Raw genomic sequence first — 144,179 nt, 5'->3', positions numbered from 1 at the left:
CAGGTAATGTCAACATTTAGTCGTGAGAGTTCCCTGTCAATGACAGCAGTTTTGCTGGCATCATCAATTTGCAGCAGATCAGCAGAGAGGCCAGGGTAAATGGTCCTGATGTTCCAGCTTGCAAAACAAAGAGTAGGAGTGTTCTTTCTTCTTTTGTTCTTGTTGCTTGGTGCAGAATTTGTGACCTGACTTTCAAGGTTTACTCTAAGCTTCACACCCCAGTGGAGCAAGCAGGCTATGGTGAAACAGCACTTCACTGGCTAGGAGCTGCCAAGCTTGAGCTGGGTAGTAGCTGTCTAAAGAGATGTAATGATCCCTCCCACTGTCAGAAGCGACCCATGGCACTCGTTTCCTTCGCCTTGCCAAACAGATGAGCTTATAACCACTAAACTACTTGTGTTATGCCGGCATCTTGCAATGGCACTGGAGTGTCCTCTCCAGTGGAGCAACAAAGTCTGTGCAATATTAGTTATTAAATTAAGTGTTGAATGTTGAAGCTTGAAGAAGAATAGTGCAAGGATACAGACATTACTAGTGTGTGTGTGTCTGTGTGTTGGGGGTAGTCCCCCCCAAAAAAACTTCTTCAAAATAAAGGTTTTGAAAAATGATCCCCAAAAAACTTTATAATGCAGGACTGAGTCGATAATAAGCACATTTTATGTCATTTAGGTCTATGTTTTGATTGATTTACGAGGTCTGTTAGAAAAGTATCCGACCTTTTTATTTTTTTCAAAAACCATATGGATTTGAATCACGTGTGATTGCATCAGCCAAGCTTGAACCTTCGTGCGCATGCGTGAGTTTTTTCACGCCTGTCAGTTGCGTCATTCGCCTGTGAGCAGGCTTTGAGTGAGGTGTGGTCCACCCTCTCGACGGATTTTTATTGCGAATAAAATGTCTGAACGATTTGGAGCTTTGCTGCATCAATTTTTTTCCAGAAACTGTGAGAGACCTCCAGGTGGACACTGTTCGTAAAATTAATATGGCTTTCAGGGACGATTTTATGGGGATTGCACAGATTAAGGAGTGCTCCAGACGGTTTAAAGACCGCCCACATCTGCTGAGAGCGCGGCGCGCTCCCAGCCCCCATCGACAGGCTGACACCCCGCTGGAACAACCAGATCATTTCCAACGTGAAGGCTTTGTTGATCCGGGACCTCGTCTGACTTTCACAAAAAGGCTGAAGATGTGGACATCAGCACTTTTTCGGTACATTCCACCGTTACAGGAGTTTTTTCATGGAAAGACAAGTGGAGGGACGCGCCACGGAGCCGTTCATTATGCGGGACAAAACCACCTCGGTGTTGGTCTCACAGGACGGTTTAAAGGTGGATTTCAGATGGATTCCGGTTGCTTTTCATTCGTGTGATTATCCGATTGTGATTGTGCATGAGCTGGACCTGCCCCAACATGTCCTGGAAGGCTTCATCATGGCGTTGCTTTGCGCCATGCAGCTCCACCGCGATGCGCAGAATTCCTCCGCACGTCTGTCTCAATGTGCCGAAAAAATGCTGATGTCCACGTCTTTTCACAATTCCTATGTTAGTCAGACGACATACTGGATCAAGACAGCGTCTAGTTTAGAAATGAACGGCACATTCCACTGTTACAGGAGCTGAGTTAGCCTTCTATGCTTGGGTAATAGAGATTAATTTTAGCCATGGCATTGTATATTTTCACTTTATTTAATGTGTAGTAAGTTGCATTACATTGTGTGTATGTTGTCATCATTAATTTTCATAGAGGAATTTGTGACATTCATAAGACTCAAGTGAATGATGATGAAAGGTGATAGCATATATCACGGCAATGCTCTGGCATGCCGTACACAGCAGGTATATTTAAATTGGAAAAAAACATGTGCTTTAACTTGCGAGCGGTGCATGCTGGGCTGTTCGGATTGTAATTAAAGTGCACCCTAGCCAGCAGCTACTATGTAGTAAGTAAAGTGTGATGCTTGCTTCCTGACCTGAGTACCATGTGAACTGTGAAACTAGTGCTCCAGTGAGCGGGTCGTGATCAAATATATAAGGCTGACACTGTGTGTGTGTGTGTGTGTGTGTGTGTGTGTGTGTGTGTGTGTGTTCGTGCACGTATGCTTTCAACCTAAGGGCCCCAGTGACCTCCCACTTACCAAGTTTGGTGTCGATTGCTTAATTACTCTGGCTGTGCATAGCGAACACACACGCACACATGGTCAGCTTTATATGTTAGATTATTTGAATATAGTATTTCATATTGTTTTAAAAAACCAGGTTCATTATCAATGATATGAAAATAAGGGATTCCTATTAAACAGGTTATTGAAAGAGACTCAGACAAATTTAAAAAAATATTTAGAATATTTGAAACAGCAAATCCTCAGTACTCCACCTCCTGAATACAGTTTATTTAAACTTGAACTCACCGCAAATATAAGATTTTTTTCAGCTGTACTTACTGAAACCATAAAAGTAGAGAGATGCAATGCCAACTTCTTTTTTTTTTGAACTTAGATTTTATTGATTTTTAAAAAAAAACAGAACAATTAGTACAGGCCATTCTTAAAAAAGGTACAAACAAGGCAAACACTTCAAATTATACTTTCACATTAACAAAAATTCCACTGGTTGCCATCGTAATTTGAATATTTGTAACTGAAGTCTTAATAAATAAGTTATCTTCTCCATATGGTAAAGTTCTCTCAGTTTTTGGACCCAAGTGTTGAAAGAGGGTGGTTGTTGAGAAAGTGAATGCACGGACCCACGTTAGGGGGTGTAAATGAGCGGTCAATAGGATACGAATAAATTACAATTTATTATGCAAGGTGCAAACAAGGTTTCAAATATGCAAAGTCCAATTCAGTAACCAATGGTGACACGTGGGCAGGCCCGAGGGTAGGAGACACCTATCCAGAGAAGAGCCGGGACCCACGTAGTTCCTCCGCCAGCCGGAGGTCTGCAACACACCAGAACCGCCAGGTCCCGGTATCCCAGGTGGCCACCGCTCGAGGCTGTCGGACCGGTACTGCTGGCAGGAGCAAAAACAGATTAGGTGGGGTGTGTACACCCAGCAAACAGTCAGCAAAACACAGTAATCCTCCTGTAGGAAAAATCCTGAAACTCCCAGAGAGTAGAGGAAAACTGAGAGCGTGCAGTACCAGTAGTATACTTAGAAATGTGGAAGGTGAGGAGTGGAAAGGCCAGCTCCTTGAAACTTCCACAAACCCAGCTCCAAGCTGAAAATATACACAGGTCACGAATGCAAAGACTTCAGTAACAATAAATGTGTGAATGGCACCAAAAAAGGCTGAGTAGGTTTACCTGTAGGGTAAGCTGATAACTCGGCAGAGTTATGGTGTCTCTCCCAGGCTTTTGTGGTGTTGTGATGATGATGAAAAACAGCTGATGACAGCCTAGCGGTGCGCACCTGGTGGTGCCAAAAGAGGCCAACAGGCCAGTGCGCCCTCTTCAGGGCAAAAAGGTGCCTGCATGGCAGGGAGCCATCTGGTGGTGGGCCAGCAGTATCTCCTCTTCAGCGGCCCACACAACAGTGGTTCCACTTTCCTCCAAGACAAGGTGATACATTTCAATGCTGTTGTAAACAAAATGTGCAAGAAGTATGTTGCAGCTCGTCCCTGCACTCCAGGGGGAGTGATACCACGTATTGCCACTGTTAAGACCCTTGGTATTGCAACACGGAGAATCTGGTTGATTGCCTATATATCTCATCCCAAAAGTACTGTAATTTGGGACATGACCAAAAAATGTGTGTGTGATTGGTAACCTCTCTGTCGCAATTTCTCCAGCACAAACTTGGAACATTAGGAGTCATTTTTGCGACAATATCTGGGGTTCTGAAATTTCTGCTGAATATTTTCCATTTAAATTCTCTCCAAATATTTGAGTTTGTGGTTTTATGAGCAACTGAGCACACCATCTTCCAGTTTTCATCAGAGATGATTTGTCCCAACTCTGTCTCCCATCTTTGTTTTGCTTGTTTTGAACCATAGAAATGAAAATTTTATATAACTTTGTGATTATTTTCTTATCCCCCTTGTGCTTTTGAATTTGACTTAAAAATGTTCAATAGGTGAAGGATCAATCACTTTTTCCCAGTCTTTGGGCTTCATATACTCAACAAAAATATAAATGCAACACTTTTGGTTTGCTCCCATTTTGTATGAGATGAACTCAAAGATCTAAAACTTTTTCCACATACACAATATCACCATTTCTCTCAAATATTGTTCACAAACCAGTCTAAATCTGTGATAGTGAGCACTTCTCCTTTGCTGAGATAATCCATCCCACCTCACAGGTGTGCCATATCAAGATGCTGATTAGACCATGATTAGTGCACAGGTGTGCCTTAGACTCCCACAATAAAAGGCCACTCTGAAAGGTGCAGTTTTATCACACAGCACAATGCCACAGATGTCGCAAGATTTGAGGGAGCGTGCAATTGGCATGCTGACAGCAGGAATGTCAACCAGAGCTGTTGCTCGTGTATTGAATGTTCATTTCTCTACCATAAGCCGTCTCCAAAGGCGTTTCAGAGAATTTGGCAGTACATCCAACCAGCCTCACAACCGCAGACCACGTGTAACCACACCAGCCCAGGACCTCTACATCCAGCATGTTCACCTCCAAGATCGTCTGAGACCAGCCACTTGGACAGCTGCTGGAACAATCACTTTGCATAACCAAAGAATTTTTGCACAAACTGTCAGAAACCGTCTCAGGGAAGCTCATCTGCATGCTCGTCCTCATCGGGGTCTCGACCTGACTCCAGTTCGTCGTCGTAACCGACTTGAGTGGGCAAATGCTCACATTCGCTGGCGTTTGACACGTTGGAGAGGTGTTCTCTTCACGGATGATGCGAAGGAGATGTGTTGCACTGCATGAAGCAAATGGTGGTCACACCAGATACTGACTGGTATCCCCCCCCCCCCCCAATAAAACAAAACTGCACCTTTCAGAGTGGCCTTTTATTGTGGGCAGTCTAAGGCACACCTGTGCACTAATCATGGTGTCTAATCAGCATCATGATATGGCACACCTGTGAGGTGGGATGGATTATCTCAGCATTATCACAGATTTCGACTGGTTTGTGAACAATATTTGAGGGAAATGGTGATATTGTGTATGTGGAAAAAGTTTTAGATCTTTGAGTTCATCTTCTGGGGAAAACCTGGTCTTGTTAGGAGAGACGGCATCCATCCCACTTTGGATGGAGCAGCTCTCATTTCTAGAAATCTGGCCAATTTTATTAAACCCTCCAAATCGTGACTACCCAGGGTTGGGAGCAGGAAGCAGAGTTGTAGTCTTACACGCCTCTCTGCAGCTTCTCTCCCCCTGCCATCCCCCCAATACCCCATCCCCATAGAGACGGTGCCTGCTCCCAGACCACCAACGACCAGTAAAAATCTATTTAAGCATAAAAATTCAAAAAGAAAAAATAATATAGCACCTTCAACTGCACCGCAGACTAAAACAGTTAAATGTGGTCTATTAAACATTAGGTCTTCTCTTCTAAGTCCCTGTTAGTAAATGATATAATAATTGATCAACATATTGAATTCTGCCTTACAGAAACCTGGTTACAGCAGGATGAATATGTTAGTTTAAATGAGTCAACACCCATGAGTCACACTAACTGTCAGAATGCTCGTAGCATGGGCTGAGGGGGAGGATTAGCAGCAATCTTCCACTCCAGCTTATTAATTAATCAAAAACTCAGACAGAGCTTTAATTCATTTGAAAGCTTGACTCTTAGTCTTGTCCATCCAAATTGGAAGTCCCAAAAACCAGTTTTATTTGTTGTTATCTATCGTCCACCTGGTCGTTACTGTGAGTTTCTCTGTGAATTTTCAGACCTTTTGTCTGACTTAGTGCTTAGCTCAGATAAGATAATTATAGTGGGCGATTTTAACATCCACATAGATGCTGAGAATGACAGCCTCAACACTGCATTTAATCTATTATTAGACTCACTTGGCTTTGCTCAAAATGTAAATGAGCCCAGCCACCACTTTAATCATACTTTAGATCTTGTTTTGACTTATGGTATGGAAATTGAAGACTTAACAGTATTCCCTGAAAAGCCCCTTCTGTCTGATCATTCTTAATAACATTTACATTTACTTTAATGGACTACCCAGCAGTAGGGAATACGTTTCATTACAGTAGAAGTCTTTCAGAAAGCGCTGTAAACTAGATTTAAGGATATGATTCCTTCTTTGTTATGTTCTCCAATGATGCTTGGTCTTGTTGGATTTGTGAGAATCTACTGAATCTACTGGTACCTTGTTTCCCATGTAACAGTAAGAAATATACTCAAAACCTGGATTAATCTTTTTAGTCACATAACACTACTATTATTCTGAACACTACTGTACATAGTAGGAACAAACAATAGACTTAATAATGACAGAAATCATTGTGTTTAAGTGAAAAAACCCTGGGGGTGCCGATTCCTGCTTATACATGATTGGCTGTAAACATCCATTTCCCACTGGGTCCTTGGCAGAAGGCTTTGCATGGTGACTCTGGCACCATACAATAGTTTGGTTCCTTGCTCTCAGGACATGTTGCTGAAAGGAATCGTCAGGGAGGAAGCATCGAAGATGCTGTGTCTGTCATCGTGGCAAAACTAATGTGGAAGCAGTTTTTCCTTTCTGACCATAAGAAGAAAAACAAAGGTCTTGGTTGACTGCAGGTACTCCGGTGATGTATGGAATGTCTCTAAACTAGAGAGAGTGTTAATGCTCTTAGCCAAGGTGGAATAGGCTGTACGCTTGCCAATATGAAATAAAGTATTGTGCTGTCACACCAGTCAATGCATGCATTGCTGGAGGCACAAACAAACCCTCTGCCCTGTCTCTGTAGCCAGCAGGTGTACTGGTATGTAGCACTCATTTGTGGTCAGTTTTCCTGTATGTCCTGCATACATATACACCTCACCAAACAGTTGTCCTGTAGAATGGTAGTACAAAAGTAATACCAAAACATCGGTATCATCACAACCTAACAACACTTTGTGGCCTTGGGATAGGTCGATGGCATGCAGAATCATCCTTGTGTCAGCCTCCTTGTGAGTACAAAGCAAGTCTTCCATTTGGGAAACACCTGACTCACTGACAAACTTCAACACCTCTCCTCTTTGAGTCCTCCTGCTATGATGATATAGCAGTCCTTTTGTAACCGTTCCTGGGCATTTTGCAGCACATACTGTATGATGAAACACAAATGCTCACCAGTCTTTTCAGGATGATCTCTGCCAAGTCATTGTATGTTTTGAAATAAGTTTCATTTAGATCGTGTACCATGGACATTCCATCAATGACATATGCAGTTACTTGCTGAGGCAATGCTAGAGGGCACCATAGAATTTTCTCACAGTACGATTCTAGTTTCTTTGCAAGGTCTGACATAGTTGACTTTCTCATGCTTCACAGAGTTCCAGCTTGCAGTTGAAAGGATAAAGTACAGATTACAGCTCTACAAAAGTAGCAACATGACTATTCTACCATTCTGCAACCACAGAAATGAAACACAAATGTTTTAGCATAATATTGCGCAAAATTACAGGAACAAAGGGTGAAGATTATCACAGGATCATACTTTTTCCACAGAAGTGACTGCAAATATCATGCTGATGGCTATTTTCTCTATAAGGATTAAATATCCATTTTGTTCATATAAGCTCAAAAAAATCATAGAATAGGGCTTCTGTATTGATTTCACAATTTTCAGATGTAGCCGCAATGAAGGGGTTAATTCACCATGTTGTGCACATTTCAAAATCATACAACCATGATTTTCTATTAGTAGACATATAATGCATCAAACAAAACAGGTTTCATATAGTTATAAGATGGGGAGGGGTAGACCCCTTTTTTCAGGGAAGAGCGAGGAGCAGCCCCACAGCAAGCAGCGGAGTTTTGTTTTTCTGTTTTATGTGCGCACGCGAGCGAATCGTCCGTGAAGATTTTTATTAACTACACAGATGTATAATAAAGCAAATGGTGACTAGTTTCTAAACACAGTTATGACAGAGTTTTTTTGGGGGAAGATCGAGCAGCAGCCCCACAGCAAGCAGCTGAGTTTTTTTTGTTTTAATTGTTTACATGTGCGCGCATGAATGGGACAGGAGGTCCTCATACTGGGTCCTGCAGAGGCGGAAGGACCGCTGAAAGCGCCCATCATCCAGACGCAGCTCCTGCAGCAAATAATGATACTCCCCAAATTGGGAACATCTCAAGATGTTTGTCAGCTTTCCACAACAACTCGCTCCGTGTGATCAAGGTCCGTCATGTTAACTTGACTGACAACCGGAGCCGGCAAGCGGAATGGAAGTTCCTCCTATTTGATGATGCACTGGGGCGAATTTTCGCAGCGAAAGCAGTGCGACACAACGTGGTTTTAGGAAATAAGATTTACTGTTCAGGAATCGTTCACAGTTCATTAATTGTATTCAGATGTTAGAGGTTAAGTGTTACATGTTGTGATGCAGTTCCAATTAAGCAGGACTTAGACAGCTGGGCTCAATACAGTTTGATATCAGAGTTCATGCAGTTCTTAGGAAGTTCTTTATCATAGTACAGTCACAGACAGGAACAAGTGAGAACGGGATCCACTGAGACTGAAAGGAACTTAACTGGCATGTAGCAGAACTGTGCTCTGAGCAGAGAGCTGAGGAGTTCCAACGTGACGTTGTTGTGCAGGAAGCCAGAACCAGGGACCATGGCACCATGGGAGCCTTGCAGGAATAATCTGGAACACAAGGAAAGACAGTTCGCTCTAATACAGGAATTAGAGAGTTGGCCTGGTTACCTGAGGTTTAGCTGCGGGAAGCTCTGACGTCTTAGGCCCATGGGAGTGGCAGAAGATGCGGTCAAGGTCAGAGCCTCTCTCTGACCTTGACCGCGTCTTGGCTTTCCTGGAAATGGTCTGGGTCCTGGATTGTGAAGAACCTGGCGTGGCTAGATCAAGGAGCATGGAATCTGCAATCTTAAGGAACATGCAATGCAAACTGCAAAACAAGTATCTGGCAACTACTGATCAGAAAGTCAGGGTTCAAACAGTCTATCATTCAAGTTTGTTGCCTATCTTTCAGTCTATCATTCAGTCTATCTATCAAGTTACTCATCTGCTTCAGGTGTGGGAAATAACAGAGGGTGCCATCTGGTGGAAAAACTAACACATGACAATTAGAAGAATCAAATCAAATCATCCATCCATCCATCCATCCATCCATTTTCTTCCGCTTTATCCGGAGTCGGGTCGCGGGGGCAGCAGGTCAAGCAAAGCCGCCCAGACCTCCCGATCCACACACACCTTCCCCAGCTCCGCCGGGGGAACCCCAAGGCGTTCCCAAGCCAGCCGAGAGATGTAGTCCCTCCAGCGTGTCCTGGGTCTTCCGCAGGGCCTTCCCAGTGGGACGTGCCCGGAAACCTCTTCAGCGAGGCGTCCAGGGGGCATCTGGAAAAGATGCCTTTATTATTTATAGTGCCAAATCACAACAAACAGTTGCCCCAAGGCGCTTTATATTGTAAGGCAAAAGCCATGCAATAATTACAGAAAAACCCCAACGGTCAAAACGACCCCTGTGAGCAAGCACTTGGCGACAGTGGGAAGGAAAAATTCCCTTTTAACAGGAAGAAACCTTCAACAGAACCAGGCTCAGGGAGGGGCAGTCTTCTGCTGGGACTGGTTGCGGTTGAGGGGAGAGAATCAGGAAAAAGACATGCAGCGGACGAGAGCAGAGATCAATCACTAATGATTAAATGCAGAGTGGTGCATACAGAGCAAAAAGAGAAAGAAACACTCATGCATCATGGGAACCCCCCAGCAGTCTAAGTCTATAGCAGCATAACTAAGGGATGGCTCAGGGTCACCTGATCCAGCCCTAACTATAAGCTTTAGCAAAAAGGAAAGTTTTAAGCATAATCTTAAAAGTAGAGAGGGTGTCTGTCTCCCTGATTCGAATTGGGAGCTGGTTCCACAGGAGAGGAGCCTGAAAGCTAAAGGCTCTGCCTCCCAGGCTATAGATGTTGTCGGTGATATCCCACCGCAGCTAAAACAGCAAAGTGGCTTTCGTTGGCCAAAAGAAGGCATAAAGTATTTGGGTATCTCTATTCCCCCCTCACTGGATGCATTATTTGATGCTAATTATGGAAGAATAATTACTACCATAAAAAGGTATTTAGATCGTTGGTCAGCCTTGCCCCTTTCTCTGCTAGGTCGGGTAGAATCCATTGTATGAATGTCCTTCCGAGGTTTCTTTATTTGTTTCAAATGTTACCTGTTGGAATACCAAAACAACATTTGAAGAAATGGATAAAATAATTTCTAAATTTATTTGGCAAGGTAAGCGCCCCCGGATAAAATATAAAACACTACAAAGACTTAAAGAAGAAGGTGGTGTGAATCTTCCTAATCTCAAATATTACTTTTGGGCAGCACAATTAAAACCCTTGATTTCATAGATTCAAAATGATGATCATACAAGATGGGTGGGTATTGAACAAACAATGTGTTCTGAACACATTGTGAGTGAGTTTTGGGAGGAGTTGCATGTCCTGTGACCTTGCTTACCTCTACTGGTGGTTGGCTCTCACTGCGGTATTGTATCACTTCCTGTTCCGGAGCACAGCGGTGTTTTTCTGTATCTGTTAGCTGTTTAATCTGCGCAGTTAGATTGATCTAGTTATCTAGATTACGATTTGTTTCCCAGTGTAATCTTTACGTGCCTTAACTAAAGCACTCCTTCTGCTGATTCACCTCTAGATTATTTACACATTATTCACTTTGCATGTTTTTAGGAATCCGCTAGCTTAGCGTAGCTACTAGCTCTTAGTCGATTTAGCATGGCGGCTTCTCCTGTCTCTCCCGCACTTTTCTGCTCTGGGTGTGAAATGTTTAGTTATTCCTCGGCCTCCTTTAGCAGTAACGGTACTTGTAATAAGTGTAGCTTATTTGTAGCTTTGGAGGCCACGCTGGGCGAATTGGAGACTCGGCTCCGCACCGTGGAAAATTCTACAGCTAGCCAGGCCCCTGTAGTCGGTGCAGACCAAGGTAGCTTAGCCGCCGTTAGTTAACCCCTGGCAGATCCCGAGCAGCCGGGAAAGCAGGCCGACTGGGTGACTGTGAGGAGGAAGCGTAGCCCTAAACAGAAGCCCCGTGTACACCGCCAACCTGTTCACATCTCTAACCGTTTTTCCCCACTCGACGACACACCGCCGAGGATCAAACTCTGGTTATTGGCGACTCTGTTTTGCGAAATGTGAAGTTAGCGACACCAGCAACCATAGTCAATTGTCTTCCGGGGGCCAGAGCAGGCGACATTGAAGGAAATTTGAAACTGCTGGCTAAGGCTAAGCGTAAATTTGGTAAGATTGTAATTCACGTCGGCAGTAATGACACCCGGTTACGCCAATTGGAGGTCACTAAAATTAACATTAAATCGGTGTGTAACTTTGCAAAAACAATGTCGGACTCTGTAGTTTTCTCTGGGCCCCTCCCCAATCAGACCGAGAGTGACATGTTTAGCCGCATGTTCTCCTTGAATTGCTGGCTGTCTGAGTGGTGTCCAAAAAATGAGGTGGGCTTCATAGATAATTGGCAAAGCTTCTGGGGAAAACCTGGTCTTGTTAGGAGAGACGGCATCCATCCCACTTTGGATGGAGCAGCTCTCATTTCTAGAAATCTGGCCAATTTTCTTAAATCTTCCAAACCGTGACTATCCAGGGTTGGGACCAGGAAGCAGAGTTGTAGTCTTACACACCTCTCTGCAGCTTCTCTCCCCTGCCATCCCCTCATTACCCCATCCCCGTAGAGACGGTGCCTGCTCCCAGACTACCAATAACCAGCAAAAATCTATTTAAGCATAAAAATTCAAAAAGAAAAAATAATATAGCACCTTCAACTGCACCACAGACTAAAACAGTTAAATGTGGTCTATTAAACATTAGGTCTCTCTCTTCTAAGTCCCTGTTGGTAAATGATATAATAATTGATCAACATATTGATTTATTCTGCCTTACAGAAACTGGTTACAGCAGGATGAATATGTTAGTTTAAATGAGTCAACACCCCCGAGTCACACTAACTGTCAGAATGCTCGTAGCACGGGCCGGGGCGGAGGATTAGCAGCAATCTTCCATTCCAGCTTATTAATTAATCAAAAACCCAGACAGAGCTTTAATTCATTTGAAAGCTTGACTCTTAGTCTTGTCCATCCAAATTGGAAGTCCCAAAAACCAGTTTTATTTGTTATTATCTATCGTCCACCTGGTCGTTACTGTGAGTTTCTCTGTGAATTTTCAGACCTTTTGTCTGACTTAGTGCTTAGCTCAGATAAGATAATTATAGTGGGCGATTTTAATATCCACACAGATGCTGAGAATGACAGCCTCAACACTGCATTTAATCTATTATTAGACTCTATTGGCTTTGCTCAAAAAGTAAATGAGTCCACCCACCACTTTAATCATATCTTAGATCTTGTTCTGACTTATGGTATGGAAATAGAAGACTTAACAGTATTCCCTGAAAACTCCCTTCTGTCTGATCATTTCTTAATAACATTTACATTTACTCTGATGGACTACCCAGCAGTGGGGAATAAGTTTCATTACACTAGAAGTCTTTCAGAAAGCGCTGTATCTAGGTTTAAGGATATGATTCCTTCTTTATGTTCTCTAATGCCATATACCAACACAGTGCAGAGTAGCTACCTAAACTCTGTAAGTGAGATAGAGTATCTCGTCAATAGTTTTACATCCTCAACTTTGGATGCTGTAGCTCCTCTAAAAAGAGAGCTTTAAATCAGAAGTGCCTGACTCCGTGGTATAACTCACAAACTCGTAGCTTAAAGCAGATAACCCGTAAGTTGGAGAGGAAATGCGCGTCTCACTAATTTAGAAGATCTTCACTTAGCCTGGAAAAAGAGTCTGTTGCTCTATAAAAAAAAGCCCTCCGTAAAGCTAGGACATCTTTCTACTCATCACTAATTGAAGAAAATAAGAACAACCCCAGGTTTCTTTTCAGCACTGTAGCCAGGCTGACAAAGAGTCAGAGCTCTATTGAGCTGAGTATTCCATTAACTTTAACTAGTAATGACTTCATGACTTTCTTTGCTAACAAAATTTTAACTATTAGAGAAAAATTACTCATAACCATCCCAAAGACGTATCGTTATCTTTGGCTGCTTTCAGTGATGCCGGTATTTGGTTAGACTCTCTCTCTCGATGTTCTGTCTGAGTTATTTTCATTAGTTACTTCATCCAAACCATCAACATGTTTATTAGACCCCATTCCTACCAGGCTGCTGAAGGAAGCCTACCATTATTTAATGCTTCGATCTTAAATATGATCAATCTATCTTTGTTAGTTGGCTATGTACCACAGGCTTTTAAGGTGGCAGTAATTAAACCATTACTTAAAAAGCCATCACTTGACCCAGCTATCTTAGCTAATTATAGGCCAATCTCCAACCTTCCTTTTCTCTCAAACTGCTTGAAAGGTTAGTTGTAAACAGCTAACTGATCATCTGCAGAGGATGGTCTATTTGAAGAGTTTCAGTCAGGTTTTAGAAATCATCATAGTACAGAAACAGCATTAGTGAAGGTTACAAATGTCTTCTTATGGCCTCGGACAGTGGACTCATCTCTGTGCTTTTTCTGTTAGACCTCAGTGCCGCTTTTGATACTGTTGACCATAAAATTTTATTATAGAGATTAGAGCATGCCAGAGGTATTAAGGCACTGCGCTGCGGTGGTTTGAATCATATTTGTCTAATAGATTACAAGTTGTTCATGTAAATGGGGAATCTTCTTCACAGACTAAAGTTAATTATGGAGTTCCACAAGGTTCTGTGCTAGGACCAATTTTATTCACTTTATACATGCTTCCCTTAGGCAGTATTATTAGACGCTATTGCTTAAATTTTCATTGTTACGCAGATGATACCCGGCTTTATCTATCCATGAAGCCAGAGGACACACACCAATTAGCTAAACTGCAGGATTGTCTTACAGACATAAAGACATGGATGACCTCTAATTTCCTGCTTTTAAACTCAGATAAAACTGAAGTTATTGTACTTGGCCCCACAAATCTTAGAAACATGGTGTCTAACCAGATCCTTACTCTGGATGGCATTACCCTGACCTCTAGTAATACTGTGAGAAATCTTGGAGTCAATCAATCAATCAATCAATTTTTTTATATAGCGCCAAATCACAACAACAGTTGCCCCAAGGCGCTTTAAATTGCAAGGCAAAAGCCATACAATAATTACAGAAAAACCCCAACGGTCAAAACGACCCCCTATGAGCAAGCACTTGGCGACAGTGGGAAGGAAAAACTCCCTTTTAACAGGAAGAAACGTCCAACAGAACCAGGCTCAGGGAGGGGCAGTCTTCTGCTGGGACTGGTTGGGGCTGAGGGGAGAGAATCAGGAAAAAGACATGCTGTGGAAGACAGCAGAGATCAATCACTGATTAAATGCAGAGTGGTGCTAAAGAGCAAAAAGAGAATGAAACACTCAGTGCATCATGGGAACCCCCAGCAGTCTAAGTCTATAGCAGCATAACTAAGGGATGGTTCATGGTCACCTGATCCAGCCCTAACTATAAGCTTTAGCAAAAAGGAAAGTTTTAAGCCTAATCTTAAAAGTAGAGAGTGTGTCTCTCTCCCTGATCTGAATTGGGAGCTGGTTCCACAGGAGAGGAGCCTGAAAGCTGAAGGCTCTGCCTCCCATTCTACTCTTAAAACCCTAGGAACTACAGGTAAGCTTGCAGTCTGAGAGCGAAGCACTCTATTGGGTGATATGGTACTATGAGGTCCCTAAGATAAGATGGGACCTGATTATTCAAAACCTTATAAGTAGAAGAAGAATTTTAAATTCTATTCTAGAATTAACAGGAAGCCAATGAAGAGAGGCCAATATGGGTGAAATATGCTCTCTCCTTCTAGCCCCCATCAGTACTCTAGCTGCAGCATTTTGAATTAAATGAAGGCTTTTCAGGGAACTTTTAGGACAACAATAATGAATTACAATAGTCCAGCCTAAGGAAATAAATGCATGAATTAGTTTTTCAGCATCACTCTGAGACAAGACCTTTCTAATTTTAGAGATATTGCGTAAATGCAAAAAAGCAGTCCTACATATTTGTTTAATATGCGCATTGAATGACATATCCTGATCAAAAATGACTCCAAGATTTCTCACAGTATTACTAGAGGTCAGGGTAATGCCATCCAGAGTAAGGATCTGGTTAGACACCATGATTCTAAGATTTGTGGGGCCAAGTACAATAACTTCAGTTTTATCTGAGTTTAAAAGCTAGAAATTAGAGGTCATCCATGTCTTTATGTCTGTAAGTGAAACCTGCAGTTTAGCTAATTGGTGTGTGTCCTCTGGCTTCATGGATAGATAAAGCTGGGTATCATCTGCGTAACAATGAAAATTTAAGCAATGCCGTCTAATAATACTCCCTAAGGGAAACATGTATAAAGTGAATAAAATTGGTCCTAGCACAGAACCTTGTGGAACTCCATAATTAACCTTAGTCTGTGAAGAAGATTCCCCATTTACATGAACAAATTGTAATCTATTAGATAAATATGATTCAAACCAACGCAGCACAGTGCCTTTAATACCTATGGCATGCTCTAATCTCTGTAATAAAATTTTATGGTCAACAGTATCAAAAGCTGCACTGAGGTCTAACAGGACAAGCACAGAAATGAGTCCACTGTCTAAGGCCATAAGAAGATCATTTGTAACCTTCACTAATGCTGTTTCTGTACTATGATGAATTCTAAAACCTGACTGAAACTCTTCAAATAGACCATTCCTCTGCAGATGATCAGATAGCTGTTTTACAACTACCCTTTCAAGAATTTTTGAGAGAAAAGGAAGGTTGGAGATTGGCCTATAATTAGCTAAGATAGCTGGGTCAAGTGATGGCTTTTTAAGTAATGGTTTAATTACTGCCACCTTAAAAGCCTGTGGTACATAGCCAACTAATAAAGATAGATTGATCATATTTAAGATCGAAGCATTAATTAATGGTAGGGCTTCCTTGAGCAGCCTGGTAGGAATGGGGTCTAAGGAAGTAACTAATGAAAATAACTCAGACAGAACAATCGGAGAGAAAGAGTCTAACCAAATACCGGTATCACTGAAAGCAGCCAAAGATAACGATACGTCTTTGGGATGTTATGAGTAATTTTTTCTCTAATAGTTAAAATTTTATTAGCAAAGAAAGTCATGAAGTCATTACTAGTAGAGCTCTGACTCTTTGTCAGCCTGGCTACAGTGCTGAAACGAAACCTGGGGTTGTTCTTATTTTCTTCAATTAGTGATGAGTAGTAAGATGTCCTAGCTTTATGGAGGCTTTTTTATAGAGCAACAGATTCTTTTTCCAGGCTAAGTGAAGATCTTCTAAATTAGTGACGCCATTTCCTCTCCAACTTACGGGTTATCTGCTTTAAGCTGCGAGTTTGTGAGTTATACCACGGAGTCAGGCACTTCTGATTTAAGGCTCTCTTTTCAGAGGAGCTACAGCATCCAAAGTTGTGCTCAATGAGGATGTAAAACTATTGACGAGATAATCTATCTCACTCACAGAGTTTAGGTAGCTACTCTGCACTGTGTTGGTATATGGCATTAGAGAACATTAAGGAATCATATCCTTAAACCTATAGCATCTATGTGGATGTTAAAATCGCCCACTATAATTATCTTATCTGAGCTAAGCACTAAGTCAGACAAAAGGTCTGAAATTTCACAGAGAAACTCACAGTAACGACCAGGTGGACGATAGATAACAACAAATAAAACTGTTTTTTGGGACTTCCAATTTGGATGGACAAGACTAAGAGTCAAGCTTTCAAATGAATTAAAGCTGTGTCTGAGTTTTTGATTAATTATAAGCTGGAGTGGAAGACTGCTGCTAATCCTCCCCTTCGGCCTGTGCTACGAGCATTCTGACAGTTAGTGTGACTCGGGGGTGTTGACTCATTTAAACTAACATATTCATCCTGCTGTAACCAGGTTTCTGTAAGGCAGAATAAATCAATATGTTGATCAATTATTATATCATTTACTAACAGGGACTTAGAAGAGAGAGACCTAATGTTTAATAGACCATATTTAACTGTTTTAGTCTGTGGTGCAGTTGAAGGTGCTATATTATTTTTTCTTTTTGAATTTTTATGCTTAAATAGATTTTTACTGGTTGTTGGTGGTCTGGGAGCAGGCACCGTCTCTACGGGGATGGGGTAATGGGGGGATGGCAGGGGGAGAGAAGCTGCAGAGAGGTGTGTAAGACTACAACTCTGCTTCCTGGTCCCAACCCTGGATAGTCACGGTTTGGAGGGTTTAATAAAATTGGCCATATTTCTAGAAATGAGAGCTGCTCCATCCAAAGTGGGATGGATGCCGTCTGTCCTAACAAGACCAGGTTTTCCCCAGAAGCTTTGCCAATTATCTATGAAGCCCAAATCATTTTTTGGACACCACTCAGACAGACAGCAATTCAAGGAGAATATGCAGAACATGTCACTCCCGGTCCGAGGGGAGGGGCCCAGAGAAAACTACAGAGTCCGACATTGTTTTTGCAAAGTTACACACCAATTCAATGTTAATTTTAGTGACCTCTGATTGACGTAACCGGGTGTCATTACTGCCGACGTGAATTACAATCTTACCAAATTTACGCTTAGCCTTTTGCCAGCAGTTTCAAATTTCCTTCAATGTCGCTTGCTCTGGCCCCCGGAAGACAATTGACTATGGTTGCTGGTGTCGCTAACTTCACATTACATTACAGAGTCGCCATTAACCAGTTGAGTTTGTTCCTCTGGGTGTGTCGCCGAGTGGGTAAAACAGTTAGAAATGTCAACAGGTTGGTGGTGTACAGGGGGCTTCTGTTTAGGACTACGCTTCCTCCTCACAGTCACCCAGTCGGCCTGCTTTCCCGGCTGCTCGGGATCTCCTGGGGGACAGCTAATGGCGGCTAAGCTGCCTTGGTCTGCACCAACTACAGGGGCCTGGCTAGCTGTAGCATTTTCCAAGGTGCGGAGCCGAGTCTCCAATTCGCCCAGCCTGGCCTCCAAAGCTACGATAAGCTACACTTATTACAAGTACCGTTACTGCTAAAGGAGGCCGAGGAATAACTAAACATTTCACACCCAGAGCAGAAAAGTGCGGGAGAGACAGGAGAAGCTGCCATGCTAAATCGGCTAATAGCTAGTAGATGCGCTAGAGCTAGCGGATTCCTAAAAACACACAAAGTGAATAATGTGTAAATAAGTTAGAGGTGATTCCGCAGAGGGAGTGCGTTAGAGTTAAGGCACGTGAAGATTACACTGTGAAAAAAAATCGTTATCTATTTATCTAGATCATTCTAACTATGCAGATTAAACAGCTAACAGATACAGCAACAACACCGCTTGTGCTCTGGAACAGGAAGTGATACAATACCGCAGTGAGAGCCACCACCATTAGGCAACAAGACCGAAGACCGAATTAAAACCAGGATCCGTGCAACCCTCACAGTCTTTGTAAATTTTAGGGATACTTTCTAAGCTCCTGAACAAGGAGCTCTCATGATCTCTGGTGCACCATAATATTCGCTGAGCCAGTATCCATACGGCCCTGAAAGTGTCTTCGGGATGGTTTATGTGCACAGTTCTTATTCGTCTGGCATGCTCAGCTGAATCTTTGCCTAACCATTTGACAGAAGGTTTAGCTGTTCACTAGCTGAGAGGTTAAGTCCTTTAATGTCATTTATAAACGATGCTCTCCAAGCCCTATATCACTCAAGACAGTTATTAAACTGGACGAGTCCTGTAGACACAGCTACATGATAAGCAATATCTACTAGGTCCGAGACACCTTGACTTTCACCCAGCTGAGTCTGTTGTGGCATCTCTTGCTGGTAAGCTATATTTCATGGTAGGTGGGAGTTGGTCAACCATGCCAGAATGCGTAGTGTCCACTGTAACAACCATCTACTGGGCATTCTATATAACTGGACTGGTTCCATTTTAGGAATTTAATCGCCATTATGCCTATTTGGTACATGTGATGTTCCTTCATGTCCCCCCTTTATAGCTGGGTTTGTGTTTGTATGTACCAGGTGGGGCAGCACGGTGGATTAGTGGTTAGCACTGTTGCCTCACAGCGAGAAGGTCATGGGTTCAATTCCTGTGGCCTTCTGTGTGGAGTTGCATGTTCTCCCCGTGTTTGCGTGGGTTTCCTCTGGGTACTCGGTTTCCTCCCACATCCAAAGACTTGCTGGTTAGGTGGATTGGGATCTTTAAATTGTCCATAGGCGTGTGTGTGTGGGTGTGTCTGTGTTTGTTTGTCTGTTTGTGGCCCTGCGACAGACTGGCGTCCTGTCCTGGGTGTACCCCGCCTCGCGTTCTTTGGCTGCTGGGATAGGCTCCAGCCCCCCGCGACCCTTAAATGGACTAAGCGGTAGAAGATGAATGAATGAATGAATGTACCAGGTGATGTGGAATTCTGTTAAGGGGTCGTTTGTTCCCTGATTAGATTTTATGCAAGGAAACAATGGTAGATGCATCTTGAAGCAGGATTGCCATCTCTGAGTTGCCTGTCGAGGCACATACATTGTGCAAAGCTATAGTTTTCGTACAGTTGCAACTTCTTGTTTGAATTCCTTGGTTGTGTTTTGGGTCATTGGCTGGAACATTTATTTAACTAAGAGCACCATCATTATCTTGAACACCGCTGCTTCTAGGACCTCAGCTTTAGCTTCTGCAGCTGCAGCCTTTTCAATATGCACTCTGTCTAGTGAAACTTCAGAAGAGTTCTTTGTAACTGTGTGGAAGCTTCTAGTTCTGCTTTCTGCAGCTTTAACTCATTCTCCCTTTGTGCAAATGTTGCTTCAGTTTTGGCTGCTTTGGCCTCTGCTCCTGCCTGGGCCGCAGCTGTTTTACTGGCTGATGAACCTTTAGATTGTCGCGATGAGCAGGATATGTTTGATCCGGTTCTCACTGATCCCATACTGGAGCTTTTCATTGATATTGTGATGTTGAACAGAGCAGTCTGGGTTGTAGCAATAACTTGAGCTTGCTTCTATAGTACGGCTGGCTGCGCCATTCAGATGTGAAGACTGGCCCTCCGGAGGTTGTCATTTTACTGTACTGTCCTCAACTTCCAATGCCTTGCTGGAGTTGACAGTCAGGTTAATCTCCTCCCCAAATGACCATGCTGACAAGAGGATTCAGGTTCACTCTCTTTATACGAGGTCTGTCAATAAGTAACAGTCCTTTTTATTTTTTTTTAAACTATATGGATTTGATTCATATGTTTTTACGTCAGACAAGCTTGAACCCTCGTGCGCATGCGTGAGTTTTCCACACCTGTCGGTGACGTCATTCCCCTGTGAACATGCCTTGTGGAAGGCGTGGTCGCGCCCCCGTCGTTCGATTTTCATTGTCTGGAAATGGCGGAATGATTTGGACTTTTTTTCCATCAGACGTTTTTTCAGAAGCTGTTAGAGACTGGCACCTGGAAACCATTTGAAAAATTTATCTGGCTTTTGGTGAAAATTTTACAGGCTTCACAGAGAATAAGGACTGTTACTACAGCTTTAAGGACGGCTTTAAGGACACTCGGCGCGCCGCGCTCCGAGCTGCGACGACAAGGCAGAAAATGCCAGATCATTTCTAAGCTGATGGCTCTGTGGATAGGAGACCGTCGTGTGCACTACTCTCTGGTTATCACAAGAGCTGGACATCAGCTATTTTCCGGCAGATTTCACTTTAACAAGAGATTTTGTCATGGAAAGCTGCGCGGAGGCTTCGTGCGTAACGACCGATTCGCTGTTTGAGGGAGACAAAGAACACCTCTGTTGCGGCGTGTCATGGGACAAGTTGGGACATGCCTATCTCGGCTTTCAATGCTTACCAGTCCAGTAAGTATCAGAGAAATTGTGGAGAGCTGGGCATGTCCTAACTCAGGGGTGGGCAGCGAGGGCCGAGACACTGCAGATTTTCCTCACAACCAATCACCTCACCAGGTGATTTCATTAATGATCACTTGTCTCAGCAGGTGATTTCATTGACGATCAGGTGTTTATGTTCAGGGGAGAAGCTCATCAGCAATCCACCTGCCCACCCCTGTCCTAACTTGTCCTCTAACACTCCGAAACGGAGGTGTTCCTTTGTCTCGCTCAAACAGCGAATCGGTCGTTACGCACGAAGCCTCCGCGCGGCTTTCCATGACAAAATCTCTTGTTAAAAGTGAAATCTGCCAGAAAATGGCTGATGTCCAGCTCTTGTGATAACCAGAGAAAGTGTACACGACGGTCTCGTATCCACAGAGCCATCAGCTTAGAAATGATCTGGCGTTTTCTGCCTCGTCGTTGCAGCTCGGAGCGCGGCGCGCCGAGCGTACTTAAAGCTGTCCTTAAAGCTGTAGTAACACTCCTTATTCTCTGTGAAGCCCGTAAAATTTGCACCGAAAGCCAGATAAATTTTTCAAATGGTTTCCAGGTGCCAGTCTCTAACAGCTTCTGAAAAAATTCTGATGGAAAAAAAGGCCAAATCATTCCGCCATTTCCAGACAATAAAAATCCGACGAGGGGGCGGGACCACTCCTTCCACAAGGCATGCTCACAGGCGAATGACGTCACCGACAGGTGTGGAAAAACTCACGCATGCGCACGAGGGTTCAAGCTTGTCTGACGTAAAAACATATGATTGAAATCCATATAGTTTTTGAAAAAAATAAAAAGGACCGTTACTTTATTGACAGATCTCGTATGGCTGATTGGAGTAGGGTAAAACTAGAGAAACAAAACATACATTGCACTTAGACGTGCTAAACAGCAATAAACAAAGCAAAATTTAAGATCAAAATGTTAGCTAAAACTAGTCAGTAAATATTATAAAATAAAATAGTATTATGAAAATAAATATTCAAATCAAATTCAAATTTATTAATTTATATAGCGCCAATTCACAATGAAATCGTCTCAAGGCGCTTCACACTGTTATGTGGGCCGCTGAAGAGGAGGTACTGCTGGCCCACTACCACCAGAGGGCGCCCTGCTTGGAGTGCGGGCTCCAAGCACGAGAGGGCGCCAGACCCAGAGGAAGTGACAGCTGTCACTCATCACACCAGCTGTCACTCATCTACACCACTACTTAAGCCGGACTGCAACTCCACCTCCCCGCCGAGAAATCGACTACCATTAAAAAGGTAATTTCTCTGCTGACAGACACTTTGAGTGTTTAACCTGAACTTCTGTTACAGCCGTTTTCCTGGAGTGTTTCCTTGTCTGAGGGATTGGCGTTTGGTGTGACAGCGACGGCTTCGCCTCACATCCCAACTCAGATAAGTGGTTAAACCAGGAGCTGTACGAGTGTGTGTGATTGGAGGTGGAGGTGCTCCCTCCTAACTGTGTTTGGACTGTGGATTACTGAGTGTGCGGACCCACACTCATACATCTTATCTCTGCTTTCTGCCAGCAGTACCAGGGTCGACAGCCGAAGACAGAGGCCACCTGGGGACTCGGGACTTGGCGGCTCCAGTGTTCTTCAGACCGTTGGTGGTGGAAGCCGTGTGGGACGCGGCTTCTCTCTCGTCAGGGGTCTTCTATCTTCGAGCCTGCCCACACGTCACCTGGTGTTTATTGACTGTGCAAATTTCTGTACATTTAGTTGTGTATTATCACAACATTAAATTGTTACTTTTGGCTTACTCATTGTCCGTTCATTTGCGCCCCCTGTTGTGGGTCCGTGCTACGACACCTTCCCAACACACACAACATAAAAAAAAACTGAATAAAAAATTTAAAACACAATAAAAAGACAACCATAAAAGAATACAAGAATAAAAACACATCATAACACTAATGATAAAACAGGGAAAACACGAGTCTTTAAACATGACTTAAAAGTCTCCACAGTATCAAACTGCTGAATGTGTGTCGGGAGATTGTTCCACAGAGCTGGGGCACGGTAGGAGAAAGCTCTGTTACCGCAGACTTTTATTCACCCTGGGAACACACAGAAGTCCTGCACCATGAGAAAGCAGGGCCCAAGCTGGTACATAGGGGCTTACCAGGTCAGCCAGATAGGGAGGTGCAAGTCCATGAACAATTTTATAAACTAATAACAGTACTTTAAAATCCGATCTTGCAGTAACTTCCAGTGCAGGGACGCCAAAACGGGCATAATGTGGTCAAACTTTCTGCTTTGTGTCAAAAGTCTGGCAGCAGCGTTTGAACCAGTTGAAGACCCCTAATCCTGGACTGCGGTAAGACAGAAAATAGAGCATTACAATAGTCCAATCTAGAAGAGACAAATGCATGAATCAAAGTCTCAGCATTAGCCATAGACAGGATGGGAAGTGGAAGAAAGCAGTACTCTAATGTGGAGGTCAAAAGACAACATGAGATCAAAAATTACTCCAAGGTTCCTCACTTTATCCGTATGATGTATAACACATGAACCTAAGCTAAGTGCTAGCTGATGAAATTGATGCCGATACCTCGCTGGACCAAGAACCATAACTTCAGTCTTATCAGAATTTAAAAGTAGGAAGTTACTAGACATCCAACTTCTTACTGATGCAAGGCAATCTTCCAAAGATTTTATGTGAATGAGATTACCAGCAGTTATTGGCATGTACAATTGAGTGTCATCAGCATAGCAATGAAAGGGAATCCCAAAGTGCCGAAGTATATTCCCAAGGGGTGCTACATAAAGGGAAAAAAGCAGGGGGCCTAAAATGGATCCCTACGGAACCCCAAACTTCTTGTCCCTACGATCATAGGAGGTGCCATTACACAATACACAGTAAGAACGACTGGACAGGTATGACGTCAACCATGCAAGAGCAGTTCCAGTAATCCCAAAGTGATTCTGCAGCCTATGGAGTAAAATATGATGATCCACAGTATCAAACGCAGCTCTAAGATCCAGCAGCACCAAGACCGTTGTGGTATCTGAGTCCATTGCTTGCAAAAGGTCATTCACTATTTTAATAAGTGCTGTCTCTGTGGAGTGATATTTTCTAAAAGCAGACTGCAGTGGCTCAAAAAGATTATTCTCAGTGAGGTAGTCCACGAGCTGTTGCGAAACCACTTTTTTCAGGATTTTAGAACAAAATGATAGATTTGATATCGGTCTATAATTTTTCAACACACTAGGGTCGAGAATGGATTTCTTAAGTAATGGTTTAATCACTGCAGACTTGAAACATTTAGGAACAGATCCAGAAGTTAATGAGAGATTTATAATTTCCAGCACAGTCGGTCCAAGAATGGGCCACAGGTCCTTAAACAGTTTTGTTGGTATAGGATCAAATAAACAGGTTGTGCTTTTAGTAGACGTCATGAGCTTCGTCAGCACGCCTCGCGAGATACCATCAAAATCTGTAAATCTGGGTAACACCTCAGTGGGTGCATCCACCTCCATAGCAGTATGCGGTGGTTGGACCAAAGCCTGCTAAGATATGCTCAACCTAATATCCTCAATTTTCTTCTCGAAATAGTCCAAGAAGTCCTGTGCTGAAAAGGAAGAGTGAATAACAGGTGACTGTCCACGAATGAGAAATGCTACAGTTTCAAACAAAAACTTTGAGTTATGCTTGTTTTTATTGATCAAATCAGAATAATAGGCACGCTTTGTAGTCAGTAGTGCCTGCTTATAATCTAAGACAGCATCACGCCATGCAAGGTGGAACACCTCTAATTTAGAACTACGCCATTTCCGTTCCAAACCTCGAGCCTTCTGCCTAAGGTCACGCAAGTAACCATTGAAGCAAGGCGACTGCACCTTGGGAAGGTGTGGCCTTAAAAGAGGAGGCGCAACCTTATCCAGTGTAGCCTTGAGTGCTGAATTCATGCCATCCGTAAGACTATCCACTGATTCAACATTCTCCAAACCTGAAGTCAAAATTTCAGGCAGTCTGGCTTGGCGTTCAGTCATAGTTGAGGGATTAATGCGTCGCCGCAGAGATAGACAAGGCTTTCGGTCCACTAAATGCAGCAACATAAATGCACACCTAATAAATGAGTGGTCAGAGACCACCGAAGCAAGAGGCAAAATGTTAATGTTCGTGACAGCAAGGCTACGTGTGAGAACCAAATCAAGGGTATTTCCACTAATGTGCCTTGAATCCTGAATGCATTGATGGAATCCCAACGCATCCACAAGTTCCATAAATGACTTGCAAAGGGGATCAGGATCATTTATATGAATGTTAAAGTCACCAATAATCAAAATGTTGTCCGCACTAGCTGACAGGCTAGACATGAACGTACCAAATTCATCTAAGAATTCAGAATATGGGCCAGGAGGCCTATAAACAGTGACAAAATAGCATGACTGATTTCCATACTTCTGACCCTGACAATATGTATCATCATGGGCAGAGCGGTGTCAGATGCTCAAACGAATTATATTTATGACCCCCAACAGTCAATAAGGTAAACCTGGATTTATAAATAAAAGCAACACCCCCGCCTTGCTTCACACCACGAGACATGTGAATAAATGTGTACCCTGGTGGGCAGGACTTCCACAACTTAAACCACGGTAGATCTTTAGGAATGCGGCCCGGATCCATTCTCCTGACATGTCCAAGCCAACGAAGGCGTCTTTCGTCAAGAAAGGTGAACATGCTGCTCATGTTGTGACATTCCAAAACCTCTTTGTTGAGCCCCTTGTCCTGCCATCTGATGTGCAGAATTCATCTAAGGCACCTCAGGTGGTAGCTGTTGAGCCTTTTCTCATGTCTGGTGTAGATGGTCCATGCCTCGCAAACGTAGAGGAATGTGCTGAGTGTGCAGGTTTGGTAGACGTGCAGTTTTGTCTTCTGAGTGAGGCTGGAGTTGTTCCAGACTCCAGCCTGAAGAGTCTGCTTCAGCTGACCAAGATGAAAGCCTTGGTCAGGTCGATGAAGGCGATGTAGAGTGACATGTGCTGTTCTTGACACTTCTTGGGGAGGTGATGGTCTAGTGGTTAAGGTGGGTTCAAATCCCCGCCTGACTGGAAAATCACTAAGGGCCCTTGGCAAGGTCTTTAATCCCCTATTGCTCCCGGTGTGTAGTTAGCGCCTTGTATGGCAGCACCCTGACATCGGGGTGAATGTGAGACATTATTGTAAAATGCTTTGAGCGTCTGATGCAGATGGAAAAGCGCTATATAATGCAGTCCATTTACCATTTACCATTCTTCTGCAGCTGGCATATTGAAAAGATCATGTCCACTGTAGACCTCTCAGTTCGAAAGCCACACTGGGACTCTGGGTAAACATGCGAGGCTAAGGTCTGTAAATGTGCTAAGGCAACATGGGCGAAGGCCTTCCCAATAGTGCTGAGAAGGGAGATGCCTCGATAATTATTGCAGTCGCTTCTGTCTTCTTTGTTCTTATACAAGGTGATGATGCTCGCATCTCGCATGTCCTGGGGAATGTATCCCTATTCCCAGCAGATGCAGAAAAGCTTGTACAGGTGTTTAGCAACACAGGTTTCCCACACTTTAAGACTTCTGATGGGATGCCATCACTCCCTGGGGCCTTCCCACTAGCAACGCAGTCAATGGCTTTTCCAAGCTCTTCCATGGTTGGTGGCGTGTCTAGCTCTTCCATGACTGGCAGATCTGGGATGTCTTTGAGGGCTGTGACTGTGACAGTGTTATGGGTTGCGTGCAGCTTGAGATAGTACTCAACCCAGCACTGCAGCTGCTTCCCCTGGCCTGACTTCGCCTGTCTTTGACTTGAGTGGGACAGACTTGGAGGTGGATGGACCTGTTGCCTTCTTGATGCCCTCATACATGCCTGTTGCATCCCCAGTGTCAGCAGCTGTCTGTATACTGCTGCAGAGGTTCAGCCAGTATGAGTTGGCGCAGCGGTGGGTGGTTTGCTGGGCTTTTCTCTTGGCAGCTTTGAGGGCTTCTAATGTGATGGGACAGGGTGCTGCTTTGTAGGACAAGAGGGCTCTCCTCTTGGCCTCAGTCACAGGCTCCATTTCCTCCCATTTCCTCCCTCATCATACCATACCATAGGCATCGATGGCCAAGTTGTACACAGCATCTCAGAGGTGGGACCACTTGCATCAATGATGCCCTCCTCACTTTCCAGTGTATCTTCAGTGAGGGCTTCTTGCAACTGGCTGAGGAAATGCTGAATTTTCTCTGAGCTGCCAACACAGCAGGTGTTGATGCGTGGGCGACCCTTCATCTTGGAGTAGTGCGGCTTCCTTGGAGCTACACACACCCAGTGGTAGGCACAGTTTAGCTAATCTGATAGAAGATAATTACCAAAGTTTTTGCTGTCGGATTAGGTTTTCAGATAAGGTTTAAAACCATCATTAGAACTAAATTCAATCAATTACCGATAAATTTAGTTCCGATAACATTCAGTCCGATAACATTTTTTTTTTTCTGGTAATGTGAGCAAAGTTTAACGGTCAAAAATGTTTGTAAACCCTAAAACCAAACATTTTAGTCCATCTGTTGTGTGTTTGTAGCAAATTGGCTGCCTGTTGCTTGCTGATGACATCATCATTAAGTGCAAAACGTGATTGGCCGGTCGATGCAGGGAGCATTGTGGGTAGTGCAGTTGAGGTTTACTTTGGATGTTAGAGTGAGTTGTCCGCTCGACACAAAAACAAAACAGAGTAATTTTAACATTATTTTATTTTATTTCTTTGTGTGTGTAATTTAATCGCCAAGACTCTGTGGGGGAGAGGAGCTCTCATGGCACAGCTGTGTGTACAGAGGGAGGGACTTTTCTTCATGTTTAGACACTGTTTTGTATTTTTTTTTTAAAGGATGCTTTATGTGGATTATTTATTCAGATGAATCCCACTGAAACTAACAGGAAAGAATTTGTATTTACTACATGTATTTTAATCTGCCAATCAATACATTAATGGACATATTTCAGTTGTTTAAGCTACAGGGTTGAAAGCATGTGAAAAAAGCTTTTTAGTTCATAAATGACGGTATATCTAATACCGAGATAAACTGTGACTTCTAATACTGTGTTTTACTGCTTTTGAAAGATGATGACAGTGTTTTATTATTTTATTAATTAATTTTTTGTCTGTTCTTATATGTGTTTGTGAGCCTTGAATTTACAACTCCAATTCCAATGAAGTTGGGATGTTGTGTAAAATGTAAATAAAAACAGAATACAATGATTTGCAAATCCTCTTCAACCTATATTCAATTGAATACACCACAAAAACAAGATACTTAATGTTCAAACTGATAAAGTTTTTTGTGCAAATATTTGCTCATTTTGAAATGGATGCCTGCAACACGTTTCAAAAAAGCTATGTTTTTTTAAAAAAAGGTATGTTTACCACTGTGTTACATCACCTTTCCTTCTAACAACACTCAATAAGTGTTTGGGAACTCAGGAACACAGATCAGCCAGATAGGGAGGTGCAAGTCCATGAACAATTTTATAAACTAATAACAGTACTTTAAAATCCGATCTTGCAGCAACTTCCAGTGGACGCACTTGATGTCCTCATACATGGCCTCATGTATGAGGGCATCAAGAAGTCAACAGGTCCATCCACCTCCAATTGTTGAAGCTTTGTAGGTGGAATTCTTTCCCATTCTTGCTCGATGTATGACTTCAGTTGTTCAACAGTCTCCGTTGTCGTATTTTGCGTTTCATAATGCACCACACATTTTTAATGGGCAACAGGTCTGGACTGCAGGCAGGCCAGTCTAGTACCCACACTCTTTTACTACAAAGCCACGCTGTTGTAACACGTGCAGAATGTGGCTTGACATTGTCTTGCTGAAATAAGTAGGGACGTCCCTGAAAAAGACGTTGCTTGGATGGCAGCATGTGTTGCTCCAAAACCTGGATGTACCTTTCAGCATTGATGGTGCCATCACAGATGTGTAAGTTGCCCATGCCATGGGCACTAACACACCCCCATATCATCACATGCTGGCTTTTCAACTTTGCGCTGGAAACAGTCTGGATGGTCTTTTTCCTCTTTTGTCTGGAGGTCATGACGTCCATGATTTTCAAAAACAATTTGAAATGTGGACTCATCAGACCACAGCACACTTTTCCACTTTGCATTTGTTGATGTATGGCTTTTGCTTTGCATGGTAGAGTTTTAACTTGCACTTGTAGATGTAGCGACGAACTTTGTTAACTGACAATGGTTTTCTTAAGTGTTCCTGAGCCCACGTGGGAAGATCCTTTACACAATGATGTCGGTTTTTAATGCAGTGCCACCTGAGGGATCGAAGGTCATGGGCACTCAATGTTGGTTTTCGGCCTTGCCGCTTACGTGTAGAAAGTTCTCCAGATTCTCTGAATCTACTGATTATATTATGGACTGTAGATGGTGGAATCCCTAAATTCCTTGCAAATGAACATTGAGAAACATTATTCTTAAACTGTTGGACTATTTTTTTCATGCAGTTGTAAACAAAGTTGTGATCCTCACCCCATCTTTCTGTTATGTGGGCCGCTGAAGAGGAGGTACTGCTGGCCCACCACCACCAGAGGGCGCCCTGCTTGGAGTGCGGGCTCCAAGCACGAGAGGGCGCCAGACCCAGAAGAAGTGACAGCTGTCATTCATCCTCTGCACCAGCTGTCACTTGTTCATCATCATCATCACCATAAAGGCCGGACTGCAACTCCACCTCCTCGCCGAGAAATCGACTACTAAAGAGGTAATTTCTCTGCTGACTCATACGTTGTGTAATAATCTGAACTTCTGTTGCAGCCGTTTTCCTGGTGTTTTCCTTATCTGTGGGATTGGCGTTTGGTGTGACAGCGATGGTTTCGTCTCACACCCCAAACCAGATAAGTGGTTAATCAGGAGCTGCAGGAGTGTGTGATTGGAGGTGGAGGTGCTCCCTCCTAACTGTGTGCAGACTGTGGATTACTGAGTGTGCGGACTCACACTCATTCATCTTGTCTCTGCTTTCTGCCAGCAGTACCAGGGTCGACAGCCGAAGACAGAGGCCACCTGGGGACTCGGGACTTGGCGGCTCCGGTGTTCTTCAGACCGTTGGTGGTGGAAGCCGTGTGGGACGCGGCTTCTCTCTCGTCGGGGGTCTTCTATCTTCGAGCCTGCCCACACGTCACCTGGTGTTAATTGACTTTGCAAATTTTGTGTATTTAGTTGTGTATTATCACAACATTAAATTGTTACTTTTTGGCTTATTCATTGTCCGTTCATTTGCGCCCCCTGTTGTGGGTCCGTGCTACGACACCTTCCCAACACTTTCCTTGTGAATGGCTGAGCCTTTTGGGGATGCTCCTACCCAATCATGACACTCACCTGTTTCCAATTAACCTGTTCATCTGTGGAATGTTCCAAATAGGTGTTCGTTGAGCATTCATCAACTTTCTCCGTCTTTTGATCTGCCGTCTCTGCTTTTTAGAAACATGTTGCAGGCATCCGTTTCAAAATGAGCAAATATTTGCACAAAACAATAAAGTTTAACAGTTTGAACATTAAATATCTTGTTTTTGTGGTGTATTCAATTGAATATAGGTTGAAGAGGATTTGCAAATCATTCTTTTTATTTACATTTCATACAATTTCCCAACTTCATTGGAATTGAGGTTGTACCCACCAGTGAAAAGTAAAAGTGAAACTGGTTTATCAGAAGCCGACAGTGTAATCTGATGTGGCCGCATCCCAATAAAAGTTATGTGTTATCAGTTATCTGTAATAAAGAATAATTTTTTTTTAGCAGTTTATCGGTTTGCGTCATAAAAGATAGTTATCAAAGGTAACTTTTTAGTTAGCTGTGCCCACCACTGCACACATCTTGCTGGCCATGAGGGAGTGATCCATATCTCAGTCTGCACTATGGTAGATGAGGAGAACACTGGCAAGGTCTGCACGCCTGATGATGACTAGATCCACTGGGTGCCAGTGGTGGGACCGTGGGTGTCTCCAAGACACCTGGTGGATATCCTTGCATTGGAAGAAGGTGTTGGTCACGCAGAGGCCATGATGGCAGCACAGCTCTGTCATTCGTTGGCCGATGTCGTTGATCTTGCCCCTTCCGTAGACACCTACGCAGGTGGGCCAGGCCTTGTGATCAGCACCCACTCTGGCATTGAGGTCTCAGAGTAGGAAGAGGCCTTCTGTGCTGGGAATCCCAGATATCACTTCATCTAGAGACTCGTAGAACTGGTCTTTTTCCTCTGGGTTGGAGTGTATGCAATGATGATGGTGGCTGGGCCTGAAGATGTTGAAAGCCAGAGGGCAAGGATTTTATCATTTCATCAGCCAGTTGACGGTGGCTCAATACGCATGACCAGGGAGTTCTTCAAAGCGAAACCGACACTGTGCTGACGGGATTCGTCCAAGGACTTCCCTTGCCAAAACAAGGTGTAAGTTGCTTCCTTGATGGTACCGCTGTCTGCCAGTCGGGTTTCCTGGAGGCAGGTAATGTCAACATTTAGTCGTGAGAGTTCCCTGTCAATGACAGCAGTTTTGCTGGCATCATCAATTTGCAGCAGATCAGCAGAGAGGCCAGGGTAAATGGTCCTGATGTTCCAGCTTGCAAAACAAAGAGTAGGAGTGTTCTTTCTTCTTTTGTTCTTGTTGCTTGGTGCAGAATTTGTGACCTGACTTTCAAGGTTTACTCTAAGCTTCACACACCCAGTGGAGCAAGCAGGCTATGGTGAAACAGCACTTCACTGGCTAGGAGCTGCCAAGCTTGAGCTGGGTAGTAGCTGTCTAAAGAGATGTAATGATCCCTCCCACTGTCAGAAGCGACCCATGGCACTCGTTTCCTTCGCCTTGCCAAACAGATGAGCTTATAACCACTAAACTACTTGTGTTATGCCGGCATCTTGCAATGGCACTGGAGTGTCCTCTCCAGTGGAGCAACAAAGTCTGTGCAATATTAGTTATTAAATTAAGTGTTGAATGTTGAAGCTTGAAGAAGAATAGTGCAAGGATACAGACATTACTAGTGTGTGTGTGTGTCTGTGTGTGTTGGGGGTAGTCCCCCCCCAAAAAAACTTCTTCAAAATAAAGGTTTTGAAAAATGATCCCCAAAAAACTTTATAATGCAGGACTGAGTCGATAATAAGCACATTTTATGTCATTTAGGTCTATGTTTTGATTGATTTACGAGGTCTGTTAGAAAAGTATCCGACCTTTTTATTTTTTTCAAAAACCATATGGATTTGAATCACGTGTGATTGCATCAGCCAAGCTTGAACCTTCGTGCGCATGCGTGAGTTTTTTTCACGCCTGTCAGTTGCGTCATTCGCCTGTGAGCAGGCTTTGAGTGAGGTGTGGTCCACCCTCTCGACGGATTTTTATTGCGAATAAAATGTCTGAACGATTTGGAGCTTTGCTGCATCAATTTTTTTTCCAGAAACTGTGAGAGACCTCCAGGTGGACACTGTTCGTAAAATTAATATGGCTTTCAGGGACGATTTTATGGGGATTGCACAGATTAAGGAGTGCTCCAGACGGTTTAAAGACCGCCCACATCTGCTGAGAGCGCGGTGCGCTCCCAGCCCCCATCGACAGGCTGACACCCCGCTGGAACAACCAGATCATTTCCAACGTGAAGGCTTTGTTGATCCGGGACCTCGTCTGACTTTCACAAAAAGGCTGAAGATGTGGACATCAGCACTTTTTCGGTACATTCCACCGTTACAGGAGTTTTTTCATGGAAAGACAAGTGGAGGGACGCGCCACGGAGCCGTTCATTATGCGGGACAAAACCACCTCGGTGTTGGTCTCACAGGACGGTTTAAAGGTGGATTTCAGATGGATTCCGGTTGCTTTTCATTCGTGTGATTATCCGATTGTGATTGTGCATGAGCTGGACCTGCCCCAACATGTCCTGGAAGGCTTCATCATGGCGTTGCTTTGCGCCATGCAGCTCCACCGCGATGCGCAGAATTCCTCCGCACGTCTGTCTCAATGTGCCGAAAAAAATGCTGATGTCCACGTCTTTTCACAATTCCTATGTTAGTCAGACGACATACTGGATCAAGACAGCGTCTAGTTTAGAAATGAACGGCACATTCCACTGTTACAGGAGCTGAGTTAGCCTTCTATGCTTGGGTAATAGAGATTAATTTTAGCCATGGCATTGTATATTTTCACTTTATTTAATGTGTAGTAAGTTGCATTACATTGTGTGTATGTTGTCATCATTAATTTTCATAGAGGAATTTGTGACATTCATAAGACTCAAGTGAATGATGATGAAAGGTGATAGCATATATCACGGCAATGCTCTGGCATGCCGTACACAGCAGGTATATTTAAATTGGAAAAAAACATGTGCTTTAACTTGCGAGCGGTGCATGCTGGGCTGTTCGGATTGTAATTAAAGTGCACCCTAGCCAGCAGCTACTATGTAGTAAGTAAAGTGTGATGCTTGCTTCCTGACCTGAGTACCATGTGAACTGTGAAACTAGTGCTCCAGTGAGCGGGTCGTGATCAAATATATAAGGCTGACACTGTGTGTGTGTGTGTGTGTGTGTGTGTGTGTGTGTGTGTGTGTTCGTGCACGTATGCTTTCAACCTAAGGGCCCCAGTGACCTCCCACTTACCAAGTTTGGTGTCGATTGCTTAATTACTCTGGCTGTGCATAGCGAACACACACGCACACATGGTCAGCTTTATATGTTAGATTATTTGAATATAGTATTTCATATTGTTTTAAAAAACCAGGTTCATTATCAATGATATGAAAATAAGGGATTCCTATTAAACAGGTTATTGAAAGAGACTCAGACAAATTTAAACAAAATATTTAGAATATTTGAAACAGCAAATCCTCAGTACTCCACCTCCTGAATACAGTTTATTTAAACTTGAACTCACCGCAAATATAAGATTTTTTTCAGCTGTACTTACTGAAACCATAAAAGTAGAGAGATGCAATGCCAACTTCTTTTTTTTTTTAACTTAGATTTTATTGATTTTTAAAAAAAAAACAGAACAATTAGTACAGGCCATTCTTAAAAAAGGTACAAACAAGGCAAACACTTCAAATTATACTTTCACATTAACAAAAATTCCACTGGTTGCCATCGTAATTTGAATATTTGTAACTGAAGTCTTAATAAATAAGTTATCTTCTCCATATGGTAAAGTTCTCTCAGTTTTTGGACCCAAGTGTTGAAAGAGGGTGGTTGTTGAGAAAGTGAATGCACGGACCCACGTTAGGGGGTGTAAATGAGCGGTCAATAGGATACGAATAAATTACAATTTATTATGCAAGGTGCAAACAAGGTTTCAAATATGCAAAGTCCAATTCAGTAACCAATGGTGACACGTGGGCAGGCCCGAGGGTAGGAGACACCTATCCAGAGAAGAGCCGGGACCCACGTAGTTCCTCCGCCAGCCGGAGGTCTGCAACACACCAGAACCGCCAGGTCCCGGTATCCCAGGTGGCCACCGCTCGAGGCTGTCGGACCGGTACTGCTGGCAGGAGCAAAAACAGATTAGGTGGGTGTGTGTACACCCAGCAAACAGTCAGCAAAACACAGTAATCCTCCTGTAGGAAAAATCCTGAAACTCCCAGAGAGTAGAGGAAAACTGAGAGCGTGCAGTACCAGTAGTATACTTAGAAATGTGGAAGGTGAGGAGTGGAAAGGCCAGCTCCTTGAAACTTCCACAAACCCAGCTCCAAGCTGAAAATATACACAGGTCACGAATGCAAAGACTTCAGTAACAATAAATGTGTGAATGGCACCAAAAAAGGCTGAGTAGGTTTACCTGTAGGGTAAGCTGATAACTCGGCAGAGTTATGGTGTCTCTCCCAGGCTTTTGTGGTGTTGTGATGATGATGAAAAACAGCTGATGACAGCCTAGCGGTGCGCACCTGGTGGTGCCAAAAGAGGCCAACAGGCCAGTGCGCCCTCTTCAGGGCAAAAAGGTGCCTGCATGGCAGGGAGCCATCTGGTGGTGGGCCAGCAGTATCTCCTCTTCAGCGGCCCACACAACAGTGGTTCCACTTTCCTCCAAGACAAGGTGATACATTTTAATGCTGTTGTAAACAAAATGTGCAAGAAGTATGTTGCAGCTCGTCCCTGCACTCCAGGGGGAGTGATACCACGTATTGCCACTGTTAAGACCCTTGGTATTGCAACACGGAGAATCTGGTTGATTGCCTTATATATCTCATCCCAAAAGTACTGTAATTTGGGACATGACCAAAAAATGTGTGTGTGATTGGTAACCTCTCTGTCGCAATTTCTCCAGCACAAACTTGGAACATTAGGAGTCATTTTTGCGACAATATCTGGGGTTCTGAAATTTCTGCTGAATATTTTCCATTTAAATTCTCTCCAAATATTTGAGTTTGTGGTTTTATGAGCAACTGAGCACACCATCTTCCAGTTTTCATCAGAGATGATTTGTCCCAACTCTGTCTCCCATCTTTGTTTTGCTTGTTTTGAACCATAGAAATGAAAATTTTATATAACTTTGTGATTATTTTCTTATCCCCCTTGTGCTTTTGAATTTGACTTAAAAAATGTTCAATAGGTGAAGGATCAATCACTTTTTCCCAGTCTTTGGGCTTCATATACTCAACAAAAATATAAATGCAACACTTTTGGTTTTGCTCCCATTTTGTATGAGATGAACTCAAAGATCTAAAACTTTTTCCACATACACAATATCACCATTTCTCTCAAATATTGTTCACAAACCAGTCTAAATCTGTGATAGTGAGCACTTCTCCTTTGCTGAGATAATCCATCCCACCTCACAGGTGTGCCATATCAAGATGCTGATTAGACACCATGATTAGTGCACAGGTGTGCCTTAGACTACCCACAATAAAAGGCCACTCTGAAAGGTGCAGTTTTATCACACAGCACAATGCCACAGATGTCGCAAGATTTGAGGGAGCGTGCAATTGGCATGCTGACAGCAGGAATGTCAACCAGAGCTGTTGCTCGTGTATTGAATGTTCATTTCTCTACCATAAGCCGTCTCCAAAGGCGTTTCAGAGAATTTGGCAGTACATCCAACCAGCCTCACAACCGCAGACCACGTGTAACCACACCAGCCCAGGACCTCTACATCCAGCATGTTCACCTCCAAGATCGTCTGAGACCAGCCACTTGGACAGCTGCTGGAACAATCACTTTGCATAACCAAAGAATTTTTGCACAAACTGTCAGAAACCGTCTCAGGGAAGCTCATCTGCATGCTCGTCGTCCTCATCGGGGTCTCGACCTGACTCCAGTTCGTCGTCGTAACCGACTTGAGTGGGCAAATGCTCACATTCGCTGGCGTTTGACACGTTGGAGAGGTGTTCTCTTCACGGATGATGCGAAGGAGATGTGTTGCACTGCATGAAGCAAATGGTGGTCACACCAGATACTGACTGGTATCCCCCCCCCCCCCCAATAAAACAAAACCGCACCTTTCAGAGTGGCCTTTTATTGTGGGCAGTCTAAGGCACACCTGTGCACTAATCATGGTGTCTAATCAGCATCATGATATGGCACACCTGTGAGGTGGGATGGATTATCTCAGCATTATCACAGATTTCGACTGGTTTGTGAACAATATTTGAGGGAAATGGTGATATTGTGTATGTGGAAAAAGTTTTAGATCTTTGAGTTCATCTTCTGGGGAAAACCTGGTCTTGTTAGGAGAGACGGCATCCATCCCACTTTGGATGGAGCAGCTCTCATTTCTAGAAATCTGGCCAATTTTATTAAACCCTCCAAATCGTGACTACCCAGGGTTGGGAGCAGGAAGCAGAGTTGTAGTCTTACACGCCTCTCTGCAGCTTCTCTCCCCCTGCCATCCCCCCAATACCCCATCCCCATAGAGACGGTGCCTGCTCCCAGACCACCAACGACCAGTAAAAATCTATTTAAGCATAAAAATTCAAAAAGAAAAAATAATATAGCACCTTCAACTGCACCGCAGACTAAAACAGTTAAATGTGGTCTATTAAACATTAGGTCTCTCTCTTCTAAGTCCCTGTTAGTAAATGATATAATAATTGATCAACATATTGAATTATTCTGCCTTACAGAAACCTGGTTACAGCAGGATGAATATGTTAGTTTAAATGAGTCAACACCCATGAGTCACACTAACTGTCAGAATGCTCGTAGCATGGGCTGAGGGGGAGGATTAGCAGCAATCTTCCACTCCAGCTTATTAATTAATCAAAAACTCAGACAGAGCTTTAATTCATTTGAAAGCTTGACTCTTAGTCTTGTCCATCCAAATTGGAAGTCCCAAAAACCAGTTTTATTTGTTGTTATCTATCGTCCACCTGGTCGTTACTGTGAGTTTCTCTGTGAATTTTCAGACCTTTGTCTGACTTAGTGCTTAGCTCAGATAAGATAATTATAGTGGGCGATTTTAACATCCACATAGATGCTGAGAATGACAGCCTCAACACTGCATTTAATCTATTATTAGACTCACTTGGCTTTGCTCAAAATGTAAATGAGCCCAGCCACCACTTTAATCATACTTTAGATCTTGTTTTGACTTATGGTATGGAAATTGAAGACTTAACAGTATTCCCTGAAAAGCCCCTTCTGTCTGATCATTTCTTAATAACATTTACATTTACTTTAATGGACTACCCAGCAGTAGGGAATACGTTTCATTACAGTAGAAGTCTTTCAGAAAGCGCTGTAACTAGATTTAAGGATATGATTCCTTCTTTGTTATGTTCTCCAATGCCATATACCAACACAGTGCAGAGTAGCTACCTAAACTCTGTGAGTGAGATAGATTATCTCGTCAATAGTTTTACATCCTCATTGAGCACAACTTTGGATGTTGTAGCTCCTCTGAAAAAGAGAGCCTTAAATCAGAAGTGCCTGACTCCGTGGTATAACTCACAAACTCGCAGCTTAAAGCAGATAACCCGTAAATTGGAGAGGAAAGGGCATCTCACTAATTTAGAAGATCTTCACTTAGCCTGGAAAAAGAGTCTGTTGCTCTATAAAAAAAGCCCTCTGTAAAGCTAGGACATCTTACTACTCATCACTAATTGAAGAAAATAAGAACAACCCCAGGTTTCTTTTCAGCACTGTAGCCAGGCTGACAAAGAGTCAGAGCTCTATTGAGCCGAGTGTTCCTTTAACTTTAACTAGTAATGACTCCATGACTTTCTTTGCTAATAAAATTTTAACTATTAGAGAAAAAATTACTCATAACCATCCCAAAAACATATCGTTATCTTTGGCTGCTTTCAGTAATGCTGGTATTTGCTTAGACTATTTCTCTCCGATTGTTCTGTCTGAGTTATTTTCATTAGTCACTTCCTCCAAACCATCAACATGTCTATTAGACCCCATTCCTACCAGGCTGCTCAAGGAAGCCCTACCATTAATTAATGCTTCGATCTTAAATATGATCAATCTATCTTTATTAGTTGGCTATGTACCACAGGCTTTTAAGGTGGCAGTAATTAAACCATTATTTAAAAAGCCATCACTTGTCCCAGCTATCTTAGCTAATTATAGGCCAATCTCCAACCTTCCTTTTCTCTCAAAAATTCTTGAAAGGGTAGTTGTAAAACAGCTAACTGATCATCTGCAGAGGAATGGTCTATTTTAAGAGTTTCAGTCAGGTTTCAGAATCATCATAGAACAGAAACAGCATTAGTGAAGGTTACAAATGATCTTCTTATGGCCTCAGACAGTGGACTCATCTCTGTGCTTGTCCTGTTAGACCTCAGTGCAGCTTTTGATACTGTTGACCATAAAATTTTATTTCAGAGATTAGAGCATGCCATAGGTATTAAAGGCACTGTGCTGCAGTGGTTTGAATCATATTTATCTAATAGATTACAATTTGTTCATGTAAATGGGGAGTCTTCTTCACAGACTAAGGTTAATTATGGAGTTCCACAAGGTTCTGTGCTAGGAGCAATTTTATTCACTTTATACATGCTTCCCTTAGGCAGTATTATTAGAAAGCATTGCTTAAATTTTCATTGTTACGCAGATGATACCCAGCTTTATCTATCCATGAAGCCAGAGGACACACACCAATTAGTTAAACTGCAGGAATGTCTTACAGGCATAAAGACATGGATGACCTCTAATTTCCTGCTTTTAAATTCAGATAAATCTGAAGTTATTGTACTTGGCCCCACAAATCTTAGAAACATGGTGTCTAACCAGATCTTTACTCTGGATGGCATTACCCTGACCTCTAGTAATACTGTGATAAATCTTGGAGTCATTTTTGATCAGGATATGTCCTTCAATGTGCATATTAAGCAAATATGTAGGACTGCTTTTTTACATTTGCGCAATATCTCAAAAATTAGAAAGGTCTTGTCTCAGAGTGATGCTGAAAAACTAATTCATGCATTTATTTCCTCTAGGCTGGACTATTGTAATTCATTATTATCAGGTTGTCCTAAACGTTCCCTGAAAAGCCTTCAGTTAATTCAAAATGCTGCAGCTAGAGTACTGACGGGGACTAGAAGGAGAGAGCATATTTCACCCATATTGGCCTCTCTTCATTGGCTTCCTGTTAATTCTAGAATAGAATTTAAAATTCTTCTTCTTACTTATAAGGTTTTGAATAATCAGGTCCCATCTTATCTTAGGGACCTCTTAGTACCATATCACCAGAAAATAGAGCGCTTTGCTCTCAGACTGCAGGCTTACTTGTAGTTCCTAGGGTTTTTAAGAGTAGAATGGGAGGCAGAGCCTTCAGCTTTCAGGCTCCTCTCCTGTGGAACCAGCTCCCAATTCGATCAGGGAGACAGACACCCTCTCTACTTTTAAGATTAGGCTTAAAACTTTCCTTTTTGCTAAAGCTTATAGTTAGGGCTGGATCAGGTGACCATAAACCATCCCTTAGTTATGCTGCTATAGACTTAGACTGCTGGGGGGTTCCCATGATGCACTGAGTGTTTCTTTCTCTTTTTGCTCTGTATGCACCACTCTGCATTTAATCAGTGATTGATTTCTGCTGTCTTCCACAGCATGTCTTTTTCCTGATTCTCTCCCCTCAGCCCCAACCAGTCCCAGCAGAAGACTGCCCCTCCCTGAGCCTGGTTCTGTTGGCGGTTTCTTCCTGTTAAAAGGGAGTTTTTCCTTCCCACTGTCGCCAAGTGCTTGCTCATAGGGGGTTGTTTTGACCGTTGGGGTTTTTCTGTAATTATTGTATGGCTTTTGCCTTGCAATTTAAAGCGCCTTGGGGCAACTGTTGTTGTGATTTGGCGCGACGTGGTGGACCAGGAGGTCCGCTGTCTCCTGGGCCGTTGGGAGCTTCGGGAGGGCCACGAAGTGGGCCGCCTTGGAGAATCGGTCCACTATCGTGAGGATGACGGTGTTTCCCTGGGACGGCGGGAGGCCCGTGACAAAATCCAGGCCGATGTGGGACCAGGGGCGATGAGGCACGGGCAGCGGCTGTAGCAGTCCCGGAGCCTTGCGATGGTCGGCCTTGCCCCTGGCGCAGGTGGTACAGGCCTGGATATAGTCCCGGACGTCGGCCTCCAGGGACGCCCACCAGAAGCGCTGCCGGACAACTGCCACGGTTCTTCGCACCCCTGGATGACAGGAGAGCTTAGAGCCGTGACAGAAGTCCAGGACTGCAGCCCGTGCCTCTGGTGGGACGTAAAGTCTGTTCTTTGGTCCAGTCCCGGGGTCCGGGCTTCGTGCCAGGGCCTCCCGGACGGTTCTCTCTACGTCCCAGGTGAGGGTGGCCACGATAGTGGACTCCGGGATGATGGGTTCCAGTGGATCCGACAACTCCGTTTTGACCTCGTCTTCGTGTACCCGGGACAAGGCATCCGATTTCTGGTTCTTGGTCCCGGGCCGGTAGGTGATGCGGAAGTCAAAACGGCCGAAGAACAGTGACCAGCGGGCTTGCCTGGGATTCAGCCGCTTGGCGGTCCTGATATATTCCAGGTTCCGGTGGTCAGTGAAAACCGTGAATGGCACGGATGTTCCCTCCAACAGGTGTCTCCACTCTTCAAGAGCCTCTTTCACCGCAAGGAGCTCTCGATTGCCGACGTCATAGTTCCGTTCGGCTGGGGTCAACCTGCGGGAAAAATAGGCACACGGGTGAAGGACCTTATCGGTCTTCCCGCTCTGGGACAGCACGGCTCCTATCCCTGAGTCCGAGGCGTCCACTTCAACCACTAACTGGCGACTAGGATCGGGCTGCACCAGAACAGGTGCAGACGAGAAGCGCCGTTTCAACTCCTTGAATGCGGCATCGCACCGATCCGACCAGGTGAAGGGGACTTTTGGTGAGGTCAGGGCTGTCAGGGGGCTAACTACCTGACTGTAGCCCTTAATGAACCTCCTGTAGAAATTAGCAAAGCCTAGGAACTGTTGCAACTTCCTACGGCTTGTGGGTTGGGGCCAGTCTCTCACCGCCGCAACCTTGGCCGGATCAGGAGCGACGGAGTTGGAGGAGATGATGAACCCCAGGAAGGACAAAGAGGTGTGGTGGAACTCACACTTCTCGCCCTTCACAAACAGCCGGTTCTCCAACAACCGCTGCAGGACCTGACGTACATGCCGGACATGAGTCTCAGGATCCGGAGAAAAGATGAGTATATCGTCTAGATAGACGAAGACGAACCGGTGCAGGAAATCCCGCAAGACATCATTAACTAATGCTTGGAACATCGCGGGGGCGTTTGTGAGGCCGAACGGCATGACCAGGTACTCAAAGTGACCTAAGGGGGTGTTAAATGCCATTTTCCACTCGTCTCCCTTCCGGAACCGAACCAGATGATACGCATTTCTAAGATCGAGCTTGGTGAAGATTTGGGCTCCATGCAGGGGTGTGAACACCGAATCCAACAAGGGCAACGGGTATCGGTTGCGAACCGTGATCTCGTTCAGCCCCCTATAATCAATGCATGGACGAAGTCCGCCGTCTTTTTTGCCCACAAAAAAGAAACCTGCGCCCATCGGGGAGGTGGAATTCCGGATCAACCCGGCGGCTAATGAGTACCAGATGTAGGTCTCCATTGATTCGCGCTCAGGCCGGGAGAGGTTGTACAGCCTGCTGGACGGAAACTCACTGCCCGGAACCAAATCAATGGCACAATCATACGGACGGTGGGGGGGAAGTGTGAGCGCCAGATCCTTGCTGAACACGTCGACAAGGTCGTGGTACTCCACCGGCACCGTCCCCAGATTGGGCGGGACTCTGACCTCCTCCTTAGCTTGGGAGCCGGGAGGAACCGAGGAACCTAGACACACCCGATGGCAGGTCTCGCTCCACTGAACCACTACCCCGGACGGCCAATCAATCCGGGGATTGTGCTTCAACATCCAGGGAAATCCTAAAACCACACGGGAGGTGGCCTGAGTCACAAAAAACTCGATCACCTCCCGGTGATTTCCTGACACCACCAGAGTTACAGGTGGTGTCTTATGTGTGATTGGAGGGAGTAGGGAGCCATCTAGTGCTCGAACCTGCACAGGCGAGGTAAGCGCCACCAGAGGGAGCCCTATCTCCCTGGCCCATCTGCTGTCCAGCAGATTCCCCTCAGAGCCCGTGTCCACCAGTGCTGGGGCCTTCAGGGTTGAGTCCTCATACAGGATCGTAACTGGGAGTCGTGTGGCAATGTGGGTGTGTCCCACGTGAATGTCTCGGCCCACCCCTAGCCCAGTTTCTAGGGGCGGGCGTTGGAGTTTAACCGCTCGGGGCAGTCTCTCATATGGTGCTCTATTGCACCACAAACAAAACAAGCTCCGTGGGCCCGTCTCCTCTGTGCATCTGGTGCCCTAAATGTTGCCCTACTCGTGTCCATAGCTTCATCAGCAGGGGGAGCTGTGGCCCCACGGAGCGCAGGGGCCGTGGAGCGTGGGGAAGGCGGAGCGCGGTCGGAACCGGAAGGGAGAGGGACGGCGCGTGCCCGGCCACGCCCTTCGTCTCGTTCCCGCCGACGTTCTTCTAACCGGTTGTCTAACCGTATGACAAGATCGATGAGCCCATCTAAATCCCGCGGTTCGTCCTTAGCCACCAGGTGCTCCTTAAGAACCAAAGACAGTCCGTTTACAAAGGCGGCGCGGAGGGCAGTGCTATTCCAGCCGGACCTCGCAGCCGCAATGCGGAAGTCGACTGCATAGGCAGCTGCGCTCCGACGCCCCTGTCTCATTGACAGCAGCACGGTTGAAGCGGTTTCGCCTCTATTAGGGTGATCGAACACGGTTCTGAGCTCCCTTACAAACCCATCGTATGTCAGAAGGAGCCGTGAATTCTGCTCCCAGAGCGCTGTAGCCCAAGCGCGTGCCTCACCGCGAAGCAGGTTTATTACATAAGCTACTTTACTAGCATCGGTCGCGTACATGACTGGACGCTGTGCGAAGACGAGCGAACACTGCATGAGAAAATCCGCGCACGTCTCCACACAGCCTCCATACGGCTCTGGGGGGCTTATGTATGCTTCCGGGGAAGGTGGGAGAGGTCGTTGAACAACCAGTGGAACGTCTATGTTACGCACAGGATCTACGGGAGGGAGAGCCGCAGCGGCGCCCGGAGGGCGCGCTTCCACCTGCGCGGCGAGAGCCTCCACCCTGCGGTTCAGGAGGGCGTTCTGCTCGGTCATCAAATCTAACCGAGTCGTGAAAGCGGTGAGGATCCGCTGCAACTCACCGATTACCCCTCCTGCGGATGCCTGCGCGTCCTGTTCTTCCATTGGCCGTTCAACAGCCGGTTGACGCCCCTCGGGATCCATGACATTGGCCGAGATATCCTGTTGGGAAAGTGTCAGTACACGGACCCACAACAGGGGGCGCAAATGAACGGACAATGGAGAAAGTCAAATAACAAGGCTTTACTGTTGTGAACGTGCACAACGAATACAACCAATCATGGAAATGGACAACAGTCAATTCACAAAAGTGTCGTGTGGGCAGGCTCGAAGATAGGAGATGCCTCTCCAAGGTAAGACCGGAACCACACGGCTTCCTCCGCCACAGGACCCCGGGAATACTGGAGCCGCCAAGTCCCGAACTCCCAGGTGGCCACTGCCTCCGCGTGTCGGACCTGGTACTGCTGGCGAGGAACAAAGAACAGTTAGATGGGGGCGCGTTTGCACCCAAGACTCCGAACAGCAGGGAAGTTACCTCCACCTCTCGTTGGAACAGTAATCCACAATCTAAGCACTAATCCAAAAGGATACACTCCGTCAGCTTTGATACGTTACCTTTCAGGTAGAAATGATATCTCGGCAATGAGGTGGAGATGCTGTCCTGCTGATATACCCCACTGATGATTGTTGTCAGCTGTCTCAGGTGATGGGTGACAGCTGTCACCTTGGCTGCTCCTGTGAGGCGGCGGCGCCCTCTGGTGCCTGGAGCCCGCACTCCAGGCAGGGCGCCCACTGGTGGTGGTGGGCCAGCAGTATCTCCTCTTCAGCGGCCCACACAACAGGGTCTGTCAGATACAGAAGAACATCATCAGCGTACAAGGATATTTTATGAATTTCATCACCAATTAATACTCCTTTGATGTTATCCTCACCTCTTATAAGTTGAGCAAGCGGCTCAATACTAATAGCAAAGAGCAAGGGCGACAGAGGACATCCTTGGTGACAACCATGCTCCATAGTAAACCTTGCAGACTGAAATCCGTTAACTCTAACAGCCGTTTGTGGTAGAGAATATATTGTTTCAATCCAATCTATAAATTTAAGGCCAAATTTAAACTTTTTTAATGTTTGAATTAAGTACTTCCATGAGACTCGATCAAATGCCTTTTGGGCATCCAAAGATAGAATTGTTGTCGTAGATTGACTCTGTTTTTGATGTGACATGATATTAAGCAGGCGTCTTAAGTTATTCCCGTAATGTCTCCCGGCAATAAAACCTGTTTGGTCCGGATGAATAATTTTAGGTATCAAGTCATTCAATCATTGTGCCAGTATAGCTGTCAGAATACGAACATCTCCATTTAACATAGATAATGCTCTATAAGAGCTACAGTCTGTCGGGTCTTTACCTTCTTTAAGTAGCACTATCAGTGTTGCTTCTGAAGCCATTGTTTTGATGCTTAGTGAATAATGGTATGAATTTAAGAGAAGTGGAGTGAGTTCTTCATGGAAACATTTATAAAATTCATTTATAAATCCATCCGGACCAGAGCATTTGTTGTTTTTGAGACGTGCGATTGTTTGCTTAATTTCATAATCTCAAATTTGTTGATCCAAATACGTGGCATCAGTCTCGGATAGTTCAGTTACATTAATATTTTGAAGGTAATCCACTATTTTTGAATCATCAGAACAGACATCAGAATTCTGATAGAGAGATTTTTAAAACTATGCAAAAGCTTCAGCTATTTCATGTGGTTTAAATATACTTTTATCCCCTAGTTTCAATTTATGAACGATATTAGAAGATTGCCATTTTCGTAATTTAAAAGCCAAAAGCCTACTTGCCCGATTTCCATGCTCATAATATTGCTGTTTAGCAAATCGTAAATTTCCTTCTATCTTGTCAGATAACAACTCCTGGATTTCCTTACGGGCCACATTAAGGTCAGCAGTAAGATTAGGTGCCATTGCTCGTTTATGCTTTTGCTCTAGGTCTCTAATTTTGTTCTCCAATTCTACCTTTTTAGCCATCTTTTGCCTCTTTTTGGCTGAAGCATAAGAAATTATGCACCTCCTTAAATCAGCTTTTGCACAATCCCACAGCACTATAGGTGAAATGTCAGGTGTGTTGTTTGTATCAACATAATTCTTGAGCTCTGTTTTGATAAGGGCAATGAAATCTTTGTCATTAAGGAGCGAGGTGTTCAATCTCCATTGCTTAGAAATTGGCATCAAGCCTATATCCCACCGGAGCACAACTGGAGCGTGAACCGAAAGTGTAATGGGCATAAAAGTTATATCCTCAACTCTATGCATTTCAGCTTTGGGAGTAAAAAGGTAATCTATCCTTGAATATGATGCATGTCGATTTGAATAAAATGTAAAATTTCTTTGTCTTGTGAATTTTGTTCTCCAGATATCAACGATACCTGCTTCTGTAGACAAATGTTTCAGGATCTTTCCCATTTTAGATATGGGTGTTTTAGGTGGGGGTTGCCTGTCTTGTTGAAACATTACACAATTAAAGTCTCCCCCCATAAGTAAGAGACCAGAGCTGTACTCATTAATCTTGTTAAATACTAACTTTACAAATCCAGGTTGATCCTTGTTTGGGGCATATACATTAATAAAAGAGACAGGTATGCCATCTAACAATCCATTCAGAAGGATAAATCTGCCCTCTGCATCTCTGTGTACTAATGTTTCGGTAAAATTAACTTGTCTATGGATCAGTATTGCGACGCCTCGTCTTTTGCCAGAGCGGTGAGATGAGTAATAAACCTTGTCTGCCCAGGATTTCTTCAGCTTCAAATGCTCCATATCTGATAAATGTGTCTCTTGTAATAATGCCACTTGACATTTAAAATGTTTAAGCTGAAATAATATTTTCTTCCTTTTAATTGGGTTATTCAAGCCCCTCACATTGTAACTTACAATTGTCAGTGGGCTCATAACTCAGACCTTATATGAGTATAATCAGGCATTGGATGAGTTGCTTTGGAAAATGGGCAGCAGAGTGGAAGAGAGGTGTGCGGAATGAGAGTTAGCAGTGGCAATATGTAAGGAAACGTTACCCCAAACAAATACGAACTGTAAATATAAGACATCTTTGTACTTGAAGAGATAAAATCCGAACTAAACAAAAGTTCTGTTGTTCTTTTAAGCAATATTAGATCCCCAAGGAACAGCGGGATCAGAACGCAGAAAACAAAATTATAACTTGAACATCTGAAATGCAAAAAGGTGGGTTTAGGTCCCTAGCCACTATAAAAGCAGCACAAAATGCAGTCCACTAGAAGGGCTGTGTGCACTAATAAGATGGGAGCAAAACAAAAACTAAGGAAAAACAATGAAGCTCAGGCCCCTGCAGACCTGTTATAAAGTACCTTAAAACAACCAAAAATGCACAATACCCTTTAACAGAAACAAAAACAAAACTCTGTAAATAACTCGACATATCTTAAAAGACAAAAAAAAGACAAAAAAAAAAAGGCCAAACTTATCGTTACCGATACACTATGATTCTTTTCACACAACAAACCGCTTCATCCAAGAGTTAGTTTAAGTAATATGCCAAGTGCCAACTGCAATGCCAACTTCTGATCTTGGGGACAGAGGTTGTGCCTGCATGAGAGTTGTTTGGGTTCTTCATTTCCGGTCTTTTGCTCTGCAGCCAGCGCTTCATTCACAGGTATTATAACTCCAATATTCTGCTGGGAATCGACCATATCAAACATCACAAAATAAGGTTAAAGGTTTTGATCAATTATTCTGAATAATTTATTGAGCCTTACATTTTGAAGCTGCCCCGATTATCGCTCACAGAGTCACACTGCTCTCAAAATAAAAATGCTTCGTCAGTGCTGAACTGTTATTGCTGCGAAGGTTTGCAAATAACCTGTTAGGTTGAAAGATCAAGATATAACCCACACATCCCACACGTTGGGAACTATTCAGCTAAAATATATCTTATATAAAATATAGATCTTGAAGTCGATTAGCAACAAGGCAAGTTTTAAAAGACAGTTAAAGTTTATTCAGTCAGCTAAGGGAAGAGGATCTCGCCACCTTTTTATTTATTTTTATTTTTTAATGTGATTTCTGGTACAAAAAATGAGCTTATCTTCTGGTTCATTATTTTGTTGTCCAAAATGTGGTGCTAAATTTGTTGTCGACACATCTACAGGGATACAGTTGCTATTTATTTTAATTTATTGATATCCCACTGTAAATTGTATATATATAAACTACACACTTATTGCTACTTACATTAATTGATGAGATTATAATGTCTTTGCAGTCTTTACATGTTTATTCGAGCTTTTCAGTGTTGTCATGTTTTAGCCTCACATGGCCCACAATGGAAATAAGCATTTGTTTTATTGTCATCTATCTATCATTGATATATTCACCTTTCTGTGTTCATATTGATTTTACAAAATTAACTCAATCAATTTTGTAAATACTGATGATTTTTGCTTTACTCTACATACTATTTTATCTGAGGGAACAAGGCTGTCCACATTGCCAGACACTTTCACAACACTGAGAACTGCTCGACTCAGCATCCAAGAGTCAGCTGGTGGTCTCCTGTCACCTGTGTCATCCTGTCAGCCGACATCTGATAGAATGCTCTGTGTGAAGCCTCGCGGTTGATCCCAGATATCCTGGACCGCTTCATGATGGAAGAACTAGCAATGTGCACAGTTCTGAAATTACAAAACTTTCAAATCATGTAATATCATACAACCCCGCTGGGCTTGCTGGTGATTTTTCCACAGTTTTGGCAGCTTGATAGAAACTGAAGGCAGGAGTCAGGTCCTTCATGATGCCTCCCATATTTTCTTTGATTTGTATGGACTGAAATAAATTATACATATTTCATCGTATTGACTGTGTGATACCTCAGTGATATTAAAATAATTTATGACTGAAAATAAAATGTGAATTGTTCTTAACAATGAGCTTCGTTGTTCAGCAAAAGAACATAGTTCTTCTGGAACAATATCAGGATCTTCAAGATTGATGCCAGCCAATATTTCTTTGAAACTTTGTGGAACAGTCTCCACAAAGCTAAGGGCTAGTCTAGTCTCCACTAGCCGATTTAGCATGGCGGCTTCTCCTGTCTCTCCTGCACTTTTCTGCTCTGGGTGTGAAATGTTTAGTTATTCCTCGGCCTCCTTTAGCAGTAATGGTACTTGTAATAAGTGTAGCTTATTCATAGCTTTGGAGGCCAGGCTGGGCGAATTGGAGACTCGGCTCCGCACCGTGGAAAATTCTATAGCTAGCCAGGCCCCTGTAGTCGGTGCGGACCAAGGTAGCTTAGCCGCCGTTAGTTACCCCCTGGCAGATCCCGAGCAGCCGGGAAAGCAGACCGACTGGGTGACTGTGAGGAGGAAGCGTAGTTCTAAACAGAAGCCCCGTGTACATCACCAACCCGTTCACATTTCTAACCGTTTTTCCCCACTCGACAACACACCCGCCGAGGATCAAACTCTGGTTATTGGCGACTCTGTTTTGAGAAATGTGAAGTTAGCGACACCAGCAACCATAGTCAATTGTCTTCCGGGGGCCAGAGCAGGCGACATTGAAGGAAATTTGAAACTGCTGGCTAAGGCTAAGCGTAAATTTGGTAAGATTGTAATTCACGTCGGCAGTAATGACACCCGGTTACGCCAATCGGAGGTCACTAAAATTAACATTAAATCGGTGTGTAACTTTGCAAAAACAATGTCGGACTCTGTACTTTTCTCTGGGCCCCTCCCCAGTCGGACCGGGAGTGACATGTTTAGCCGCATGTTCTCCTTGAATTGCTGGCTGTCTGAGTGGTGTCCAAAAAATGAGGTGGGCTTCATAGATAATTGGCAAAGCTTCTGGGGAAAACCTGGTCTTGTTAGGAGAGACGGCATCCATCCCACTTTGGATGGAGCAGCTCTCAATTCTAGAAATCTGGCCAATTTTCTTAAATCCTCCAAACCGTGACTATCCAGGGTTGGGACCAGGAAGCAGAGTTGTAGTCTTACACACCTCTCTGCAGCTTCTCTCCCCCTGCCATCCCCTCATTACCCCATCCCCGTAGAGACGGTGCCTGCTCCCAGACCACCAACAACCAGCAAAAATCTATTTAAGCATAAAAATTCAAAAAGAAAAAATAATATAGCACCTTCAACTCCACCACAGACTAAAACAGTTAAATGTGGTCTATTAAACATTAGGTCTCTCTCTTCTAAGTCCCTGTTGGTAAATGATATAATAATTGATCAACATATTGATTTATTCTGCCTTACAGAAACCTGGTTACAGCAGGATGAATATGTTAGTTTAAATGAGTCAACACCCCCGAGTCACACTAACTGCCAGAATGCTCGTAGCACGGGCCGGGGCGGAGGATTAGCAGCAATCTTCCATTCCAGCTTATTAATTAATCAAAAACCCAGACAGAACTTTAATTCATTTGAAAGCTTGACTCTTAGTCTTGTCCATCCAAATTGGAAGTCCCAAAAACCAGTTTTATTTGTTATTATCTATCGTCCACCTGGTCGTTACTGTGAGTTTCTCTGTGAATTTTCAGACCTTTTGTCTGACTTAGTGCTTAGCTCAGATAAGATAATTATAGTGGGCGATTTTAACATCCACACAGATGCTGAGAATGACAGCCTCAACACTGCATTTAATCTATTATTAGACTCTATTGGCTTTGCTCAAAAAGTAAATGAGTCCACCCACCACTTTAATCATATCTTAGATCTTTTTCTGACTTATGGTATGGAAATAGAAGACTTAACAGTATTCCCTGAAAACTCCCTTCTGTCTGATCATTTCTTAATAACATTTACATTTACTCTGATGGACTACCCAGCAGTGGGGAATAAGTTTCATTACACTAAAAGTCTTTCAGAAAGCGCTGTAACTAGGTTTAAGGATATGATTCCTTCTTTATGTTCTCTAATGCCATATACCAACACAGTGCAGAGTAGCTACCTAAACTCTGTAAGTGAGATAGAGTATCTCGTCAATAGTTTTACATCCTCATTGAAGACAACTTTGGATGCTGTAGCTCCTCTGAAAAGAGAGCTTTAAATCAGAAGTGCCTGACTCCGTGGTATAACTCACAAACTCGTAGCTTAAAGCAGATAACCCGTAAGTTGGAGAGGAAATGGCGTCTCACTAATTTAGAAGATCTTCACTTAGCCTGGAAAAAGAGTCTGTTGCTCTATAAAAAAGCCCTCCGTAAAGCTAGGACATCTTTCTACTCATCACTAATTGAAGAAAATAAGAACAACCCCAGGTTTCTTTTCAGCACTGTAGCCAGGCTGACAAAGAGTCAGAGCTCTATTGAGCTGAGTATTCCATTAACTTTAACTAGTAATGACTTCATGACTTTCTTTGCTAACAAAATTTCAACTATTAGAGAAAAAATTACTCATAACCATCCCAAAGACGTATCGTTATCTTTGGCTGCTTTCAGTGATGCCGGTATTTGGTTAGACTCTTTCTCTCCGATTGTTCTGTCTGAGTTATTTTCATTAGTTACTTCATCCAAACCATCAACATGTTTATTAGACCCCATTCCTACCAGGCTGCTCAAGGAAGCCCTACCATTATTTAATGCTTCGATCTTAAATATGATCAATCTATCTTTATTAGTTGGCTATGTACCACAGGCTTTTAAGGTGGCAGTAATTAAACCATTACTTAAAAAGCCATCACTTGACCCAGCTATCTTAGCTAATTATAGGCCAATCTCCAACCTTCCTTTTCTCTCAAAAATTCTTGAAAGGGTAGTTGTAAAACAGCTAACTGATCATCTGCAGAGGAATGGTCTATAGACATAAAGACATGGATGACCTCTAATTTCCTGCTTTTAAACTCAGATAAAACTGAAGTTATTGTACTTGGCCCCACAAATCTTAGAAACATGGTGTCTAACCAGATCCTTACTCTGGATGGCATTACCCTGACCTCTAGTAATACTGTGAGAAATCTTGGAGCCATTTTTGATCAGGATATGTCATTCAAAGCGCATATTAAACAAATATGTAGGACTGCTTTTTTGCATTTGCGCAATATCTCTAAAATCAGAAAGGTCTTGTCTCAGAGTGATGCTGAAAAACTAATTCATGCATTTATTTCCTCTAGGCTGGACTATTGTAATTCATTATTATCAGGTTGTCCTAAAAGTTCCCTAAAAAGTCTTCAGTTAATTCAAAATGCTGCAGCTAGAGTACTGACGGGGACTAGAAGGAGACAGCATATCTCACCCATATTGGCCTCTCTTCATTGGCTTCCTGTTAATTCTAGAATTTAAAATTCTTCTTCTTACTTATAAGGTTTTGAATAATCAGGTCCCATCTTATCTTAGGGACCTCGTAGTACCATATCACCCCAATAGAGCGCTTCGCTCTCAGACTGCAGGCTTACTTGTAGTTCCTAGGGTTTGTAAGAGTAGAATGGGAGGCAGAGCCGTCAGCTTTCAGGCTCCTCTCCTGTGGAACCAGCTCCCAATTCAGATCAGGGAGACAGACACCCTCTCTACTTTTAAGATTAGGCTTAAAACTTTCCTTTTTGCTAAAGCTTATAGTTAGGGCTGGATCAGGTGACCCTGAACCATCCCTTAGTTATGCTGCTATAGACGTAGGCTGCTGGGGGGTTCCCATGATGCACTGTTTCTTTCTCTTTTTGCTCTGTATGCACCACTCTGCATTTAATCATTAGTGATCGATCTCTGCTCCCCTCCACAGCATGTCTTTTTCCTGGTTCTCTCCCTCAGCCCCAACCAGTCCCAGCAGAAGACTGCCCCTCCCTGAGCCTGGTTCTGCTGGAGGTTTCTTCCTGTTAAAAGGGAGTTTTTCCTTCCCACTGTAGCCAAGTGCTTGCTCACAGGGGGTCATTTTGACCGTTGGGGTTTTACATAATTATTGTATGGCCTTGCCTTACAATATAAAGCACCTTGGGGCAACTGTTTGTTGTGATTTGGCGCTATATAAAAAAATTGATTGATTGATTGATTGATTGATCATGTGGTAAATGCTCCAAGTGTTATTACTTCAAAGGAATACAATGATGTTTGATTTTTATTGATTGATAATTTTATTATGGTATTTGATGACTTTTACTGTGCTATTTATGAGTTTTATATGGTAATATTTATGAGTTTTACTATGATGCTTTTTAAATGATGAATGATGTGTGGTTTTATTGTGTTTTTATACTAATTTTATGAATAATTAATGATTTTTGACCGTGATTTTCCACCACAGTTGGCAACAGTCTACATGTTCTTATCAATAATATTAGCAAGTTTTGTTTTGAATACGATTTAAAATCAACAAGAACTTCATTCAAACTACACTTTGAACATACTTCGAGGGGAAAACTTGTTGAAGCCATGGCAGAAAACGCAAGAAAACACGCAGAAACTAAGTTTTAAAACCGCATCTGGTGTTATTGCTGGCAGACAACCAGCAGTGAATTACCCCAACTCTTGCAGCTGAAATCGCAGGGTCGCAAGCTCACAAACAGAACTCAGTGGAACAAGATCTTGAGTTGGCATTCCAGTCTCTCTACTTCTGTACTGAAACAATGTACAAATTGTGGGAAAATATAAGATTTTTTAAAATTTGATTCACAAATAAATTATATACAGTAGTGTTCAGAATAATAGTAGTGATATGTGACTAAAAAGATTAATCCAGGTTGTGAGTATATTTCTTACTGTTACATGGGAAACAAGGTACCAGTAGATTCAGTAGATTCTCACAAATCCAACAAGACTAAGCATTCATGATATGCACACTCTTAAGGCTATGAAATTGGGCTATTAGTAAAAAAAAAAAGTAGAAAAGGGGGTGTTCACAATAATAGTAGTGTGGCATTCAGTCAGTGAGTTTGTCAATTTTGTGGAACAAACAGGTGTGAATCAGGTTTCCCCTATGTAAGGATGAAGCCAGCACCTCTTGAACATGCTTTTCTCTTTGAAAGCCTGAGGAAAATGGGACATTCAAGACATTGTTCAGAAGAACAGCGTAGTTTGATTAAAAAGTTGACTGAAGAGGGGAAAACTTATACACAGCTGCAAAAAATTATAGGCTGTTCATCTACAATGATCTCCAATGCTTTAAAATGGACAAAAAACAGAGACGCATGGAAGAAAACGGAAAGCAACCATCAAAACGGATAGAAGAATAACCAGAATGGCAAAGGCCCACCCATTGATCAGCTCCAGGATGATCAAAGACAGTCTGGAGTTACCTGTAAGTGCTGTGACAATTAGAAGACGCCTGTGTGAAGCTAATTTACTTGCAAGAATCCCCCGCAAAGTCCCTCTGTTAAATAAAAGACATGTGCAGACGAGGTTACAATTTGCCAAAGAACACATCAACTGGCCTAAAGAGAAATGGAGGAATATTTTGTGGACTGATGAGAGTAAAATTGTTCTTTTTGGGTCCAAGGGCCACAGACAGTTTGTGAGACGACCCCCAAACTCTGAATTCAAGCCAAAGTTCACAGTGAAGACAGCGAAGCATGGTGGTGCAAGCATCATGATATGGGCATGTTTCTCCTACTATGGTGTTGGGCCTATATATCGCATCCCAGGTATCATGGATCAGTTTGGATATGTCAAAATACTTGAAGAGGTCATGTTGCCTTAGCTGAAGAGGACATGCCCTTGAAATGGGTGTTTCAACAAGACAATGACCCCAAGCACACTAGTAAACAAGCAAAGTCTTGGTTCCAAACCAACAAAATTAATGCCTCGCAGATGTGAAGAAATCATGAAAAACTGTGGTTATACAACTAAATACTAGTTTAGTGATTCACAGGATTGCTAAAAAAGCAGTCAGAACATAATAATTTTGAGTTTGTAGCGTCAACAGCAGATGCTACTATTATTGTGAACACCCCATTTTCTACTTTTTTTTAATAATAGCCCAATTTCATAGCCTTAAGAGTGCATATCATGAATGCTTGGTCTTGTTGGATTTGTGAGAATCTACTGTATCTACTGGTACCTTGTTTCCCATGTAACAATAAGAAATATACTCAAAACCTGGATTAATCTTTTTAGTCACATAGCACTACTATTATTCTGAACACTACTGTATATCAAAGAAATGGTCAAATTTGGCAGTTTTCACTACAGTGTAACAAACATCAGCACCCTATGCTGATGCCATTATTACCATTGTACCATTCAAAGGTGGGTGTTTTATACCATAAAGTTTACAACAAATTTAAAAATGGCCAAAATGCAAAATATTGGTGATTTTTATTTCTCTATTGTCAGTGAGCAGACCATGACTGGTTATTCTAGTTATATAAATATGGAAGGTACACATCTTGTTATGGTTAGAAGTCCAGATGTAACCGGACAGGCGATGGACTCAAATGCTGGGAGCAATGACAAGAACAGGTGTGAGCGAAAGGAGATTTATTTACAATAATGAGTAACAAAGGAATAATAATGCTGAAGCTGGTAACTGGTGCCTGCAGAGCAGAGACAGGGCCCACTTGGAGCAGCAGGAGCTGCAGTACAAATGGAACCACGTTTGGGAGTTAGAGAGTGGGTTGAAATCCAGACAAGACAGAACAGGAACCCGAGCCAGGTGGCCGCACAGAATCAAGCCCGGAGGAACGTTCTGAGGAGAACAAAGGTAAGTGAATGCACTTGTAACACTGGAAGCCTTTAACAACAGAATGTTCAGAGTTTGCACGGAGGCTTAATGCAGGAATGTTCACAGTTCAGGAATTGTTCAGAGGTCAGTAGTGCAATTAAGCTGCAGCACATCTTATGACACAGTTCAATTTATCTGGAACTTGGCTTCAGAAATGACTTGGAAGTTCTTAGTAGTTCTGCATACAGTTCTTGGAAATAAACAAAGTCACTGACAGGAGCTGAATGAGAGGCGGAATCTCACGAACTCAGAGACAACAGGAACTTAACTGACTGGAGCAGAGCGGCACGCTCTGAGGCCCTGCGCACAGTATTATTTTGCATGCAAAGTGCAGTAATATGTACTTGTATGGGGTGGGTATTTGGTTGAAGCCTTATGTGTTTGATGTAAACTGGGATATACAATGAAAAAAAATTGTCTGATCAGACAAAAATAATTTGACAGTTCTTATCATTAAAAGAAAAAAATATTTTATTGTATAAAATGAAGCATGTCTAGATGCTTTGTGCTTGCAGTGTGAATTTTGTTTTTAAAAAGTTGGAACATGCTTAAATACTGACATTCATAAGGACACGCCCACTCCGCGTTCTGTGGATTCCGATGTCAGAGGCTCTTAAAGGGAAGGACTAACTCTTCTAGAATGTACCGTCATAAATTACGTTTTAAATCAGACAGACAGTCGTCCATGTCGATGACTTTTGCTGAGTAATTACGGTATAAAAAAGAAGACCAGCAGAGATGAGACTTGAAAACATTTATTCCCCCGCCAAACATACCTTCCCTTTAATGCAGCCGTGCTCTCCCTGCCTTCTATTTTCTGTCGGCATACGACGCGGCCGCACGCTGGGCTTCACGCGCTCCTCCGTGTCTGTCCGCCGCTTCAGCACAGAGGTGTTATTATTTTTGTCCCCTTGCCATGCTCCGAGTCAGGTCGCTTCTGCCTGCCCTGGTGTTCGGCTTTCTGCTGGGTCTTAGCCGGGGGTATTTCCCTGAGGAGCGGTGGAGCCCCGAGTCTCCGCTTCTCGCTCCCCGGGTCCTCATTGCTCTCGTATGCCGCAACTCGGCGCACTCCCTGCCGCTGTTCCTCGGAGCTATTGAGCGCCTCAACTACCCCAAAGACCGCACTGCGCTGTGGTGAGTGACAACAAACAACACACACACACACACTCACAACTCACAGCTCAAAACGTTTAAAGAAATGAAACAGACACGTGAACACCACAGTGAAGTTTAATATGTGCGCTGTTGATTTTTCACCAGCTGGGGTCGCTGTGTTACTTTCATGATGATTAATTAATCTGTGTCTGATTGAGAGGAAGCGGGTGATGAGGGATTTGTGTTCGGACACAGTCACCCCGCTGATAAAGATTGGAAGTGGCTGTTTGTACGTAGCCGTGTTAATAATCCCAAATTGTATTTGTACTTAGCATAGTGTTATGGTTAATGCTAGGGTTTAGGGTTATGGTAGGGGTTACTGTTATGGTTATGGTTAATGTAATTTAAGAATTTACATATCAGTAACAAAAATGTAAAAACGTATAACAGTGCCTTTCAAAACTAATTAAATTCTCATTTAATAAGTGTAATTTATATCATTTTGTGTTCAGAACACATTCTCGGGCACAGTGTGTATCATTCTGCATTAGAAGGGCTCCAGCCAGATGCCAGGAATGCCCCCAAAGGGACAGTGTCGTGATCCAGAACTGGGCAAAGTGATCCATTTCCGGCAAATATTTGCACCACACATAATGTGGCTTCACACTTTAAGTAGAAGGGCTACACCATACTGACTTCTTCAGCTTGATAACTTCCAAATAACCAGTAAAGGATATTCAGCTGCATTATGGCTCCGTATAGCAGGACTTTAAAAAAGGTGATCCGGAACTAGGCAACTGTCTGTACATATGTAAGTAAGTAGCCTAATGATCACGTGACCTATATTGATCAATGAGAGACACAACGTACTAATAGAATTTGACTATATGGATGTGTAGCTAGCCACTGGCTTGGCAGGAGAGAAAACGAGTATTGTGGTAAAAATTTTTTATTTTAAATAGGCTTTTTTTAAATCCACCCAGCCTTACTTTCCTGCTTCCTGATCCTGTGTTAGCGCTTCTGTTTATGAAGATCAAATCTTTTCATCAGCTTTCATGGCTGACAGCTTCGATTATATTTCTTGGCAGCTCTGTGAAGGAAATAAAAATATTGCTTGGAGCAGTGATTTTACAGATGTTTCTGTACCACTTTGAATTTATTGGCAGTTTAATGTTGGGGATTCTGACAATGAAGGGAATTTTTTAAAACTATTAGGAAATTTTTAAAACTATAACAGCACTCAGAGAGCATGGTTCTGTCAAGAACCAAAAAGACCCAGTCCAGATCCACAAAGTTGTGATCAAAATGCGTGGGAGCAAAGGTCAGTAATCAGGATCAAAGGTTACGCTCTGGGGCTTGTTTTCGCATAAAGTTGCAACGCTGAGTTGCAAAGCTGATATTGTTCTCGTGGTGTGTGATTGTTTCTGATTGCTTCCTCTTTCACACTTTGACACCTTTAATGATCACTGCATTGATGCAGGGCTCCAGACTAGTTTTTTTTTTTTCCTGTAGGAGCACTGTAGCCCCTTACTAGGTGTGCAAACCATAGCTAAATCATCCGGGAATGTAATTATTCACATTTCCTTCCACTTTAACTGTATTACTGATAAATACTTTGGTAGTAAATGAACTCTCTCAGCCATTTCTGCAATGGTGGTGGCAAAGCAGTTAAGTGTGCTTGTTTACAGTACGGAAGGTCCCTGGTTCCAACCCCTCCCCTCTACATTCTTCAGTGTGGAGTTGAATTTGGAAGGGCACCGGCATAGAACTTCAATCAATCAATCAGTTTTTTTATATAGCGCCAAATCACAACAAACAGTTGCCCCAAGGCGCTTTATATTGTAAGGCAAGGCCATACAATAATTATGTAAAACCCCTTGTGCCAAATCAATGTGCAGATCCATCTCGGCTCTGTTGTGGTGACTTTGAGTGAAAAAAAGGGGGATGCAGAGGGGAGTTATTTACAATTACGTACATGAGAACAACAACTTATGTTGAGGCTCGTATTGATGGAACAGGTGGAATTTGTCACTGGTCCATGCTAATGAGCCAAGCTAACTTGCTAATTTGGTGAGAACTATTGTAAGGATGCATGGCAGCAACTTTACATTTACGCACTGGAGAAATGGAGACTACATTATATTAAAAATACATTTTTGAGAGATTGGAATCAATTTTGAATAATTAAGGATTAGAATTGCAATTCCCCGCTCCCCCAACAGCCCCTATAGGACAATATTACCGATATGTGCAAAAATGAATATAACAAGTAGAAAAATGTATTAACTGGATATTGGGCTGCATGACATTGGAAAAAAACGACATTGCATTTTTTTTTGCCCATAGCTATATATACCTATATGGGCAAAAATATGTCTCGCAGGATCATCTTTTCTGTATCCAAAAATGCTGTAGTTCAAATGACAAGCATGTGTGTGGCACTCTAACACTTCCATATAAATAAAAGGAAGAAGATGGGAGCATGCACCTTAAATGGTGTAGGGGCTAATCAGTGTAGCAGCTGAAGGCTAGAACTTTTCAAAGCGGCGGACTGAGTAAATAGCCTTTTAATCTGAACTATTAAGTCCTTTCAGCCGATTTCATCATCACAGCCCATGGAAAACTGTTTTGGAAAACACCGTTTGGAAATACTTTACAACCCCAATTCCAGTGAAGTTGGGACGTCGTGTAAAATGTAAATAAAAACAGAATACAATGATTTGTAAATCCTCTTCAACCTATATTCAATTGAATACACCACAAAGACAAGCTATTTAATGTTCAAACTGATAAACTTTATTATTTTTGTGCAAATATTTGCTCAGTTGTGCAAATATTTGCAAATCATTGGATTCTGTTTTTGTTTACATTTCACACAACATCCCAACTTTGTTGGAATTGGGGTTGTAATTCCTTATTGTGAAAATTGCTTGTGAATAAACGCATTGTTTCTGAAGAAGTCCTCCGGTTGCTTTTCTCAGACTGAGCTGAAGGAAGCCACAAACAAGAATAAAAGGAACTCATTTTAAATCTGAAAGTCCTTTCTGCAATTATTTTATTAGCGTCGCAGTGCTCCAGTTATTCATGATGAAAGTTCACCACATCCATCCATCCATTCTGCTCGTGATGAAAATAAATCCTACCTCTTCAACTGAGAACATGATTGATGTGTGCAGCACAGCGAGGGAGAAGGTGCATGTCACGCACTTGTATTACCAGGATCCTTTATTTGAGTATATTCAATATCTTCAACATCTTTTGTTGGTTAATCATGAAAAATGAAAGTGGATTTTTACCCTTATGACTTGGTAGCGTAAATGTGCATGCTGGATTGTATTATGCCACATTGTGAGTCCTGTGCAATCGCACATGTGCACATCACGATGAAGATGGTCAAATGTTATATATATTGTGCAGCCCTAATTGGATTGCAGCAATGGCATTTATATTATATTAATACAATTCACTTGAAATGAATGGCGCACACACTGCACGAAGAGCCACTGACAAGTTATAACACAAAATTAATCAAAAGTTCCTCAAAGGGATTTAATTTGTGTGCTGGGGAGCCGGGAGGTGGGGGTGGAGTCTGAGAGAAGCTTAGTAGTTGAAACTGATACAGTTTGGCTCACAAACAATAAGTCACTCATGTCCATCTCATCTATTTAAATGATCAGACATTCTGGAGCTCCTCTGTTGCCTCCCTGCCTGTGCAGCGCTTATCTTTTTACGGTTTGATGGTTTAATATTCTGATTTAATCATATTGAAGCTTCTTTCATCTCAGTAAAGAGGAGAAATCATCACATTGAGATGTCTTCAGGAAGCTTCTCTGTCACCTCAAACAGAGAACTGCTGTGACAATAGTGAAACACACACACACAGCAAAAGATGAGTAAATATACAACAGGCTGTTTAATTTTTCTTTGCAGGTTAAGGGAGAGTTAAGTTAACCTGTTGACATTTATGTGGTTTATAGTCAATCAATCAATCAACTTTTTTCTTGTATAGCGCCAAATCACAACAAACAGTTGCCCCAAGGCGCTCCACATTGCAAGGCAAGGCCATACAATAATTATGAAACACAGTCTACGTCTTAAGCAACATAACCAAGGGATGGTCCAGGGTCACCCGATCCAGCCCTAACTATAAGCCTTAGCGAAAAGGAAAGTTTTAAGCCTAATCTTAAAAGTAGAGCGGGTATCTGTCTCCCTGATCTGAATTGGGAGCTGGTTCCACAGGAGAGGAGCCTGAAAGCTGAAGGCTCTGCCTCCCATTCTACTCTTACAAACCCTAGGAACTACAAGTAAGCCCGCAGTCTGAGAGCGAAGCGCTCTAATGGGGTAATATGGTACTACGAGGTCCCTAAGATAAGATGGGACCTGATTATTCAAAACCTTATAAGTAAGAAGAAGAATTTTAAATTCTACTCTAGCATTAACAGGAAGCCAAAGTGGCTGATATTCATTGTAAACTATAACACAAACAAGCTTTGGTGGGATTAAAAAGAAAAACATGTTTTGTTAAAGTTTAATTATATGCTTTAAACTTTAACAACTGTGCACATTTAAGATGAAATGCAGTGATTTTAAAGCTAACTCTCGTCCTGTTTCTTCTACTGTTCAGATTTGTGACCCATGTCTGAGTTAAGCTCCCATCACACATAGCAAGAATGTGGAGGAACCTTTCCGACACGGCAAATATTGCCATAATCCGACGCAGTTGGGAGGAAAAGAGGTGTGGTCAGCCGTGGTCTGAACGCATCTGGACTGCCTCGTGCACACTTGCTGGATGCAGCCCAAACATATTTCAGACAACAGTCAGAAGACACAGACTGCTGTCAGACAGTACCGACAATGGAGCTGTCTCTCAGCCACTCACTCACACACGCAATCAAATCTCCACGTGTCCTCACATTCCCACCGCTAAGCTGACCTCTCATCAATGTGTGTCTCACATGACTGAGTGCATGCATGTACATGTGTGGAACAGGTGATCTGAGTGATGAGTGTGTGTCCACTCAGCTGTCCGCGTGTGTTCACAAAGCCGCATGTGCCTGTGTGTGTAGAACAGGTGGCCAAAGCAGTGTGCAAGTGTGTGTGGCTGAAATGTTCGCTCAGCTGCGTGTAGATGTGTTCAATAAATGCTGTACCAGCCACTCCGCGTGCGCACGTGGGGCACATGTGCAGGCTGACAGGTTGACAACTGTCAGTGATTGCCTGCTGTTCGTCCAGTGAAAAAAGGCCTTTAGGTGTTTGATCGGTGTATATACGTGCATTGCTAGATTTTATTTGTTCGGCTGTACTCTGTGACTGCTGTTGAACTGTGCTGGCAGTGCGCCAACTTCTCACATGTGCGCAACTTTCAGATGCACACGTGAAAAGTAGGTAGGTAGTATGGACTTTCACTTTTCTCTTTTTAAACACTTTTTTTGTTGTGATTTTACTTGATACGCATCTTAACACAACTGTAGTTAGATTATCGTTGTGAGATGGCATTTCACATGGGATTTATTTATACCAGAATGGGATTATGTATTTGTCATCTGATCAACATTTCCAGCGCACAGCGCAGCCGGGTGAAAGGGACTTGACCAGCTGTCTGCGCTGCACTGTGGAGCGCGAGGTACCAAAGGTGAGTTACATGTTTATTTATGTCGTCATGTGCTGAACAAAACATTTCCACATCATACCTGATACAGACTTAGGAGGTGTATGTGTAATAATACCTGCATTACAGCGGTGACATCCTGTTCAGCTTAGTTGCGGCGCTGCACCGAGCCTTTGACGCACGCATAGTGCTACATGCATGTTATTACATAAGAACATTTCCTTCACCCTCCCTGGCCTGGGTCCAGTGGAGGTGGACAAACGTGGCACAGCATGTCGGCAGGCTTTGCTGTGACCAGTTGATCTCAGAGCTCAATCAGCCGCGATCAGATTGTTTCAGATGCTGTTTTGATGGCGCCAGCATATGTAAATTGCAGTCAGATGGTTGCCAGATTACACATGGACCGCTGTCAGATAGGTGTCCCCATCTCAACGGCGCCCATAGAGTTTTGAACATGCGCATCACACTTGGGGCCACCTGTTGATTTTGACCAACTGTCGACTTCCTTAGATGGCTGTCAGAATGTTTTGGAATTGAAATCTGACGCTTTTCGAATGTGCGCCAATTCATAAGTCCGACACCACTCTGCGTGATTCCGGCTGTGTGTGATGGGGGTATTACCGAGACCTCTACAACAGTGGAACATTTTCACTGCAAGAGATAAGTTTTGTGAAATGCAACTACAAATTTTGTGAGTTGTGAGTCCAAACTGATCATGGATCTTTTTTTTTTTTTTTTTTTTTTGTAAAGCGAGCCCCAGAATGTCAGAACCACAATCAAAAACAAAGACGAGGGGTCAGCATCAAAAGTCAGTAGTCAGGAGCTAAAGATCATTAGAGAACAGATGAATGGATTAACTTTCACAATGAGATAGGAGAAATTGGGAAGTGGTTAGTGCACTTGTTTCCAGTGCGGAAGGTTCAAACCCCACCCCTGCCCATTCCCAATGTAATGTGGAGTTGTCAGGAAGGACAGCCGTCGTATAGCTTGTGCCAAATGCAGATCCACCTTGAAACTGCTGTGGTGACCCTGAGTGAAAATAAGGGACAAGCTGAAGGGAATGACGTTTTTTGCTGCCCTCAAATTCAGAATAAGCTAATATTTTTTTTCATCAAATCAGAAAATGTTTCAGTTTCAACATCTGATATGTTGCTTATGTTCTACTGGGAATGGCTCAACTCAAATACTTTATTCAGGACACAAAAATGGTTCATAGCACAAAAGAGACAGACCAGTGGTGTAGTCTGTTTTTTTTTTTTTAGTGGGTATACTGTCTATGGGTGCCCAAGTTCAGTCCTCGAGATCTACCTTCCTGACACTTAGTTGCCTCCCTGTTCCAACACACCTGTTGTCTCCCTGTTCCAACACACCTGAATCTGTGTGGCAGCGCGATGGCTTCTCAGCCATGTTGTGACATACTTTCTTAGCTCAAAAAGTTATACAGGTGGCCCATTGATGCTGATCATCATCAAATTACTAAATTGGACAACAATAGTGTAGATCTCTTATATGTGCAAATGTTATTCATGAGACTGAAACCCCTTTAGCAGTGCTGCAAGGCATGCGTCATCGTATGAGTGGTGTTAAGGTGCACTGACACGAGCATGCCTTTGACTCACGCACTACCAATCTTCCAGTAGGTCAGGGCAGCACATAAGCCAATAAGTACCAGCCCTCCTACTATGAATGCAAATATGAATAAATCCTCGACATCCTCCACAGAGAAAGGCACAAAGCATGCGACCTGCCAAGTCTCCCAGGTGTCCAGAACATAGCCCACAGGGTAAGTTCCATCCGGGCACGCAGGGTCCCCCGGCCCTGATCTTCTTGTAGAAAAAAGGTGTCAATAGCATTCAGAGACCAGCTGATCAATTCCATGATTAATCCAATATACAACCCCTGGCAAAAATTATGGAATCACCGGCCTCAGAGGATGTTCATTCAATTGTTTAATTTTGTAGAAAAAAAGCAGATCACAGACATGACACAAAACTAAAGTCATTTCAAATGGCAACTTTCTGGCTTTAAGAAACACTATAAGAAATCAAGAAAAAAATTGTGGCAGTCAGTAACGGTTACTTTTTTAGACCAAGCAGAGGGAAAAAAATATGGAATCACTCAATTGTGAGGAAAAAAATATGGAATCATGAAAAACAAAAGACCGCTCCAACACATCACTAGTATTTTGTTGCACCACCTCTGGCTTTTATAACAGCTTGCAGTCTCTGAGGCATGGACTTAATGAGTGACAAACAGTACTCTTCATCAATCTGGCTCCAACTTTCTCTGATTGCTGTTGCCAGATCAGCTTTACGGGTTGGAGCCTTGTCATGGACCATTTTCTTCAACTTCCACCAAAGATTTTCAATTGGATTAAGATCCGGACTGTTTGCAGGCCATGACATTGACCCTATGTGTCTTTTTGCAAGGAATGTTTTCACAGTTTTTGCTCTATGGCAAGATGCATTATCATCTTGAAAAATGATTTCATCATCCCCAAACATCCTTTCAATTGATGGGATAAGAAAAGTGTCCAAAATATCAACATAAATTTGTGCATTTATTGATGATGTAATGACAGCCATCTCCCCAGTGCCTTTACCTGACATGCAGCCCCATATCATCAATGACTGTGGAAATTTACATGTTCTCTTCAGGCAGTCATCTTTAAAAATCTCATTGGAACAGCACCAAACAAAAGTTCCAGCATCATCACCTTGTCCAATGCAGATTCGAGATTCATCACTGAATATGACTTTCATCCAGTCATCCACAGTCCACGATTGCTTTTCCTTAGCCCATTGTAACCTTGTTTTTTTCTCTTTAGGTGTTAATGATGGCTTTCGTTTAGCTTTTCTGTATGTAAATCCCATTTCCTTTAGGCAGTTTCTTACAGTTCGGTCACAGACGTTGACTCCAGTTTCCTCCCATTTGTTCCTCATTTGTTTTGTTGTGCATTTTCGATTTTTGAGACATATTGCTTTAAGTTTTCTGTCTTGACGCTTTGATGTCTTCCTTGGTCTACCAGTATGTTTGCCTTTAACAACCTTCCCATGTTGTTTGTATTTGGTCCAGAGTTTAGACATAGCTGACTGTGAACAACCAACATCTTTTGCAACATTGCGTGATGATTTACCCTCTTTTAAGAGTTTGATGATCCTCTCCTTTGTTTCAATTGACATCTCTCGTGTTGGAGCCATGATTCATGTCAGTCCACTTGGTGCAACAGCTCTCCAAGGTGTGATCACTCCGTTTTAGATGCAGACTAACGAGCAGATCTGATTTGATGCAAGTGTTAGTTTTGGGGATGAAAATTTACAGGGTGATTCCATAATTTATTCCTCAGAATTGAGTGATTCCATATTTTTTTTCCCTCTGCTTGGTTTAAAAAAGTAACCGTTACTGACTGCCACAATTTTTTTTCTTGATTTCTTATAGTGTTTCTTAAAGCCAGAAAGTTGCCATTTGAAATGACTTTAGTTTTGTGTCATGTCTGTGATCTGCTTTTTTTCTACAAAATTAAACAACTGAATGAACATCCTCCGAGGCCGGTGATTCCATAATTTTTGCCAGGGGTGTAGTTTGAAGAATTCACAGCCTAGTGAAGTAGGGACTTTGAAGGTTGGAGCAGAGATAGAGGAGAGAGGAGGAGATGCGACCGCCCTCGCCGGAGTCCCAAGCTGAAATCTGAGAAATATCTGCTCATTTTGAAATGGATGCCTGCAACACGTTTCAAAAAAGTTGGGACAGTGGTATGTTTAACACTGTGTTACATCACCCTTCTAACAACACTCGATAAGTGTTTGGGAACTGAAAACACTGATTGTTGAAGCTTTGTAGGTGGAATTCTTTCCCATTCTTACTTGATGTAAGACTTCAGTTGTTCAACAGTCCGTGGTCTCTGTTGTTGTATTTTCTCTCTTTTACTACGAAACCACCCTGTTGTAACACGTGCAGAAAGTTGCTTGACATTGTCTTGCTGAAATAAGCAGGGACATCCCTGTAAAAGACGTTGCTTGGATGGCAGCATGTGTTGCTCCAAAACCTGGATGTACCTTTCAGCATTGATGGTACCATCACAGATGTGTAAGTTGCCCATGCCATGGGCACTAACACACCCCATACCATCACAGACATCAGATACTGGCTTTTGAACTTTGCGCTGGTAACAATCTGGATGGTCTTTTTCCTCTTTTGTCCAGAGGACACAATGTCCATGATTTCCAAAAACAATTTGAAATCTGGATTCATTATAGACCACAGCACACTTTTCCACTTTGCCTCTGTCCATTTCAAATGAGCTCAGGCCCAGAGAAGGTGGCGTCGTTTCTGGCTGTTTTTGATGTATGGCTTTCGCTTGATAACTTGCACTTGTAGATGTAGCGATGAACTGTGTTAACTGACAATGGTTTTCTGAAGCGTTCCTGAGCCCACGTGGTAAGATCCTTTACACAGTGATGTTGGTTTTTAATGCAGTGCCGCCTGAGTGGTCGAAGGTCACGGGCATTCAGTGTTGGTCTTTGGCCTTGCCGCATACGTGTAGAAAGTTCTACACATTCTCTGAATCTTCTGATTATATTATGGACTGTAGATGATGGAATCCCTAAATTCCTTGCAATTGAATGTTGAGAAACATTGTTGAGACGAGTTTACTCTCCTGCACGGCAGAGTGCATGCAAGTGCGCGGCTCAAAGTTGTGCAAGTGTCAGGGCACCTTAAGAATGAGCGCCACCTGTGGGGTGCGCCCTGAGTCAGCTGGCGAAAATGTTCATGTTTTTGGAGAGTCCATACCTAGTAAATTAACACTAATGAAAATAAATTCAGCTCACTCAGGGCGCATGGAAATATGAGCATTCGAAAACCTAAATTTTGTGATTTTGTCATTTGGGCTCATTTTGACTTCAAATTTCCAGGACCCCCTAAAAAAAAAGCAGACCCTATCAAGCATACAAAATGTGATTTCTGTTCCTTTCTAATGTGTATCTACCCATAAAACGTTTTTGGGATAAATCTGAAGGGGTCATGAATCACCCTCTAATAGAAACCTGCCTGACTCATAACAACTGGCTCTTAAAATATACAGACAATCCCCTGTGACGCTGATCGCACTTACCTGGCTGGCGTTATGCTGGTGTTGGCCTCCCTGTCCTTTACAACAGCCTCAGCTTGACCATTGCTTGGCTGTTCATGTGTTTTTCCTCCCATCTCGTCAGCAGCGTACCGCGAAGCGGCTGTGGGTGCAGTGTCATGCTTTGGGAAACAGTGCAAAAAGTGTCGTCTGGACTTGTTTTCATTTCATCTCTTTGTTTCTGTCACTTTCATGTCTTCATCTCAACTATCTAATTTTTACTGTGTCCAGAATTCCCGCGGAAGAAATCTATTGCTGTACATCACAGGCGACGGAAGCGTCTTTCACATTCTGCAGACAGCCTCACAGGACATGTTTTGACATGCCCACCTCTTCACAATTTCTCGGATAGTCACATGACTGAAAAGCCACTGAAAGCTGTCTGAATCTTCCGAATGGTGGAAGAGGTGGGCATCATTTTTCGGAGTCCAGCATGTCCTGTGAGTATTCAACACGGTGGCGCTTTTGCTCCGCCATCAGCTTTGTGCTGAAGCCATCGGCATGAATTTCGCTGCAACTCTTTTCATGGCCAAATCTTCTGTCACAGTGGAATGTACCGAAAAAGTGCTGATGTCCACCTCTTCCGCAATTTCACGGATAGTCACACAACGGTCCCGCATCACCACAGCGTTCACTTTGGAAATGATCCGGTCATTCCAGCATGTTGATGGCCGCCCGGAGCGTGGCTCGCTCTCCACCGTTGTGCAGATGTCTTTAAACCGGTTTACCACTCCTTAATCTGTGTGATGCCCAAAGGATCGTCACCGAAAGCCGTCTGAATAATCTGAATGGTTTCCACCTGGCTGTCGGCCAGTTTCTGGCAAAATTTGATGCAGTCGCACTGCTCCAGTTGTTCCACCATTTTCCTTGCAAAGAAAAAATGACGAGAGACAACACCCATCCTCACACAAAGGTTGCTTACAAGCAAATGACGCAATTGACAGCCGTGAAAAAACTCACGCATGCGCACGAAGGTTCAAGGTTGGCTCATGCAAGCACACGTGATTCAAATCCATCAGGTTTTTAAAAAAAATAAAAAGGTCGGATACTTTTCTGACAGACCTCGTATGTTTTTATGTATGTCCACGTGAGGACAGCAAGCAGACACACACGCGTCACAGTGGGCAGTTGGTAGTTCATGTCTTTCCAAACATGGTACGTGTTCTCCAGCTGCGACGTCCAGAACCCTGTCGGCAGACAAACCCCCTGTCAGTACAGCGCACACACCAATTTGTCACTCTTTCTGTGTTGTGTGAGCTGTCAGTGAGTCTCTGGTCAGCAGCTGACTGTGCTGTGTGCACTCAGACCTGCCTGTTCAACCCCCATGTGATCATGTCTGTGCATCATATATCAGCATTTTTGCAAGTGTGCTCCCCTCCGGCACTCCACATGTGTTGGGGGATTGGGGGAGCATGATACACATGTATGACATGTGTTCGGGGGGGGACACGCTCATAAATGCGATACACATGCAGACCACGTGTGTTGCTGTTTCCAGAGCCACACTCGTGGGGGCACTTAAACAAATTCAACATCCAACTCGACAGTGATCATCTGCTGACTGCTTTCATGTTAATAGCACAAATGGCCACACATTTTCTAAGTGCCCAGCGAACAGTGTAGATGTTCGTGTGTGTAACCTGGAATTTGGCCGACACCTGCTGCGAGAGGGATCGAATGGGCTCTCACAGGACACACTGTTTTTCCAGCCGCTGGTGTGTGCAGATAGTTGTAGCAACAGGTGTATGAGGCGTTGGAGGCAGCTACGATTTTACACGTATTGCATACAATTTCTGCTTCATGCGCAATTCAACCACATTCGTACTATGTGTGAAGGGGTCCTTAACGTGGAAACGCTGACATGAAATGTTATTAACCAATATTATTTTTGGTGGTAACTAGGGGGTGCTTGATTATTTTGAGAAAACAATGCCATCAGTCCATTAAGGCCTAAAATGTGCCTCAACTGACCATGTCTCCCCCCAACAGGAGTCACCAAATCAGTGCACATTTTTTTCATAGGTGCGATACCAGTGGTTCAAGCAGGCAGCACTCTTTGTTGCTCCTTCATCAGAAGCTCCATGGTGGATGTTTTAAAAGCATATTTGGGCTTTGCTTCACTTCATGTCTTTTAATTGCACAAATTATCAGTACCTTAAAGTCTCGTTCTGTTTCATAAGTGCAGTGTGACCCAGTGCTGTCTGTGGTGCTGCTGTGCACATTTTAAAAGCATCCTTCATCAGCGTACCGTCGTTTGATTCAAAGATGCAACAAGGCTGATTGATGATGTAGTTATTGTTCCTACGAGTGTGTATACTGATGCACATCATTGTTTTGACTTTTATATTTTTACTTTATCATGTTGTAGAGATTAGTTTTCACTGGGAGTTTAAAGAGCATAAATTTTAGACATTTTAATCTGAAGTAGTCTGGATTTTATTTTAGTTTTCATTTGATATTGCAAAATTCAGACATCTAACACCTCAAGAGTTCACAAACGTTTCCGCACCGCTGTATAGTCTGTGGCGATTCAGTGATTCATTTCATCTCCGTTGTGTACAGAAGCAAAATTAGAAAAATTGTCTCAGTCCAAATACTTTGAAGCCTAACTGTACATATATAAACTACAGCTCATGATTGTACCTGACAATTAATTATTTAGTTCTCTGCGTGTTATGTTATCTTCCCACAGGGTGGCAACAGACCACAATGTGGATAACACCACAGCCCTGCTGAGAGAATGGCTCATCCAGGTGCAGAATTACTACCACTATGTGGAGTGGAGACCAAAACATGAACCCAGGTAATCCATGTGCATGTGAGTGTCAGCTTTTGTGTTTGTATGGTGTGCACATGATTTAACACCTCTGTTGGTGGGTGTCCCCCTAGTGACTTTGAAGATGAGGCGGGGCCAAAGCACTGGAATAATCGTCGTTATGAACATGTAATGAAGCTCCGTCAAGCAGCACTGGACACTGCCCGTGAAATCTGGGCTGACTACCTCCTGGTATGTTTGTATCATCTGTTGTTAAAGTGAAACTTCAGCGTCATCTGTGATTGTGTGAATGAGCGGCAGGCTTCATGTTTACATCCTGTTTTCACATTAAAGTTCCCTTCACACATAACATGAAGTTGGGTGAATCAGGCTGAATGAGCGAAACCCGAAAAATTCCAGCCGCAGTGGGGAGGGACAGACGGTCGGACAGTCTTGTACAAATGTTATATAATCCCATGGCGACAGTTTCGTGCATGATCATGTGCATGCGCATGAACACAGTGTGACCATGTTGAGAGGTGTGATACCACATTGCATTCTCACAGCAGCAGAAGCACTTAAATGTTGTAGAAATGTTCATAACTTGAAGAAAGTATGCAAGGACAAAATAATGAGACCATAGAACATGAACCGCAATAACAACATTTCAAACCCCAAAAACCCATCTGTTTGCTGGTTATCAAAAATCAATAATTTCTCCAAAAATATGTGTCCTATCAACTTTCCATTTTCACAGTAGTCATCCTTGACCCAAAATATACGAGGTCTGTTGGAAAAGTATCCGACCTTTTTATTTTTTTCAAAAACTTGATGGATTTAATTCACGTGTGCTTGCATGAGCCAACCTTGAACCTTCATGCGCATGCGTGATTTTTTTCACGCCTGTCGGTTGCGTCATTTGCTTGTAAGCAGCCTTTGTGTGAGGAAGATTCAGACGGCTTTCGGTGGCTTTTCAGTCGTGTGACTATCCGAGAAACTGTGGACGAGCTGGGCATGTCAGGGCATGTCCTGTGAGGCTTCATCACAGAGGCGCTGTTGCTGCGCCATCAGCGTCGTGCCGATGAATTTCGCTGCAACTCTTTTCATGGCAAAATCTTTCACAGTGGAATGTTCCGAAAAAGTGCTGATGTCCACCTCTTCCACAATTTCTCGGATAATCACACGACGGTCCCACATCACCACAGCGTTCACTTTGGAAATGATCCGGTCATTTCAGCATGTTGATGCTGACCGGAGCGTGGCGCGCTCTCCAGCGTTGTGCGGATGTCTTTAAACTGGTTGTACCACTCCTTAATCTGTCCCAATCCAGAGGATTGTCACCGAAAGCCATCTGAATAATCCGAATGGTTTCCACCTGGCTCTCGCCCAGTTTCTAGCAAAATTTGATGCAGTTGCGCTGCTCCAGTCATTCCGCCATTTCCTTGCAAAGAAAAAACACAGAGAGACTATACCCATCCTCACACAAAGGCTGCTTACAAGCAAATGATGCAACCGACAGGCGTGAAAAAATCACGCATGCGCACGAAGGTTCAAGGTTGGCTCATGCAAGCACACGTGATTCAAATCCATCAGGTTTTTTGAATAAAATAAAAAGGTCGGATACTTTTCTAACAGACCTCGTATAAGCATACCAAATGACAAATATCAGGTCTCCAGAGTTTCTCTATGATCGAAGCCACATGCACACGCGCACATAGAGGCCACTTGGCTGTTATAGTATAGATATCTTCACCACATTTTCAGATGTCACCAGCGCGAGCAACAGTACTAACATCTGCTGGTTTCTACTGCTACAGGCAATAAGTGAAACTTATTGCCTGCCTGGTAAGGTTTTATTGTGGGCAAACAAGCTTATATGCTAAAAACAGACAAATACTATCACCAGTTTTGGATGGGCAGGGAGTGGTTGTTGCAAACACTGCATGTCTGAAATAGACTGTCACTTGTGAGAAAAGGACAATCAAGGTGAGTGGCTCAAATGGCCTCAATTGATATGTCACTGTTGAAATCCTAAAGCTCCATTCTACTTTCACATGGTGTGAGGTCATCAGGAGGATTTCCGGAAGAATCAAGGTTGAGCTAAAAGTTATACTTAAAGTCTGTAAAGGTCAGTTTTGCACATCACATGGTACGGATCAGAAACATTGTCATGAAACCACACACTAAGTCACATAGGCACAAAGACTTTCAAACACCAGTCAGAGTTACTGACATAAATGTCCAGGATGCACAACCCAAAATCAGAAAAAGCTGAGAAATTGTGGAAAATTAAAATAATAATAAAAAAGATCATTAAATCCCATCGGTGGCCTTTTTGTGTAGAGTTTGCATGTTCACCCCATGTTTATGTGTGCTCCAGCTTCCTCCCTCATCCAAAGACATGGAGGTTAGGTGAATTGGAAAATTTAAATTGTCCGTAGATGTGTGTGCGGGTGTGAATGTGTATGTTTGTCTATATCTGGCCTTGTGACAGACTGGCATCCTTGCCAGGGTGTACCCCACCTCACGCCCTGTGAGTGCTGGGATAGCCTCCAGCTCCCCGGGACCCTTAATTGGAGTAAGCGGTTGGAAATGAGTGAGTAAGTGAGTGACCCTTACATTTACTTTGAATTTCACTTCACTGCAGACAGTACAAACTCAAAATATTTCATGTTTTGTGCAGTCAACACATTCCAAAACAGGTTCTATCAATACTTTAGACATTTTGGCATTGAGGACACCAAGTGCACGGAGTTCCATAAGCATTGGAGGAAAATAAGAGCGAGCACCCCACCGGATTTAAAAATGTCTGCACATATAAGACTGCAGTGCTCCCTTCACACACACAGTACAGACTACAACTCTAATTCCATTGTGTGAAATGAAAACAGAATACAATGATTTGCAAATCCTGGTCAACCTATATTCAACTGAATACATCACAAAAACAAGATATTTAATGTTCAAACTGATAGACTTTTTTTGTTTTTGTGCAAATATTTGCTCATTTTGAAATGGATGCCTGCAACACATTTCAAAAAAGCTGGGACAGTGACAACAAAAGACTGGGAAAGTTGATGAATGCTCAAAGAACACCTGTTTGGAAGATTCCACAGGTGAACAGATTAATTGGAAACAGGTGAGTGTCATGATTGGGTATAAAAGGAGCATCCCCAAAAGGCTCAGCCATTTACAAGCAAAGATTGGGCGAGGATCACCACTTTGTGAACACCTGTGTGGAAAAAATAGTCCAGCAGTTTAAGAACAATGTTTCTCAACTTTCAATTGTAAGGAATTTAAGGATTCCATCATCATCTACAGTCCATATAATCAGAAGATTATAGAAGGCCGAAAACCAGCATTGAATGCCCGTGAGCTTCCATCTCCCAGCCGGCACTGCATTAAAAATCGATATTGTGTAACGGCCCTTTTACACCAGGCCCACTTCCAGTTGCTTCCTGTTGTGTCATGATGACGCGTCAAGTGCGCACAGCAGGGGGCAGAGAGGAGGTGAGGACGCAGCCTGCAGGTTCTCTGCACAGAGAAATCAGAGTGCACAGTTTGGCTGCAGCCAGACTGTGCACTCTGATTTCTCTTCTAGTTTATATTTGTTCTTGTGCTGAGCTGCAGGTCTGTGCTCTGAGTTCTGTTATAGTTTATCTTTCCTCCTTTGACCTTGAGATGCGCACGCATGCGAATGAACTGTCCGTGAGCAAATGTGATTTGTGGAGTTATGCTTGATGTGGACATGTCCTGTCTCTGGCAATCAGTCTGTGAGCAGGACTTTTGTCCTTTTTTTAACACAGCGATGAGAGAGTTTGAGGGGCGAACAAGGAACTAACTGTCTGCAGCCAGACAGTTTTCTTTCTTTCTTTCTTTTAATTGTTCACATGTGCGTGCATGAACGAATCGTCCGTGAGTGGACTGGAGATGTCCAGACTTTGTACTGGATGTGGACATGTCCTGACTCTAGCAATAAGTCTGTGAGCAGGACTTTTATGGATTTTATTTAAACACTTGTGAGAGAAGAGTGAGGAGCAGCAGCTGCAATCAGCTTTTTTTTTTTTTTTTGTGCTATTTTTTTGAGCGTGTAGTTTTTACTGCATTGTGTACATGGTATAAAAACAATCCTGCGTGATTTATACTTAGGGAACAATGGAACACAGCAGGAATCATAAATTGGCATCAGGTAACGTTGTCTTGTGAGTGTTTGGCTTCCAGTCACGTTGAGTACCGTCCTGCTGCTCTGACTTGCACTGAAACCACTGAACCATGTTTAATTTTTGGTATCCAATTTGCTTCGTCCTTTGTGTCCCTCGTGCTGTTGTGGCGTTGATACATCGTCTCAACACTAGGTTGTTTCCACGCGGCGTCATCATGACGACGCACAACGCAACTGGAAGCAGCCCCGGTGTGAAAAGGGCTTAAAGGATCTTACCACGTGGGCTCAGGAACACTTCAGAAAACCATTGTCAGTTAACACAGTTCGTCGCTACATCTACAAGTGCAAGTTAAAACTGTACCATGCAAAGGGAAAACCATACAGCAACAACATCCAGTAATGCCACCGCCTTCACTGGGCCTGAGCTCATTTGAAATTGACAGACGCAAAGTGGAAAAGTGTGCTGTGGTCTGATGAGTCCACATCTCAAATTGTTTTTGGGAATCGTGGACGTCGTGTCCTCCAGACATAAGAGGAAGAAGACTATCCAGTTTGTTACCAGCGCAAAGTTCAAAAGCCAGCATCTGTGATGTTATGGGGTGTGTTAGTTGCCCATGGCACGGGCAACTTACACATCTGTGGTGGCACCATCAATGCTGAAAGGTACATCCAGGTTTTGAAACAACACATGCTGCCATCCAAGCAACATCTTTTTCAGGGACGTCCCTGATTATTTCAGAAAGACAATGCCAAGCCACATTGTGCACGTGTTACAACAGCGTGGCTTCGTAGTAAAAGAGTGCGGATACTAGACTGGCCTGCCTGCAGTCCAGACCTGTCGCCCATTGAAAATGTGTGGCGCAGTATGAAGCGCAAAATACGACAGAGATCCCGGATTGTTGAACAGATGAAGTCATACATTAAGCAAGTATGGGAAAGAATTCCACCTACAAAGCTTCAGCAATTAGTGTCCTCAGTTCCCAAATGCTTATTGAGTGTTGTTAGAAGGAAAGGCGATGTAACACAGTCTTAAACATACCACTGTCCCAGCTTTCTTGAAACATGTTACAGGCATCCATTTCAAAATGAGCAAAAATTTGCATAAAAACAAAGTTAATCAGTTTGAACATTAAATATCTTGTCTTTGTGGTGTATTCAATTGGATATAGGTTGAAGAGGATTTGCAGATCATTGTATTCTGTTTTTATTTACATTTTACACAACATCCAAACTTCATTGGAAAAGGGGTTGTAGTTGTGTAACGGATCACTGCTGATCTGTGATCAGCACGGGCCGCGCCACACAAATCACAGATTAAAGTTTACAAAAGTGTGATTTTTGTGTCTTGATGACTTGTTTGTAAACTGATAACTGCGTTTATTTGATGCCTTCACAGCAAAACCACAGTGAGTGGAGGGGTAGTGCATGCACATTCTAAAGTCAGTTTGTGAAAACCAACCTCATGTGTGGCTGTGGAGTGCAGCTTTTCTGCAATGATTTCCTCAAAAGCTACATTGATAAATTATTCATGCACCCTGTTGACAAACAGATGAAAACTCTGATCAAATCCAAAAAGAACGACCTTTTTTGATTAGTCAGTTAAACTTGATTCACTAAAAAAACTGCACTTCCTTTTGCTTCAGCTGTAAGGTGGAGTGAACAGGCAGGGGACAAACGGTTGTGTATTTTTAAAAAAATACACAAACACTGTTTCACTTTAAATACACAATAAGTCACTTTAAATCTTCAACAGTGTGCATCTGTCTCGCTGTTTGATAATGCGGACTCAGAGTTAATAACAGTGATTAAAAACAGCCAGTGAGACAGCATACAGAGTGCAAGCTTCGGGTGCAGGGGTGTGCCCCAAACCTCTTAAAGGTCCACTTTTGTAGCCATTTCAAAGACATTTTTTGCACATATTACGACTCGTGAAGCACCTTGCGGCAGCTGCATAACAGCATGCCAAGCTGCCACAACAGACATAAAATTAAAAACCCTACCCTGCGCCTCACGCCATGTGACACATGATTGCAACATCCATACGATCCATCCATCCATCAGCTGACAGCCAGGACACATACGTGTACCAGTGTGGACAGTGACAGTGAGCCCATTCATGTGAGTAGTGTGATGGGGGGCATGTCGCTCAGATCATGTCAGCACAGACAAGAGCCCTGAAGCTGTCAGATGATCACAGCTCTCACACACACACACCGAGGTGACCACATCATATCAGCGTACGCAGGAGCTCTGAAGCTGTCAGATGATCACACGCGTGTTCACCGAGGTGAACGCATCATTGTGAACAGCTCATGGGTCCCACATCCTGGAGACGTCCGGCCGTAATGTGGACATTAGCCGACAGCCAGGACACGCGTGTACCAGTGTGGACAGTGAGCCTATTAATGTGAGTGGTTTGGGACAGGGGTGTGTGTCGTTCGTTGACATGATCACATGCATTACAGTTATGCATCTGTCGGGACCGTGGCTGACATGAAATCACATCATGGGTTGGATGTCATTCGAAATCAAGTAGGGAGGGTGCTATCCACAGCGTACGGCTGCCGCATCAGCGCAGCGCAAAGCTGGGGAACACATATTGTCACATGTGTCTTGTACATGGGTACAAGGCACAGTGGAGCATGCGTGTGTGCAAACGATGACATGGGGAAAAATAAAAAAACAACAAAATCACCTTTGGATCTCCCCCGGCCATGTTTCAGCGTGCACAGCAATGACCATGCAGCCAGGCTGGGCCATCTGAAATTTTCCGTTTGATCTTTGCGATCAGCCAACTGGCGAGGCTAATGTCACGTCCACCATGTAAGTCAGGGGTGGGCAACTTGTTCGAGAAAAGGCCAAGAAGGTGCAGGTTTTCTTTGCAGCCACTGACTCCACCAGGTGATTTTACTGATTAACTGATTCCATCTGTTATTAATTAGTGAAATCACCTGGTGGAGTCAGTGGCTGCAAAGAAAACCTGCACCTTCTTGGCCCTTTCTGGAAAACGTTGCCCACCCCTGATGTAAGTTATAGTCCACATGACATGGTGTGCTTTGGCGCACTGCGCACCAAGCGGCCACAGACAGCTGGACACGTGGATCCTCCATGTGGCCGGCTGCTTTCACGTCCGTGTGGCTGGCTGATGTGTTCCTGATATGTGCGCGTGGACCTCTCATGTCTGTGTGGCTCAGAGCTGCTCCAGGGAGGTGGCCCGCAGCAGCCGTGAACGTCTGTGGCCTCAACTCCAGTCACTGTGTGTGCGAGGGAGAGGGGAATTTCATTTTATTTAAACTCATTCATGTACTTTCATTAATTCCTTGTTTACTTCCGTGGGCATGCTTCATGAACAAAAAGGAACAGAAGGACAATAATTCTTGTATGCTCTGCTCGTTATGACAGCAATTAAAATATTTTAACAAAAAGAAATCCATTTGTTTCCTCAATTCCAGTACAGACGCCTTCAGTGTCAAGTCATCAAGGATCAATTAAACATCATTACCAGTAGCATGACTATTTTACATTTCAACAGTACATTCATTGTCCTTATAATGTACACTCAACAAAAATATAAACGCAACACTTTTGGTTTTGCTCCCATTTTGTATGAGATGAACTCAAAGATCTAAAACTTTTTCCACATACACAATATCACCATTTCCCTCAAATATTGTTCACAAACCAGTCTAAATCTGTGATAGTGAGCACTTCTCCTTTGCTGAGATAATCCATCCCACCTCACAGGTGTGCCATATCAAGATGCTGATTAGACACCATGATTACTGCACAGGTGTGCCTTAGACTGCCCACAATAAAAGGCCACTCTGAAAGGTGCAGTTTTATCACACAGCACAATGCCACAGATGTCGCAAGATTTGAGGGAGCGTGCAATTGGCATGCTGACAGCAGGAATGTCAACCAGAGCTGTTGCTCGTGTATTGAATGTTCATTTCTCTACCATAAGCCGTCTCCAAAGGTGTTTCAGAGAATTTGGCAGTACATCCAACCAGCCTCACAACCGCAGACCACGTGTAACCACACCAGCCCAGGACCTCCACATCCAGCATGTTCACCTCCAAGATTGTCTGAGACCAGCCACTCGGACAGCTGCTGAAACAATCGGTTTGCATAACCAAAGAATTTTTGCACAAACTATCAGAAACCGTCTCAGGGAAACTCATTTACATGCTCGGCGTCCTCATCAGGGTCTCGACCTGACTCCAGTTCGTCGTCGCAACTTTGCACAGCCATTGAAGAGGAGTGGACCAACATTCCACAGGCCACAATTGACAACCTGATCAACTCTATGCGAAGGAGATGTGTTGCACTGCATGAGGCAAATGGTGGTCACACCAGATACTGACTGGTATCCCTCCCCAATAAAACAAAACTGCACCTTTCAGAGTGGCCTTTTATTGTGGACAATCTAAGGCACACCTGTGCACCAATCATGGTGTCTAATCAGCATCTTGATATGGCACACCTGTGAGGTGGGATGGATTATCTCAGCAAAGGAGAAGTGCTCACTATCACAGATTTAGACTGGTTTGTGAACCATATTTGAGGGAAATGGTGATATTGTGTATGTGGAAAAAGTTTTAGATCTTTGAGTTCATCTCATACAAAATGGGAGCAAAACCAAAAGTGTTGCGTTTATATTTTTGTTGAGTATATAACATTGTTGTTAGTGTTATTGATTTGTGTTTTTGTAGTTCAATTGGTTTAGTCAACTTAGCTAAATAACAATAATAAAGATAAAATTAATAGTGTGTATATGATAAAAACCCAATCAATTTATAAATACATTAAAACAGTAAATTACCATAATATTACATAAGTACATAATTAATAGGAAATAAAATGTTGAGGTTAAAAACTTTTGCGGGTTAAGGTTTTAAAAACATTCTGGACTCACACGCCATTCCAACTCATGTTAGAAACTGCGTAATTTACGTATTACCAACCTTGAAAAATGTCAGCTACCTATTTTATACACACTACCTGCTCTAGAGCCCATGGATCTCCACGGGCAACACACTAGTTGCACTACAATGTTTTAAGGAAATCCCAGTGAGAGCTGATTGTTCTCAAAACCTGAGTGATCATGCACATTAAAAGTTAGTGAGGGAAGCCACCAAGAAACTCGTGAAAACTCTGAAGGAGTTCAAATTTCAGTGGCTGTGACTGCAGAGCCCATCCTTACTGCAGCTTCTGCCTGTTGTAGCATCAGTTACAGCTTCAAAGTGGAGTAACAGACTGTATTTGGGCTTCTGTATCAACATGGCAGCCTCCCTGAGGGGGCTTACACCCGTGTAAATATGAAGGGCTTGTTTTTACCGGTAATTATGCACTAATGAGCAGGTGGTTATAAATGGTCCAGTGGTGCTCGAACGTTTGTGAACCCATGAGCTTTTGCACATCTGAATTTTATAATTATGTCAAATTTAAAAATTAATAATTTGCGCCTTTTTATATTAAAAGTTTAAAAAAAGGATGCACTTTAAACTAATATCTCCAATATAACATAAATACAACTATAAAAGTCAAAACAATGGTGTGCATAAGGATACACAACCAAATCTTCACTTTTACAGCCAGTTTTATTTAGACAACTCAAGCAACATTTCCAAGTCATTGCATGTCTTAGACTTCATTTACATCAATTATTAAGACATATGAACAGTTTGGTATCATATCTGGAGGAGGCAGCTCTCAAAAATGGCCGTGCAAGAAGGAAGTGAATGAGGGAAACCACCAAAACACTCATGACAGCTCTGTAGAAGTTACAAGCATCTGTAGTTGATATTGAACAATCCACGCAAAGTGCAGCTTTTAGCTATTAGGGCCCTGCCACATCTTGACAATTTAGCCAGAGTATGCCGACTTATGAAAAATGCGCAAAATATGCTGCATACATTGAACAAGTTATGCAACTGTCACACCATGATGATTTAGCCAGGCTATGCTGGCCGCCCTTGTTTCCACCCAGTGGTCTGGGTCGGTACGGGTCAGAACAGTTAAGTTTGGCTTGATTTGCTTTTCCACCACTGGCAGAACCCTTTTTCTTGGCAGGCAGAACACATAAATATTGACAAGCACGTCATCGAGCATGCGTATGCTGTCGCACAGCCTTTTCCCTCCACACGGAGACCAAACAGAGTAATTTAACATTTCAAAGAATTTTATTTAATTAAATTTTACTCTTGGTGGATCATGGGATTTATTTTCATTGTTGCACAATGCTGAAGAATCAACTGATGTCTGTGATAAACACTGACGTGAATGAATGAGGTGCCGTGGCTTATTCAGCTTTTAAAATAAGTTAATTGTCTTGTTGTGGCACAAAGCGCTGGCTGGTTCCGGCTGAGAACCACACCATGAGCAGACAAAACACAGATGGACTTCTTTTAAAATGCTATGTTTTTTCATCCACAACAAGGAACTAAAGTAGTTTCAGATGACATTTTCCAAAATCAGGACACTTCATGTGGATACGTTTTCATCAGGCTGTGATGATGAATTAGACTGAAACAAACAGGTAAGTTTAAGCTGTTATATTTACTCAGTGTGTGAATGGTTTTAATATTTGAAATATTTGAGATATGAACACTGCGAATACTGACGATTGATAGGGCTAATATTTTTGGAGACACAACGGATATTAGGTAATTTTGCTAATTGGGCAATTCTGCGGTAACGGAATTACAATCTGAGCTAATCTGTCGTGGTTAGATGCCATATGTCCAGATTTGCTGCTGTTGTAATTCCGTTATCATAGAATTGCCCAATTGCATTCTGGCTAACACACCATTCCAGCAGGGGCTGGTAAATCATGTTTAAAGTGTGAGTGTGTGTGTGATTTAATTTAATAAGTTCAATGTAAGTACATAATATAATTGTAAATATGTTAAAAAAAAAACATGGATCACACAAGAAAATGAAAACACTTATTTCCATGGTCCATTTAAAAATCAAATGACCAAATAGAAGTAGTAATAATAATAATAATAATAGTGTGTGTATGATAACAAGACTCTAAACAGTTTATAAATACATTAACAAAGTAAATTAACATGAAAAAATATGGAATTAACAGGAAGTAAAAGGGTTGGGTTCTTCTTCTAAAAATTGTTGAGGTATAAGGTTCTAAAAACAGTCTGGAGTTACATGCCATTCCAACTCATTATAGAAACTTTGCAGAATTTATTAACACCCTTGAAAAATGTCAGCTACCTTTTTAATATATGCTACCCAATCTAGAGCCCATGGATATGGGTAACATGCAAGTCTAAATTAAGTCTGAGACATATTTAGTGACTTGAAAATGTCCATATACCCATTCACTGTTTCAAGACAACTGGCTGTAAAAGTGATGATGATGTGAGTGTGTGTTCACTTTCTGCTAAATCTTGCACACTGTGGCAGTAAGTTTGTAGTGTATGAGCTTTTAGGAGAAACTGACACAACTGGAAATACAACACAATCCTATCATGCCTTAACCCAAAGTCCAGCTGAAGGAGAACGACCACCATACCCTCTCAGCCATACTGGCTCACTCAAACCAGGTTCTCCTTTCCTTTAGCTCTTGTCCTACTTTCACATTCGGGATCTGAATGTCATTTTTGCTAGAGTTGTTACCCCAACTGTGCTGTCTCCCAAAGCTCCCACAAACAGAAATCTGTACCTTGTTGGCCCTCCGTGCACAGTTTTATCCACTTTTAGTTTTAAACAAACTTATTGCAGTGATGAGGACATCTGACCTACTGTTCCTGCTCCCTCATTCATGACGACATGTAAAATAGAATAATTGACTTAATCTAAACGAAATAGAATTTTTTGAAGTTGCTTTTTAGTGTTGCTGCATTTAATTTGTTTTGTGTAAATAGGAATTTAACCTGATTGTGGGAAATTTAACCCTGGAGGCCCTACATAAACTGTTTTGTTCATTTTACAAAAATTGTATATGCATTTTGTGACAGACTGGCATCCTGTCCAGGCTGTGCCCCGCCCTGCCCAGGATAGGCTCCAGCCCTTCGTGACCCTTAATTGGAGTAAGCAATTGAAGATGAGTGACTGAATATATGCATTTTATCCAAAAAAGGCAAAAGAAATAAGATAAAAAAAACTACACCACAAGTACTGAGGGTTTTTTTGTTTTTTTATTAATACGCACATACATACATCTTCAACCACTTATCCAGGATCAGCTCACAATTTTTTTTATTAATATTTAAACATGTTTACAGTTAACAGCAGATGCTTGAACATTTCATTGCAAACTGTACAACAGTAAACTTGTTCAGAATTAAGTCAGATACACAATAAGAAAAAAGTACACAAACATGTTGCCAAAGTATTATACAGCATAGACTGGTAACAGTCCTTATAAAAATATTTTTTGGGGGCGGGGGGTGGTATTTTGTGCTACATGGCACACAGAAAACAAACTCGTCATACTTTAGAACTTCATTAAAAAGTGTGACTGTGGCCAAAGCCATGAAGAGTCTGAGCAGCGTTCTGAGCACAGGGGTAATACTGACAGTAGTTTTGCAAAACTGGAGCGTCTTCATGAATTTGGATGGACGTCATTCTGCAGCTTCTCTCCAGTGACACTGAGTGTCTTTTGTAAACCTTGAAACACCAACAAAACAAAGCAAGAATATTCAATAAAAGTAGTTCTGATAAGTTAGGGGTACCATTTAATTACCACTTACCAACCATTTCTCAGATTATAGCATGATGTTGATACCTTCTGGCTGTGACATTTAAAAGCACCACATACCTGAATGTTAAACTCAAAGGCTGTGACTGCCTCCTTCAGCATGCCAGTCCTCTCCTCCTCTGTCAGCACCAGGTTGTTCATCCAGCTGTGACAAAGCTATTTGAACAGATTGGTGCTGGAGACAATGGGAAAGGTGAAGAAGGACAGGCTATCACTGTAGTTCAGTTCGAAGAATTTCTGGGCAATTGGACCAAGGACCTGCCCCCCGGACAGGTTGTCCAGATATCTGGTCTAAGCATGAGCAACTAGATGTTCAGTATTAATAAAATAAATAAAATAAAATACACAGTTTGAAAACTACTGCTCTAAGACTTTTCCATGCCTCCATCGGAATGTCGGCAGTGGCAGAAACTGGCAGATGACAGTACTGTTGCTCGCGCTGGCGACGTCTGAAAACGTGGTGAAGATATTGCACTGTAAGGCTTTCAGGGAATCCCAGTGAGAGCTGACTGTTCTCAAAACCTGAGTGATCATGCACAATAAAAGTTAGTGAGGGAAGCCACCAAGAAATTCATGAAAACTCTGAAGGAGTTTATATTTCAGTGGCTGTGACTGCAGAGCTATCCTTAGTGCAGCTTTTGCCCGTTGCAGCATCAGTTACAGCTTCAAAGTGGAATAACAGACTGTTCCAAACAAGGCATTTATTCTGTGTTAAGTTTCACCACTTCTAGCAAATCTGGACCTAGATTTTATGTGTCTTACTGGAAGGGCTGAGATTGTTTGTATACTTTCATGTGCACATGAATGTGATTATTCTCAATGTTCTGCATTCACTCTGGTCTGCAGGTGGTTGACTGTGACAATCTGCTCATCAATCAGGATGTACTTTGGAAACTTATGAGAGAGAACAAAACTATTGTAGCTCCCATGTTGGAGTCCAGAGCTGCATACTCCAACTACTGGTGTGGCATGACATCACAGGTGATGCAGGCTTATTTATATTTGATTTATTTAGTTTGTTCTGTACACCCAAGAAATCTTTCTTATAAAGACCAGGTAATCAGGTGAAGTTTTGTTTTAAGTGGCTGTGTGTGTGTGTTGACAATTCCTACAATGGAGTCTAACTGATCTACAGATCTTTATGACCGGGTCACTAGTCCAGTTGATATTTTGATAATAATTATGTCTACCTTTGTATCTATCATATAAAGACCACTTGTGCATGCATGTGTGTTCCCTGTGCACAGCCACAGTAATTCAGCAATCAACACCTAACTTGCAATGGTGACTGGGTGCACCAAGGGGGAGGTCACTGGGGCCCTTAGGTTGAAAGCATACTTGCACAAATACAGTGAGAAAAATAAGTATTTGAACACCCTTGCGATTTTGCAAGTTCTCCCACTTAGAAATCATGGAGGGGTCTGAAATTTTCCTCTTAGGTGCATGTCCACTGTGAGAGACATAATCTAAAAAAAAAATAAAAAAAAAAATCCAGAAATCACAATGTATGATTTTTTTTTAATTTATTTGTATGTTACTGCTGCAAATAAGTATTTGAACACCTACCAACCAGCAAGAATTCTGGCTCACACAGACCTGTTAGTTTTTCTTTAAGAAGCCCTCTTATTCTGCACTCTTTATCTGTATTAATTGCACCTGTTTGAACTTGTTACCTGTATAAAAGACACCTGTTCACACAATCAGTCACACTCCAACCTGTCCACCATAGCTAAGACCAAAGAGCTGTCTAAGGACACCAGGAACAAAACTGTAGACCTGCACAAGGCTGGGATGGACTACAGGACAACAGGCAAGCAGCTTGGTAGAAAACAATAGCTGTTATGATTATTTATTAGAAAGTGGAAGAAACACAAGATGACTGTCAATTTCCCTCGGTCTGGGATTCCATGCAAGATCTCACTTCGTGGGGTAAGGATGATTCTGAGAAAGCTCAGAACGACACAGGAAGACCTGGTCAATGACCTGAAGAGAGCTGGGACCACAGTCACAAAGATTAGATTAGTAGCACATGATGCTGTCATGGTTTAAAATCCTGCAGGGCAGCAAGGTCCCCCTGCTCAAGTCAGCACATGTCCAGGCCCATTTAAAGTTCACCAGTGACCATCTGGATGATCCAGAGGAGGCATGGGAGAAGGTCATGTGGTCAGATGAGACCAGAATAGAGCTTTTTGGAATCAACTCCATTTACCATGTTTAGAGGATGAGAACAACCCCAAGAAAACCATCCCAACCGTGAAGCATGGGGGTGGAAACATCATACTCTGGGGGTGCTCTTCTGCAAAGGGGACAGGTCTACTGCACTGTATTGAAGGGAGGATGGATGGGGTCATGTATTGTGAGATTTTGGCAAACAACCTCCTTCCCTCAGTAAGAGCATTGAAGATGGGTCATGACTGGGTCTTCCAGCATGACAATGACCCCAAACACACAGCCAGGGCAACTAAGAAGGGGCTCCATAAGAAGCATTTCAAGGTCCTGGAGTGTCCTGGCCAGTCTCCAGACCTGAACTCAATAGAAAATCTTTGGAGGGAGCCGAAACTCCAAACCTGAAAGATCTGGAGAAGATCTGTATGGAGTAGTGGACCAAAATCTCTGCTGCAGTATGTGCAAACCTGGTGAGAAACTACAGGAAACGTTTGACCTCTGTAATTGCAAACAAAGGCTACTGTACCAAACATTAACATTGATTTTTCACAGGTGTTCAAATACTTATTTGCAGCAGTAACATACAAATAAATTATTAAAAAATCATACTTTGTGATTTCCGGATTTTTTTTTTTTTTAGATGTTATATATAATGTGTGTATATGTGTATGTGTATACGTATATGTACTGTGCCTTGCAAAAGTATTCAGCCCCTTGGTATTTCACGCATTTTAATTTGTTTATGGCATTTCAAATACAATAAGTACATCAGGGTTCTCAATATAAAAATTCTAAAATTATCTTTCTTAGACTCAAACTGAAAGTAAATTAAATTAATTAAACATATAGAAGCCAATCTGATGGGTTGCATAAGTAATCAGCTCCTTTGGTATTATACCTGTAAATAATCAGTTTAATTGCCAGTTTTCTTCAGTTAAGTCGGGATGGATACATGAACATTTCCAAGTCACTGAATAAGTCTTGGACTTTATTTACATCAGTTATGAAGAAATACAAACAGTATGGCACTCTATGGTAAATCTGCATGGAGTAGACAGTTCTCAAAAACTGAGTGACTGTGCAAGAAGGGGAAGAGTGAGGAAAGCCATCAAGACACCTAGACAACCCAGAAGTAGTTACAGGCTTCTGTGACTGGAGAAATTGTGCACAGTGCATATTTTGCATTTTGTATCACCAATTATACAGCTTCATGATGAAGTGGAGCACAGCAGGATTTTCTTAAAATGAAGACCTGAAAGTTCAGCTACAATTTGCCAGAAGATACATCTGAGATGCAAGCCCAGATTTAATGTTTTGGTGAAAGAAAATGCATAATTTAATTTAATAATTTGTAAAATTTATTACCACCCTTGAAAAATGTCAGTTCCCTGTTTTATAAAGATTATATGTAGTCTCTCTCTCTCTCTCTCTCTCTCTCTCTCTCTCTCTCTCTCTCTCTCTCTCTCTCTCTCTCTGTGTGTGTACAACCCCAATTCCAATGACGTTGAGACTTTGTGTGAAATGTAAATAAAAACAAGATATTTAATGTTCAAACTGATAAACTTTGTTTTTGTGCAAATACTTGCTCATTTTGAAATGGATGGATTAAATTTTTAACTGTTTTTATGTTGTGAAGCGCCTTGAGACGATATTGTCGTGAATTGGCGCTGTAGAAATTAATAAATTTGAATTTGAATGCCCGCAACACGTTTCAAAAAAGCTGGGACAGTGGTATGTTTACCAGGCAGTCATCTTTATAAATCTCATTGGAACGGCACCAAACAAAAGTTCCAGCATCATCACCTTGCCCAATGCAGATTCGAGATTCATCACTGAATATGACTTTCATCCAGTCATCCACAGTCCACGTTTGCTTTTCCTTAGCCCATTGTAACCTTGTTTTTTTTCTGTTTAGGTGTTAATGATGCTTTCGTTTAGCTTTTCTGTATGTAAATCCCATTTCCTTTAGGCGGTTTCTTACAGTTCAGTCACAGACGTTGACTCCAGTTTCCTCCCATTCGTTCCTCATTTGTTTTGTTGTGCATTTTCGATTTTTGAGACATATTGCTTTAAGTTTTCTGTCTTGACGTTTTGATGTCTTCCTTGGTCTACCAGTATGTTTGCCTTTAACAACCTTCCCATGTTATTTGTATTTGGTCCAGAGTTTAGACACAGCTGACTGTGAACAACCAACAACCTTTGCAACATTGCATGATGATTTTCCCTCTTTTAAGAGTTTGATAATCCTCTCCTTTGTTTCAATTGACATCTCTCATGTTGGAGCCATGATTCATGTCAGTCCACTTGGTGCAACAGCTCTCCAATGTGTGATCACTCCTTTTTGCAGACTAACGAGCAGATCTGATTTGATGCAGGTGTTAGTTTTGGGAATGAAAATTTACAGGGTGATTCCATAATTTATTCCTCAGAATTGAGTGAGTCCATATTTTTTTCCCTCTGCTTGGTTTAAAAAAGTAACCGTTACTGACTGCCACAGTTTTTTTTTTCTTGATTTCTTATAGTCTCTTAAAGCCAGAAAGTTGCCATTTGAAATGACTTTAGTTTTGTGTCATGTCTGTGATCTGGTTTTTTTTTTCTACAAAATTAAACAACTGAATGAACATCCTCCGAGGCCGGTGATTCCATAATTTTTGCCAGGGGTTGTAATTGCAGAAGCTTCCTCAGCTAAATTTCTTGCTCTGGTAGTCTGACTTCTGTCTTGACTCTTGTAGAGAAGAATAACAGAAGCCAGCAAAAGCTGGAGTTTTAAACCTAACCAGACCCCTCCTACCGAGAGGCAGACTGCTATTGGCTAGTGACTAACAATTGTTCTAATTAGCACCTATTGTGCTCTAGTTGGTGCCCTCCTAATGACAGGGCAGCTGTCCCTCCTAATGATGGGACTGACGACGTGAATAACTCATTACCATGAACAAAAGATTGAAACTGCTTTGACCTGAGTACCCCATTGTAAACAGGGACAAATCGTGTCTCAGACCCCCTCGCCAGTTAAGGCTGGGTTTCAGCTGTTTCATATACAATGCTTCCTTCACTCCCCTGTCAAACCATTTCTTTTCTCTGGCTAAGATTTTAAATTTCTTGTCCTCAAACGTGTGGTTAGTGTCTTTAGGGTGGAAATGAACTGCAAACTAAGGTCCACAGGCGCCCTCTCTGCGGTGCTGGTATAGCCTTTTGCGCAAGCTGCTTAGTCTCACCTACGTAGTGTTCGTTACAGTTTTCTTGACATCTGATAGAATACACTACATTGCTCTGTTTGTAACTAGGGAGCATGTCCTTAGGGTGATCTAATTTCTGTCTCAAGGTGTTAACAGGTTTAAAGTAAACTGGGATTTTGTGCTGCCTGAAGAGCCTCTGTAGTTTTTCCCTTACTCCTGCTAAATAAGGGAGAAACACTCCTCTTCTTCTTGGCTCTGTCTCCTGTCTGTCTGGTCTGTTTGTTCTTTGGGACTTCTGCACTCTATCCAGGGACCATCGTGGGTACCCACATACTGTGAGGGCTTTCCGGACAAGTTGTTCTTTAGCCCTTCCCTCTGTAGCTGTGGGCATCTGTAGGGCTCTGTGTTGAAGAGTCCTGTTTACCCTGAGCTTGTGTTCAAGGGGGTGGTTTGAGCCAAAGACCAGATATTGGTCAGTGTGAGTGGGTTTTCTGTAAACCCCTGTCTGGAGCTGCCTGTTCTTTTCAATCATAATCTTTATAATCGTGTGTGTGTGTGTGTTTTTTTTTTACAATATATTCTAAGTTGATTCACTGTGCCCCGTGAATTAGTGTCCAGGGTACAGTGAATCAAAAATTTTAAAATCGATTTTAAACACCTGTAAATAACACAGCCTTATAAACAGTAACTTGCTGTATAAATCCACAATAGAATTACCTAAAGTCAGTTGTGTTTGGATACCAGATGACCTGACCAGCATCAACAGATGATATTTATGCAAGCGTTTTATGCAAGAGAGTTTTTTTTAATTCTGAAACCTTTATTCTTACAAAGCATTTCTGGTGGAGACTGTTATGTGTCGGACGCAGGACGGAGAACCGACCAGCGTTTGAAGGACCCAGTATGAAATAAGCAGAGCACGGTACAAAGGATAACTGAATTTAATAACATAACAGTGATGTGATAAATACAAACAAATGAGTGCGCGGTCTGGTGAGGTGGTAATACGGTGCGCTCCAGGCAGCACAAACGGTCCGGAGCCAGAAATAGTTCGGACCCAAGGACCCCGCCGACACCCCCCAGGTGGCCGCGACAAACCGAGTCTGTGAAAGAAGAAACCATCATGTGAGTCCACACTCCACACACAGAGAGAACCACTCAAAAGGTGTACATAACAGCAAACACTTCCTGGCTTAATCACTAATCAGCTTCCCACCCTGCAGGCATGGAACACCCCAGTTCACATTCTCAACTGCAGTGGAAGCTGATTAAAACGACTAACATAACAGCTCAATATAATAAGGTGTGAGGGACACCACATTTACTGACTGTACTAATGTTAGTCACAAAACCTAACGTACCTCAGGAAGTGTGCTGACGAGCGTGAGACCTCACCCCCTCCTCTTTCACAGACCATGGCATCAAACCTGGACGGTCTCTGCATCCATGATGATGAGATGGCTCTCAAGACGACGATCTCACCCGTCTGGTCACAAGGTCGAGTCTCTGGCAAATATACACTGTGTACTCCAGACTTAAATGCAACCATGCTCCAATCCATATAGATGCACCACAGCTGTGAGTCCTGACGAGCTGCACATGACCAGCCTCAGGTGATCAGGGTGAGGTCCTAATAATTCAGCCACACAGCCGCTCAGTCCTAAATGCAAGCCACCTGGAAGGAAAAACAAAAGACAGAAACAAAAGGCAGCCAGGCACCCCCAGCCATACAACAGCACCCCACCCTCACGGGAAGCCTCCCGGCGACCACACAAACCTGGCCCAGGAGAAACACCCCCCTCCAGGGACCATGGCTGGAAACCGTATCTGCATTCATCTTCCAACAGACTCTTCATCTAACAGAACGGTTGACGTCTTCTCCTCTGACTGCATCTTTGCCTTTGTTTCTGTCAGTCAATTTGCACAGGTGTGGCCAGGAGTTCTTGAACCTGTGCGGTCAGCCTTTGTCCAACCATGTTTAAAGTCTGATTAGTCATAAAACAAAAAAGACAAACACAAACAACCAAACCACCCCCCCCCTCCCCAGAGGACCGTCCCATCAAACCCCGGGAAGAGGAGAAAAGAAAAACAACCCAAACTTAAGCTTGCAAATAAAAACGCTAACCACCCCCCCCCCCCCCCCCCCGACGACATGTAGGGACCAACACCCCCCAGAGGACATCCCGCCAGCTCCAGGAGTAATAACCACAGCCGAGGTCCCTCTGGGATCCAAAGTCACCCACGGGGACTCCCAGCGCCTCCCAGAGGACCGTTCCATCAAACCCCAGGAGACGCCCCCCCTCATGACCAACGGACCCAGCCCCGGCCGTCTATGGCTAGATGGACCCACAGCCCTTTTCCCCCCCAGAGGACACCACAGTCACACCCTGAGGGCGGAAACTGGGGGGAAAAACAAAAGGAAAAAAAAAACATACAAACAAAACAACCCCAACCCCACCCCCTCGGCGCAGTGGAAACTGGAAGCACGTCCAGCGTCGCCAACCATGACTATACCCCAGAAGTCAACCGGGAGGAGTGGAACAGCGGTAATGGCAGACGGCACAAAACGGCGCCACCCCTCCGACTTCCAAACCAGCCACCAGCTGCGGGTATATTCCACTGCCCCAAACCTCAGCCACGCCGATGGCAGACGGCTCAAAGGCGCGCTGAAGCCGGAGGTGGAACAGGGACTCAACAAAAAAAAAACAACACCCGAATCCCCCCCACCCAGGTGCAGAGGTTACCTGGGAAACGCCCAGCATAACCAAACTGCACCACTCCAGCAACGCCGACAACCTACGGCTCACACAGCTGGAGCCAGAGGAGAAGAGAGGGAATAAAAAGAAAATCCCCCCCCCCCCCCCCCGGGTGCAGAAGTTACCTGGGAAATGCCCAGCACAACCAAACTGCACCACTCCAGCAACGCTGACACGTACGGCTCACACGGCTGGAGCCAGAGGAGAAGAGAGGGCACAACAAAAACAAAAAAAAAGAAAAAAGAAAAAACAACCCAATTACCCCCCCATCACCCCCCAGAGGACCGCCCCATCAAACCCTGGGAGGTGAAACCAAAAGAAATAAAAAGACTAACAGACTAACATAAAGTTAACTGGGTCCTTTTTTATGCTCCAGACAGACTGCAGGGTCACGACCCCAGAACACTAATAGTGTAAAAAAAAAAAAAATCCCACACAAAAACCAACTAAAAAAACACCCACAAAAAATGAACCAACACAAAAACTAATGTGACTTATACCGTTAAGCTCAAACAAATAGAACACACCTGTTCCACCTTAAGAGCATTAACGGTAATGTGACTCAGTCACCAACAGAGGGAGCCAAAGTGCTGAAATAAAAACCCCTTTGGTGACAGAGAAAACAACTCATGCTGCTTTTCCTGTGCGCAGCTATGTGAAACACACAACCAAAATGTGCTTCAACTAAATTATGCCGGAGCTGACACAACAGACGCAGTAGCTATCTTTACCCGGGGAAACGGGGCTACAACTGTAACAACAGGAAGCACAGCGACCCGTGCCACAGAGCTCCGCCGTGCGCGTTCACCCATTACCAACCCACTCATGCAGCTCCTGTTTTCCCTCTTATCCGGTCGGAGTGTGACGCGAAGCCGTCGCTAGTCACACTCCACCACGACCCACGGATAAGGCAACAAACACAGGAACACGGCTGCAAGAGAGCTCAAATCAGTATTCAGTAATGGGTTCTCAGACACGCACCGTCCGGGCGGAGAGCACCCGCAACTGATCCGGATAACTTCTGAACATCTGCTGCCGCCTTGCCGGCGCGGTACCGCCTCTGCTACTGCTGGGTCCGTGATGTATGGCCAGAGACTACTGTTATGTGTCGGATGCAGGACGGAGAACCGACCAGCGTTTGAAGGACCCAGTATGAAATAAGCAGAGCACGGTACAAAGGATAACTGAATTTAATAACATAACAGTGATGTGATAAATACAAACAAATGAGTGCACGGTCTGGTGAGGTGGTAATACGGTGCGCTCCAGGCAGCACAAACGGTCTGGAGCCAGAAATAGTTCGGACCTAAGGACCCCGCCGACACCCCCCAGGTGGCCGCAACAAACCGAGTCTGTGAAAGAAGAAACCATCATGTGAGTCCACACTCCACACACAGAGAGACCACTCAAAGGTGTACATAAACAGCAAACACTTCCTGGCTTAATCACTAATCAGCTTCCCACCCTGCAGGCATGGAACACCCAGTTCACATTCTCAACTGCAGTGGAAGCTGATTAAACGACTAACATAACAGCTCAATATAATAAGGTGTGAGGGACACCACATTTACTGACTGTACTAATGTTAGTCACAAAACCTAACGTACCTCAGGAAGTGTGCTGACGAGCGTGAGACCTCACCCCCTCCTCTTTCAGACCATGGCATCAAACCTGGACGGTCTCTGCATCCATGATGATGAGATGGCTCTCAAGACGACGATCTCACCGGTCTGGTCACAAGGTCGAGTCTCTGGCAAATACACACTGTGTACTCCAGACTTAAATGCAACCATGCTCCAATCCATATAGATGCACCACAGCTGTGAGTCCTGACGAGCTGCATATGACCAGCCTCAGGTGATCAGGGTGAGGTCCTAATAATTCAGCCACACAGCCACTCAGTCCTAAATGCAAGCCACCTGGAAGGAAAAACAAAAGACAGAAACAAAAGGCAGCCAGGCACCCCCAGCCATACAACAGAGACTCTGTCATAAATGGTGGAAAGGAATCCACCCAGGCATCAAACTCAAACTTCTTCCTCTGCCTTTTCTGTGTTGTCAGTAAATTTTTTTGATACAAGTGTCTTAGAACTTTACATTTTATTTGATACAATTTACATGCAGAACTTATATTACTTCATGGTGCCGTGAAGTAATATAAATAATACAGCCTGATGAGTCTGTAACTTTGTGGTGATTGTGTAACTTACCTGCAGGGTTATTATAAGCGTACACCAGCTTACGTCCCCATCCGTAAGCGGGAGCGTCGTGGGTGTTTTGCTGTTCCTATGGTCCATTCCACCTATCTTGTGGACCTACGCAAAGAGGCTTCTAGGCAGCTGGCTTTTTACCCACCACACCCACACTACAACTGGGCCACGGATGATGTCATAATCTTTGCTTATTCAGCTCGTATGGCAGGTGAGACCCTTGGAACAAAGGTAAATTTATCTGTGTGGAAGGGTAAATGTCATCCACTGTGTAATCATAATTAAAGTCCTGTGTTTTACCTTTTTTCCTATCTTTCTCAGATGTGCAAATGTACGTGTGCAACAAAGAAACCTATGGGTATTTCCCAGTCCCTATGCGCTCCCATGCTACTTTGCAGGATGAAGCAGAGAGCTTTTCGCATACTCATCTTGAGGTGATGGGTAAGTTAAGTTGCACAGGGTTAAAGGGCGTGGTTAAGTTTTCATTTTGTTAGGAGGGCTTATGTACAGTATGCAGATAAATTAATATTTAAGAAGGTGTGCGAAAACCTACAATGTACCCAGTGAAGTAATCTTGATACGTATGCATACTTGTGCTAACCAGAGGTACAGTGGTGCAAATAAGCAGAGGTACTTATAGAGGTGATTTATACCTCTTTTTGAAAACCTGGATTTTCCTTATGCAGCCTAAAAACAGTGTCAGTAAGTGGATAAATGTTCTTTGTTTCTGTATCTCGTTTGTATTTTCTGTATTTTTGTCTGATGCTGACACTAATACCCCCCTCACACATTGCCGGAATCATGCAGAATGGCGTCGGACTTATGAATTGGCGCACATCCAAAAGGTGTCAGATGTCATTTCCCTCTGTGGAAGTCGACACAGTTGGTGAAAATCAGTCGATGGCCCTGAGTGTGGCGCACATGTTCATAATTCTCCGGGCGCTGTCGAGATGGGACACTAATCCGACACTGATCCATGTGTAATCTCACGATGATATGATCGCAATTTACATATTCTGACAACATCAAAACAGCATCTGAAACAATCTGATCGCAGTTTATTGAGCTCTGAGATTGGTTGGTCACAGCAAAGCCTGCCGACATGTTCCACGTTTGTCCACCTTCACTGGACCCCGGCCAGGGAGGACAAGGAAATGTTGGTCCTGTAATAACATGTACAGTGAGGAAAATAAGTATTTGAACACCCTGCAATTTTGCAAGTTCTCCCACTTAGAAATCATGGAGGGGTCTGAAATTTTCATCTTAGGTGCATGTCCACTGTGAGAGATATAATCTAAAAAAAAAATCCGGAAATCAAATCAATTTTATTTATATAGCGCCAAATCACAACAAACAGTCGCCCCAAGGCGCTTTATATTGTAAGGCAAAAGCCATACAATAATTACAGAAAAACCCCAACGGTCAAAACGACCCCTATGAGCAAGCACTTGGCGACAGTGGGAAGGAAAACTCCCTTTTAACAGGAAGAAACCTCCAGCAGAACCAGGCTCAGGGAGGGGCAGTCTTCTGCTGGGACTGGTTGGGGCTGAGGGGAGATCATCAGGAAAAAGACATGCTGTGGAAGAGAGCAGAGATCAATCACCAGTGATTAAAAGCAGAGTGGTGCATACAGAGCAAAAAGATGGGAATAAAAAGAAACACTGGGTGCATCATGGGAAACCCCCCAGCAGTCTAAGTCTATAGCAGCATAACTAAGGGATGGTTCAGGGTCACCTGATCCAGCCCTAACTATAAGCTTTTTCAAAAAGGAAAGTTTTAAGCTTTATCTTAAAAGTAGAGAGGGTGTCTGTCTCCCTAATCCGAATTGGGAGCTGGTTCCACAGGAGTGGAACCTGAAAGCTGAAGGCTCTGCCTCCTATTCTACTCTTACAAACCCTAGGAACTACAAGTAAGCCTGCAGTCTGAGAGCGAAGCGCTCTATTGGGGTGATATGGTACTATGAGGTCCCTAAGATAAGATGGGACCTGATTATTCAAAACCTTATTTACTTTTATTTATTTATTAGTTTATTTGACAGGGACAATACAATCAGACATAGCTACAAATCAAAGCTTGTAGCTGATGTGATATAGTATAGCAACAAGTGCTAATTTACAACTCCCGTCCCCGGTTAGGCTTTTCTACTCTAACACGACCTAAAAAACATCTTAATTTACATAAAATCAAATCAATTTTATTTATATAGCACCAAATCACAACAAACAGTTGCCCCAAGGCGCTTCATATTGTAAGGCAAGCCATACAATAATTACGGAAAAACCCCAACGGTCAAAACGACCCCCTGTGAGCAAGCACTTGGCGACAGTGGGAAGGAAAAACTCCCTTTAACAGGAAGAAACCTCCAGCAGAACCAGGCTCAGGGAGGGGCAGTCTTCTGCTGGGACTGGTTGGGGCTGAGGGAGAGAACCAGGAAAAAGACATGCTGTGGAGGGGAGCAGAGATCAATCACTAATGATTAAATGCAGAGTGGTGCATACAGAGCAAAAAGAGAAAGAAACACTCAGTGCATCATGGGAACCCCCCAGCAGTCTAAGTCTATAGCAGCATAACTAAGGGATGGTTCAGGGTCACCTGATCCAGCCCTAACTATAAGCTTTAGCAAAAAGGAAAGTTTTAAGCCTAATCTTAAAAGTAGAGAGGGTGTCTGTCTCCCTGATCTGAATTGGGAACTGGTTCCACAGGAGAGGAGCCTAAAAGCTGAAGGCTCTGCCTCCCATTCTACTCTTACAAAACCTAGGAACTACAAGTAAGCCTGCAGTCTGAGAGCGAAGCGCTCTATTGGGGTGATATGGTACTATGAGGCCCCTAAGATAAGATGGGACCTGATTATTCAAAACCTTATAAGTAAGAAGAAGAATTTTAAATTCTATTCTGGAATTAACAGGAGCCAATGAAGAGAGGCCAATATGGGTGAAATATGCTCTCTCCTTCTAGTCCCTGTCAGCACTCTAGCTGCAGCATTTTGAATTAACTGAAGGCTTTTCAGGGAACTTTTAGGACAACCTGATAATAATGAATTACAATAGTCCAGCCTAGAGGAAATAAATGCATGAATTAGTTTTTCAGCATCACTCTGAGACAAGACCTTTCTAATTTTAGAGATATTGCGCAAATGCAAAAAAGCAGTCCTACATATTTGTTTAATATGCACTTTGAATGACATATCCTGATCAAAATGACTCCAAGATTTCTCACAGTATTACTAGAGGTCAGGGTAATGCCATCCAGAGTAAGGATCTGGTTAGACACCATGTTTCTAAGATGTGTGGGGCCAAGTACAATAACTTCAGTTTATCTGAGTTTAAAAGCAGGAAATTAGAGGTCATCCATGTCTTTATGTCTGTAAGACAATCCTGCAGTTTAACTAATTGGTGTGTGTCCTCTGGCTTCATGGATAGATAAAGCTGGGTATCATCTGCGTAACAATGAAAATTTAAGCAATGCCGTCTAATAATACTGCCTAAGGGAGGCATGTATAAAGTGAATAAAATTGGTCCTAGCACAGAACCTTGTGGAACTCCATAATTAACCTTAGTCTCTGAAGAAGATTCCCCATTTACATGAACAAATTGTAATCTATTAGATAAATATGATTCAAACCACCGCAGCACAGTGCCTTTAATACCTATGGCATGCTCTAATCTCTGTAATAAAATTGTATGGTCAACAGTATCAAAAGCAGCACTGAGGTCTAACAGAACAAGCACAGAGATGAGTCCACTGTCTGAGGCCATAAGAAGATCATTTGTAACCTTCACTAATGCTGTTTCTGTACTATGATGAATTCTAAAACCTGACTGAAACTCTTCAAATAGACCATTCCTCTGCAGATGATCATTTAGCTGTTTTACAACTACCCTTTCAAGAATTTTTGAGAGAAAAGGAAGGTTGGAGATTGGTCTATAATTAGCTAAGATAGCTGGGTCAAGTGATGACTTTTTAAGTAATGGTTTAATTACTGCCACCTTAAAAGCCTGTGGTACATAGCCAACTAATAAAGATAGATTGATCATATTTAAGATCGAAGCATTAATTAATGGTAGGGCTTCCTTGAGCAGCCTGGTAGGAATGGGGTCTAATAGACATGTTGATGGTTTGGATGAAGTAACTAATGAAAATAACTCAGACAGAACAATCTGAGAGAAAGAGTCTAACCAAATACCGGCATCACTGAAAGCAGCCAAAGATAACGATACGTCTTTGGGATGGTTATGAGTAATTTTTTCTCTAATAGTTAAAATTTTATTAGCAAAGAAAGTCATGAAGTCATTACAAGTTAAAGTTAAAGGAATACTCGGCTCAATAGATCTCTGACTCTTTGTCAGCCTGGCTACAGTGCTGAAAAGAAACCTGGGGTTGTTCTTATTTTCTTCAATTAGTGATGAGTAGTAAGATGTCCTAGCTTTACGGAGGGCTTTTTTATAGAGCAACAGACTCTTTTTCCAGGCTAAGTGAAGATCTTCTAAATTAGTGAGACGCCATTTCCTCTCCAACCTACAGGTTATCTGCTTTAAGCTGCGAGTTTGTGAGTTATACCACGGAGTCAGGCACTTCTGATTTAAAGCTCTCTTTTTCAGAGGAGCTACAGCATTCAAAGTTGTCTTCAATGAGGATGTAAAACTATTGATGAGATACTCTATCTCACTTACAGAGTTTAGCTAGCTGCTCTGCACTGTATTGGTATATGGCATTAGAGAACATAAGGAAGGAATCATATCCTTAAACCTAGTTACAGCGCTTTCTGAAAGACTTTTAGTGTAATGAAACTTATTCCCCACTGCTGGGTAGTCCATCAGAGTAAATGTAAATGTTATTAAGAAATGATCAGACAGAAGGGAGTTTTCAGGGAATACTGTTAAGTCTTCAATTTCTATGCCATATGTCAGAACAAGATCTAAAGTGTGGCTAAGGTGGTGGGTGGGCTCATTTACATTTTGAGCGAAGCCAACTGAGTCTAATAATAGATTAAATGCAGTGTTGAGGCTGTCATTCTCAGCATCTATGTGGATGTTAAAATCACACACTATAATTATCTTATCTGAACTAAGCACTAAGTCAGACAAAAGGTCTGAAAAATCACAAAGAAACTCACAGTAACGACCAGGTGGACGATAGATAATAACAAATAAAACTGGTTTTTGAGACTTCCAGTTGGGATGGACAAGACTAAGAGTCAAGCTTTCAAATGAATTAAAGCTCTGTCTGGGTCTTTGATTAATTAATAAGCTGGAGTGGAAGATTGCTGCTACTCCTCCTCCTCGACCTGTGCTTCCAGCATTTTGACAGTTAGTGTGACTCGGGGGTGTTGACTCATTTAAACTAACATATTCATCCTGCTGTAACCAGGATTCTGTAAGGCAGAATAAATCAATACGTTGATCAATTATTATATCATTTACTAACAGGGACTTAGAATAGAGAGACCTAATGTTTTATAGACCACATTTAACTGTTTTAGTCTGTGGTGCAGTTGAAGGTGCTATATTATTTTTTCTTTTTGAATTTTTATGCTTAAATAGATTTTTGCTGGTTATTGGTGGTCTGGGAGCAGGCACCGTCTCTACGGGGATGGGGTATTGGGGGGATGACAGGGGGAGAGAAGCTGCAGAGAGGTGTGTAAGACTACAACTCTGCTTCCTGGTCCCAACCCTGGATAGTCACGATTTGGAGGGTTTAATAAAACTGGCCAGATTTCTAGAGATGAGAGCTGCTCCATCCAAAGTGGGATGGATGCCGTCTCTCCTAACAAGACCAGGTTTTCCCCAGAAACTTTGCCAATTATCTATGAAGCCCACCTCATTTTTTGGACACCACTCAGACAGCCAGCAATTCAAGGAGAACATGCGGCTAAACATGTCACTCCCAGTCCGATTGGGGAGGGGCCCAGAGAAAACTACAGAGTCTGACATTGTTTTTGCAAAGTTACACACCGATTCAATATTAATTTTAGTGACCTCCGATTGGCGTAACCGGGTGTCATTACTGCCGCCGTGAATTACAATCTTACCAAATTTACGCTTAGCCTTAGCCAGTTTCAAATTTCCTTCAGTGTCGCCTGCTCTGGCCCCCGGAAGACATTTGACTATGGTTGCTGGTGTCGCTAACTTCACATTTCTCAAAACGGAGTCGCCAATAACCAAAGTTTGATCCTCGGCGGGTGTGTCGCCGAGTGGGGAAAAATGTTTAGAAATGTCAATGGGTTGGTGGTGTACGTTGGGCTTCTGTTTAGAACTATGCTTCTCCCTCACAGTCACCCAGCCCGCCTACTTTCCCGGCTGCTTGGGATCTGCTGGGGGACAGCTAACGGTGGCTAAGCTACCTTGGTCCGCACCAACTACAAGGGCCTGGCTAGCTGTAGGATTTTCCAAGGTTCGGAGCCGAGTCTCCAATTCGCCCAGCCTGGCCTCCAAATCTACGAACATGCTACACTTATTACAAGTACCGTTACTGCTAAAGGAGGCCGAGGAATAACTAAACATTTCACACCCAGAGCAGAAAAGTGCGGGAGAGACAGGAGAACCCGCCATGTTAAACCAGCTAAGAGCTAATAGCTGCGCTAAGTTAGCTGATTCCTAAAAACACACAGTGAGGAATGTGAAAATAATTTAGAGGTGATTCAGCAGAGAGGGTGCTTTGGTTAAGGCACGTGAAGATTACACTGTGAAATAAATCGTTATCTAATTATCTAGATCAATCTAACTACGCAGATTAAACAGCTAACAGATACAGCAAAACACCGCTGTGCTCCGGAACAGGAAGTGATACAATATCGCAGTGAGAGCCAAGCACCAGTAGAGTGCAGTCTGACAACACAAAGAAGCAGCCTTCCAATGTATGATTTTTTTTAAATAATTTATTTGTATGTTACTGCTGCAAATAAGTATTTCAACACCTGTGAAAATCAATGTTAATATTTGGTACAGTAGCCTTTGTTTGCAATTACAGAGGTCAGATGTTTCCTGTAGTTTTTCACCAGGTTTGCACACACAGCAGTAGGGATTTTAGCCTATTCCTCCACACAGATCTTTTCTACATCAGCCAAGTTACTGGGCTGTCACTGAGAAACACAGAGTTTGACCTCCCTCCAAAGATTTTCTATTGGTTTTAGGTCTGGAGACTGGCTAGGCCACTCCAGATCCTTGATATGCTTCTTATGGAGCCACTCTTTGGTTATCATGTCTGTGTGCTTCGGGTCATTGTCATGTTGGAAGACCCATCCACGACCCATCTTCAATGCTCTAACTGAGGGAAGGAGATTCTTCCCCAAAATCTCGCAATACATGCCCCCGGTCATCTTCTCCTTAATACAGTGCAGTCGTCCTGTCCCATGTGCACAAAAACACCCCCAAAGCATGATGCTTCCACCCCCATGCTTCACAGTAGGGACAGTGTTTTTGGGATGGTACTCAACCTTCTTCTTCCTCCAAACACGGCAAGTGGAATTAAGACCAAAAAGTTCTATTTTGGTCTCATCTGACCACATACCTTTCTTCCATGACTCCTCTGGATCATCCAAATGGTCATGGGCAAACTTAAGATGGGTCTGGACGTGTGCTTCCATGCCATGCATGATTTTAACCCATGATGTCTTAGTGTATTACCCAGATTTTTTTTTTTTTAGATTATATCTCTCACAGTGGACATGCACCTAAGATGAAAATTTCAGACCCCTACATGATTTCTAAGTGGGAGAACTTGCAAAATCGCAGGGTGTTCAAATACTTATTTTCCTCACTGTATATGGCACTGTGCGTGCGTCAGAGGCTCGGTGCAGCGCCCAGCAACGCAGCTGAACCGGGATGTCACCACTGTAACGCAGGTATTATTACATGTTACGTAGGTATTATTACACCTTCAGCTCCCAAGTCTGTAGCAGGTTTGATGTGGAAATGTTTGCCCAGCACATGATGACATAATCTTGTAACTCACCTCCGATACCCCGAGTTCCACAGCGCAGACAGCTGGTCCCTTTCACCCAGCTGCGCTGTGTGTGTTGTGTGTTGGGGGGTTTGGCTGGATGTTTTTGTGTTGTTTTCTTTTCTTTGCTCTCCAGGTGGTATGCAAACTGGTTTTTGTCTGTGGAGACGGTGCTGGCAGAAGAGTCCTTCACCCTCATCAGCATTATTAGCTGCACCTGTGGAGGATGTTCACGTGCAGGCCTTCTGACTCGCAGCACCTGTGGATGATGCTCACGTGTAAACTTAAAGACTTTCAGCTGAAGCAGATAATGAGATGGCGTTCTGCATTTAAGCCATGAGTGGTTCAAGCTGAATTGCCGGGAACTCGACCTTGTGACGTTCGTTTGTGAGACGCTGAGGACCGCGCCAGGGTTTGACACATCGTGCCTGTGAAGGAGGACGGGTGAGGGACACATGTTGTCAGCACACATCAGAGGTGATTATTGTCTGAATGATCGTTAACAGTAATTTAGCATTTTGTTACGCAGTATATTTGAACATTGATGAGAATTGTGCAGTTTGCTTCTCACTGCCGTGGCGTACGGACTGATGATCCTCCACCTGTTGTGAGAAGCTGCTCATTTACATAAAGCTTAAATTCAGACCTGAATGTGTTGCTGATAGTGTGTGCCTCTGAAAGATATTTGCTGTAGCTCTGTTGACTTACCTCACCTTTTCCATCCTTCACAGAGTCAGTTTGTCGTGTCCACCTGGGGGGTGTTTGGCGGTGAATCTGAGTCCAGAAGCGCCGAGGCTTCGATCCTTTTGGGCGCTGGGGAGCGCGCCGTCCTTCACTCCGCCAGACAAACCAAATATTTATGTTGTACACTAATTATTGCACTGGAGGGGAAATAAAATCGTTTTGTTTGTGGAACCGCTTTCTGGTTATTTAGCGCTGGGTTCGGTCAGACGTTGGTCCGCTCCTCAACCTGCGTCTGCACATAACAGTAGTTCCCGGCCATTCCAAAATGGACCCAGCGGCAGAAGCGGTTCTGTTTGCCGAAAGAGTTCAAGAACACTTGGAGAAAATATGGGAGCAATTACAGCATCTCGCAAACCAAATTAAACAAACAGATGCCCGCGTTACGGAGCTTGCAGCGCAAGCCGTTCCGCTTCCTGCTGCTCCAGCTGCGGCACCATCGATACCGGTGCAGATAACTCCGTCACCCAAAGATTCGGCTTCCGAACCAATCATTTGTCATCCGGAGCCTTATGCGGGAAACGTTGAAGCCTGTGCTCCGTTTTTGATGCAGTGTTCTCTGGTTTTTGCTCAGCGACCGGCTTTCTTCTCTTCTGATGGTAGTCGTGTCTCATATGTGACAAATTTGCTCCGAGGTGACGCTTTAGCTTGGGTCACTGCGTTGTGGAGTAATAACTCTCCATTGTTAGGATCCTTTAAGGATTTCTCCCGGGAGTTCCGCTTGGTTTTTGACCATCCGGTGAAAACAAATACCGTTGCCCAACGGTTGCTGAATCTCAGGCAGGGGAGGCGGAGTGCGGCAGATTATTCCGTGGATTTCCGAATTTTTTCTGCTCAGTCCGGTTGGAATGCCGCAGCTTTAAGAGGAGTGTTTGTAGATGGTTTGAACGATCCATTAAAAGACGAGCTAGCAGTCCGTCACGAACCAAAAGATTTAGATGAACTAATATCTTTGGTTATTCGTCTAGATGATCGGATAAAGGACCGTGGACGCGAGAGAGGACGGACATCAGAGCGGGTTTTTTCGTCTCGGGGCTTTCCCCGACACAGATCTGGGCTGCCTCTTCTTCGCCCCACTGAGACTCCTCCGACGGGACCTCTGGCTCCTCTTGCGGATGAGCCCATGCAGCTTGGACGAGCTGAAGCCGCCATATTGCCCCGGTCACATAAGTGTCAAGAAAGATAGTGATGACGTATCTCCAGGTGTTCTGGGACAGGCATAAAAATGGACACACACACACACAAAAAAAAAAAAAACCCTTTGTTTGTTTAGTTATTTGGGCTATTTTTTTTTTTTTTTTTTGTAAGGGGTTATAAATTGTTTGGGGATTTTTAGGCGGTTCCGGAGGAGTGAATGACTGGCAGTTCGGAGCTCGGCTGGACTCAGGTAATCGTTTGTTTTCATTATTTGGACTTAGGTATTTTCTGTTTGAGGATTGGGTCATTTTGTTTTGTTGTTTTTTATTTCCCTGCTTCCCTAACCCCAACCTCACATTGCTCTGAGACCGTTTTGTCTTTTGGGTTGTGGGGTGGTGCAGGTTGGTCACGCTGAGCGTTTCTCAGAAGACCTCTGCACCTGGGGGGGGGTTGTCAGGGGCGTTTTTTTGGGTTTGGTTAGGGCCCGGTTCCTCTCCAGCCCCGGTGGGCCTTTGACCGTTCGTCATTGGTGTTACCGGGGTGTGGTGCAGCGGGAACATACCTCAGTCGGAGTGGTGGGCCGATCTGTTGCCGTTCGCCATTTCGGTAGTTCCACCCCTCCCGATAGGCTGGTGGTATGGTCGGGTTGGGGCACCGGACGTCTTTCCCGTTTTCCGCTGCGCTTCGGGGATGGGACCGGGTTAGTTTTTCCTGTTTCCTTCCCCAGCTTAGTAGTTTTGTGCCGTTCGCCAAAATTGGGCTAACGATAGGCTCTGGGAGTGATCTGGGGTCTTTCGGGGTGCTGGGGGGGGGTAACAGGGTTTGACAGTTGTTTTATTTTGCCCCCAGGGTGTTTTAATGAAGTCCGCCGGGGGTTGTGTTTTTGTGTGGTTGTTGTTTCCTTCCAGGTTCCACCTCCAGGGTCGATGGGACGGTCCTCTGGGGGGGAATTGATTGTGGGGCCGATTAACCAAGTGTGGCCGGTTCTGGGGTTCCTGCGTTGTGGGGAGGGTGCCTCCTGGGGTTGATGGTACGGTCCTCTGGGGGGCGCTGTCCCTCCGTGTAAACCTGGGGACCTCTGTAAGATTCCGGTTTTGGTTGTTCTCTCCTGGAATTGGCGGTAAAGGTCTTCTGGGGGGGGGGGGGGCTCTGCATATTGTTCTGGGGGGGGGTTGTTTGTTATTTTTCTTTGTGAATTTATGTTTGTATTGTGTTGTTGGGGCTGTGTTGGGTTATTGCATTTGGGAGTTTTTCTTTTCTTCCCGGGGTTGGATGGGACGGTCCCCTGGGGAGGATTTGGGTGGATTTTGTGTTTTTCTTCTATGTTGGGTTGTATATGGGACTTGTTTGGGGTTTTTGTTGATGCCAGCTGGCCTTCCAGCCGCAGTGCCCTGTCCTGCCGTCTGCTTTCTGTCATGGACCCCGGAGGGAGGTGTTGTTCTCGGGCCTGGTCTGTTCGGTCACCGGGAGGCTTCCCGTTGATGGGGGGGTACTGTTGTGTGTTGGGGGGTTTGGCTGGATGTTTTTGTGTTGTTTTCTTTTCTTTGCTCTCCAGGTGGTATGCAAACTGGTTTTTGTCTGTGGAGACGGTGCTGGCAGAAGAGTCCTTCACCCTCATCAGCATTATTAGCTGCACCTGTGGAGGATGTTCACGTGCAGGCCTACTGACTCACAGCACCTGTGGATGATGCTCACGTGTAAACTTAAAGACTTTCAGCTGAAGCAGATAATGAGATGGCGTTCTGCATTTAAGCCATGAGTGGTTCAAGCTGAATTGCCGGGAACTCGACCTTGTGACGTTCGTTTGTGAGACGCTGAGGACCGCGCCAGGGTTTGACACATCGTGCCTGTGAAGGAGGACGGGTGAGGGACACATGCTGTCAGCACACATCAGAGGTGATTATTGTCTGAATGATCGTTAATAGTAATTTGGCATTTTGTTACGCAGTATATTTGAACATTGATGAGAATTGTGCAGTTTGCTTCTCACTGCCGTGGCGTACGGACTGATGATCCTCCACCTGTTGTGAGAAGCTGCTCATTTACATAAAGCTTAAATTCAGACCTGAATGTGTTGCTGATAGTGTGTGCCTCTGAAAGATATTTGCTGTAGCTCTGTTGACTTACCTCACCTTTTCCATCCTTCACAGAGTCAGTTTGTCATGTCCACCTGGGGGGTGTTTGGCGGTGAATCTGAGTCCAGAAGCGCCGATGCTTCGGTCCTTTTGGGCGCTGGAGAGCGCGCCGTCCTTCACTCCGCCAGACAAACCAAATATTTATGTTGTACACTAATTATTGCACTGGAGGGGAAATAAAATCGTTTTGTTTGTGGAACCGCTTTCTGGTTATTTAGCGCTGGGTTCGGTCAGACGTTGGTCCGCTTCTCAACCTGCGTCTGCACATAACAGTGTGCTGTCGATCAGATGACCAAAGCAGAATCCACCTTTGATATAATTAAGTCCCATGTGAAGCACCGTCCTGCACCGATAATCCAACTGCAGTTGTGTTAAGATGCATATCAAGTAAAATTACACTAAAAAACACTTTAAAAAAAGAGAAAAGAGAAAGTCCACTGGCTCTGACTGAAAGTTGCGCACATGTGGGAAGTTGGCGCACTGACAGCACAATCATCAACAGTTAGGAGTCCAGCTGTACATGTGTGCACATGGAGTGGCTGGTACAGTGTTTATGAACACATATACACACAGCTGAGCGAACATTTCGGCCACACACTCGCACACTGCTTTGATCACCTGTTCTGCACGTGTGTGCGCAGCAGCTACCTCAGCCTTTGTGAGCACACGCGCTCAGCTGAGTGGACACGCACTCATCACTCGAATCACCTGTTCTACTCATATACACGCGCGCACGCGGTCATGCGAGACGCCCACTGACGAGAGGTCAACTTAGCACTGGGACTGTGAGGATGAGCGGAGATTTGATTGAGTGGGTGAGTGATAGCTCCAATGTCTGATAGCAGACTGTGTCATCTGACTGTTGTCTGAAATATGTTTGGGCTGCATTCTGCAGGTGCGCACGAGGCAGTCTCGATGCGTTTGGGCCACACCTCTTTTTCTGCTGACTGCGTTGGATCATGTAAATATTTGCCGTGTGGGAATGGCTCCTCCACATTCTTGCTATGTGTGACGGGGGCTTAACTTTTCAATGATATCTCACATTCATCCAGTCACTCATAGTCCAATGTCAGGGTGGTGTTATGCAAGACACTGCACATTGGGTGCAACTGGGGGATTAAGGGCCTTGCTCAACAACGGCACCCTAATGATCATCCAGGTCAAATGTGTTTTATCTATACAGATTCTTGTATGTGTTATTTACTTGGGCATATTTTTCTGCCTTAATAATGCCCTTTACCTTTCAACACCAAATTAGAAAATATGGAAATGTCATGGAAAATGCCCCTCACCTCTCCACCCCCCCACAAAAAAAAAAGCAAAAAAAAAAAAAAAAAAAATCAGAGCAAAGGATTTTCAACATGCCATTTCTAAACATTTTATTTTGGATGCTTGCATATGTTGAATGATCTGTATTATAATAGCCAATTGGTAGAAACTAATCATAATTAATAAATTCATTTTTTTAAATAATTTTATTAATGAAATTTAATTTAAGAAAAGTTTATTGACAATCCAGGTAAGAAGTACATTAAAAATTTAATGCTAAAATGCGCCTATGAGAGCTGTCCAACACTTTACATCTGGAGAAAATAAGATATCTGCTGAAGGACAGTCTGTCACTGTTTCAGAACATTTGACAACCCTTTATAGACTTCTTGCAGTCTGTGTCTGTATGAATACTTAGTATATCTTTGGACTGCATTTTTACATTTTTACTTCCACATTGTTTATATTCTTGTCGTTTGTTTTTTTGTTTGTTTTTTTTGTTTCTGTTCCTATATATATATATATATATATATATATATACAAAAACGTTTGAGCTCCTGTTTTCCCTCCAATGTAGTGAGTGACGTCTGGTGAAGGCTCAAGTTCGGCACATGGTGTACCGGAAGTACCACTTGACTGCAGTTTGTAACCCTCTGTTCTGTCACATTATGTACTTTCTAATCTTTTCCAATTTGCCTTTTCAAGTTAATCATCCTCCTTTGGAGCCCTCGAGCTTCTTGATGCTCCCTCGCAAGGAGCTTAACAAAATGGGCTTTGATGAGGTAAACTGTGACATGTACAGCATAACCTCTCAGTAACCTAAGTGTGTGTATTAGTTTCTGTGTTTGTGTGTACAGGTGTTTATGATAAATCTGGAACGTCGAGCTGACCGCCGAGAGCGAATGCTAAGAACGCTGCATGAGCAGGAGATCAGCTGTAAGGTTGTTGTTGCTGTCGATGGCAAGTACGTTTTTCATCTTCATTCTCCCACCGCCTTTCTCTTCTGACAATGTGACGTAGATGGATAGTGATAGGCAGGTCGGAGAGAAACATGCCAAAATATACTTTTATGAATTAAAGGTTACCATAACTACAGTTTTAGCTTTTCTATGACTAAAATTCATCTGCATTCTCTGTGTACATTATTCATGCATTAGGTGGGTATGGATTTTAATTGACTGTTTTCCAGAACTGGGTACAGAGTTTAGATACTTTTGTGGAACTCAGTGAAATGCTCCAATATTAGTGAATATCAAATAATTCCTTGTGATTTGATACAAAATTTTGATACATAAGCCATCAATCTTATTGTCTGTAAGCAAATATAAGCCTGCTTGTACAAGATCTATGAATGCTTTTGATTGGATGGTTAACATAATATGCAAACACATTCAGGGGTTGATAGTAATTTGTCCGTTTGTCCAGTACAGCTTGAAATTCGTTAGTTAATGCTTTCTGTAAGTCGTCCATCCAGACAAGAGCTATATACTTGGTATGTTATCTTAGGCCAGTTCTTCATGTCGTCCTCCCACCTCTTTGTATTTGGAGACAACGGGATTGTAATGTTTCATTTGAGCTGTGACAGCTGCTGTTTACATCTCTAACCCTTGTGGAAAGTGGATAACATGTAAACAAATGGCGGTTCCAGTTCATACCTGAAGTCTCATCCATAATTCACACAAAGCCTCATGGGTGCAAAGAATAAGGTGGATAGACTAGACCACTTATCACCATTTTTTTCAGGAAGTGGCATTTTTGAGTTAAGATGGTATCCACACTTTTTGGATGGAATAAAGTCTCCTGAATCTTGGAAAAATGGATACCAAGCTCAGATTTAAAATTTTTCATTGGAAAAACGTACTTAGAAATGTATTCCTAAATAGGCAAAATTTCATAGTATTTCAGTGTTTGAGCTAATGCCCAATGTGATTTTATATTGCTGTCTCAGTTTTGAATATTGCTTGTTTTCACATATCAAGTTTATCATCTTTAAGAAAAGCAAAAGCAGTAGGACATGATCGATGTTTGAATGACAGTTCATAAAATATATTCTTGCTAACCAGCAAATATGCATGTTGCTGTTATGTGGTTGTTGAATAATTGTCTTTAATTCTTATTTTGGTCTAATTTGTCTTTTGGTCTAATGTTCATTGATGAGTTGGTCATAATTTAAGAAACATAACCTGGGCATCAGAATGCATGCACTGTTTGTTAGGAGTTTGTTCCTCATAAGCGGTATTTCACGCTGTTCACGCTGTTAGGTCAATAAATTACAAACATCTGTTATAACTTCTAAATGAAATGGCATAGAACATGCACAAGTGACAAATTAAGATGCTCATTGTGTTTGCTCAACATTTTAAGAGTAATATGATTTATGTCATGGTGTTCAGGAAAATACATCCTTTATCTACTGTTGTACATTTCTTGTCCATTTAGAAGCTAAAAATAAAAATGTCAGCTTGGTGTCCTATTTTTCCATGAACTGGACCATTTGAACAAGTTAAAACAATGCTCAACTTCAATTTATTTTCATTTATATAGCGCCAAATCGCATCATTTGCGCCCCGAGTCTGCTTGCCTCAAGGTGCTCACTCAAGTCAGGTCTAACCTTACCAACTCCCAAAGCAAGCACAAGCACACAGGCGACAGTTGTAAGGAAAAACTCCCTATGATGATTTGAGGAAGAAACCTCAAGCATACCAGACTCAAAGGGGTGACCCTGTACTTGAGCCATGCAACCAACACAATAGGCAATGCAGGAGATTATACAGAAAATTTTGGGAGTCAATGCTGGTGTCCAGGACAGGAGGCCTGCAGAGGAAAACACCCACTCCCATCTCTGGATGGAGCCACACGTTAAACAGAGAAGAAAAAAACAGAATCAGGGGGCAGAAAGACAACAAATACAGTATAATTTATCAGCATTTAGCAAACAAGAAAAACAGAAGAAATAATAAAGTGATCGCCAGCCACTAGCCCAAAGCTTTACTAAAAGACACAGACTTTAGATACTATAGTTGAGGCCGCGGCCCACTCTGTTTACTAATAAAATGAATATAAAAGGGTAGAAAGCAATAGTAACATACTATGCCAGTATGCTAGCCATACAAAAGGAAAATAAGTGCTTTCTAAGTCTGGACTTGAAAGTCTCTCCAGAATCTGACTGCTTTATTGATGCAGGGAGATCATTCCACAAAGCAGGTGCATGATAAGAGAAAGCTCTGTGACCCATAGGCTTTTTATTCACCCAAGGGACACAAAGTAGTCTTGCACCCTGAGAACACAGAGCCCAGGCCGGTACGTAGGGTTTAAGTAGGCCAGCTAAGTAGGGAGGGGCTAGTCCGTGAATACTTTTATAGGTTAGTAACAGAACCTTAAAATCTGATCTCACAGGGACAGGAAACCAGTGAGATGCCAAAATGGGTGTAATGTGGTCAAACTGTCTGCTTCATGTCAATAGTCTGGCAGCAGCATTTTGAACCAATTGGAAACCCCTAATGCTGGAGAGCGGTAAACCAGAAAATAGAACATTGCAGTAGTCCAATCTAGAAGAGATAAATGCATGAGTCAGGGGCTCAGCGTCTTCACTATATTTTGCAGGTGGAAGAAAGCAGTCCTCATAATATCTCTAATGTGGAGCTCAAAGGACAACGTAGGATCAAAAATTACCCTGATATTAATTCTGATATACTTCTACAGAGAAATGCTGGTTAACCTTTTATAAAGCCCCCTTTTATGAATTCTGTCTAGACTAATAGCTAATGGTGCCTAACAACCAAAGCATCAAATCAGTGTAAGAACATATAAAGACAAGGCATGCAGTCCTATATGGCGGGTTGCACAAAGCAAGAAAATTTATTAGCAAGGTTCAAATTAGGAAAAAATGAGATCCATCTTAGGGAGTTTGAGCTAAATTGCAGGAAACTGTCTCACTTTTCAGTAGCTTTTCATAATTTTTCCAGATTATCCCCACCACATATACACTTTTGCTTTGCCCCTTCAGCGTATACTGAGGTGCAGACACGAAGCCTGGGGTGCGCCATGTGATAAGTAGGGCAACTGGCGCAAAATGCTTATTGTCTAGGCCTAACATAGTAAATACATGAAGCAAAAATACTACGCCCAGAAAACAGGTGTGAGTTGGTCTTTTGGGGGGGTGGGGGCAGGTGGTTCAGGGGGTCCTGCAGTCATCTCAGTTCTCAGCTTCTCAGTTTGATGCCTGTTTCTACTGTGTTATTTTTCTATATTATAATAGCCAAGTGGACTCTCTCTCTCTGTGTGTGTGTGTGTGTGTGTGTGTGTGTGTGTGTGTGTGTGTGTGTGTGTGTGTGTGTGTGTGTGTGTGTGTGTGTGTGTGTGTGTGTGTGTGTGTGTGTGTGTGTGTGTGTGTGTGTGTGTGTGTGGCTTCAATCATGGCAAAATGGGGAAGAGCTGACATTTGTCATTTGGCATGCTTATGTATTTTGGGTCAAGGATGAATGTTGTGAAAATGAAAAGTTGATGGGACTAATATTTTTTGAGAAATTACAGATTTTAGCTAACCAGTAAACAGTGGACTTTGTGCTGCAATGCACCATGGGACTTGGGTTTTAAGGTTTTAAATGTTGTTATTGTGGTTCATGTTTGTTTAACAGTGTTGTTATTGATTTATTGTGTTTTTGTAATTCAGTTGGTTTAGTCAGTTTAGTTAATTGTTACATGTTACTGTTACCATGAGTGACTTAAATGCCATGTTGGTACCATGAGTGAAATGTGTAGTGCTTTTAATGTCTTCTGCCACCATCTGTGTTACTCAAATTACAGCAGATTGCAGAAAAACAAAAAAGTGTGTGTGTGTGTGCGTGCAGTGTGAGTGTGTGGCTTTGATCATGGCACAGCTGGGGAGAGCTGACATTTGCTGTTTGGTATGCTTATGTATTTTGGGTCAAGGATGAAAACTGCAAAACCAGAAAGTTGATAGGACTAATATTTGTGGAGAAGCTACATACTGTATATCAGCTAACAACACTGAACAATGAATGTTGCTAACTGCATTCTGATGCAGTAAGTCAATTTATGTTAAAAACGTGAGTGACTTTATTTAGCAAGTTCAATGTAAGTACATAATATAATTATAAGTGCGTTAAAAATACATGGATGGCACTAGAAAGTGAAAACACTTAGCCCATTTAAAAATCAAATGACAAAATGGAAGTAAAATATAATAATAATAGCAAAAGCAAACTATAATAGCAAAAGATTTCTGATGTCTGCCAGTCTGGATCTGGATCACATCCAAAATTCATTGGAGTCTTCCATGCCCGAATCTGTATCTGTGGTGCAAATTTTGTGAAAATCCATGAAGTAGTTTTGACATAATCCTTAAAAGCCTCTTAAGTGAAATCCTGAATCAGAATCCAGATCCGGATCACTGCTAAAATTCAGTGGAGTCTTCCATGCCCTAATATCTATCTGTGGTACAAATTTGATAATGAAGTGCTGACATTTGGGGAATGTCATCACCGTGAAGCGTTGTATGGAAACCTGTCCAACTTGGGATAGTGCATCTTTCAGTTTCAATGAACTTAATAGCTATGTATGCCAGTTCAGTTTGCACAGGAGGCACAGTCGTCAATCTGTACAGTTCTGCCTCCAATGAAATACTGTCATGATGAGAGTCTGATGAGAGATTCTGGGGTCCTTGTCTTTTTGACTGTTGGTGTAGTTCTAATTGGATTCCAGGGGGTGGTTTGAATGTGGAAACTCCCTTCTGTAGTGTTTGTCTTTTGACAGAACTTTGCAGCATAATTCCATTGGTGTCGTGAGTAGTCCCACGACCTGACGGTGTCTCCCCTCTAAAGTCTAGATTGTCCCATACCAGAATTGTTGGTGCATTCTTACAGAATCCCTTCAGTATTTTGTCTCTGCCCTCTACTAGCTGAACTTGTGCAAGACTACTGTCTAGACTCAGAACTGTGTCCCATAAAGCACAATATCCTAGTCTGCTTAGTAGTGACACAACTTGTGATGAAGCTGTTAGATGGTGAACAGTTAGACCAAGACACAGAGACCTAGGTGTCTGCTTACGGCCCTTAGATGCAAGATACACTACATCTTTACAAATGGATAAGACTTTAAGAATCGAATCGTGGTATGATGACATAACATGCTAGTTGATTTATATTATTTTATCAGATGTTCAAGTTGTGGTAAAGCCTATCCCAGCAGTGAAGCAGGGTACACCCTGGACAGGATGCCAGTCTGTCACAAGGCCAGATATAGACAAACAAATGCATCCACACCCGCACGCACACCTACAGACAAATTCCAATCCACTTAACCTGCGTGTCTTTGGATGTGGGAGGAAGCCAGAGCACCCGGAGAGAACCCACGCAAACACGGGGTGAACACACAGCCTCCACACGGAAAGGTTACAGGCGGGAATCAAACCCATGACCTTCTTGCTGTGAGGCAACAGTGCTAACCACTAATACACCGTGCTGCAGGGCTGTGAAAACTCAGCGGATCCGAGGGATTCCACGGATTTCATCATGGGGAGGCGGGGCGGGGTGTTAGTGATGTACTCTTTAATGAATGAATTAATTTATTTGGCACACAAACTCAACAATAATCGTGATCATCACTGAGTTTTTAAAATGCTTATCGCAACGCGTTCTCTTTTTTTACGACATCGTGTAAGTTTTAGAAGTCCGCGGACACTGATCTGTGTGTCACAGATACAGATCAGTTTCCTCGGATCCGCGGAGTTTTGCGGAGGAAAAATGCCACTCAACGCGTAGCTGTTATGACAGTTGTCGTAAAACAGGACTGGTTGGTTGCTGCGGCAACGCTGTGTGGCTCCTGTGCAACGCCACAGCTAAACTTAGCATGTGGACATCCCAAACTTTTAGAGCTTTCAAGTTTGGAAAATAAGAATTGTGCAGCATGTCTGTGTCACGGACCAATGTCGCACAGAGAGAAGATGGCGAGAAAGACTGTTTGAAAAAGTCTTATAAGGACAAGAATCCGTGGAATCGTCGCTGGCTTCATCAACACACCTGAAAGATAAAAGAAACGGGAAAAGTGAACTGTGTTCTCTCAGGAAACACGGTAAGAATTTTTCTCTCCCTGGAAAATAAACATTCTGCTGTTCAAACAGGATTTTAGACAAGATTATGTGACTTTTTTCACTAATCTAGACTTTCTTTCATTGTAAAAAAGACATTGCGGCTTTGAGTGGATTTAGGCTGCATGAATTTACACAAGAATATAACTGACTTTTCACTATAAGGTATGTTATTAATATTTTACCATGATTTTCCAAATATTCTACAAGCTTTAGCTGTGGTTTTTGAAGTCTTCATAAATTTCATGTAGTTTAATTGTTCTGAGTTAATACATAATTTGGTTTACAATTAAAAGGAAAATCATTCCAGGTCCTACTTCCACGTCATATTCTGTTATTTCAACATCATCATTGACAGGTCAAATAAAAGGTTGAATATAGGATCATTTAAATATCCACTAATTTTGAGATTTGTTCTTCCAGGAGATGCTGAAAAAGTATCATTTAATTCTGGGGCCCCACAGGGCCCTAGACCCTGGCTCCTGGGGTGCTGCCCCCCCCTGCAAATTTTCCTTGGATTTCACAATTTTCATTTCACAGCTCTGGTGCTGCCCGTAGTAAATACAGTTGTGTTCAAAATAACAGTGTGTTTAAAGGGAGTAAAGCTTTTATTTCCTTACACACAAATGAAGCTCTGCACTTTCTATTACAAATCAAAACATGAAGAAAAAATTTAACAGATTTGTTATTACTTGACAAAAAGTGTAGAAAAAGAATATTAGGTTGTTCATAAAAATAGCAGTGTCTGCAATTTTGTTCACAAACTCAAACGTTTACTGTATAAACTGAAAAATGCTTGAAGATTTATGTTTCCTGTGAAACACTGAACTAATATTTAGTTATATAACCACTGCTTCCGAGAACTGCTTCACATCTGTGTTGCATGAAGTCAACCAACTTCTGTCACCTGTGAACAGGTATTCCAGCCCCGGACCATTGGACTACATTCTGCAGTTCCTCTGCATTTCTTGGTTTTTCCTCAGAAACAGTCACCCCACAAGTTTTAAAACTGGATTAATGTCCTGGGATTGGGCTGGCCACTCCATAACGATAATCTTGTTCGTCTGGAACCAAGACGCTGCTCACATGCTGGTGTGTTTGGGGTCATTGTCTTGTTGAAACACCCATTTTAAGGGCATTTCCTCTTCGGCATAAGGCAATATGACCTCTTCAAGTGTTTTGATGTATTCAAACATGATCCCTAATATCCGCTAAATACACTTGACACCATAGTATGAGAAACATCTCTATATATGATGCTTGCTCCCCACATGCTTCACTGGCTTGAATTCTGTTTTTGGGGGTCATCTGACAAACTGTCTGTGACCCCTAGGACCAAAAAGAACAGTCTTGCTTTCATTAGTCTGCAAAATGTTGCACCATTTCTATTTAGGCAAGTCAGTGGCAACCTCTTCAGCGCACATTATTTTTTGAGCAGTGGGACTTTGTGGGGGCTTCTTGTCCATAGCTTTACAAAGGCATCTTCTAATTGTTACAGTAGTCTAGGTGACTTTAGACCATTGATCACCCTGGAGCTGATCATTGGCTGAGTCTTTGCCATTCTTACTATTCTTCATGGATTTTAAAAGTGGTTTTCCATTTTATCCACATCTTTCTGGTTTTTGTTGCCATTTTAAAGCATTTGAGATCATTTTAGCTGAGCAGCCTATCATTTTCTGCTCTTCTTTATATGTTTCGCCCTCTATAATTAGCTTTTTCATCAAAGTACACTGTTCTTCTGAGCAGTGCCTGGAAATACCCATTTTACTACAGTTTTCAGAGAGAAATGCATGACAACCAGCATGTACAACATTTAATGCCTTCATCCTTCAATAATGGCCACCTGTAAGGGTGTAATAAACCCTTATTACACCCTCACAGAAAGAAAAATGCAGATACTTTTCACAGCGTAATATTACTTTTTCTTCATTTTCTGCAATGTAATAGCAAATTTGATAAATTTCTTTATGTTTTGTTTTGGAAAAGAATGTGCAGTGTTCCCAGTGAATTTGTTTGTACATAAATAAAAGTTATTTTAAGGATTTTGAGCTTTACTCACTTTATTATTATTATTATTATTATTACTGCTATTATTTTGAACACAAACTGTAGGTTTGTATTTATGTTAAAATTTTTCATGTTTGGAGAAATGTTACAATACTGAAACTTGATGGTTGGATCAGACAGTTTATGTTGCTTTGAATATGCCTTGGAGCTAGAAATAAAGCAAAGGTGTGCACTGTAATGTAATTTTAACTTTTATAAAATAGATTTTAAAAACTGCACCTGAAGCCAGGGTATCGGTTTTGGTCCCAGTATTGAAAATTTTTGAAAAATACCCAACCCAGCTGTTCTAAATCATCTGAATTATACAAATTTTTAAGCAATGCAGCATGTGTATAGTAGTCTCTATACAGTTTTCCAATTTTTTGACAATCAGGTACATATTTATTGTGTCATCCTCTAATATTTTTTGTCTGCTCTGTCTTGTCGTCTGTTTCTTTCAGAGCTCTGAACAAGTCTGAAATGGCGTCAATGGGGATAAAGATGTTGCCAGGATATAAAGACCCTTATCATGGTCGACCTCTCACCAAGGGTGAACTGGGCTGTTTCCTCTCTCACTACAATGTCTGGAAGGAGGTGAGATCCTGAGACAGATCTTAGAACTCTCAGCCTGCCTGTAAGTGATGTTCTGTAGTAACTCAGTTTGTGTGAGGGCAGGTTACATGTGTATTGATTAAATAACTGTTATAGAATATTTTTTTTTAAAAAGGGGTTCAGTGATTATAGGTGTCGATATTCAGTATTTTTGAGGATATCAGTATCGACCACTTAAAATGGCTGACATGCTGACATGATAATCTTTAATAATAGCCAAGTGGCCTCTGTGTCCATGTACGAGGTCTGTCCATAAAGTATGGTACCTTTTTATTTTTTTTTAAACTATATGGATTTGATTCATGTGTTTTCACGTCAGACAAGCTTGAACCCTTGTGCGCATGCGTGAGTTTTTCCACGCCTGTCGGTGACGTCATTCGCCTGTGAGCACGCCTTGTGGAAGGAGTGGTCCCTCCCCATCGTCGGATTTTCATTGTCTGGAAATGGCGGAATGATTTGGGGTTTTTTCCATCAGAATTTTTTCAGAAGCTGTTAGAGACTGGCACCTGGAAACCATTCGAAAAATTTATCTGACTTTCAGTGAAAATTTTACGGGCTTCACAGAGAATAAGGACTGTTACTACAGCCTCCGTTGGAAGCATTACAGGATAAGTTTGAACATGCCCAGCTGTTAAACAATTTCTCGGATACTCACTCGACTGAAAGCCATCGAAAACCACCTGAATCTTACGAATGGTTATCAACACGAAGGTGTTTTTCTGTGGCGCTGCGCCATGAGTGGCTGGGTGCCGACGCACGAATCCGTCCGCACGTCTTTCATTACAAAATCTCCTTTAACAGTGGAATGTCCGGATAAACTGCTGATCCCGACCTCTTCTGAATCTTCTCTGTTCTCTCACGACGTCCTGGCTCAACAGAGGCTTAAATTTGGAAGTTTTCAGCTTGAAACAGGCTGACGATCAGGCGTTAAAATTTTCACCGAAAACCGTCTGAATTTCTCGAATGGTGTCCACTTGGATGTGTCTCACAGTTTCTGAAAACATTTTGATCAAGCAAAGCGCCAGTCTCTCAGGAAGAAGTCAGACAAAGGAATTCCGACGAGGGGGGTGGACCAGTGCTCACTCAAAGCCTGCCCACAGGCGAATGACGCAACCAACAGGCGTGAAAAAACTCACACATGCGCACGAGGGTTCAAGCTTGTCTGACCTAATCGCACGTGATTCAAATCCATATAGTTTTTTAAAAAAATAAAAAGGTCGGTTTCTTTTCTAATAGACCTCATATTTTGGGTTGGATGAACACCGCAACAACGGAAAGTTGATAGGACTAATATTTTTGGAGATATTAGGGATATTAGCTGACAACAGTGAACAATGGATGTTGATAATTAAATTTTGGACTCAAGCTGTTCCAGCAGGGGGGTGATAAATCATCTTTATTATATGGCTGTGATGCTATGCACGCTCTAATTGGCTGATTACCGGTCGAATATTTTCTCATATCCGGACTGGTTACCATGACAGTCGATCTGCAAGTGGATGTTCATTACAAACCAGGAAGCTAAAAACACGATTAGAAAAACCCAGCTGGACATGAACGTACACCATAAATATCTAAACAGCATCAGAAAAACACACAGATTGAAAGCTTACCAGTTACTGACTAGACCACCTGTTAGCAAGTTCTTCACGAAGGTGAAGAAAGCATACAAACCCAACATAATTTTCATGATGTTCCTTTATCAATCATTGGTTGAAATTTCAGTTAAATCTATCATATAACGGACAAACACACTGATATTTGAGAAGTGAAATGAAGTTTGTAGTATTTACAGAAAGTGTGCAATAATTATTTAAACAAAATTAGGCAGGTGCATAAATTTGGGCACCCTTGTCATTTTATTGATTTGATTACATTTAGCACTAATTATTGGAACAAAAAATTGGTTTGATAAACTCATTGACCCTTGACCTCTTCACACAGGTGAATCCAGGCATGAGAAAGGGTATTTCAGGTGGCCATTTACAAATGTTTCTCCTCTTTGCATCTCTTCTAACGAGTGGCAACATGGGAACCTCTAAACAACTCTAAAATTCTGGCATGAAATACGGTCGCTTACTCACCAGTATAACTTTGGTGTCATTACTAGTCCATGGTTCAAACGATGTGTTTAGTTCAAATCTGAGGCAAACATTTTTCTTCTTCTGCTCAGTTGGATTAGAACTTTTTGTGGTACACAGCACCAACTACTGGACAGGAGGAGCCTAACAGTTAATATGACTCACTGATTTCAAAATGCAGCTCTTTTCAACCAGACGTGCAGTGCCATGTCAATCATCTGTGTCCAGTCAGATTTCAGGGGAGTCCAGTACAACCCTGGCGTCGGCTCTAGCTCCACCCATGCCAGTGTTCAACATTTGACATTTCCTGTTTCACTGTGGACTCAAAATTTGGCACTTCCTGTTTCATTGTGAACTTGCCACTGAGTTCCCGTGAGATTCCATGAGATCTCGTCTGTCAATCCAGGAAGTTTCGATCCAGGAAGTATTTGATATTTGACATTTCCTGTTTCACTGTGGACTCAAAATTTGGCACTTCATCTTTGGGGCTCCCTGTACTGTGAGCGAGCTTTGCGCCTGTGCGTGTCACTTCACTCACATTAATCAATGTATCTTGTCAGTTATTTTAAATTAATGTACAAGATTTGTTTCACTGTGTCAGATTTTAAGTGGCTCAGCACTTAGGTACACCAAGTTGAATGTCTCCTTAAATAGCATCTAAATTTCCAGAAATTGATGGAATTGTAAAAGCTTGAGCGTAATTTAGGGTCAGTTGGGAACAAATAGCTGTATTAATAAAGTAATTAAACCATTACTTAAAAAGCCATCACTTGACCCAGCTATCTTAGCTAATTATAGGCCAATCTCCAACCTTCCTTTTCTCTCAAAAATTCTTGAAAGGGTAGTTGTAAAACAGCTAACTGATCATCTGCAGAGGAATGGTCTATTTGAAGAGTTTCAGTCAGGTTTTAGAATTCATCATAGTACAGAAACAGCATTAGTGAAGGTTACAAATGATCTTCTTATGGCCTCGGACAGTGGACTCATCTCTGTGCTTGTTCTGTTAGACCTCAGTGCTGCTTTTGATACTGTTGACCATAAATTTTATTACAGAGATTAGAGCATGCCATAGGTATTAAAGGCACTGCGCTGCGGTGGTTTGAATCATATTTGTCTAATAGATTACAATTTGTTCATGTAAATGGGGAATCTTCTTCACAGACTAAAGTTAATTATGGAGTTCCACAAGGTTCTGTGCTAGGACCAATTTTATTCACTTTATACATGCTTCCCTTAGGCAGTATTATTAGACGGTATTGCTTAAATTTTCATTGTTACGCAGATGATACCCAGCTTTATCTATCCATGAAGCCAGAGGACACACACCAATTAGCTAAACTGCAGGATTGTCTTACAGACATAAAGACATGGATGACCTCTAATTTCCTGCTTTTAAACTCAGATAAAACTGAAGTTATTGTACTTGGCCCCACAAATCTTAGAAACATGGTGTCTAACCAGATCCTTACTCTGGATGGCATTACCCTGACCTCTAGTAATACTGTGAGAAATCTTGGAGTCATTTTTGATCAGGATATGTCATTCAAAGCGCATATTAAACAAATATGTAGGACTGCTTTTTTGCATTTACGCAATATCTCTAAAATCAGAAAGGTCTTGTCTCAGAGTGATGCTGAAAAACTAATTCATGCATTTATTTCCTCTAGGCTGGACTATTGTAATTCATTATTATCAGGTTGTCTTAAAAGTTCCCTAAAAAGCCTTCAGTTAATTCAAAATGCTGCAGCTAGAGTACTGACGGGGACTAGAAGGAGAGAGCATATCTCACCCATATTGGCCTCTCTTCATTGGCTTCCTGTTAATTCTAGAATAGAATTTAAAATTCTTCTTCTTACTTATAAGGTTTTGAATAATCAGGTCCCATCTTATCTTAGGGACCTCGTAGTACCATATCACCCCAATAGAGCACTTCGCTCTCAGACTGCAGGCTTACTTGTAGTTCCTAGGGTTTGTAAGAGTAGAATGGGAGGCAGAGCCTTCAGCTTTCAGGCTCCTCTCCTGTGGAACCAGCTCCCAATTCAGATCAGGGAGACAGACACCCTCTCTACTTTTAAGATTAGGCTTAAAACTTTCCTTTTTGCTAAAGCTTATAGTTAGGGCTGGATCAGGTGACCCTGAACCATCCCTTAGTTATGCTGCTGTAGACGTAGACTGCTGGGGGGTTCCCATGATGCACTGTTTCTTTCTCTTTTTGCTCTGTATGCACCACTCTGCATTTAATCATTAGTGATCGATCTCTGCTCCCCTCCACAGCATGTCTTTTTCCTGGTTCTCTCCCTCAGCCCCAACCAGTCCCAGCAGAAGACTGCCCCTCCCTGAGCCTGGTTCTGCTGGAGGTTTTCTTCCTGTTAAAAGGGAGTTTTTTCCTTCCCACTGTAGCCAAGTGCTTGCTCACAGGGGGTCGTTTTGACCGTTGGGGTTTTACATAATTATTGTATGGCCTTGCCTTACAATATAAAGCGCCTTGGGGCAACTGTTTGTTGTGATTTGGCGCTATATAAAAAAAATTGATTGATTGAATTGATTGATTGATAAATTAATAAAAATACTATTGATAAATAAATTATGCAAAGTTTCTATAATGAGCTCAGAATGTGTGAGAGGAATCAGCCAATCAGAGCACGCATAGCGTGACAGCCATATAATAATAAATATTGCTCGCGTGTTACCAGTGGGGATCCACGGGCTCTAGATTGGGTATTGTTTATAACATAAGTAGCTGACATTTCCCAAGAGTGGTTATGCAAAGTTTCTATAATGAGATGGAATGGTGTGTGAGTCCAGAATGTGTGAGAGACAATCAGAGTGCGCATAGCATCGCAGACATCTAATTAAGGGGCTTATCTTAAAAAACAGTGCTTTCTTACATTTAAAAGCAGGAAAATAAATCTGAAGAATTACCACCAGGTTGTGCCCAGGCTTCTGGAGCATAAAGTTGGATCTCCACAAGTCAGGTTGCTCCAGCAGTGCCACCTCAAAGACATTAATGGTACCACAAGTAACTGTACAAACTGTAATACAAAGGTAAAAGAAGCTTAGGACCACACAAACTGTATTATTCATCTCTGTGTGTGTCAACCATCGGCCCACTGAAAATCTGACATGGCAAATAAAGGTGAAATAAAATTAAATCGACATCCTGATTGACATAAGACATATCGCTTAATAAAATAGAATATGTGGAGGAAAAATGGAATTTGAAAGTTTTTTTTTTTTTTTGCTAAGGTGAATGTAAACTTCATGTAAACTGTAAATATCCAGTGGGAACAGCAGATGACAAATGCCGAGATGTGTGCGACTTGCCAGGAGTGAACAATAAGATCAGGGTACCATTTGTTGGGCACTGCAGCAGGACTGAGGAGCTCATATCAAAAGTCATCCACTAAAAACTAAATAACCTGGGAGACCACACAACTGCAGACAGCAAAATGTCATACCCTTGTCAAATGTCAAAACTCTTAATTGTAAACATAAAGACAAATAAAGATAACGCAACATTAAAATGACTTTAAAAAGATGCACACACATTAGGCTAAATATGTGTGCATCTTTTTAAAGTCATTTTAATGTTGCGTTCTTTATTTGTCTTTATGTTTACATGTATGGGAAATTTCAACAAAAGATAAACTTTTTTTGATTGCTTTAATTTGAAAATGAGATTTGTCACATGCCCTGGAATGGACTGGAGCCCTATCCAGGGTGTACCAGGCCTCACACCCTGTGACTGCTTGGTGAGGCTCCAGCTTCCCAACCCTTAATTGGAGTAAGTGGGTGTTAAAAATGGATGGAGATTTGTCATTTGACAATTGATTTGTTTTTTAATGAAATTGTTGGGTGGGGGATGCATCCTTGTTTGAACTTTGTTAGCTTTGTTATGCATTAACATTTCAGATTTGATTTTGTGTAGATGTGGCAATGAAAGAAAATCAAATTATTGTTCTCAAATCAAGAGGATCTCTGAAACATCTATATTGTAATAGCCAAGTGACCTCTGTGTGTGTGTGTGTGTGTCTCTCTCTGTCTCTCTCTCTCTCGCTCTCTCTCTCTCGCTCTCTGTCTCTCTCTCTCGCTCGCTCTCTCTCTCTCTCTCTCTCTCTCGCTCTCTCTAGATAGTAGACCGTGATCTGCAGACCTCCCTGGTCTTAGAGGATGACCTGCGTTTTGAGGTGTTTTTCAGACGTCGTCTTCAGACCCTGCTGCAGGAGGTGATGATACAAAAGCTTGACTGGGATCTGATGTAAGTGCTGGTTCAAATTTTTAATATGGTTTAATCCAGGAGCACAACTTTGTTTCTTCAACCAATTCTTGAGTGTCCTGTTTTATCTCTTTGGGAACTGTGTCCTTTGAGAGGATGACTGAGCCGCCTTTTGAATTTGAGTGTTATCGTGGCAACATTGAACAGTATCTGGGGCTGCAGTTGGTCCTCCAACCTGCAGATAACTCTTCTTGGTGATTTATTTGCGGGACTGGAACGCCATCAACTGTTAGGACCCCTTCACACACATTGAGAAGTTTGGACGATGTGCACACTTAGTGCGCATGATGCAGGAATCGTGTGCAAATCGTGTAATGTCGTTCCTGCCTTCAGCGCCTCGTACACCTGTTACTACAACTATTTGCGCGCACAAGCGCCTGAAAGACAAAGTGTGCGCTGTGCGAACCCATCGCACCCTCTCATTGTAGGTGTTGGCCAAATTCCAGGTGACACACACGAACATCTAACACCGCTCACATGGCACTTGGAAAATGTGTGGCCAGTCACAGTCTTGGCACAACAACAGACTGCAGACACTCACTTTCATACTTTCATAAGTCCCACATGAGTGTGGCTTTGGTGTGTGTGCTGAGATGACAGGAGGTGTGTCCTCCCACTGAAGCAGCTGTAGAAATCTGTGGATCTGGACATTCCAGCTGGACACCACCCACTGTGTTTGGACAGACATGGACAAACAACTGCCCACTATGACGTGTGTGTGTCTGTTTGCTGTTATCAAGTGGACACAAATAAAAATGTATATCACTGTGGTGACGTGGTGCAGCCAGTGAGCACGTGCACAGCACAGATGGACAGACTGCTCCCAGCTTGAAACGGATCATCAGATCAGAACACGCAGCAGGCGATCTCACTGTCATTTCACCCACGTGAGCTCTGTTCCACATGACTTGGAGTCCTGTGGCGTGTCGTCCACAAGACACGCGCACGGCCGGTTGGAGACGCGTCAGCAGATGTGGACATGAATGAGACGAGTGAACTGCTTCTCATTCATGTCATTTCATGACTGTATGTCTGTGACCATGGGTCATTTACAGTTTACATGCATAATGAGTAAATTGTTTATTCATGTAATTGTTCTGAATGAAAGCAGTGTGAGCACATTTTCCATGTGTGCATTCAAATGTTTTTTGTTACTATTACTATTATTTTATGTTGTTTTTTTTTTTTTTTTTTGTTTCTTGATGGTGAAACTAGAGCTTCTTAACAAGCCCCCCCATTGTCTTCCTGTATTCAGTATTTGTCAGTAAACATTTGTGTATAGCTGTGATGGCCACACACCATCAGCCGCGTCGCATTCACTGTGTGCGCTGCTTGCGCTTCATGTTCATTCAGGTTGACAGGGTACCAAATAAAATATCCCTGCGTATCTCCACTTCATTTACTTCATTTAGTCCACTTCATCTGTAGCTCACACTTGGTCAAATTCCTTTTCTTAGCGTGATCATTCCAGACAGAGAGGGGAATCCCAAGGTCCCAGGGCCTATTTAAATACATTTGCATATTAAAATATGGGGCGTGGACAGGGAGGAGTTTGGTACTTCTGCATGTGTGCTCAATTCCACGTTCAGTGGAATGTACAACAGGAAGGTGCTTGGCTGCCCCAGTTTCTGGGTTTTGGTGTACGCCATGATTCAGTAGGAAACTCATGCAAGACTTTGTACATGAGGCCCCTTGTGTTTTCTGATCTCAAAGGCCGAGGAGCCAGAGACATGAATGTCACTGCCGAGATAAGTGAATGTCTCTAAAAGTTCAACACTTTGACCAAACCATTTACCAAACATACACTTTTGATGGCCACATACATAAAGTCATTGCAAGCCTTGATCTTACTCTTGATCCAGCACGATTGCAATCCCAGACAGTCTGATTCTTCATGTAGCTTCTTGCATGCAGCAACCGGCATTTGTTGATTCTACAAAGACCACAGCATCATTACTGACTTGGTCGGGATGAAGTAGAGATGAATGTATCACAGATTATGTTTTATTTTTATTGTGCCATTGTTTTTGTAACAGTAACTAGTTGTTTATTTTGCCTTAAACACTTTTACAGTTACATTGGGCGGAAGAGGATGCAGGTGGACCACCCAGAGAAGGCTGTTCCAAACATACACAACCTGGTGGAAGCTGACTACTCTTACTGGACACTGGGTTATATGTTGTCATTGCAAGGTGCCCAAAAACTGCTCAGAGCCCAGCCTCTGAACAAGATGCTTCCTGTAGATGAGTTTCTTCCTGTCATGTACGACAAACATCCTGTGTGAGTGTAGCTACTCTTTGTTTTGGTTTTTCTTCTGTCTTATGGCTTTCATTTGCTTTCTGTTTTCTTCACTATCCCTGTTGAAATAAACCACGTTTCTGCTCCCTTCATTCTCCAGTTCGGAGTACATGAAGCCATTTGAGCATCGAGACCTGCGTGCATTCTCTGCCGAGCCACTTCTGGTTTATCCAACCCATTATACAGGTGATCCAGGCTACATCAGCGATACAGAAACATCTGTTGTCTGGGACAATGAAACAGTCAAAACTGACTGGGGCCGAGCCAAGTCCAGGAAAACCCAGGAGCAGCAGGAGCTGAGCTTTGAGGCCCAGAACTCTGATGTTCTGCAGTCTGAACTGGAGAAGTGGAGCACACGGGACGAGTTGTGATAAAGACAGCACACATCAAGGAGATAACACAGAAATGAATCACAGGGATGGAATATAACAGAGGTATAGTGAAGAAAGGGAGGAGGGAGTTGTCCTGCAAGTTGTGGTAGAAGATGCCCAATGCTTTGTACATTTCTCTCTCCACTGTTTTATCTCTCTCTTATGGGAGCAAGTTGGATGTAGAGTTAACTCTTGAAGAGTCAGCCAGTAGCTTTTGTTTTATTTATTGCATCCAATAAGCATCCCTTAACCTTAGCCTGACCCTTCAGTAATTCCTTCTTCGGTTTTAATAACGACTCAAATCATGGCATAACAAAGTGTGTATTCATCCATTGAGTACTTGTACTCTGAGGTCTAAAGTAGGATGTGAAAGCTGCGATGTGTTTTAGGAATTAAAATAGGAGCCTCAAACATAAAAGTTTCTTTTCTAAACCTCTATCGGAAGAAAAGAAGGTTTTTTTGGTACCCATCACTGCACTTTGCAGCCTTTTAGTATGTTAAAGAAGCATCCTCCTTTTTCTTTAGTTCATTCATCTACCTACAGTAACTGTAATTTATTTGCTTTATAGGTTTGATGCCTTATAACCTTCTTTAGTCATTTATTCATGAGTGGACTATAATTCTATGTATAATTTTGCTTTCAAAGCATTTTCACATGTACACAATGTTCAGTGACATCACTGGACTTGTGTTTCTTTCATCACCACATTTTGCCATTTAAACTAAAGTCATAGGTTTTATCGATTAACACAACCATTTAAAAATAGCCTTTTTTTCTCTGTTCAGAAATGGTCTTTAAAAAACAAAACAAAGAATGAAATAAATGTTTATACTGAAAAAAAAAAAAGCCATTGGTTGTGTTGTCTTGGCTAGTTTGAAAAACAGTGCTTTGTGGCCCCATTTAAAGTGCTGAATATGTGAAAACCAGCACCATACCAATTGCAGATTCAGTTCTTGCTGGAGGAACAATGGTTCAAACATCCATATCCAAGTGGCAGATGCTTCTCTTCTGGGCAACACTTCCGTACAGACATAAACGTTAAGATTAGCTTCATTGCTGTTTGTTGGTATTTGGCTGCATTGTGAGAGTGGTAGAAATAGCTCCTGCAGTGTTTTTTGATTTCACAGGAAGAAGCCTGAAGCAAACCAGACTTGAGCTTTGTCACAGTTCAGGAGCTGTATACATCTGAGGTTGTGTCCCATGAAGATCAGGGGCCTCATGTACAAAGACTTGCGTGGACTTGGTACTAAAAGTTGGCGTACATCAAAACCCTGACTCTGGCATAAGCACAAATATATTCAGCTGTATGAAAGTGTGCGTAGGCATGAATTCATGCACGTTTTGTTTGTACAACCCACTGAAATTGAGCATGGAACCAAACTCCTTCCTGGCTACGCCCCTTTTAAATATGCAATTTCATGTAAATAGCCCTTTTGAGCAGGGATTCCCCACGACGTCACATCAGACAACATGAACACAGAAAAGAAATGATACTATAGATGACTGGAAATTACACAGACACACACAGGGACAGTTTGTTCGGTGGGCTGTTAAATGGATTAATCATGAGACTGGAAAAATGTTTGTGGGTGCTACAGAGCGTGAGTGTGTGTGAGGACTACATGCAGAACAGCGCACACACTGACGTTAAAAAGGTGAGGCGTGCTTCTGCTGACAGTGTGACATTCACAATTAACACGCTTTTATTGACATAAACTGAACACAGTAAGCCTGTTAAGTAAGCCTCTGCAGCTCACCATCAAGCAAAAATAAAAAAGACATTAATAATAAAAAACATGCGCATATGCCCAAATGTGTCCATGCTGAATTTCGTTCAGAACAATGACACAAACTATTTAAACACAAGCCCCCCACCCCCATCGTGCACTCTGCAGCCTCCACATATTTGAACATTCATCATGTGATGGGGCCTTTATAGCAATATTCGTGCAATTAATAGCTCAGATTACTTTAGGGAAATCGGCTCTCGATGCTAAATGTACTGCAATGTTGAAATGTACCAGATGACATTTGGATGATTGCAGCTCACCGCAAAGGTTGACTGGCACATGCCTGACGATCAGCCAAATACATTCTCAAAATACACGTCAGATCGCACCATTTGCAAGGTCCTCTAACAACGCCACTGTTAGTGCCATTTTACGCATGACTGCGCGTCATTTTATATCCATCCATATAATTGCAAACACATGGGTGTGTTACATGTTCATCAGTGTGTCTCTGATGTGCACATCACTCTGACGACTTCTTGTTTTCGCACTATTAACGGCTCCTAGCATCACCTTTACATATCCACAGTCGAACAATAGCTGTAGAAAAGTGCGTACACCAGCCTGGATTTTTGTGTACACACATTTCATTTCACACAGCACATTTCCACGCTCACGTCACTTTTGATACTTCTGCACTTGGAAAAAGAGACCTGGAATGGAGAGTGCGTGCCTCAATCTATTAGCGTTGCTCAGGACAGGAAGGTCGCCATTACTAAGGCCGGGTTCACACGGCAGGATAATTAGGACGATATCGGACCTGATCTTCCCCTTCCGACAATCTTAAGGACGCCCCGACAATCGTGATGACACTAAAGATAATCTTATCAGATATTCCTGCCATGTGTGGTGTGTTAAGAGTGCTCTGATCTGCTCGGAAGGACGTCAGGAGTGCTCCGATTGCAAATCGGGAATATTCAATATGTTGGGTTTTTTTGGCCCGATATCGCAGCGTGTAGTGTCCTCCGACCAAAACGAGCATGCAGCCTGCTCAATGTGATGTGCAGCCAATCAGAAAGCGAGGTGAAGGACGCACGGAGCAGAAAGTAAAATCAAAACAGCTGTTCTGACTTACCAGAAAGTCTGGTGGTCGCGCTGTCTCCACTCCTTTAAAGAACGCCTTTTTCTTTTTGTATCGTTTTTTCCCTGTTTTAAATAGTCCACAAAGTACCTCCGTTTGTTTACTCTGAAGTCACATTTAATCTCGAGCGATTTTGTGAGATTTCCTGTCTGACCTGAGAATGTTCGTGTGTGAAATCTTCGTGTGTGGTGTTGTTGTCCTTACCGTGTGGCTGAACACCACACACTGTACGACCAAACCTGTTAGATCCATGATTTTTATCTTCACGTGTGTGGTCTCTCAGGTTTTGGAAACCTAAAGATAATTTTAAAGTCCTGTTGTGTGAACCAGGCTTAAGGGTTAAATGTGCAGATCAATAATAAACTGACCACTTTTTTTTGCACTAGCGTTGCTATTTCTTTACAGATTTTAATAAATGTAGGCTTGTTGTAAAGCCCTTTGAAACCTCCTTCCAATGAACCTATGCATGTGTGGGTGGAAAAAAAAACTTCTATGTAAAATGCAGAAATTTGGGGAAATTATGACAAACTGTGCTGCTTTTCTTGCTCTATTTTTGCTATTTGTTAACAGATTTTAATAAAAAGTAGGCTTATTTTAAAGCCCTTTAATTGCTCTTTCTTATGAACCCATACATGCCTGGGTAGAAAAAAAATGTTTTATCTTAAGTGTGGAAATTTGGGGAAAAATATGTTTTTTTTCCTGTCATCATAATTCTGGAATTTTTATAAATGAAGCCTTGTAAGTTGTATTCAATCAATCAATCAATCAATTTTTTTATATAGCGCCAAATCACAACAAACAGTTGCCCCAAGGCGCTTTATATTGTAAGGCAAGGCCATACAATAATTATGTAAAACCCCAACGGTCAAAACGACCCCCTGTGAGCAAGCACTTGGCTACAGTGGGAAGGAAAAACTCCCTTTTAACAGGAAGAAACCTCCAGCAGAACCAGGCTCAGGGAGGGGCAGTCTTCTGCTGGGACTGGTTGGGGCTGAGGGAGAGAACCAGGAAAAAGACATGCTGTGGAGGGGAGCAGAGATCGATCACTAATGATTAAATGCAGAGTGGTGCATACAGAGCAAAAAGAGAAAGAAACAGTGCATCATGGGAACCCCCCAGCAGTCTACGTCTATAGCAGCATAACTAAGGGATGGTTCAGGGTCACCTGATCCAGCCCTAACTATAAGCTTTAGCAAAAAGGAAAGTTTTAAGCCTAATCTTAAAAGTAGAGAGGGTGTCTGTCTCCCTGATCTGAATTGGGAGCTGGTTCCACAGGAGAGGAGCCTGAAAGCTGAAGGCTCTGCCTCCCATTCTACTCTTACAAACTCTAGGAACTACAAGTAAGCCTGCAGTCTGAGAGCGAAGCGCTCTATTGGGGTGATATGGTACTACGAGGTCCCTAAGATAAGATGGACCTGATTATTCAAAACCTTATAAGTAAGAAGAAGAATTTTAAATTCTATTCTAGAATTAACAGGAAGCCAATGAAGAGAGGCCAATATGGGTGAGATATACTCTCTCCTTCTAGTCCCCGTCAGTACTCTAGCTGCAGCATTTTGAATTAACTGAAGGCTTTTTAGGGAACTTTTAGGACAACCTGATAATAATGAATTACAATAGTCAAGCCTAGAGGAAATAAATGCATGAATTAGTTTTCAGCATCACTCTGAGACAAGACCTTTCTGATTTTAGAGATATTGCGTAAATGCAAAAAAGCAGTCCTACATATTTGTTTAATATGCGCTTTGAATGACATATCCTGATCAAAAATGACTCCAAGATTTCTCACAGTATTACTAGAGGTCAGGGTAATGCCATCCAGAGTAAGGATCTGGTTAGACACCATGTTTCTAAGATTTGTGGGGCCAAGTACAATAACTTCAGTTTTATCTGAGTTTAAAAGCAGAAATTAGAGGTCATCCATGTCTTTATGTCTGTAAGACAATCCTGCAGTTTAGCTAATTGGTGTGTGTCCTCTGGCTTCATGGATAGATAAAGCTGGGTATCATCTGCGTAACAATGAAAATTTAAGCAATACTGTCTAATAATACTGCCTAAGGGAAGCATGTATAAAGTGAATAAAATTGGTCCTAGCACAGAACCTTGTGGAACTCCATAATTAACTTTAGTCTGTGAAGAAGATTCCCCATTTACATGAACAAATTGTAATCTATTAGACAAATATGATTCAAACCACCGCAGCGCAGTGCCTTTAATACCTATGGCATGCTCTAATCTCTATAATAAAATTTTATGGTCAACAGTATCAAAAGCGGCACTGAGGTCTAACAGAACAAGCACAGAGATGAGTCCACTGTCCGAGGCCATAAGAAGATCATTTGTAACCTTCACTAATGCTGTTTCTGTACTATGATGAATTCTAAAACCTGACTGAAACTCTTCAAATAGACCATTCCTCTGCAGATGATCAGTTAGCTGTTTTACAACTACCCTTTCAAGAATTTTTGAGAGAAAAGGAAGGTTGGAGATTGGCCTATAATTAGCTAAGATAGCTGGGTCAAGTGATGGCTTTTTAAGTAATGGTTTAATTACTGCCACCTTAAAAGCCTGTGGTACATAGCCAACTAACAAAGATAGCTGATTCAAGCTGATTAAAAGCTCTATGAACCTATACATGCCTGGATAAACAATCCTTACATATTAAAATATAAATCTGAAGTATGCCTTGACATTGTGCTCATTTACCTTGCTGCGTTTTCCACTGTAATAGTATTGCTAGTCTTTTAATGACAACAACATATATATGATTTTTACTAACATTTTATTACAAGTAGATATAAAGCTATTCAGAATTGATGACTTTTTACCCTCAGTCAGGGTAAAAAGTACCTCCTCCATCCCCTCCAACCACACTGTTAAAATTTAAATGCTGCCTGTGACCACCATGTACATATCATATTAAACAACACTGAAAGTATATATACATAAATATATTTAAACATTTTTGTTTCCATATCTGTATGCATGTGAACGCAGCTTAATGAAAAGAACTTATGGCGTTGAGTTATAGTCTCAGTATATTTATATTAAATTGCGACATGACTTTAAAATAGACATTTATTTTACATAATTACATTAAGGCTCTTGTACAGTTCATTTTAGTATTCAAGAATTTGTTTTTGTAGTTGGTGCAGTTGATGGTGAAGCACTGGCTGCCTTTTTTTCCCCTCATTTCGCTTCTGTTTAACAAGTGCCTTAACTGGCTCAAGGTGCTCTGTCCACCCTTAGTAATGGCCACCGTGTGGCACGCCGTTAGTCATGTGACGTCCATACCAGGTCTCTATTTATACAGGCCTGCCTCTACTGGTGGTTGGCTCTCACTGCGGTATTGTATCACTTCCTGTTTTGGAGCACAGCGGTGTTTTGCTGTATCTGTTAGCTGTTTAATCTGTGCAGTTAGATTGATCTAGATAACTAAATAACAATTTGTTTCACAGTGTAATCTTCACGTGCCTTAACTAAAGCACTCCCTCTGCTGAATCACCTCTAAATTATTTACACATTATTCACTTTGTGTGTTTTTAGGAATCCGCTAGCTTAGCGCATCTACTAGCTCTTAGCCGATTTAGCATGGCCGCTTCTCCTGTCTCTCCCGCACTTTTCTGCGCTGGGTGTGAAATGTTTAGTTATTCCTCGGCCTCCTTTAGCAGTAACGGTACTTGTAATAAGTGTAGCTTATTCGTAGCTTTGGAGGCCAGGCTGGGCGAATTGGAGACTCGGCTCCGCACCTTGGAAAATCCTACAGCTAGCCAGGCCCCTGTAGTTGGTGCAGACCAAGGCAGCTTAGCCGCCGTTAGTTCCCTTCCAGCAGATCCCGAGCAGCTGGGAAAGCAGGCCGACTGGGTGACTGTGAGGAGGAAGCGTAGCCCTAAACAGAAGCCCCGTGTACACCGCCAACCCGTTCACATTTCTAACCGTTTTTCCCCACTCAGCAACACACCCACCGATGATCAAACTCTGGTTATTGGCGACTCTGTTTTGAGAAAAGTGAAGTTAGCAACACCAACAACCATAGTCAATTGTCTTCCGGGGGCCAGAGCAGGCGACATTGAAGGAAATTTGATACTGCTGGCTAAGGCTAAGCGTAAATTTGGTAAGACTGTAATTCACGTCGGCAGTAATGACACCCGGTTACGCCAATTGGAGGTCAATAAAATTAACATTGAATCAGTGTGTAACTTTGCAAAAACAATGTCGGACTCTGTAGTTTTCTCTGGGCCCCTCCCCAATCGGACCGGAAGTGACATGTTTAGCCGCATGTTCTTGAATTGCTGGCTGTCTGAGTGGTGTCCAAAAAATGAGGTGGGCTTCATAAATAATTGGCAAAGCTTCTGGGGAAAACCTGGTCTTGTTAGGAGAGACGGCATCCATCCCACTTTGGATGGAGCAGCTCTCATTTCTAGAAATCTGGCCAGTTTTCTTAAATCCTCCAAACCGTGACTATCCAGGGTTGGGACCAGGAAGCAGAGTTGTAGTCTTACACACCTCTCTGCAGCTTCTCTCCCCCTGCCATCCCCTCATTACCCCATCCCCGTAGAGACGGTGCCTGCTCCCAGACCACCAGTAACCAGTAAAAATCTATTTAAGCATAAAAATTCAAAAAGAAAAAATAATATAGCACCTTCAACTGCACCACAGACTAAAACAGTTAAATGTGGTCTATTAAACATTAGGTCTCTCTCTTCTAAGTCCCTGTTAGTAAATGATATAATAATTGATACATATTGATTTATTCTGCCTTACAGAAACCTGGTTACAGCAGGATGAATATGTTAGTTTAAATGAGTCAACACCGCCGAGTCACACTAACTGCCAGAACGCTCGTAGCACGGGCTGAGGCGGATGATTAGCAGCAATCTTCCATTCCATCTTATTAATTAATCCAAAACCCAGACAGAGCTTTAATTCATTTGAAAGCTTGACTCTTAGTCTTGTCCATCCAAATTGGAAGTCCCAAAAACCAGTTTTATTTATTATCTATCGTCCACCTGGTTGTTACTGTGAGTTTCTCTGTGAATTTTCAGACCTTTTGTCTGACTTAGTGCTTAGCTCAGATAAGATAATTATAGTGGGCGATTTTAACATCCACACAGATGCTGAGAATGACAGCCTCAACACTGCATTTAATCTATTATTAGACTCATTTGGCTTTGCTCAAAATGTAAATGAGTCCACCCACCACTTTAATCATATCTTAGATCTTGTTCTGACTTATGGTATGGAAATTGAAGACTTAACAGTATTCCCTGAAAACTCCCTTCTGTCTGATCATTTCTTAATAACATTTACATTTACTCTGATGGACTACCCAGCAGTGGGGAATAAGTTTCATTACACTAGAAGTCTTTCAGAAAGAGCTGTAACTAGGTTTAAGGATATGATTCCTTCTTTATGTTCTCTAATGCCATATACCAACACAGTGCAGAGTAGCTACCTAAACTCTGTAAGTGAGATAGAGTATCTCATCAATAGTTTTACATCCTCATTGAAGACAACTTTGGATGCTGTAGCTCCTCTGAAAAAGAGAGCTTTAAATCAGAAGTGCCTGACTCCGTGGTATAACTCACAAACTCGCAGCTTAAAGCAGATAACCCGTAAGTTGAAGAGGAAATGGCGTCTCACTAATTTAGAAAATATTCATTTAGCCTGGAAAAAGAGTCTGTTGCTCTATAAAAAAGCCCTCCGTAAAGCTAGGACATCTTACTACTCATCACTAATTGAAGAAAATAAGAACTCCAGGTTTCTTTTCAGCACTGTAGCTAGGCTGACAAAGAGTCAGAGCTCTATTGAGCCGAGTATTCCTTTAACTTTAACTAGTAATGACTTCATGACTTTCTTTGCTAATAAAATTTTAACTATTAGAGAAAAAATTACTCATAACATCCCAAAGACGTATCGTTATCTTTGGCTGCTTTCAGTGATGCCGGTATTTGGTTAGACTCTTTCTGTCCGATTGTTCTGTCTGAGTTATTTTCATTAGTTACTTCCTCCAAACCATCAACATGTCTATTAGACCCCATTCCTACCAGGCTGCTCAAGGAAGCCCTACCATTAATTAATGCTTTGATCTTAAATATGATCAATCTATCTTTATTAGTTGGCTATGTACCACAGGCTTTTAAGGTGGCAGTAATTAAACCATTACTTAAAAAGCCATCACTTGACCCAGCTATCTTAGCTAATTATAGGCCAATCTCCAACCTTCCTTTTCTCTCAAAAAATTCTTGAAAGGGTAGTTGTAAAACAGCTAACTGATCATCTGCAGAGGAATGGTCTATTTGAAGAGTTTCAGTCAGGTTTTAGAATTCATCATAGTACAGAAACAGCATTAGTGAAGGTTACAAATGATCTTCTTATGGCCTCAGACAGTGGACTCATCTCTGTGCTTGTTCTGTTAGACCTCAGTGCTGCTTTTGATACTGTTGACCATAACATTTTATTACAGAGATTAGAGCATGCCATAGGTATTAAAGGCACTGCACTGCGGTGGTTTGAATCATATTTATCTAATAGATTACAATTTGTTCATGTAAATGGGGAATCTTCTTCACAGACTAAGGTTAATTATGGAGTTCCACAAGGTTCTGTGCTAGGACAAATTTTATTCACTTTATACATGTTTCCCTTAGGCAGTATTATTAGATGGCATTGCTTAAATTTTCATTTTTACGCAGATGATACCCAGCTTTATCTATCCATGAAGCCAGAGGACACACACCAATTAGCTAAACTGCAGGATTGTCTTACAGACATAAAGACATGGATGACCTCTAATTTCCTGCTTTTAAACTCAGATAAAACTGAAGTTATTGTACTTGGCCCCACAAATCTTAGAAACATGGTGTCTAACCAGATCCTTACTCTGGATGGCATTACCCTGACCTCTAGTAATACTGTGAGAAATCTTGGAGTTATTTTTGATCAGGATATGTCATTCAATGCGCATATTAAACAAATATGTAGGACTGCTTTTTTGCATTTGCGCAATATCTCTAAAATTAGAAAGGTCTTGTCTAAGAGTGATGCTGAAAAACTAATTCATGCATTTATTTCCTCTAGGCTGGACTATTGTAATTCATTATTATCAGGTTGTCCTAAAAGTTCCCTGAAAAGCCTTCATCATTGTCAGGAAATTGGCTGAGTGACTGCCGCTTTGCTGCATCAAAATTTTTTCAGAAACTGTGAGAGACCTCCAGGTGCTAACCATTCGGAAAATTCAAATGGCTTTGAGGGATGATTTTATGGATTACACAGATTAACAAGTGCTCCAGCCGGTTTAAAGACCGCTCACAGCTGCTGAGAGCGCACCGCGCTCGGAGCACCGATCGACAGGCTCAAACCCCGCTGAAACAACCAGATCATTTCCAACGTGAAGGCTTTGTTGATCCGGGACATCGTCTGACTTACACAAAAATGGCAGGAAACGTGGACATCAGTACTTTTTCGGCACATTCCACTGTTACAGGAGTTTTATTCATGGAAAGAAAAGCGGACGGATGCGCTACCGTGCACATCCGTGTTGGTCTCACAGGACGGCTTTGAGATGGCTTTCAGACGGCTGTCGGTGGGTTTTCAGTCGTCTGACTAACCGAGAAATTGTGGATGAGCCTGGACATGCCAGAACATGTCCTGTGAGGCTTCATCACGGCATTGCTTTGCGCCATACGGGACCGCCGTGACGCGCGGAATTCCTCCGCTCCTCTTTCCATGACAAAAAGTCCTGTAACAGTGGAATGTGCCGTTCATTTCCAAACTGGACGCTGTGTTTTATCCGGGACGTCCTCTGACTAGCACAGGAATTGCGGAGGACGTGGACATCAGCACTTTTTCGGCACATTGAGACAGACATGCGGAGGAATTCCTCTCGATGGCGGCTCGGAGCGCCGTGTGCCATTGTGGGGCGTCCTTAAAGCTGTAGTAACAGTCCTTATTCTCTGTGAAGCCCGTACAATTTTCACCGAAAGCCAGATACATTTTTCGAATGGTTTCCAGCTGCTTGTCTCTAACAATTTCTGAAAAGATTCTGATGGAAAAAAAGCCCAAATCATTCTGCCATTTCCTGACAAGGAAACAACGACGAGAGGGGTGGAGCACTGCTCACTCAAAGCCTGCCCACAGGCGAATGATGCAACCGACAGGCGTGGAAAAACTCACGCATGCGCACGAAGGTTCAAGCTTGGCTGACGTAAAAACATATGAATCAAATCCATATAGTTTTTGAAAAAAATAAAAAGGTACGATACTTTTCTCACAGACCTCGTATATACACAAATGCACATTTTGAACAATATATACAAAATGGTTTATGCGTTTTGTTCATCTTCATCTCAAAGCAATTTCTGTCTGCTATTACACAAAGGTCACATCACAAACTACTACTTCTAAGTTGACTGTGTGTTTGTTCTCTCCTGCTCTGAAAGCAACTTTCACACTTCGAGGCTCATTCACAATTTGAGGAGCCCCCCCGCTCCATTCATATGGTAAACAGTGCTTTATGCTGGAGTGAGAGCGCTTGCCACAGGCTTATCCAATAACATTCACAGGCAAACTAGTGGAGCAATCCTGATACTCACACACTGTTTGTTTGAGCACATGAGATTGTCATCAGAGGCCCTCCGTCTGCTCTGTCTGCTCACTTTCACTGATAGCTGTGCATAATGGCACCGGGCGCATTGGAGCCAGCAGCCAGGGGGCTATTCAAATGGGCCAACTAGTAACACATCACTCCTAAAAACCATCTTTGGTTTATAACTTGAGAAAGTGAATGAAACGGACCCATGTTAGGGGGCATAAATGAGAGGTCAATAGGTTCACCAGTAAATCACAATTTCTTATGCAAATAGTGCAATAAAGGTCCAAAAGGGCAAAGTCCAATTAGCACAAAAGTAACACGTGGGCAGGCCCGAGGGTAGGAGACGCCTATCCACAGAAGAGCCGGGACCCACGTAGTTCCACCACCAGCCGGAGGTCTGCAACACACCAGAACCGCCAAGTCCTGGTACTCCAGGTGGCCACTGCTCAAGGCTGTTGGACCGGTACTGCAGGCAGGAGCAAAAACAGATTAGGTGGGTGTGTGTACACCCAGCAAACAGTCAGCAAAACACAGTTTCCTCTTGAGTGAAAAGTCCAATAATTCCCAGAGTGCAGAGGAACTTGAGAACATGCATTGTCAAAGGTTATACTTAGAAACGAGAAGTGAGGAGTGGAGAACGCCAGCTCCTCCAATCCAATCCAATCCCTCTCCTGATCACCTTGACGATCTTGTAGGGTCTGATGAAACAGTCGGTCAGTTTTGGGGAGTCCGTTTGCAGAGGGATGTTCTTCGTGGAGAGCCAAACCTCCTGCCTGGGCTGGTAAGCTGGGGCCGGGGCTCGTCGGCGGTCTGCATGGTCCTTAGCCCATGTCTGGGCCTTCAGGAGAGCAGAGCGGGTTTTCTTCCACACCCGACGGCATCTCTTGAGGTGGCCTGGACCGAGGGCACCTCGACCTCCCCCTCGACGGCTAGAAACAACGGGGGTTGATACCCCAAGCAATCAATCAATCAATCAATCAATTTTTTTATATAGCGCCAAATCACAACAAACAGTTGCCCCAAGGCGCTTTACATTGTAAGGCAAGGCCATACAATAATTATGTAAAACCCCAACGGTCAAAACGACCCCCTGTGAGCAAGCTCTTGGCTACAGTGGGAAGGAAAAACTCCCTTTTAACAGGAAGAAACCTCCAGCAGAACCAGGCTCAGGGAGGGGCAGTCTTCTGCTGGGACTGGTTGGGGCTGAGGGAGAGAACCAGGAAAAAAACATGCTGTGGAGGGGAGCAGAGATCGATCACTAATGATTAAATGCAGAGTGGTGCATACAGAGCAAAAAGAGAAAGAAACAGTGCATCATGGGAACCCCCCAGCAGTCTACGTCTATAGCAGCATAACTAAGGGATGGTTCAGGGTCACCTGATCCAGCCCTAACTATAAGCTTTAGCAAAAAGGAAAGTTTTAAGCCTAATCTTAAAAGTAGAGAGGGTGTCTGTCTCCCTGATCTGAATTGGGAGCTGGTTCCACAGGAGAGGAGCCTGAAAGCTGAAGGCTCTGCCTCCCATTCTACTCTTACAAACCCTAGGAACTACAAGTAAGCCTGCAGTCTGAGAGCGAAGCGCTCTATTGGGGTGATATGGTACTACGAGGTCCCTAAGATAAGATGGGACCTGATTATTCAAAACCTTATAAGTAAGAAGAAGAATTTTAAATTCTATTCTAGAATTAACAGGAAGCCAATGAAGAGAGGCCAATATGGGTGAGATATGCTCTCTCCTTCTAGTCCCTGTCAGTACTCTAGCTGCAGCACTTTATTGCAAATAGTGCAATAAAGGTCCAAAAGGGCAAAGTCCAATTAGCACAAAAGTGACACGTGGGCAGGCCCGAGGGTAGGAGATGCGTATCCAGAGAAGAGCCGGGACCCACGTAGTTCCACCACCAGCTGGAGGTCTGCAACACACCAGAACCACCAAGTCCTGGTACTGCAGCTGGCCACTGCTCAAGGCTGTCGGACTGGTACTGCTGGCAGGAGCAAAAACAGATTAGGTGGGTGTGTGTACACCCAGCAAACAGTCAGCAAAACACAGTTTCCTCTTGAGGGAAAAATCCAATAATTCCCAGAGTGCAGAGGAACTTGAGAACGTGCAGTGTCAGAGGTTATACTTAGAAACGAGAAGTGAGGAGTGGAGAACACCAGGTCCTCCTAACTTCCACAAATCCAGCTACAAGCTGCAAGTATAAGGTCACAACTGCAAAGAGACTTCAATAGCAATGAATGTGCGTACGGCACAAAGAGGCTAAGTTGGTTTACCTGTCAGGTAAGCTGATAACTCGGCAGAGTTATGATGTCTCTACCAGGCGTTTATGGGTGCAGTGATGAGGTGTGCCTCCTGGTGGTACCAAAAGGCCAGTGCGTCCCCTGGAGGCCAAAAGATGCCAGCATGGCCGGGCGCCATCTGGTGGTGGGCCAGCAGTACCTCCTCTTCAGCGGCCCACACAACAATCACGTTAGGTAAATCAGGATTTTGGAAAACCATGTGATGGTGAACCAATTCCGATTGGACACTCACATTACACACGTCATCACACAGCTTCTATGAGGAGTACAAAGATGGTGGATGATGGCTGGCTTGAAAGTCTGCGGAGTTAACTTTTCAGCAAAAAAAAGTAACTTTTTATCTCATATCATTAAAAAGTTATTTATAACTTCGTAAAACTTGGTCTCAGTCATCATATACGACGGCGTCGGCCCCAGAGGATTAACTCTCATCTGGTTCCTTATTTTATTCAACATATGAACTGATGTATGCCATACAGGGTCCCCTGATGAGATATACTTTATTGATCTCACAGTGGAGAAATTATGTTTACACTCCAGTTACCTCAGGAGTCCCAAGCTGATCATGAGTTTATTGCACTGCAGCGCAGACTGGTGACTGTTACTGATAATATCGGTTGTGGGTGTGCATGTCAGTGATTAAATGTCCATAATATTGTGATCACACGTATCACAAGCATGACAGTGATGTAATTGTCAGGAGACCCTGGTTTACATGTAATCAGTCCATGGGTTGGATGTCACGCGAAACCCAGCAGTGTGACATGCCAGGTCTTCAAAAGTGTCCAGGTCCACAACGCTCGCTCTGCCATGCCCTCTCCCCTTGATTATCTTCCACTCAGACCTCGACTGGTGATTGGACTGCACATGTACAGGTGCATTCTGCATATTTCTGCAGCATTCTGCCGGCATTGTGGGGTTTCGTGCTGTGTTGTGTGTTATGTACTTTATTAACATGTCACAATCGAGAGAGAGAGAGAGAGAGATCCACATCTGAAAAGTGTCCAGTTGCAATCCGAAAACATGACAGCCATCTGCGAGAGTCCACACAGTTGGTCAAAATCAGCCGGCGGACCTGATTGTGATGCACATGTTCATAACCCTCCGTGTGCCATTGAGATGGGACACCTATCCTATGTTGGTAGGATAGGTGTCCCATGTGCAATCTGAGGACCATCTGACCACAATTTACATATTCTGATGACGGCAATACAGGATCCGGAACGATTTGAGCATGTACGAGGGAACCTCGAGATGGATCTGGCACAGCAAAGCCTGTCGGTATGACCTGCACGTGCCATGTATAATTATGTCCACCTCCAATATCCCCCTCCGGAGTGCAAAGGAACTGTTTATATGTACGAGGTCTATTAGATAAGAAACCGACACTTTTATTTTATTTTTTTAACTATATGGATTTGAATGACGTGCGATTACACCAATCATGCTTGAACCCTCGTGCGCATGCGAGTTTTTTCACGCGTGTCGGTGACGTCATTTCCCTGTGGGCATGCCTTGAGTGAGATGTGGTCCAGCCCTCTCGGCTGAATTCCTTTGTTTCACACGCTGCTCGAGATGGTGCGCGTTGCTTTATCAAAATTTTTTCTGGACCTGTGAGGAATATCCAAGTGGACACTATTCGAGAAATTAAGCTGGTTTTCGGTGAAAAGTTTAACGGCTGATGAGAGATTATGGGGTGTTTCTGTCGGTGTAAGGACTTCCCATGGAGCGGGACGTCGCGCAGCACTTCCAGGCGCCGTCGTCGGCCTGTTTCGAGCTGAAAACATCCTAATTTAAGGCTTAATTCACCCAGCACGTCGTGAGAGAACAGAGAAGATTCAGAAGAGGCTGGCATGAGGACTTTATGCGGACATTCCACTGTTTAAGGACATTTTTAATGAAAGACGTGCGCGCAAATTCGCCGAGTCGTCACGGAAACGACTCGGCGAATCTGTGTGCGCCGCGACAGGAAAAACACCTCCGTGTTGAAAACCATTTGTAAAATTCAGGCGGCTTTGATGGCTTTCAACAAGTGAGTAACTGAGAAATTGTTTAAACAGCTTGGGCATGTTCCAACTTGCCCGTTAAGGTTTCCAACACGGAGGTGTTTTTCCTGTCGCGGCCCCCGCGGTCGGGTCCGGCCCGACATGCAACTCTGCCCGCACGTTCTTTCATTACAAAATGTCCGTTAACAATGGAATGTCCGAATAAACTCCTCATGCCGACTTCTTCTGAAAGTTCTCTGTTCTCTGACGACTTACTGGGTCAACAGAGCCTGAAATGTGGAAGTTTTCAACTTGAAACGGCGAGACGCTGCCACCTCGAAGCTCAGATCGCCGTCAGGCACCGTGGGCCATCCTTACGGCGACATTACCAGACCAAAATCTCTCATCAGCTGTTAAAATTTTTACCGAAAACCAGCTGAATTTATCGAATGGTGTCCACTCAGTTGTGCCTTACAGTTTTGAAAAAATTTTGATCAAACAAAGCAGCAGTCTCTGAGCCATTCCTAAACAATGAAAAAATCGACGAGAGGGTGGGCCACTCCTCACTCAAAGACTGCCCACAGGCGAATGACGTAACCGACAGGCGTGAAAAAACTTTCGCATGCCCACGAGGGTTCAAGCATGTCTGATGTAATCACACGTGATTCAAATCCATATGGTTTTTGAAAAAAATAATAAGGTCGGATACTTTTCTAATAGACCTCGTATGTGGCATGCTTCATCAGGTACAGTGAATGTGAACAGCAGCTATCAAACCGAAAGCACCGTGTGCTACTGTGCGCAAATCTGAACAGGCTATTATATCCACAACAGACCTTACAGTACAGATATTTGTCCATTCCTTCCCATGGGCGATGTAAATAATGTGAACTATTGTCTCCATCATAACTGTATATAGCACGTGTTCCCCCCTACGCAGACATGCCGCGTTTCACACGCCCACATAGCTGCTTATTCACCCATTATGAACACACACTCACACACCCAGTGATCATATCATCAGTCCAGCACCTCTGCTGTAAGTACAGGCGCACATGCATGCGAGGTCACTAGCGCTGTGAAGGGCAGAACGACCACAGATGTGATTGCATGAGTGAGTGAGTGACCGCACCATACCGACTTTGACACATATGGCGTGAGTCCGGTCCATACGTTGGTTGTACGCTGGTGTTCAGTACCGGCATGAACTGTGCAAAAGGAGGGACACAGCGCTGCCTCCCACTCTGGTCCCGTGATTGCCATCCAGACGTTTGGACATCAGGCAGTCTTCAGCACCTTTTATGGCCGTCTGACAGCAGTCTGTGTCATCTACCTCTTGTCTACATGCGCTTTGGATGCCATTGTGCAGGTGTAGAGGAGGTAATCTCGATGCCTTCTGACACTGCTGATCACGCCTCTTTTCCTCCCGACCGCCTCTGATTATGGCAATATTTGCCATGGTCGGCCTGGTTCCTGCACATTCTTGCTATGTGTGATGAGGGCTTAAGACTTTGAACCAGTTAAAACCGGGTTCCAGTCACTTCTAAACAGATAACAGAAGCAAATACTTAATAATATAAAATAGTAAAATAAGGAATTAACACAGATATTATCTAGCACACATCATGTGTCAAAATCATTCCTCAATTCCCGTTTAACATCCTCCACCATTCCCTCGCATCACCATGTAACAGAATGTCTTCATAGCTGCACATCCTGAATAGCAGGCACAATCTCCTTTCGATCTGAGAATTCCCAACACTTCTTTCACAATCTCACCATCCTTGAAAGATGTCTTTTCTTTTGCAAGAACATGTGTGACACGATAAGAAGCTTTGACTGCAGCCTTACCCATGGTACTGGGATTGGTAAAAATGGACTGTTGTGCTGTTAGCCGACTTTTCAATTCCTGGACTTTTTGGGCATGCAGACCTGATTTAGCCAAGTCGTTTGCATGGTGGCTCTTGTGGATCACCCTCAAATGCAGCTCCAAATTCCCTTTCTTTGGTAAAGCCACATTTGCATTGCAGATAAGACAGATGGACTTGGCATTCGAGCAAACAAAAAAATAATCCTCCTCACACTCTGAATAAAAATAAGTTTTAGCCTTTTTATCTTCCGCTATCATAGTATCTCTTCTTTCTAGTGTAGCTTCTCACGCCCTTTCGACCCTGTGCATTCACAGATATACTCAACAAAAATATAAACGCAACACTTTTGGTTTTGCTCCCATTTTGTTTTAGATGAACTCAAAGATCTAAAACTTTTTCCACATACACAATATCACCATTTCCCTCAAATATTGTTCACAACCAGTCTAAATCTGTGATAGTGAGCACTTCTCCTTTGCTGAGATAATCCATCCCACCTCACAGGTGTGCCATACCAAGATGCTGATTAGACACTATGATTAGTGCACAGGTGTGCCTTAGACTGCCCACAATAAAAGGCCACTCTGAAATGTGCAGTTTTATCACACAGCACAATGCCACAGATGTCGCAAGATTTGAGGGAGCGTGCAATTGGCATGCTGACAGCAGGAATGATAACCAGAGCTGTTGCTCGTGTATTGAATGTTCATGTCTCTACCATAAGCCGTCTCCAAAGGTGTTTCAGAGAATTTGGCAGTACATCCAACCAGCCTCATAACCGCAGACCACGTGTAACCACACCAGCCCAGGACCTCCACATCCAGCATGTTCACCTCCAAGATCGTCTGAGACCAGCCACTCATACAGCTGCTGAAACAATCGGTTTGCATAACCAAAGAATTTCTGCACAAACTGTCAGAAACCGTCTCAGGGAAGCTCATCTGCATGCTCGTCGTCCTCATCGGGGTCTCGACCTGACTCCAGTTCGTTGTTGTAACCGACTTGAGTGGGCAAATGCTCACCTTCGTTGGCGTTTGGCACGTTGGAGAGGTGTTCTCTTCAACTCTATGCGAAGGAGATGTGTTGCACTGCATGAGGCAAATGGTGGTCACACCAGATACTGACTGGTATCCCCCCCAATAAAACAAAACTGCACCTTTCAGAGTGGCCTTTTATTGTGGGCAGTCTAAGGCACACCTGTGCACTAATCATGGTGTCTAATCAGCATCTTGGTATGGCACACCTGTGAGGTGGGATGAATTATCTCAGCAAAGGAGAAGTGCTCACTATCACAGATTTAGACTGGTTTGTGAACAATATTTGAGGGAAATGGTGATATTGTGTATGTGGAAAAAGTTTTAGATCTTTGAGTTCATCTCATACAAAATGGGAGCAAAACCAAAAGTGTTGCGTTTATATTTTTGTTGAGTGTAGAAAGAACCGCATGACATTTTTTTTTTTTCATGCGATCAACTGGAACTCGGCCCACGATCGACTGGTTGGACACTCTGGATATAAACCATTATCAAGGCACATACATTTTATATTTGATAAATGTTCAATGAATGA

At 42.9% G+C, this 144,179-nt stretch overlaps 1 protein-coding gene across 1 annotated transcript; it reads left to right on the top strand.

Annotated features, from left to right (window-relative positions):
• Positions 1-56,063: 56,063 nt before the first annotated feature.
• On the top strand, positions 56,064-125,227 carry LOC117526537 (procollagen galactosyltransferase 1-like). The gene is made up of 12 exons (XM_034188599.1): positions 56,064-56,338; positions 69,728-69,838; positions 69,925-70,042; positions 83,521-83,655; positions 92,988-93,192; positions 93,303-93,422; positions 106,907-106,983; positions 107,059-107,165; positions 115,817-115,949; positions 122,179-122,306; positions 124,398-124,604; positions 124,723-125,227. The coding sequence occupies exons 1-12, from the start codon at positions 56,121-56,123 to the stop codon at positions 124,991-124,993; spliced, it is 1,830 nt and encodes a 609-aa protein (XP_034044490.1). The 5' UTR covers positions 56,064-56,120; the 3' UTR covers positions 124,994-125,227.
• The last annotated feature ends 18,952 nt before the right edge of the window (positions 125,228-144,179 follow it).

Source organism: Thalassophryne amazonica, chromosome 15 (assembly GCF_902500255.1).
Source record: "Thalassophryne amazonica chromosome 15, fThaAma1.1, whole genome shotgun sequence".
Classification (NCBI taxonomy): domain Eukaryota; kingdom Metazoa; phylum Chordata; class Actinopteri; order Batrachoidiformes; family Batrachoididae; genus Thalassophryne; species Thalassophryne amazonica.
Note: the sequence above shows the minus strand (reverse complement) of the source record. Positions and strands in the feature narration are given on the sequence as shown.

Excerpts from the sequence above, each read along its gene's own strand:
- LOC117526537 (XM_034188599.1), top strand. The coding sequence starts at position 56,121 with ATGCTCCGAGTCAGGTCGCTTCTGCCTGCCCTGGTGTTCGGCTTTCTG. Across the intron at positions 56,339-69,727 it reads AAAGACCGCACTGCGCTGTG|GGTGGCAACAGACCACAATG; the intron begins GTGAGTGACAAC and ends ATCTTCCCACAG. Across the intron at positions 122,307-124,397 it reads AAGCTTGACTGGGATCTGAT|TTACATTGGGCGGAAGAGGA; the intron begins GTAAGTGCTGGT and ends ACACTTTTACAG.